Here is a 144,179-nt window from a genome sequence, read left to right on the forward strand (position 1 = left end):
CAGTGGTGGGCAGTAACACTAACAGTCCAGCCTGGCCTGCTTACTCCTGACATAAGCACTGCTGTGGAGTTCAGGTGTAGATAGGCAGACACAGCTACAGACAGAAGGCCCTCCCCAACAGAGGGCAGTCACTGTGTGTCTGCAGGGTGGAAGGAGCTCTAGACTGAGGCCAGGTGTCCTGTCTTTTGAGATTTAATGGCAGCTCCCAATAGAAGGACAATGTCCAGGTTTTGCTTGCACCTGGTTTGTACACTAGAACACAGCTGGGGTGCCCGTAGGACTTTTGAAGTCATGTTCGCAGTTGCTCTAGAGCTCCTAACCGTAGATCAAGTGACTTCCACATAAGCCAGGCAAATTCTCATGCCAGCAGCTGGGAAAGATTTTCAAAGGCTGCCAGCCATCGCTGGAGGCCTCTTGTAGGTGCCAATGACTAGAAAATTACCCTCTTTCCTAACAGAACACTGCTTTTCCTCCCATTGCCAAGTCAGTGTGAAGCCTAGCTTCCCAACAATGAAGCTGGGGCCACGGGGAATTCACACTCTCAGTACAACTGCTCCAACGATGCTAGGTATGGAACTAGAAAGGGCAAGCGCCTGAAGCCAGGAGACTCAGGCCCAGCTCCCGGCCAAAAACCCAATGCTCTGTGTTCCTTCGCCTTGCCATGTCTGGGGGCTTACCCTAAGACCTGCCCTGCAGCTGGGGAATGTGTCTTGTGTTCCAGGCATGTGCAGCTCCACATATGGTCATGGGTGAGAAGGAAGGGGCTCACATTGACAGCCTGGATGGTGTCCATCCCACACTCCTTGTCCACAAGAATGTTGATCCACCTGATCTGAAAATGGTGGAGGGTATCTGTTTGCTTTGGCTAGAAGGCTGTGATCTGGGACTCAGGTGAGCTACCTGGTATGAATGAAGTACCCCAACTCTGAAGGGGCAGGCATTACCAATGATAGTAATGTCTGCCATGACCTGCTCCTAGGAAGGCAGGTGTTTCTGGATGTGCTGAGAACTGTCCATCTTTACAGGTTGATGTTGCACTGGGTGCTGTGATGAACATGGTGAGGCATCTTGAGTCTTTTGGTAAATATCTCCCATAATCCTTCTATAACAGATAAGAAAACAAAGGCCCTGAAATTTGCTCAAGGTCTAGGGAGACCCAAACTGGGGTCTAATCATTTGATTCTGTTCAAAGCTCTCCTTCTTCCCTACCTCTCTTCCTTCACACCCATTAATCACCACTGGCTTGGCCTAAACAATGGCAAATACAGGGCAGAGTGTGGTAATGCCCGCCTATAATGCTAGCTACTCAGGAGGTAGAGATAGGAGGATTGCAGTAGGAGGCCAGGTCTGAAAAGCAAACTAAAGCAGAAAGAGATGGGGGCTGTGGCTCAAGGGGCAGAACACCAGCCTAGCAAGTGCTAGGCCCTGAGTTCAATACCCAGATACTCAGTACTACCACCACCAAAAAAAAATCAAATATGCAGACTTTTCACCTACATAGATTTTTCAAAATACTTAGAAGATGGGAAACTCCTGACTCCCATTTTACATGCTGAGAAACCACAGGTAGAGGGTTAACATGAAACTCTTCTTCTTCTAAGACTGAAAGAAAAATGAAAGTATACAACTGTAACTATGCATATATGTTTATCGTATGTAGTGATATGAAATTTATTTTCAATTTATGTTCAGAATTGAAGCATCTTTTAGACATATGAATCATAAGTCTTGGAATCTGCTTTTCTGACCTTATTATCAAAGCCTTTTTCTCCCATAATTTCAAGCCAGAGGATAAAAATAATGGGAGTCACTATGTTATGGAGAATGAGCACAGGCCAGAGGGAATAAGCAGAAAGGACACATGAAAGACCAGATGCATCGGTAGAGCACTTGCCTCACATACATGAGGCCCTGGATTCTGTCCCCAGTACCACACACAAAAAATGGGGGAATGGATGACGCAACCATGGTGTCACATGGCAGCTGTCCCTCAGCATCACAGGGTGGTGGTGGCTCTGGGTCTGGGCAGAGCAGATCCCAAAAGGGCTGTGGCTCATCTTTGAACATCTTCGAAGCTTCGGGAAAGAGATCTCACTGGACTAATGTATACTTCACATTTAATTTTTTTTTTTTTTTGCGGTATTGGGGTTTGAACTCAGGGCCTCAGGCTTGCTAAACAGGTACTCTACTGCTTGAGCCATGCCATGTCCTTTTTGCGTTGGTTATTTTTGAGATTGGGTCTCTCTTTATGCCCTGGTCAACCTGAATTTTCATCCTCCTGTTTGTGCTTCCCCATGTAGCAGTAACTGACAGATGTGCACCACCACACCCAGTCATTGGTTGAGAAGGGGGTCTCTTGAACTTTTTTGCCCAGGCTGGCCTCAAAATGTGGTTCTCCTGAGTCACTAGGATTACAGGTTTGAGTCACCATTCCTGGCCTCAATCATAATGTTTTACTCGTCATATTTTGCCTTGAAGAGGGCATTCTCACATGGTGAAACTCTTCTACCTCCTTATTTCCAGAGCATTAGGTAGAGAAAAAAAGAAATAAGTTGTATGCAGAAAATGCTGTTTATATTCAGAGACTTGCTTGATAAATGCACTTGCATAAGTCCCATTTTTCTGTTTATTTACAGGTAAAATTCCTCCTAATCAGGACAGTCAAAAGGTGTGGGAAGGGATACCTCCCCATATATGAAGAAATGAGCCTGCAACCCTCGAAGGCTTTTATTCAGCTTGTCACAACTCCTTCCCATTTTCCTGAATGGCTTGTTTGACTTTTGGAGAGTATCAGATGTACTGTGGTGTAAATAATATTTGAACAAGAGGGAGATTATTAAGTAGCCCACTAAAAAGGCATTTTAAAGATAGCCCATCACGGTGTTTAAATATCCCTGGCATTAGCACGCTTGGAAACCTCTTCATATCAAGTAGTCACTTTAAAACAACACTCATTGTTCCATTGGAGGTACCCAATTCCAGTTTGACATTTAGCACTTAGAAGAGTTTAGAGACTCCAGACGGCCTTATCACTTCACAGACAGGGCACTAAAAGTCAGGTGGGCAGCCTCTGCCTGGAAACCTCAAACTATGACTTGGAACGAACCAGGGCTCCAGTTAAGTGCTTAAAGTATTAAGAGAATCTAAAAACAAAGTGCACACCATTTAGCTAAATTGGTGCCAGCATTTGATGATCTGAGATATGTACTCACAGCTTGGTCTTTGTCTGCAGGTTTTTAAAGAGACCAGGGCAAGTGACATACTTAAAACTCTTCTATACGATACAATAGAATAAGAAGGGGACAAGTAATGAGCTGGTGTCTATAAACAGTTCTAAACATCGGATTGTCCCCCAAGCCCAATTAGCTGTAAGAAGCAAGCAGAAAAGGAAGAAACTCTTAAGTGGAGAAATAGGCAGTATGTGCTCATTAGACACCAGAAAGTGCTAATAAAAAGGCGGTAGAAAAGTAAATGGCCTTTTGCAAATGTGAAACTACAGAAGCCAACCTTTGATCTCCTTCAAGAATAACAAGCAAATTTAATTTTTTCTTTTCATCTATTAACATAGAGAAATTTTAGATGGCAGAAAAACAAATCTTCCATTAAGTAAGACAAGATGATTTTCAAAGGTTCTTTTACTCCTGTTATCTTAATGTGCGGCTCATGAGAGGGCCATGAACTAGGGACAACTGTACCCATTTTACAGGGTAGAAAAGAAAGGGTTTTAGGTTTAGTGCCTTCACTATCTGCATACTTGCTAAATGTTCAATTTTAAACCTGCCTCTTGGGGTAGAGCTAGAGGTAGATGATAATTCAAAGACAGGCTGCCTAGGAGAATTGCAAAAATTCAAAATCAAAGCAAATCAAAATGAACACCCTAGACCCTCTGTGGAGACACTTTTTCACCTGATCATCAAATAGTGTGGATCCTGCAACCCAACACCCAGGAACAAGAGTCACTGTCCATGCCTTCATCCTGAGTCAAAGAACCTTCACAGAAAGCTCTGAGGGGTCTTTGGCAGATTGTATTGATCCTCAGTCCCCTTCCTTGAGAAGTGGCTGTAGCACCTGCTCTTACCGCTGTCACAAAGATTAGTTGGGCTGAGGCTGTGAAATGCATCCTATGGCCTTTAAAAAGACGAGCCTCTCCTCAGGTCCATGTTGGGAATATCCTCAGGACAAGCCCATTACACTCTCTTGCCCTTGGTTCACCTCTAGTCTGGGACAGGAATAGACCATGGCATGGTTTCCTTGGCCTAAACCCTATCGTCTTGTTTAATGGGGCACTTGCCCAAGCAAAGCAATCAGGCCATGATGCCCACCCTTCCACTGGATGTGTTATGTATGCTGGGTCCTATTAGGTATTCCCTCCACACCACAGGAAATAGACAGTCTCCTTATCTCTCCATGACGCTATATGCCCACCCCACAGAGAAAACACGAGGATTTCACTCTCACCTCTCCTATATCCTGAATAATCCAATTTAAATAGGCAATAATTAGATTTTACCCCTTATTGATGAACCCATTTAATGTTCACCTTAGAAATGAGTTTATCTGGTAGCTTTCCCTTTTCAGTTCTTTCATTTTTTTTCTTTTTGTGGCACTGGCTGGCCTTGAGCTTACCAGGCACATACTCTACCCAGCCCCCCCTTTTCAGTTCTTCTTTTAAGAGTTCCACACACTATAATAAAGGTACTCTTTTTTAGTTTATCACAAAGACCTTTAATTCAACAAATATTCACTGGTCACCTACTTATGTACGTGGTGGGTACGGTGCTAGGCATCAGGAATAAACCGTGAGCAAAACTGTGCACTTCCGATTTTCATGGAGCTTGCTTGCATCCAATACCAAGAAAAATTAAAAAAAACAAAATAATGAGAGGCTCTGATTACTGTGAAGGAAAATACAGAGTCACGAGAGGTGATTAACATATGAATGTCATTAAAAGTTTGAGGAGGGGACATTCAAGCTGAGATCTAAAGGACATCCACAAAATCCTGCACTGAACCAAGCCTTTAAGTCATACACTGCTGTATCTCTGAGAAGGTATTTTATAATGCAAGGCAAATGGCATTTAGAGCCCAGGGCTGCCGAACACATCTTTCAGAAAAGCCATTTCTGGAAAATATAAGTCACCCCATTTGCTGTAATGATGGATGTTAACATGGCAAGTGTTCACTCTTTACCTCATGCTCAGTAATTCTCAGCAGTCTCTTCACTGCCTTCACTTTCTGTAACTCCAGGCAGCTTTCAGTGATCACAAAAAGACCCCGAAATCGCTGAGAATCTCCATCCTTGCTTAGAAATGATTTGTCAAGGACTTCCTCTGAAGAGCTGAGCCATAGAAACAGGAATCTCTCAGAAACCCATTAGCATTGACAGGAAAGCCAGAAGGAAACTTCTGGAAGCTGGAGGTTAATGTTAGGTTGGACTCCATTTAACCAGAATGACTTGTGGTGAGGAGAAGGTGAGTAGGCTCACAGATACGACCATAAAGACAAATCCTACAAGCAAAAGTTTCTCCAGGGGCAATGCTGTGAGACTAGGCAGATTATTTTTCTGTCAAGACAATGAAAGAAGGAAAGAGCCAATAAGAATTATATTCCTGGGGCGTCTTCTTTCATTGCTATTAGTGCATTTATTCCATGGAAATTGTTACCTTTAGGGTCATTATGCACACCCTCACATAAGGGTGGCCACACCCACATATGAAATATCATCACTGTGTGTGAGTGCTTTGCTATTCAACAAAGTTTGTAGAAGGCCTTAGTGTATGAAGAACCTGATATCTTCAGGAGTTTTAAAATTATTTGACATTTCCACAGGGAAAACAGGCACTTGTATTCTAAGATTTGACATCAAATGAGAGGAAAGATACAGTAAATTTGGTTGCAATATTAGATTATTTGAGGATTGTTATTTTCCATTGCTTCTCCAATAAGTCAAGAAAGATCTGGAATTCTGGTTTTCATTGTGTGTGCCTCTTCTCAGTTACTGGGCTCTCTGAAGTCTGGGTATCATTGCAGAAGATGTACATAAGTGTGCATGAGAAGTATGAGAAGTGGTCAATGTATTTTGCCCTAAGTGGAATTACAACTTTCCAAACATGGACTGAGAGCTTTCTCAGGACTGTTTCTTGCTGTGCAGCCCATGTGACATAACCAATGACCTGGGCATTTGATTTGATCTTCAGCACTCCCAGGCCCCAAAATACCAATCCTTGTTCTTGCAACGCACACAGAGTTAAGTTTTAATGGCTTGCCCGGTGCCCTATCTGAGCCTGGAATCAAGTCTGACATTCAAAACAAAGTAAGCCGTCATCATGCCTATAGAAAAACTGAAGCCATTAAAAGTTGAACCAAGACTTCTGTCGCCATAAAGGGCAGACAGGTTTTTTAGGTCGCTTTTTCCAGACAACACATTCATAGCTTGGTAATTGGGACATGGCTTACTGCTAGAGGAGGAAAAGTGCTAAGTCATTCCTAGTAGCAGAGCACCCCTGAGGTTTGGGGAGGCTGGGTACAAAAAAATTAATACTAAGCTGTCCTTCCACCTGGGGAGTCACCTCTGCTGGACTTCACAGTCTCCCTCCCCAGGGTACATGGGCAAACTTTATACCTCCAGGGATTTCAAATTGCTAGAGTGTGTTAGTGGAGAGCTAATCAAAGCTGGGATGATCCCAGGAGTGGAAGGAACATGAGGTTTGGAGGCAGTGAAGTTTGGTTCTCTTATTCCTCTGGTTCTCAGAAGTTTCCTTATAAATGCCACTTGCTAAGAAATCCTACCTTACAGAAATGCTGTGATTATTAGAACAGATATTATAAGAGCTACTTTCCCTTCCTTTCTTCCTTCCTTCCTCCCTTCCCTCCCTTCTTTTAGAAAGAAATATTTGGGAAGGATGTCATTTTACAAATACATCTTCTAGGGTTAGAAAATAGGTAAATTCCTTAGAGTTTGCTAAAACACCTCTGTGCTTTAAATTTTGCTTCTGTTTCTTATTTACCCTTCCCAAGGCTCCTACAATCATTGCATTTTACAGATGCTAAAATTGAGTTTCAGACACAATAAGACACTTGTCAAAAGTCTTAACCTGTGATCCCTGCTGGACCTGAGATGTGAAGCTATGTTTGTCTTGTTTCCTAGTTTATATTCTTTCCATATGTTCAACTTCCAATGAAGAAAAGAAGATTGTGTGTTCTAATTCAAGTCTAAAAGAGAAATCAAGTCAGATGGCATGCATAGATCAATGGCTGTCAAAGAGAAATGTGGGATGTTTATCAAAATGAAGAGCACCATGGTGTAGCCCTGGAGGTTTTGACTCAGAATTTTTTGAGGGGTGAGGGTGGAATCTGCAAATACCCTAGAGACATGGGGTTTGGGTGATCTTGGGCCACAATTTAAGAAACACACAGGTGGAGATACTATATGTAACATTCCCTCTTATTTTTGCCTCCAAGGGACAAAGATTATACATACCCAAAACCATAGTTTGCTCTCTGGCGAGGAAAGATGGAAGCCTTGGTGATTTGTCTTTTCTAAAAGTCTGAACACTCCCATTTCAGTGCTGAAAGTAAGGGGCCATGTCATCACCAGACAGCCATCATGCTGGGGGAATCCCTTCCACAACACCAGTTCTTACAGCTGTAATAACAACTAACAATCAATGCCCAATAAAGAACAGTGAACCGAAGAAACTGAAGTAGATTCGCACTTCCTCCAACTTTACGGATGATTAGATCTTTTTCCCCATTTTTTTTCTAGAAAGTGTTTGGAAGAATGATGAGTCACTTGAACTCTGGAAGCTCTGATCCTGAATGACATAGTCTCATCACCAGGAAATACAAAACAATGCTAATTTCACCTCTGGAACGGTGATGTCATGGGCCTGCCTGTAGGTGGGGCTTTGTCTGACCCACCAGCCTTCAACAACCCTAGTCCATTCTCTCAGAAAGGGCTCTGAAAGAGCTAATGACCTGCTTCATCCTTAACTTCACTGTCCTTGGACAGTGGATTTCAGGTTTCAACTTTGGTTACATGGGAATCCCCTGGAGGTTGTTCAAACATAGATTGCTGACCCCTCCCTCCTCTGTAGGTCTAGACGGGGCCTAGGAATTTGCATTTCTCACAGGGTCCTGTATGATGCTGATTCTGTGGGTGCCAGGACACTTGGAGGACCACTGTTTTAGGTGTTAGTTCTGTCTGAACTCAACACCTTTGAACTTCAACAGCTGTAGCAAAATGTGAGTTCACTGTCTCAGTTTTACCTTGGAGAGGGAAGGATTAGGCACTTAACTTCTATCCTCCCATAAAGCAGTCCAAGAATTTGTGGTAATGTTTCTAAGGATGCTTGATGACAATATTAAAAAAAAAATAATAGTGTGACTAAATGAAAGGGTTTCCACATACGTCACATGTTGTCTGTCACACCAGAATCCTGAAGATGCTCTACTATGGGACTTACCTACATGTCTGCTTGCCAGAGCAACCATGCAAACATTGCATCTCTTCCCTTCAGATACCAGGAAGTATCATCTCAGCCGATGAAACTTTGGAATTTTGTTTTTGAAGGGCTTCTCCATGTGTCTGTTACTTAATATATGATAGTGCCTAAAAAAGTTATACTGGATTTTAACTTAACTTTCTGTGCTTGCTGAATATACAGTTAAGTCAGTGGATTCTTTGGTTCGTTTTCAGACTGAGGGGCTGCTCTGGCCATTTTTGGGTCTTCTTAACTCCAGAACTTCTCACAAAGGCTAGTGTAACCTCTTCCCCCACACCCTCCAAGCTGAAGAGAGAACCCGGGGCTTATGCACGCTAGGCAAGTGCTCTAGCCATGATCTACACCCCGAGCCCTGCATTAAGAACTTCTTCAGTGACTCTGGTTAGTCCTTTAAATGACCTGCAATAGATATAATAGGATTTGAAGATCTAAAATGAGTAGATTTTTAGAAGCTGTTTGCCTACTGGTCTGCTAAACATCTAACTCCTTCATTCCCCAAGACTGATGGTGGTCCTGGGTATAACCAGCATTTTCTGCTCCTGCTGATTTTTCACTTGAAGAAAGTAGTGTGAAAATCACGTTTAGACTGTAACCAGACATCCTCTAGAAAGGTGATCATGTTAAAACATTGAGCCAAATTTTTGAAATACCATTGCTGTAGCAGAGGACTCTGAAAACTTGATTGGAAGGTCACATTTCCTACATATGTTGTAGGCATGGGAGCAGATTTGGATCTCTAAAATCTGAAGCAAGAGGAGGAGTTGGCATCCTGTCTCCTAATGCAAAACTCTATCCTTCTTGCAAGTAGAGACCCAACCCATGGATATTATTTCTCTAAGAAAATATTCTTTCTTGACAGGACTATAAAATAGGTACAGTGTGTGCGGGGGATACTTGTGGGCGGGAGGAGGGTGAATGGAGGAGATTAAGGCAATCTTAATGGAGGAGATTGAGGGAATGTGGTTGATGGACCTCATATACTTACACAAACAAAGAAACCTCTTATAATAGTTTTAAATGGGGCAAGGAAGGGATCAAGAGGGACAGATGGTGGGGACGATCTAACCAATGTACAATATAAACCTATTTGGAATTGTCACAATGGATCCATCCTGTACAATGAATACATCCTAATAAAAAATTAATTTTAAAAATAACTAAAAACAAGGTAAAATGAAAAAAAAGAAAATATTCTTTCTTAATTGCAAACAGCCTACAGTGTCCCTTAGAGGTAATATATGTCCTCAAGAGAACCATCTATGCATGCACGTTTTTTCCCATACTCTAGCAGTGGCTATACCCTTCCTTTGTAAGTGACAGAAATCATTTTGCCCTACTGAAACTAGGTTAAGAAATGAAGGAGGGATACTTTATTAATTCCTGTTACGTTATAATTCAGAAGTATTCTGGGTTCAATTTGGCCTGTTCCAGAGCTCCAAAAAAGTCATCATGTGATGTTTCTATTTCTGTTTATTGGCCCTACCTTTACTATTGGAAGTGGTAAGTAATCCTCTAATTGTGACAGTCAAGGTACAATGCCTATGAGCAATTTCTGTGGTCAGGGTGCCATGAGGTACAACTCCCCCAGACCACATGAGCTGAGAATAAAAGATAGAGCTGTTCCTCTTCAACAAAAACTGCTGGGAAAACTGGTTAGCAGTCTGCAAAAAACTGAAACTAGATCCATGTATATCACCCTATACCAAGATTAACTCAAAATGGATCAAGGATCTTAATATCAGACCCCAAACTCTTAAGTTGATACAGAAAAGAGTAGGAGATACTCTGGAGTTAGTAGGTATAGGTAAGAACTTTCTCAATGAAACCCCAGCAGCACAGCAACTAAGAGATAGCATAGATAAATGGGACCTCATAAAGCTAAAAAGCTTCTGTTCATCAAAAGAAATGGTTTTTAAATTGAAGAGAACACCCACAGAGTGGGAGAAAATATTTGCCAACTATACATCAGACAAAGGACTGATAACCAGAATACATAGGGAACTTAAAAAACTAAATTCTCCCAAAACTAATGAACCAATAAAGAAATGGGCAAGTGAACTAAACAGAACTTTCTCAAAAGAAGAAATTCAAATGGCCAAAAAACACATGAAAAAATGCTCACCATCTCCAGCAATAAAGGAAATGCAAACTAAAACCACGCTAAGATTCCATCTCACCCCTGTTAGAATAGCCATCATCAGCAGCACCACCAACAACAGGTGTTGGCGAGGATGTGGGGAAAAAGGAACCCTCTTACACTGTTGGTGGGAATGTAGACTAGTACAACCACTCTGGAAAACAATTTGGAGGCTACTTAAAAAGCTAGACATCGATCTACCATTTGATCCAGCAATACCACTCTTGGGGATATACCCAAAAGACTGTGACACAGGTTACTCCAGAGGCACCTGCACACCCATGTTTATTGCGGCACTATTCACAATAGCCAAGTTATGGAAACAGCCAAGATGCCCCACCACTGATGAATGGATTAAGAAAATGTGGTATTTATACACAATGGAATTTTATGCAGCCATGAAGAAGAACGAAATGTTATCATTCGCTGGTAAATGGATGGAATTGGAGAACATCATTCTGAGTGAGGTTAGCCTGGCCCAAAAGACCAAAAATCGTATGTTCTCCCTCATATGTGGACATTAGATCAAGGGCAAACACAACAAGGGGATTGGACTATGAGCACATGATAAAAGTGAGAGCACACAAGGAAGGGGTGAGGATAGGTAAGACACCTAAAAAATTAGCTAGCATTTGTTGCCCTTAACGCAGAGAAACTAAAGCAGATACCTTAAAAGCAACTGAGGCCAATAGGAAAAGGGGAACAGGTACTAGAGAAAAGGTTAGATCAAAAAGAATTAACCTAGAAGGTAACACACATGCACAGGAAATCAGTGTGAGTCAACTCCCTGTATAGCTATCCTTATCTCAACCAGCAAAAACCTTTGTTCCTTCCTAGTATTGCTTATACTCTCTCTACAACAAAATTAGAAATAAGGGCAAAATAGTTTCTGCTGGGTATTGAGGGGGTGAGGGGAGAGGGAGAGGGCGGAGTGGGTGGTAAGGGAGGGGATGGGGGCCGGGGGGAGAAATGAACCAAGCCTTGTATGCACATATGAATAATAAAAGAAAAAGGAAAAAAAAAGAGTAACCAAAAAAAAAAAAAATGATGTTAACGGTGGTGTTATGTAGCCATGGATCAGACTTTTCAAATTCAAATTTTTGAAGTATATAAGAAAACAGTTCAAACAATCCCATAGTGCATTTTTATTGCTCTTTAATCCCCTTTTCATAAATTTGATAATGATCAATCCATATATATGTAAATTATTCATGTGTAACGTATTTTGGAATATTTCAGAGAAACTCTAGATTGTTAGGGTAAGTAAAATAATAAAAATTAAACCAAATGAAAAAAAAAAGATAGAGCTGTTGCTAGGAGAAGAGAAATGAATAGATGAATTCAAACAAACAATAGCTACAAGGGGATAACAACAAAGGGGTAAAATCAGAAAAACTGAGGAGATGGGAATAGCTCACCAAGACTGGATTTGAGGAATCAAAAATACCTTTGATTATGATGCTTTAAGAACCTTCACTCCTCTAGCATTATGGCAGACTGAAATTTTTAGCCTTTAGCAAATGCGAGTTATTTTGTCTAAAGATTTTCATCACTGGATGTAATAAAATGAGTAGGACATGAAGTCACATTTCATAATGTTATCTTATAGAATTAGGCTCAGCTGAACAAATTCCCTCTTGCCTTTTCTACCTTATGCAGGGAGAAAATATTTCGTGCTTCCTTAATATCATTTTCTTAAGGAAAATCAAACTGTGTTATCATTCCTTTATTATAGCTCTAATCATGAGATTCTACTGCATATTCAGCCTCTTTGTTAAGTCATTGGAACTTTCTGGGCCTCAGATTGCTTTTTTAGTAAAATGAAGGAATTGGTTCAGTGATCTGAAAGTCTCCTTCCAAATAAATAAATGCAGTGGGAATCCCGGCCTCAGCCTAAATTGTGGCTACTCTTGGAATTCAAACATGACTAGCCATGTCTGAGAAACTAGAAAAACAAGCCTTGGAGGATCCTTAAGGGAAGAAGGAACCAGATAGAATCATCCAGAATCATGACCGCTATCACCTGAATTTCCTAAGAAACTTTGGTTAGTTTGCATTGCTGTAACAAATACCTGAGATAATCAACTGATGGAGAAAAGGTTTATATTGGCTCACAGGCCTGTGGTAAGTTTGCACATCATGGTGGGAGCAAATGGTAGCAAATTCACCTCATGGCCAGGAAGCAAAAAAAGAGGAAGTAGAAGGCACTTGGTTCTCATAATCCCATACCCTCAATGACCCCACAACCTCCTACTAGGTCCCACCTCTTAAAGCTTCTATAACCTCTGAACAGTGCTGCTCTGGAGACCAAGCTTTAACACATGGGCCTTTGGGGAACATTCTAGATCCAGGCTATAACAGACTCCATCCTCCAGTGACTCCTCTGAAATCTGCTGTAAATAAAACTTCAAAGAGGTGTCTCACTAAATTACTATAAAAATATGCAACTCAGAAGGGGAAGAGGCACTTTCTTTCCTCTCTCTTGTCACAGCACACCTGGTAGTGCTATCTTGTTGAAATCATTAGAAAATCTATTCTGAGCAAATATACAAAGGAATAAACAAAAATCCCCCTTATTGGAAACTTGCAAACAGCCTCTGCCACCAACTTATCAAAAATAAGATCTGAACTTCTGGTTCAAGATAACAGATTGAAAATACATATTTAACTTTGAAGTTAAATTTTTAGAAGGGCCACAATGTCAAAAGAAAAATGAAGTGATAGCAACTGAATTCTGCAAGCTGAAAAGTTAAAGACCAAAGAACACTGGACCTTATGCTCCAGGGGGGAAGGCAAAGAAGCCCCCCTACCCTCGACAGCTTAGAGAATGACGATGCCAGGTGCCTCTGGAAGTGAGGGAGTGAGCCTGAGTAAGAACTGGTTAGGGGTGTTTAAGATACAAAACTAAGTCTTATGCTACATCCCATGTAGCTGGGTGACTATCTGTTTTCTGTCCAACAGAACACTGGAGGTTCATTTTCTGCATGGAGTAACAAGTTGGAGAGACATCAGTTCAGTAGAGACTTGGATACTCTAGCAAATCTATAAAATTCATGGCCCTTTTTACCCTGTCAACTCCCAGAAGGTGGCCAGCCAAACTGGCCATCCAAATAGGAGAACAGAATCTGACCAGGCCAAAAGAAACTACTTACAGATATGGGTACTGTTCAGCCACACTTCCCACAGTGCAGTTCATGGTGGCAAGTCCCTCCTACATTCACAGAGCATCCTATCAGCTGGTTTTAATCTTCAAGGTTAAATGAAAGCAGAAAAGCTAGTATCACTGAACCCTGCCATTCACTGCACAGAGTGTACATTCATTTGTAAATGTTTGCTTTCCCTCCCTGAAGTAGATTATAAATTCCAAGAAAACAAGGACCCACAATCCACCAATGTGTATGTGGGTAGCACAGAGCAGCCCAACATTAGGTAGCTGATGTACTCTTGTACACAGGGATAAGTGAGTGAATGAATAATGGCTGAAGTCCAAAAGAAATTACGTGGCAGAAACTGATTGGTGAAAATAAATGACAAACTAATTTGCATGTATTTGGGGGACTTTTTGAAATACTTAGAAGAAAGAGTGTTTTACAAACTGTATTGGAGGTCCTCTGTAAGCAGGTGGGAGCTCGACCACAAATTTAGCAATACTGATGTCAATGAGACTTCTTTTCCATTTAATACATAAGCTAATGAATGTTGGTGATGTCTGAGTGACTTAAACAGCATTGCTAATTTACTAAATGGTTTTGTGTGTCAAGTTCTTGGCAAAGCACTTTTTATACATTGTCTTTTTTTTTTTCTAGTACTGGGAATGAAATCCAGGGCCTAGTGAGCACAGTGCAATGGCTAAGCAAACACTCTACCCTTTATATATTGTCCTAGGTAAACCTTACAACAATCCTGTAAAGTATATATGATTCCCATTTTATAGATGAGGAAACTGAGGCTCAGAGAGGTTAAGAATTTCTTTCAAGCCAATTCATCGAAAAGTTGGAATTCAAACACCTATCATTTGACTCCAAATCACATTTTGTCTCCCCCATCCCACAAAGGTGTTCTTTCCACTTAATGTAATGTAAGCATCCTCCCACTTACTAAGGAAGACTCAGGAAATAAGATTTCTTGTTTAGCATTCTCTTCTGGCCCATGTAATTTATTTAACTAGATTTCTAATGTTGTACAGCTAATGATTCCATTTTTTTTCCTTTTTAATGTTACAAATAACACTGCACAGAACATCCTGGCACATAAAAAATTTGCATGCTTCTCTAATTATTTCCTTAGGAGAAAATCCTGGAAGTGTTCTTACTTCAAAGACTATAAACATGTTTAAGACTTTGATAGGTACTGTCAAAATGCCCGAGGGAAAGTTTGTACACATGTAGACTTCCTGCTGCTGTCTGGGACACGCCCTTTTCATCATACTCTCACCAACACCAGGAATCAACAGTCCTTTTCAGTCTTTGACAGTCTGATGTTAAACATGGTGTCACTCTTTAATTTGCATTCTTTTGGTTGATAGTGAGGATGAAAGCACCAAATATATGTGGATTAGATTTTTTTGAGAATTGCTGGCACACCCTGTTGTAGTTTGAATATGAAGTGTCCTCCACCACAGACTCGTATTTTGAATGTTTGATCCCCAAGGTGACTCTATTTTGATAGGTTCTGGAAACGTTAGTAGGTGGATCTAACAACAGGAAGTAGGAATGTGGGGCTGGGTCCTTGGCGGTACCATGTCCCTGGCCCCTTCTTGTCTCCCTTTCTGTTTCCTGTCAGCTTCCATGCTACTTGCTGTTCTAGCCAATTGCTTAGAGCCAAGCAACCATGGACTGAACCCTCTGAAATTATGAGCCCAAATAAATCTTTTCCTCCTTTAAGTTGTTCTCTTGGGTATTTTTGTCACAGCTACAAAAAAGTAACTAATATACATCCATCCATTTGTATTATTTGGACGGATGCTTTGGATTATTCATTTTATCCTTGTTAATTTGCATTCATATAATATGAATACCTTAACTTAAAGGTAAAAGAAAATGTTACTTCCCCTCATTTGCCACTCATCTTCAACTCTCAGAATCTCAGAGATTTATGTATCTCTTTTCTTAAAAATGGTAAAGTTCATTCTTGGTGGAATACAGTAATGCTAAGCTTGAGGAAAAATGTCAATGAGAGACTAGAATGGGCTTTCTGGAATCTGGAATTGAGATGTGCACAGTCAAAGGAGATATAACAGAGGATTACTGGGCCATCTCTGTTGGAAAACAGAAAAAAAGTGGGAAATTATGTACAGGAAGAAGGTAGAAAAAGGAATCAATAAAGAGATAAAGGATATCGATAAAGATAAAGCCCTGAGTAACCTTGTAAAAATCTTTATATCCATCAGGCAAGAGAATTGAAGCAATAAATTAAAACACAGTTGTCCCTCAAAGCATTGAGTCAGGACATTCCACTGACACCAAGGTCCATGAACGCTGAAGTATTTTTATATAAAATGGCATACTATGTGCATATAACCTACACACATCTTCCTGCATGCTTTAAGTCATCCCTAGATGATTGGGCATCACTATTGCGATACCCAACACAATGTAAATCTATGCAAATAGTTGTTATAATGTATTGTATAGGGAATAGTGACCAAAAAGAGCTTATAAATATGCAGCAAAAATGCAAATTTTTCCCCAAACATTTTCCATCCACAGTTGGTTGAATCTGCAGATTTGGACCCCACCAATATGGAGGGCTAAAGAGGAAAAAAAGAGGTAATAGGTTTCTTAACTTTTTTTGGCAGTATGGGGGTTTGAACTCAAGACTTTGAGCTTCTAGGCAGGTGCTCTACCACCTAACTAATCCCTTCAACCCTTTTTGTTTAGTTTTGCTTTTAGATAGGGTCTCCCAATTTTTTCCTGGGCTGATTTGATTCTCCTACATCTGTCTCTCAAGTAGCTAGGATTACAGGTCTGCTCTACCAAGCCTGAACTATTAGCCTTTTTTTTGACTGACACAGAAGAATTACAAAAGTATCTTTGAAGGGGCGCTTCCTCCCTCTTTGGACTGCCTGAACTGCCTGGTCAGTTTACAAATTTATACCCCAGGGCAGAAACAAACAAAAGTAGATCCTACACTACAAAACCCCACACTACATTAATAAGGGTGGGGCAGATTCTTAACCAACATTCTTTTGGATCAATTCATTTAAGCATCTCCAAAAGAGTTTTTGTTTTATTTAAACTTAAGAGTTTGTAAAGAAAGCACAAAAATTTGCTTAGAAGAACTGAACCATGTATAGAATGAACTATGCACCATTTACTAAGCAAGCACAGATAATAGAAAGGTGTATTTCCATACTTATTAACAATTAACTTTTGCCGAATGAGCAAGGAAGACTTGAATGGTGTTCTTTACCTATGCCAGCCAGCATCCTAGTATTTTCCTCATCTGTGTGTCTGTTCCACACGACTGGCCTATTTCCTCCCTTGATATGAGTTCCCACTTTAATATTCTTTTCTTTAATGCAGATGACACTTAAATTGCATAGGGTTTTTAATTCCCAGAATTAAAATTTAGTACTAAAATTTGAGCAAATATTATTTGCTTCAGTATCCACTGATCTGGCTAGTCATTTTTGTATTTGCTACTAGAATACTGAAATTCTAAGGGATTTTTTTCTCATTTCAATACAAATGCATTCTACTTTCTTAAAAAATGCACCATTCTTTGTACTCAACCATGGACAGTTTTAAAAATCTTCCTGATTTTTTGGAGGGTAGACGTCACATTTTAGACTAATCTCCCCATTAATTACATAAAATTTACAATGTTGTTTCCCAAGCCCCACTATTTAAAGTTCTCTCTGCACTGTGGCAAGTGGGAACAAGCACAGTTCACTTTCTATTTACTGCATCGTTTGTTTCTTGTTATTATTGGAGTACTGGGGGTATATTGTGACATTTACTAAAGTTCTTTCATATATCATAGTTGAATTCACCCCCATCCCTCTCCCTACTCCCATTGTTTGCTGGGTTTTATTTTTAACTGTTTAAGCTCGGGGTTGACAGCTGCACACCCAGCTTTATAAAGCAAGTTTCTTTTGTTTTCCTTGGTTTAGAGTCTTTATTTACCAAAGTGATAAATTAGAGGACCGAATGGATTTTATGAAACCCAAATCCTTCAAACAAAAGGATGTTTAAACATGAATAGACATCAGATTGCTCTGTCCTATCCAGTCTGAATCTTTCTTATTCCATTAGGTGGTATAATACAGAGAGTTAATGTGACACTGTGATGTGATCTTTTAGACATTAGCCACACTTAGACAAAAAGAGAATGGATGAGTACAGACAGAGGCAGTCAGTGTGGAGGCAGATATCTCAAAGATCTGGTTAGTGGGGACAAAAGTGAGGGGCTGAAGGAGAACAAATGGTGGGTCTGGCTGGAGTAGTGACCACACTTACAAAACATTCCCAAAGGGTAATGCTACATTGCCCAATATTTTATTGGACCTGATCAGTTTCTTAATCACAATCTCATAAAACTTTTAAATTCAGGCTACAGAAAAATGTGGAGGAGGTGTTTTATAAAATAAATCAAGTGGGAAATTAGATTTACTTCAGGAAATCACTTCAACTCAGCTGAGAGTCTGAGTGAATGGGGGGACACTGGTGCTCCCATTCCAGCTGGAATCAGGTCTTACTGCAGAGGCACCAGGTGATGGAAAATCCAAGGTAGAGCATATTTTGAACTCCTCCTCATTTATTTTAAAGCTCCACTTTTCCTCATTACTCACTTTGCATTGAGACCGAGACCCTTGGCTCCCTCTGCAACATGCTTTTCATCATTCTCTCCTTGCTAAAAGAAGCTCTAATTTGCTCACCCTCTTCTCAAAGGTTTTGGCCTTCAGGGGAGGCTGAGACCTTCCTCAACCCAAGGGTGAAGTTGACCAATGCCAATGAATCCAGGTGTTTTCAATTCCCTTGACTCAGAAGTAGTTCCAAGCTGTAAGGCCTGAGGGGATGTTTGCCGAAGGACATCTGAGAACTGACTTAGGGGTTCTTAGGACTCCTGCACCATATTGCAATCATAGGTTCTCAAGCCTAACGACCTGGCCCACACATCAAAGATGTATAAAGAGTCATGGTATCCTGTGTTGAGACATCTAGACTTTTGGTTATGTGAAGAGAGAAATTTCTTATAACTTAAGATACTTTTCATTGAGTTTCTCTTACTATCGACTATAAGCATCCTTCTGCTACAATTAGTGTCTATTTTGAACACTATCAATGGATAGATAGTGAGCATATCCTACGATATGTTCATTTTGTGACAGAAAAAAATGACTCAAATGTATACCATAATGTGAGATTTTTCAGGGATCTTATCAACAACAGAATATTTAGTTCAATGCCTTTTGCTATCATCCATTCAATCAGTTTCACAAATCTATTATCTTTTACATGCAGAGTCCAAACTTTAAGTTTGAACTCAGCAAATTTAAATTTCAAATTTGAACAACTCTGGAGTTACTAACACATTGTGATCTAGCATTGCTAATTGAGCTCATTTAGCTAATTAAAAATTGTGAATAAGATAATTTGCAATATGTGATATAACCATCATATAGTTAAGAACTATTTCATCAATGAGGTTTCCCTTTGGCAAAAGAAATTCTCATTTGTGATTTACACCATCACCTTTTTATGAGCAACCAATGAATTTCCACACTAAGTATTAGATTGACCAAAGTGAAGCGGTTGATTTTAATAGGCTGAAAATAGCTGAATACCTCAATTTCATAGGATTCAACTCATGAAACCTATATTTACCCACTCTTCGTGTCATTACAAGCTATTCTGAAGTATAAAACTGACCATTTCTATGCCATTAATGAAGTTTTAAAAGATTCTATCAACAAATAACTAGTTAGGTTCATTTCAGTAAGTTTTTTTTTTATCAAAACCAAGATTCCTGTGATTTTTTTCCCCCCAATATTGTGTTGAATCTGTAAATAGAAAGCTACATTGCTGGCTTAAGTGTTGTCATAGTGTAAAAGCAATGAAATAATAATTCTTCCTCATATTTGTGTGACTAACCGTGTCATAAGTACAATAATATCTCCACCTTGCATTTCTTCAAACAGCTGGATAAAGGTGTGCCCTTATCTCAGGCTTTGAATAAATTCATCAAGGAAGTTTCCTGCTTATTCTCGGTGTTTCCTCTGAGCTGTCTTTTCTGTCAAGGGCACTAATTTTCTATTCAATTAGAAACCAAATAAAGTTTAATAGTCTTTTCTCAGATGGTAGATTTCTCCCTTGCCTGGTAAGGTGCAACTTACATGTCGCTTTAGGAGTTTTTAAATTTAGCTTGCAGAAAGGTCTGTGAAGCTCTGCTGTAGTAAGTAGGGTGCTCCATAGGGGTAACTCTTGGTATTAGTTTGGAAACGATTTGTGCCCCCAGGTTCATGTGTTGGGAACTTGGTATTGGGAGATGATGTGGAAACTTTAAGGGGTCATGTGTAATGGAAGATTTTAGGTCATGGGAACATGTCCTAATAAGGAATTAATGTATTTCTTAGGGGACCCTGGTTAGTTCTCAGGAAAGGGTTGTTATAAAAACCTGATCATGGGCTAACTGCAGTGACTTATGCCTATAATTCCAGCTACTTGGGAGGTAGAGATTGGGAGGATATGGTTCCAGGCCAACCCAGCCAAAAAGTTAGTGAGATCCCCATCTCAGCAAATAAGCTGGGTGTGGTGGTGTAACCTCAGCTACAAAGGAGGGCGTAGGTAGGAAGATCACAGTAGAGGCTGGTCCCAGTCAAAACTGTAAGGCCCTACCTGAGAAATAACTAAGTCAAAAAAGGGCTGGGTGTGGGGGCATGAGTCAAGTGGTAGAGCACCTGCCTCATAAGCAGGAGGCCCTGAGTTCAAACTTCAATACTACCTAAAAAAGAGGGACTCTCCCCAAAACCTGCACAATGCTGTTTGTACTTTCAAAACTGTGAGCTAAATCAACTTCCTTTTCTTCATAATGTTGGGCTGCCTCAGGCATTTCAGTATAACAGAAAATAGACTAGCACTGCTCGTAAGAGTGCTTTGTTCACCATTTTGGGTACAGAACCTAGTAGAAGGATTGTCTGACACAGTGCATCTATTCAATAAATAGTCTTTAAAAATCAAATTGAAATGAGGGAAGCTTCTTTAGGGTTCTGCATTAAAATCACTGATCATGTCCACTCACCTTCCCACTACTTTGAATGATTTAAAATGGCTGTTTTAGTAGATCAAGAACTGGACTTCGCAGTTTTACTAGATTCAACATAAAATAAGGAGGCCCAGAAAGTTCAAGGTCATAAGTTGACAATGCTGAAGTTAGGATATGTGCTTTTTCCACGTAGCTTATTTACTAAGGTCTGCACTGTTGCTACAGTGACAGCAGCACACAATCTGCAATGTACATGATAGCAGGCAATATATGACCTGAGAACTCAATAATCCAACACCCCCATGAACAGGCTGCCTGGGTGCCAGAGAGGTACCAGACATACTCCCTTTGCTCAGCTTGTCCAGGTGCCAGGTGCACTGCAGGTAGCGCTGTAGAACCAGCATCTGACTGTGAAATACTGCCTGCAGCATCATGGCTGGCCTCCCTAGACTCAAGGAGACCTTAGAGGCCATCTGTCCTTCCTCATTAAACATAAAAAATATTGAACCCTAAGCAATGAGGTGGTTTGCTCAGGCTCACACAGCTGGACCAAGGGTATCAACTCAAAACAATGGCATATTTTGTTGAGAAACTCAGACTCCTCACAAATCTTTTGGGGTAGGAGTTTCACATTGTTGTCGCTGTTGTCACAGGGCTTCCTCATTTAGGAAGTGTGAGTGTTTCTCCTGTTTGTTTCTCCTGCACCCTAAGCTTCTGTGGGTCTCCTGGCTCCTGGTTTGGGGCTTCCAGCTCACTCTACCAACTGCCATGTGTGTCCACAGCTTGTTTCCAGCCTGTCTGACTTCTGTCCAGCTTCTTTGTCTGACTCATGTCCTTTGTCTGTGCCCCATTTCTGAGTCATCATCTTCCTCCATCTCTTCAGCCTCCCCCTTAAACACTTCATGTTTGCTTCTGATTTCCTGTCTCTACATCCACAGTGACCTAAACAGAGAAACACCAGGCTCACCCTTACTGAAATACTTATCTTTAATACTTGCCTTCACTCTCCTACTGGGTTGTAAAGTCAGCCCCACACAGATACATGTGGTAACATGGGGCTGTTTTCTGATTACTGACTGTTCCTGCTGCTATATCAAAATGTCTTAAATTTTATTTCTTATACTTCTAGAAGCTGAGAATCCAAGATCAAAATGTCCTTATTCAGCATCTAGGGAGGGCCTCTTGCTAAGTCCCCATATGGCAAAAGAGATACTAGGGCAAAAGAGCTTAGCTAGGGCATGTGAGTCCTTTTATAAGGCCACTGATCCTGTCCTCAGGAGTTTTGTCACCTACTAAGGACCCCACATCTTAATTGCTATCACATTGTGTCATAAGTTCCAACATATGAACATGACTTTTTATGTACATTAAGTGTTCCTATGACCCTTCTCTTGTGGAATATTTGTGATTGGTAGAATGTTTGGCCTGGCTGGAGCCCAAACTAAATTTGGACTAAAATATTATTCATAGAATTCAAATAAATATTAAAATTAAATGATAGTAAATTCCCTCCTGCCTAGGGGCAGGAAACTTTTCTCTCTTTTTTCCATTTCTCCCCACTTATATTCTGTTATACTAACTTCTTTTCCTAATAAACTTTACTATTTTATTGTGGAAAAAAAAGAGAGAAAATTCCAATGCTCTTGTCAGTACCTTGGAAAATCTCAACAAATGTTAGCCATCAACTTGCAGTGAAAACTCATCATCGCATTTTTTTACTTGAGGAAATTCTAATATAATTGATCAAAGGACTGTGAGTCCATCATTTTATGATTTCTATCCAGAAGAAGAATTCCTGATGGTCAGAAATGAGAGCTAAGTGTGATAGTGCTCACCTGTTTTCCAGCGTTTGGAGGCTGAGGCAGGAGAATCTTGAGTTCAAGGTGAACCTAGGCTACATAGTGACATTCTATCTTAAAAGCGGGGGAGGGAAATGAAGAAATGTTTTTTTTTTTCTTTTCTTTTTCTTTTATTATTCATATGTGCATACAATGCTTGGGTCATTTCTCCCCCCTGCCCCCACCCCCTCCCTTACCACCCACTCCGCCCCCTCCCTCTCCCCCTCACCCCCTCAATACCCAGCAGAAACTATTTTGCCCTTATTTCTAATTTTGTTGTAGAGAGAGTATAAACAATAATAGGAAGGAACAAGGGTTTTTGCTGGTTGAGATAAGGATAGCTATACAGGGCATTGACTCACATTGATTTCCTGTGCATGGGTGTTACCTTCTAGGTTAATTCTTTTTGATCTAACCTTTTCTCTAGTTCCTGGTCCCCTTTTCCTGTTGGCCTCAGTTGCTTTTAAGGTATCTGCTTTAGTTTCTCTGCGTTAAGGGCAACAAATGCTAGCTAATTTTTTAGGTGTCTTACCTATCCTCACCCCTCCCTTGTGTGCTCTCGCTTTTATCGTGTGCTCATAGTCCAATCCCCTTGTTGTGTTTGCCCTTGATCTAATGTCCACATATGAGGGAGAACATACGATTTTTGGTCTTTTGGGCCAGGCTAACCTCACTCAGAATGATGTTCTCCAATTCCATCCATTTACCAGCGAATGATAACATTTTGTTCTTCTGAAGAAATGTTTTTAAGACTCATATTTCTGTTCTTCTCTTCTCACTTTATGACTTGGGTCTTCAGAAAGGTCACTTGCTTCTTTTACAAAAGGAAATAATCGTTATTTCTACTAAAGCCAAAGACCAGTCGGCATCATTGAAAAAAATATGCTAACCTAGGTGCACATTAGTCACATCCCATCCCATTATGATCTTGTTGGAAGGTAGTATGTGTCACAGAACTTGAAGCTCACATTGGGAGAGTTGGGCAATGCAAACCTGGTTGGTCATGGAACATTAGATTCTTCATAGCAGCAGAGATGTGATTGGAGGACCATTTTCAGCACAGGGGCTTTTAACATGCTATTTGTATAGATAAGGGAAAAAGAATCAGGAAACACATAAGCAAAAGAACAGATAGATATAGAAACTTTCCTCTTTTTTTTTTGGAAGGATTCATCTATTTATTTTATTGCATACATTGATAATATGAGGGGTTTCATTTTTATAATTCCATCCATGTGTACAATGCACTTTGAACAAATTCACTCCATCCATTATATTCCCCGCAGTGGTATGGTTGCTTGTAAAATTATACTCCTGAAAAATAGGTACTGAAAAAAGCTGTCTTACAAAATCTGACGACTTGCAATGACAAGACCATACTGTCAAGGTGCCAACTCTGTCTCTCTTTGCAGACCCCAGTCACCCATTCTCTGCAGTAGCATTGTGTTGTCTTCATGGGTCCTCAACTCCCACACAAGGAATCGATGAGGAGAGCTTACACACGTAAGCTTCTCTAGATTTTTAAAGTGTGATTGTCCTGGTCTTATCCAGAACCTAGAGTGTGCCTGCAGGATGGATGGGAGTTGTACTGATAGCACATCAATACAAACAGGTGATTTTTTTTTATCAGTCAACCATATTTACTGAACACCTACTGTGTACAAGGAGCTGTCAGGATGTGGCTGGGAGCAGGAAACAGAAGCAGACAAGTTGGCGAGTAGGCTGTAGCAGCTCTTATGATCATTCTACTTCATGGGGAAGACCTTGGGGACCGTAGCTTGAAATAAATGACACTCTCCCTAAGGTTTGCTCTTTGCTCCCTGGACAAACCCTAAGGAAAGCCTCAAATGGGTGACTTTTAGTGTCCACTCAGTGTTGCAAATCACTGCTAAAACTCAGCACTTCCATGATTTGATAATAACAGGAATCACCTTGTGAAAGCAAGGATTCAAATGCCTCCTCCAAAATGAATAAGTTAGAATTTGCAATGTCTGGGAGAATGTTAGTACTGCAGATTCTGGGTACCCAGAATCACTGTATCAGGCAGTTCTCTCCCCAGTGACTGACTCCTGGTGACTCCCAGGCATGGAACTGCTGCCATTGGCTACCTCTCTAATGCCCAGGCTGCAAGCCTGACTGCTCTGAGGGATCACCTGTTTGCAAGTTTGATTAAAACACAAATGCCTGCTGGGCCCTGGTGGTTCATGCCTGTAATCCGAGCTACTTGGGAAGCTGAGATTGGAAGGATCATAGTTCGGGGCCAGCCTGGGCAAAAAGTGAGACTCCATTTCAACCAATAGTTGGGCACAATGGCATGTGCCTATCATTCCAAGCTATATAGGAGACTGAGATTGGGAAGATAATGATTCCAGGCTAGCACAGGTAAAAAAGTTTGTGAGACTCCACCTCAATGGAAAAACACTAGGCATGGTGGCATGCACGTGTCATACCAACAGTGGGAAACTTAAAATAGGATCACAGTCCAGGCCAACTTGGGCAAAAAGCAAGACCCTATCTCCAAAATCATCACAGCAAAAGGACAGGAGGTATGGCTCAAGTGGTAGAGCACCTGCCTTGCAAACACAAAGGCCTGAATTCAAATCCCACTACTGCCAAAAAATAAGTAAGCACAAATGCCTGGATCAGGGGTAATACCTGGGTCAAGGGTAACACCTGGACACAGGCTTTTGTTGTGTATGTAGTTGTTGGTTTTAAGTTATGCTAATGTGCTGTCAGAGTTGGGCCACCACTAATCAGACAGATAAGTAAGAACAAAACTCAAGCTAGATGTACAGTATACAAGCATGCAAAGCTGAGATGCTGCTGCTCCGGTTCCCACCTTCCACCCACTTCCACAGTCCATCAATCCATCTTCTATTTCTTGTACTTCTGTGCTGTGTAAAACAGACCAACTGCAGTAGGTTCCACAGATCATGAGGCAAAGAACTGAGAAATTTGTTAAGGAACTATGCCCTGAGCAGAGAACAAATAATATGAGAGAGAATGTACAAGTGCTAACAGGGTTCTGTACAAGATCAGGTTTATATACACATGACTGTGCATGTAGACACACACATATGAGTGCATGCATAGGCAGACACATTTTTCTACTTGGAGCAATACTATTTAACAGAGGTTCTGGTTTAATACAACTAAAGGATGTATAGAATCTTAGTAAGTGGAGATGGGACAAGATTGCTCAGCTTGTCGGCTAAATATGAAAATAATAACACGCTAGGAACAGCCAAATATTCTCCAGTTTCAAACTCTTTTGTGAGTTTTTCTTTATATATCTATGTATACATACATACACACACATGCAAATATGTTAAAACTTGAAACACCTCTCCATGATGATTAGAAATGGTAACTCCAAAGCTGTCCTTTCTGAGTCTGTCTTCCTCTCCCACAGTGAAACTTGAATAGAGTCACCTTGTCAACCTCCACTCTCCTTGCCCCAGTGAAAGGGCCAGCAATGACCTGGCAATTGTAAGCTACACCAGACAATCTAGTCCTTGCCAGTGATTTCTGGGGAGAAAGCAGCCTCTACAAAAATAAGTGTTTTCACTTAAACCACCAGAATTTGTACTGAACACAAAAGACTCATTCTGTCAGGTTGCCTCGAGGACAACCTCGAGGTTGTCCTCAGGGAGGAGAGAAAAAATGGTTTAGAGAGTCAAGAAATACCCTGATGGTACGCACCTGTATTCCCAGCACTCAGGAGGCAGAAGGCAGGAGGATCATAAGTTTGAGGCCATCCTGAGCTACATAGCAAACCTTGTCTCAAAACAAAAAGAAAGAAATGTCCTGAGACCCCATTGCCTGTTGCACCCCAGATGAGGGCAAAACCAAAGAGAAATGAACTTTGTGACAGGATGCAGGACCATCAGGATGTGTTAGCACCCACCAAAGCGATTCCCAAAGCATTCTGGACCAAAGCCCTTGCGTTTCCTGTGCCAGCTGGAGTCAGAAAGAGCAAGGAATTTTGAAAAGGGGAGAAAAAGTTTTAAGTAGGTCACCCATGTCCTGGACCTTGAGCAATTCTGGCTGCCAGCTGCTGGGGCCTGAGCCCATACCCCTCAGCATTTGATCTGAGTCAGTCACCTTTCTGTTCTGTCAATGGAACATTGGCAGGGCTCCATCCACAAACATGGTGAGACAGGGAATAATCCAAGTGTTGCCTGGGTTGCCCACACTCACCAACACAGGCAGTATCACAATGGGCTCAGTGACCATGTTTCCAATCCAGTTTCCAGTGACTGTACGCATTCTCTTTAAATGCTTGAGAGTGTAAATACAGCTCAGACTTATTTCCTGTCCCCCTTCACCACAGTCATTATGCACTAACTTGAGTTGAACCAGATAATAATGTGGGGTTTGGGAAATGGGGTGGTAGAAAGAGTGCTCAACAGCTGCTTTTCTTATAAAAGGTCATGCACATCCCTTCCCACCTGCAGCTGCATCTCTTCTACTTAATTCTCTTTATCTCACATCCTATGTTGACCTTCGGCATTCAGATTTCTGACTCTTTAGTTTTCCATTTGTCTAGCTCTTCAAACTTTATGAGTACTTCCAACTTCCTGCAAAGTGTGAGGGGAAGCTAGCTGAAGTAGTGTGAAGACCAGTCCTCATAGCAGGGAACTTCAGGTGAAGACAGATTCAGAATGAGGAAAAAGCCATACACCCCTTCCCGGCACCCTGTGTTATAATGAGGATCATCTTACTAGACTGATTAGTGCTGAACATCAGACACAATCATTTGAAGCAGATATCCAAAGACAAGTAAGCATGAGTTTGGGGTTGGTAGAGTTTTAATCTTATGTGCCCCTCAATGTTCATGTGGTAAAGACTTGGTTCCCCAGAATTCTGCTATTGGAAGGTGCTGAAACTTTTAAGGAGTGGGGCTTCCCTAGTGGGAGGTCTTCTGGTCATTGGGGGCATGCCCTCCAAAGGGATAGTGGGACCCCAGCCCTTTCCTCTTCCCCTCTTTGATTTACCAGCCATGCAGTGAGCTGTCTTGCTCTACCATGTATTCTCCCCAAAGCAACAAGCCAACCAAAAGTCAATGCCCCTTCATCTCCTTCTCTTCACATTCTCCTGTTTTCTTTCTTTTCCCCCCTAAAGTATGTATCAGTCTAAAGCATCAAATGGTGAACCTATTTATCTTCTGGATTATTGAGTCTTGTACTCCAATAGACACTTCATGAGGACAGGGATTGTGTGTGTCTGTCTTATTCCCTCCTGTAGCCCCAGCACTTTGAACTGTCTGTGAATAAACATTTGTTGCATGAAATGAATAAACAAGTGGTTGACAAGTGATTGTCTTGGTCATTTTCAGACCCTAAAAGAATGTTTTTGGGTAAAGGGCAGAGTCTTTCTTTAGCCAGACTCTTGAACAGGACAACCTGGCAAGATCCCATATCTCAAATAACACATGTTAAATAGAATAATTCTTAGGGACTGAGCCACATAGCAGAAAGGGAAATGGGCCTTAGACTGCTGTATCCTACACAAGCAGCCAAGCATCTGGCCAGAAGAAAACACAAAGACTATCAGTTTATAGGTTGGTTACTTTTTTCTTTTTTTCAGTACTGGAGTTTGAACTCAGGACCTTGTGTTTTCTAAGTAAGTACTCTCCCTTTCAAGTCCCCATTAATTTGTGTTTTAAGATAACTTGACCGTTTCAGAAGATAACCAGTTCTTCATAGAAATAAAGAAAGAGCAGTTGCCAATCTAGGGAACTATGACAATTTTGACAATGTTTCCCAATATTGCTGCTTAATTAAAATTGATTTATCTTAAGATAAATCAGAAGGAAATTCATGTTACCCGAAGGAGATTCATGATGAGTGTAGAAAACACACAAGTATATGGAGAAAGATGCAAAAATCACTCAGCATCATAGCAAAGAGAAAACTACTAAAAGTTATAACGTATCAACAAGCTGTCGAATGTATATATGATCTAGGTGTCATCTTGAATACACTAATTTTTTTATTTGACATCATACGATGCACCACAAATGTTTAGTTGATATTATTTTCTTTTCTGCAGTGCTGGGGACCAAATTTAGGGCCTTGAACGCGCTAGGCAAGTACTCTACCACTGAGCTGCACCTCAGCCCAATTATATTATGGTCTATGATGAAATTGGTTAAGAGTAAAAGTGTAAATGCTAGAAGATGTGTTCTATAAGGTGCATTGTAAACTTATCTATAATATTTGACTTAATAATTTAACTTCCCAAAATTTATCTTAAGAAAAAAAGCAGATAGATAAATAAACAGACAGATATATAAGGATGGCCATCGAAGCTTCATGCATAAAAAGGAATTGGTAATAAATTTTAGTTTGTCAACAAACTGCAATACTTCCAAATAATGGAATATTATGCAGCACCTAAATGTTGCTGTGGACCCCATAACTTTCATTGTTCTGCATCCATATTCTTGACTTGGTGGAAGTTGTTTTTTGGTGGTACTGGGGTTTGAACTCAGGGCTTTGTACTTGCTAGGTAGATACTCTACGGTTTGAGCCATACCTCCAGCCCTTTCTGCTCCAGTTGTCTTGGAGATACGGTCTCGCTTTTTACTGAGGCTGGCCTGTACCTTGATCCTCTGATTTTAGGCTTCCCGCTGTCACTGAGATGACAAGCACACAGCTTTTTACCATTGACATGGGGGTCTTGCAAACTTTTTTGCCTGTGCTGTCCTGGAGCCATGATCCTCCCTATCTCAGCCTTCCATGTATTTGGGATGACAGGTGAGCCATCGGAACCCAACTGCACCCACATTCTTGATTCCTGTTTCCTCTCCTACATTTTTCCCTCATAGCCTAAACCCTCAGACATACTTCCTACCTCACCTATCCCCCATGCTCCTGGTCTGTTGTCAGTGTCCACCTGCTGAATGTTCTCAGAGAGGACAGTGATCAACTTCACTCTTCTTTGTATTTCCAATGCCCAGAAGGTTTCCTGACACATATTAGGTGCTCAGTGAGTGCTTATTGTAGAATAGCACCCTAGAAGTGGAATTTCTTGGTAAAGAGATAGAAGCATGTTTAAAACTTTTAGCATAGCTTATAATTTATAGCTTATAAAATTGTTCTATAAATACATGTATAAATTCACATTTTTGGCAGTACTGGAGTTTGAACTCAAGGCCTTGCGCTTGCTAGGCACTCACTCTACCACACCCCCAATCTTTTTTTCTTTAGTTATTTTTCAAATAGTGTCTAATGTTTATGCCCAGGTCATTCTGAACCATGATCCTCCTATTTACATTTCCCAACTAGCTGAGATGACACACATAGACTGCTGCACCCAGCTTTTTATTGGTTGAGATGGAGTATCAAGAACTTTTTGCCTGAGCTGGCCTCAAACTGCAATCCTCCCTATCTCCTGTTCCAAAGTAACTAAGATTACAGGTGTAAACCACCAAGCCTTGTTTAAAGTCACATTTTAAAATGTACTTTTCAGAGTACCTAGAGACATGCTCAGGGATGACAGTACATCTGCCATCAATCTGTTCCCCATCCTAGAGTCCTCAGCAAAGGCTAATGTGTTTGTTTAATTGGAACTTAGAAGGTTTTCTTTGTCCACAATCTCCTCCCCTTCAAATGAAAGAACCTAAGATGGTTTTTAAAAACTAAGGCACTAGGCTTTTACCTTATAATCCACAGAGTTCTGTAGCACAGTCTAAAAGTCATAATAAAGAGTTATTTGACATTAACTTTTCTGTTGTTTCACGTACGTTGTGTTTTAAGAAGGAATCACACAGATACACTTCATTAAAAGAAGCAGAATAAAATCTACTAACAAGATTGGTTTACAGGGAATAATGTCTGCATATTAGAACTATGCTATTTGATTCCTTTCCATTAATGATAAAATGTCCTGTTCTTATAGAGAACTGAGAGTCCCCCAACCAGGGGAGGATAGTCTCATGAGGATGAATGTTGGGCCCAGGCTAAGGATTGGTACGAGACCATCTGTAGACCAGAGCTGGGAGGCAAGGTCAGAGAAGTCAGGGCTCCATGCCACAAGCCTAATGGATCCTAAAAAGGCACAGGGATGTGCACAGAGAGCCAGGCAAATGACTGGAGCCTTGCAAGGTGGGATGCATGCAGAATCCAAATCCTGACTCTGCCCACGGACAGAGCAGGGCAAGGATGAGGGAGGTAGGAGTCCTGCTGGGTGCTGACCTCCCTTTTCCTCTCATGCTGGGGATCCCCTACCTTGAACATTCCTATTCAGAGTGCATAATGGGCATCAGTGGCATTGAGCAGATGCCCTGCTGTCCAGACCTGAGTTTGGACATTGTAATATTCTTCCTAAACTCAGCCATTTTCCAGGGTATTTATTCTTCAGCTTGGCTTCTGGGGCACCTCAGGCAGAATCAACAACAAGACAAACACTAGGGTTTACATTTGTTGTGCTTTTACATGATGAGATAATAAGTACTATACCAGGTGCTTTATAAACATGATCTTATTTAATATGTACAACAGAATCTAATGAGGCAGCCATTATGATTCTCCATAATTATAGGTAAGAAAAAGTAAAACACAGAAAGGTTAATTGACTTAACCAAAGGAACACAGCTCATAAAAAATGGAGTGATGACTCAGAAATCAGCTCTGACATAGCCATTGTCTCAGTTAATGCGGACAACTCTGAACTGATGGTCATTTTTCACTCATGAAAAGACAGGAGGAGAAAAGGGGACCCATCTTGGGTCACAGCATGGGGAAGCAATTTACGTTCGATAGGCAACACTTGCATTGAAGCCCTACATTTTATGGGTTTTTTTTTTTAAAGTCCTGAAAGTCCAGAAATCAAGAAATGTTTGTGCAGCTTGGCTTCCTTCATGGGGACTCTGTTATGGGTGAACTGGTTTCACTGTTGCCTCTTGTTCAGTCATTTATCTTTTCTGTCCTAACAGAAAAGATTTTTTTCTCAAATGTAATTTCACTTCTCACATTCTGCTTAGCCAAAACATTATTCTATAGTGAACTGAAAGGACTGAAAAAAAAGGACCAAAATGTGCATGAAAAAAGCTCTGGTAGGGTTTGAGATCAAATAAAGCTCTCAGAACCATTCACTGTGATGCACAAGCCGGGATTTTGTTTTCCCCCATAGGCAGTCCAATAAAGGAAACATGACCACACAGATAAAGGCCAGGCCTGCCTGTGCCCACACTGGCTCCTGAAATCAATGCAACTGGCTCCCTCATTCTCCAGCACTGATGGGAAAGAGTAAATTCGACCTAGATTATCATGAAATTTTTCTTGATGCCTGCTCACATGAACCTCTGAGCCAACTGATGCTGCAAACAAAGAGGGTTTGTTAAACTGGGACCTGTGCCATGGATCTGGGTTTAGAATAAGTTTTAACAGTGGATCGGGTGTGGTGAGGGAGGGAGGTGACTTGGAGATTCAGTTAGCAGGACCAGAGAAGGAGAAACGATTATGCTAATAGTAGCTATACACAATATTCTGGATGGTTCCAGTGCTCTCGGTGCACTTTGAAACATGGTCATATCATTGCACATTTGTTGATTGAGAGGTTTCCACAGTGCACTGAGGATCAGTAACAATAGAATATGTCAAGGCCATGTGGACAAATAAGGTTTTGCTTCTGCAGAGAAAGATAGCTCAACCTGAGCCCAGGCAATCACTCTTCTTCACTGTCTACCACCTTCTAATATTCTGATAGCAACAGATCTCCCTTTATTGTTAGAAAAAAATGTGGGGATGGGTTTACCAGTTGCTCTGCTTTCTAAATCCTCCTAGAAAAATCTCATGGTCCATTGTATTTGGATTCACAATCCTTAAACCTGTTTGATGCCCTTCTCTGTTATAATAAGATTCAGACAATCTTTTGTGGTTTTGTCATTGTCCCCTCTTCCTATTTCCTTATTCAAGCAAGCTCCTACACATAAAATCTACTCCAGCTATCTCAATCAACTCTTCCAGGTTCCACATCACTGCTCTGCCTGTTGCAAATCAAGCTCACACTCCACTTACCCTGTGAAAACAATCTGGCAAAGAGCCCCAGAAACTAACGTGACCATATGTCTTTGTTTGCCCAAGAACACATGCTGTTCTGCTCTAATTATTAATAGCACCTCTGTTCATTCTCAGATGTGCCCAGTTGGAAAACAAATAATTTGGTCTCTCCACCAATGATCTTTTGATTTTCAAATCTGAGAGATTCTTTTTCTGTTTTCATATTTCTTGAGCTCTCTGCAGCAGTCAGCAGTGTTATTCGATCCCACCACAATAAAACTCTTCTCACTTGGCTTTGATGACACCATTTTCTTCTGTACCTCTGCTCTGTCTGATCTTTTTTTTATGAGCGTCTCTTCCTTTCCACATCTCTTAAATGGTGGTGCTCCCCAAGGTTTCATATCATAGCCTCTTGTTGCTTTATGTGGTTGCCTTGGGTGCTCATCTATTTCCATATCTTTAGTTCCAATTTACAGTCCAATGACAAATTGCTCCCTTTCTTTCTAGCCAAGACTATTCTCCTAGGCTCCTGTTCTGTGTCTTCCCCATCTGAGTGTCCCATCAGCCTCATAAGACCAATGTATTCAGTCTGTTTTTCCTCCTGTTCATTAATTACCATGAACAGTAGGCATTCTGCATCTATATTGTAGCTGTGGCTTTATGTCCAGTCCACTACAACTTGACCAGTCATATGCCAGCCAACTCTCAGGCTCATGGGGATAAATGAGTGTCATCCTAAGCCACTGAGTTTTTTGAGTGACATTTTTGTAGGAACAGCTAAACAAAGCAGGCATTCAGCCTGGGAGTAGGATGCTCTCAATAACAAAACTTTAAGACAATATTGGCTGGCAGGAGGTGAAGAAGTCATTAGAGGAGTCTTTAACAATGGGATTAAAAGTGTGACAGGTGGCTGAAACAATGTGGCCTATCAGATGTGGTAGTAAAGAAATTGGTAAATTTCAAGTTTTCTTACCAATTGGGTTTGGCAATCTTTGTTGAGTGAGATTTCCAAATCATTCTGGGCTAGTGCTATGTGTCTTCCTTTCTTCCCTTTTCCTAATGGGAGTATTTGTGTTCATCTAGTGCTGTTTTCACCATTGTATGTTGTCCCTGAATGGGACAGATAAACTATCTATTGAGTTCACAGGTCTCTGGATTAAGAAGAGTCACATTTGGACCTGATATAAATGGTGAAATCTTTGACTTTGAGCCTGATACCATGATCTGTTGAGACTTGGAGGTGCTGGATGGTGGTGAGTACATTTTACATATGGGATGGGATGTTAATATCTGTGGTCAGAGGGTCTATTGTAAATTGCATTAAAGGCCCCAAATCTTTACTCTTGCTACCACCACACCACTGCCACAGCCTCCTGTGAAACGCATACACTTCCCTGCCTCTTAGCTTCGACTTTGAACATATTCAGGTAACTTACTTTAGCCAATGGAAATGGATGGAAGACAGTATTTCTATTCTAGCCCAGTCAGTCCAGGCTTTGTATGTTTCTGCTTGCTTTCCTGCACCCCTGCCATGGCCATTGCCATCAAAAAGACATGCCTGTGTAACTTGCTAACTCCTGAGGAAGAAGGACACAGGAAGCAGCATCATTTCATCCAACTGAAGACCTTCAGTGAGAAACACAGCTGTTCCAGCTGCCATAGCCTGAATCAGAGCTATCAAACTAAACCCAGCTTAGATCAGTCACCCACAACCAACCTTCAGTTCCCAAAGAATGCATCCTTGTCTTCAGACTCTGAGTGTTGAGACAGTTTGTTACACAGCACACCCATGGCAAGAGCTACTTCATTCACACTAACACCCATACAGTACCCCCTCCAGAGTTAGCTCCTCCACTTCCAAGTGCTATTGGCTCACAGCTCCTCTTTATTCCGCATGCCTGTCCTTGTCCTAGGTTACTTCTGCCCTTCTCCTACATGGTTAATACAAGGCTCTCCTAACTATGTTCTTCCCATTATAACCATGGCAATTTTGCCACAGTACAAAACTAGTGTTAACCCTCAGCTTAAAATCCCTTGAATTTTTTCCTTATGTAGTAGAAGTCATATTCTTGGGAGCATAGGAGCAGATTTGGTCCATGAACCAAATTCTGTTTACTATAGGTTATGTTTTTAACCATCTTTGACCATGAATTTGAACAGAAGTTCTTCAGTTTACCACTGCTGCTTCAACTCTTTATTGTTTTTCAGTTGATCCACTTCACCCCTTTATGTAACAATCCTTATCCCACAGGTTCTTAGGTAAATACATACTGCAAACTTGGTGGCTTAAAACAATAGAAATTTATTCCCTCCTAATTCTGAAAGATAGAAGTCCAAAGTCAAGATGCAAGCAGGGCCATGATTGCTCTGAGACTGTCTATAGCATCCTTCCTTGACTCTTTCTAGCTTTTAGTGATTGTCATCAATGCTTGGACTTCCTTGGTTTGTATTATATAACTTATTCCCATTTCTGCTTCTGTCTTCACATGGCATCTTCCCTTTCTTATAAGGACATCAATCATATTAAATTAGGGTTCACTATGACTTCATCTTAACTTTATTGTATTTGCAAAAACCTTATTTCTAAATAGGATCTATTTCAGGAGTTAGAACTTCAATATATCTTTTTGATAGGTTTAATTTGTAAGAGTAACTAACTGCAGGTATAGAAGATGAAGTACAACATCCTAACTATAGCACGCACAAACTCTTCTGGCTTCCAGATACTGTTGTACTAAGCACTCTATCATAGAACTATTTTCCTTGATAACCCTTGATAGACTAAGGCCTTTTATACCTTAGTGCCTTTCCTCACACTTCTGCTCCTGTTTCACCTTCCTCTCCCATTTCACCTCTGAATTCATATCCAACTTTTAAGACATATTCAAATCTTAATGCATCAGTCAAGCAATTTGATTTCACATAGCCTTTGGGAAAACTGGTTATGAAGTTTACTTTTACTAGAACTTCAAAAGGGATCTCAGTGTGCCAAGGTCCTAGGAATTTTTAGGCTCTTCTCTTTACATCACTTATCTTTATACTTCTTCCAGGAGATACACAGTTCTACTAAAACAAGTTCAACACAACTTCTTTTGGAGAAAAATCTGTCACTAATATGCTAAAAGTCTTTTTTTTTTTAATTTTGCCATTGGTCATCTGGTCAACCACATTGAGATGACTCAGTTTTCTAGTATAGACTGTGAGTGTTTCTTCTACTAGAAAGCTCTACTTTCCAAAGGAAAGTAATCTAATTAAAGAAATTAGACTTGGTGTAAACACACTAAGGTACTTTTATAAGCAGAGATATCTGCAACTCTAACTTCCCCAGGACCTGCTAATGAATCTAAGAACCATTCTCACTGCAGTGCTCAAGAAAGATTAAAATATTAGTCAAAATTGTTAATTTGCCTTGTGACATAATTATCAATATTTCAAAAGTGTAGATGGTTTCTATCAGTTCCCTGTACAGATTAGCTTCTAGCAAACTGCATAACAATAAAGAATTAATTTGTTCCCAATTGTTGAATACCTGAGTGGACTCTAAAATTCAAACTGTAAAGGTTCTTAGAACAACTTTTCCATTAAGTGTGAAGACATATCCTACCTCGTTCCCAAAATGTAAAAATGGTAAAAGAGAATCTAATGAGTGATCTCTTTCAAAGATAAGGATAGGATGAAGAGGAAGAAATAAGAAATGGTGGAGGATGTCAGGAGAAGCATCGGTAAGAAGCCATTGTCACCCATACACCTCACAAGAAAAGCAGGAGTAAGTCCCAAAACTGCAGCAATAGGCATGGGCTCCACCATGAACCATGAAGAAAAGGTACAGAGAAGAGCAGCCCCTGCTACCAGGAAACCCCAGTGATGGCAAGGGACAGGAAATAGAGACCTTGACTTCTCTTTCCTTCCTCTCACCTCTGATATCCTGCCAGTGCCTCCCAGGGGCTAATTCTAACCACACTCCAAAAAGCAATGGAGCCTGGTGATGCAGTCCTTAAAGGTCAGCCTCTGGCGATGAAGAATAAAGACAAGACTGGATCTAAGACACATATACAGAAATCTAGTACACACACTTTAATCCAAAAGGATTGCTTCCCATTAGTCTGTCAGGCTAAATTGCTCTGTCCCTGCATGAAAGAGGAAATGAATTAGGTTAAAGATTTATAGATTGTGAGAGCTGACAGAGTGTTAGAGGGTCATCTAAGCCAGTCTTCTCATTTTACAGACTGATGAAACAGAGGTCCTCAGAGATTAAATCACATGCTTAAGAACGCCTTCAAGTTAACACTGAATTTAGACTTAGACTCAAGTTCTATTGCTGATTGCTGGACTCTGGCAGCTCAGATTCTTGCCAGCCCTGTGAATCTCTAGTAATAGATTTCTTCTGGAAACATCAATAAAAATATGCAGAAAAATACAAAGATTTAGGGAGTTTAGAGACAATTTCTCACAAGACTTGAGCCAGAAACAACATTCTAAAGACTCACATTTTTACTACAACTGGCCAAACAAGTCAGTCAGAAAATACCTAGTGTTTTAGTTTTTCTCATAATTAAAATGTGAAGTAAAAAAAATCCATGGAAAAATTATATATACGTATGCATATACATATACATATATATATAATTTCTTACAAGTAGTGTCTGAAGGAGCTAAGAACTTGTTTTCTTGTTTTTCCCTTAGCATATGTAATATTTGCCCTATTTTATATGCTAAGAACTAAGATACATGATAATAAAGGATTATTCTATTCCAGAAGATCCTAGAATATTTCAGAAAGCTTCAGCATCTTACAGCTTCAAGTTCATTCATTTTTTTAGTGTGAACTGTCATTTTCTAAGCTTCATGTTAGGTTTTCTAAGGACACAAAAATGAATGCCATGTTCTCTCTTCTCAATGACCTTGTGGAGAAGAAAGGGAGGGGAAAAGTGTACCTCAACAATTACTGATGTAAGAACTTCTGTAAATGTCACAATGTGCCCCCAGTACAACAATAATATGATAATAAAAACAAAATAATTATCAAGTTGGCTGACTGGGGCTCTGACTCAGATGCATTGCTAGTGTTACAGAGGGGAAGAAGCAGTTATTACCACCAGATTACACAGCCTTACCAAAACAGTGCTTATTAACCCTTCATGTTCCAAAGACTTTAAGTCAGTGAGAAAAGCTGTTACCTTCTCCTTGGAGAGGCATTGACTTACACAGGCAATCAAATTTTGCATACCATGGCAGGGAGTTTATGTACCTCACATTACAGATAACGCTTTGCTCTGCGCACCTTAAAAATGACCTGAGCTTTTGGTTTCTTGCTTGGGTGGTTGGTTTTGTTCTCCTCTACTCTCTTAATTAGGTACAAGTTAATAGCTAGAGCTACAGCTTGCCTAACACCAGAATTTTACTTTGAACATCATGGTACATAACCTCTTATTATTTTCAGGTATTGTATGGAGGGTATATGACTTTCTGGAAAATCCCATTTTCCTTGAACTGGCCAGAACCTCATTGGCTGATACTCAAATGCAATCTAAAACCAGCCTCAGATAAGATAGATAAGACAGTACTGCTATATGCTACTGCCTCATGCAAGCTGGGAAGAGAAATAAAATGCATTAATTCAATCACCAAATATTCATTTAGAATTTATTATGTATGGGCTTTGTGATAAGGGCAAGGGAGTATAGTGGAACAAAAAAATACAACTCCTATACCAAAGAGACTTCTAATCCACAAGAGAAAGCAGACAAATAAGCCAAAAACTAACATTGGATAAATGGATGCAATGAGAACACACATAAGGCAAAAAGAGACATCAAACATGGTATTAGTTTTTACCAAAATAACCGTTTATTTTCCTTAAGTATAAGAAATTTTATAACGAATTGAATCTTGATTGTTCACCTGAAGTTAACTTATTCTTGGGGCATATGGAAGAATTACACAGCAGTGAAAAAGTGGGCCCTGAAATTGGACTGCCTGAACCTAGATCCCTGCTACACCATTGCCTGTGGCCTTGTAGATCTTAACCAGTCTGTGCCTCTGTTTCCTTATCTGGAAAGTGAGGATAATAATAAAAGTGCTTCAGTAGATTCAGATAAAAGTAGAAAATTCAATCAGTTATCAAAGAGTGGCTGGTTTGCTTTGTGCAGACAAAGTATCCATACTGCTGACTGAAATGACTTGATCTTATCCACAGATTGGCATTGCATAGCTGGCCTTATTAATCTGACTAAACAGTTGAGAACCACTTTGAAAATCTTGTAAGCTATATATTGTTTTAACAAAAATGCACATATTCCTGAAGATTCCTGACTCCTAAAGCCAAAATAAGAACTCTTTTTTAAGATGAACTTTTCTTATCACCATGAAGTGTTAACATCATCTTTTTGGAACATTTTGCCTGGTATAATTGTTTCAATAACTGTTCTGTTTATTTATTACTTATTTTAATTGATATTGTAGTTCTCTACCCATCACCTAATAAGTTATGTGAATGTCACCACTTACAAATAAAAAGGGATATCCTCAGGGTTTTATATTGGTAAAGATAGAAAAAAAAATTTTGAAATATTATCCATATGGAGACTTCCGAAAATTAGACCTTAGAAGGTATTGAGTGCTCTATCCACAGTGTGCCTCAATTTTCAAAAATATTCTTGAGCAAAGTTACTCAAATATTCGTGCTTCTAAACTGTATTCATTCACAAAGGGTTTGGTTTTCAGAGATGTGCTCAGATTACATCTAGTTGAGTTCTTAATATTTGATCAATTCAAGATGGTGGTAACTTCTGCTGTCACATTGGTAGACAAACACAACTTAATCAGAGAGATCTATGAAGTCATTTTTCTGCAGATAAAGAATAGCAGCAATGTCCTCTGCTAGATGGTATTCCTGAATACCATCTAATTTTGTCACACTAAAACCCTTCATGAGTTGATAAAATACAGATTATGGTGACTCTCGAGCAAGTGACTTTGGTAAAAGGAGTTTTTAAAGGAACAGTTTTATTATTCATATCTTGATAAAATTAATTCAAGCATCATCCCCATGATACTTTTAAAATACAGATTCTCACCTTTTGAGCTCACAAATGGAAAGTATTAATCGGATTGTCAATCAGAGAATGGTTCTTTGGATTTTCATTATTTACCTATGCATTTTATAAACTACAGTTAACACTCAGGGAAAACACAATTGTGAGATGTGATTTTCTTTTTACTCTGTATAATTATTGCAGGTGGAATGCACATTTTAAGAGTAGTTGAGCCTTCTTTTTCTTTTAGGACATCTAAAAGTACATTAAAGTAGTAGATGCTTCCCTGAAAATGTTTACTGATTACTGATTTGCGTCAGGATGAAAAGTGGACTACAAAGTCTGCAATCTTTCTTCAGTAACACTTTTATTAACTGGGTTGAATTCCCTTGCTCAGGGAAAAGGGAGATGACAGTTCAGATTCAATGACTGAGCCTCTAGAGTTTGCCTTCAAAGTGTCAATGTGACTTGAGTTGATTGCAAATGCAGATTCAAGGACCTCTGAAGGAGCTCACAATTATAACAACTTGTCCCATTCCACAGAGTTAACAATACTTTCTTAATAATCAGCCACACTCAACTCTTCTGGTTGTCTAACAATGTCTTATAAGAGTTTGCTTAACTCAGAATGCAAATAAAAATACACGTCACACTTGTTATGTCTCTAAGTCTTTTTGAGGTTCCTAATGGTCTCTCCTTTTACTCACATGCCGCTGATTGTTAAAGACATTGCTCCTTTGTCCCCTCCTCCTCATGCTGTTGTTTACCATGTTCTTCTACCCTCCGTAAATTTGCAAACAAGAGTGATATTTAAAGACTTGGCTATGTTCCCAGCCAACATTTAGATAAGAAAATCCCCTAGGTAGTGCTGAAACCCAGGGCCTTTTGTATACTCGGCAAGCACTCAACAACTTGAGCCATGCCCTCAGTCCATTTGCTCAGATTTTGTTGTTGAGATAGGGTCTTAATAACTTTTTTAGGCTGCCCTTAAACTCACCACCCTTCTGCTTTTGCTTCCCTAGTAGCTTGGATTACAGGTGTGTGCTGTCACACCTGAAAGTAATTCTCATGTGTCACATCAGAAAGCACGTAGTGCATTACTCCCAGCTTGGTGGTGGTAAGGCACATTAGGGGTCAATTATTGGCCAATCTGTCTATCACAAATTACAGCTGCTTTAATTATCATTATAAAGTTTGTTCATTGGTATCTCCCTTGATGGTTTAGTTGCAATTACTGTTTATTGGTTGGATACATTCTTTTATTAAAGGGCCAAAATATTGATTTTTTTTTTTTTCTAATTCTGCCAGTCCTTCTGCGTTTATTCCTGGTAATTGTTCCCTTAGGAAGAAATTTCCCATTCAACTATTTGGTTGCTTCAAAATACTGCTGGGTGCTAGTAGCTCATGCTTATAATCCTAGCTACTCAGGAGGCAGAGATCAAGAGGATCGCGATTGGAAGCCAGCCTGGGCAAATAGTTCTCTAGACCCTATCTTGAAAATACCCAACACAAAAATGGGCTGGCCAAGTGGCTCAAGGTGAAGGCCCTGAGTTCAAGTCCCAGTAGCACACAAAAAAAAATACAGACCAAGAAGAAAGTTAATTCCTTAGATTTTTTCCTAAACAAATTTTTAGAGTAATAAATTGAGTGCCTATCAACCTCCAAAGGTGACCAGTGAGTTTTCTTTTAGAAGCACAATTATGACACAATTCTCATATATCTGATATGCTTTACTCCTTTGCAGTTATTATTCTTTTGGATGTCCAAATTATCTAATCTTCAGCTACTGAGAGGCCCTTCAGGTTGGCTCTTATGTCCTCTTGTGTTCCTTTGCCATCTGTGCCCTTTGGACATGATTGCAGTAGACATTGATTCGTAACCTAAGATCACCAAGTTCAAGTTGTATACCTCCTACCCCAGACCTGACATCAAGCTTTTCTTCTAGGAAGAAATGGTTTTTAGAGTTTGCAATCTTAGTTCAAAGGGGGTTCATTGTTCTTGAGCTATTCTTTCATCAGCAATTTTTTTCTACTAAATAGAAAAATCACTGTTTCTAGTAATACTAGCAAATGACATGTCCAGTTTATCTTAAAATTTATATATGTAACAGTTTCAAAAGGACAATACAATGACAATGCTAATCTTATGAGTATAGAATGAAATTTGAGATTGTGGATGCTTTTACCCTGCAGAAATATCATGTCATATTTTTACTAGCATGTCTTTGAAACATTTCTAGAAACAGGCTGTAAGGTCAAAGGATAAAATCAAAATTTTTATAGATGTTGCCTATTTTGTGGCATAAAGCTGTATTACTTGTTTTCTCACAAAAGTATGAAGTGACTATTCAGTCTTTCCATTACAATATGTTTGGAATTTTTTCAATTGTAGGTGAAAGATTTTAGTTCATATGTATCTTGTTATGAATAGGGCAGAACATCGTTTATATTTTAATGAGAAATTTCCATTTTGTTTTCTATTAGGTTATCGACCTTATGCTTTTTAGAAGCTCCTTATATATTAGGGATATCAGCCCATTTCTGCAATGTAAGTTGCAAATACTTTTCCTGATTAGTCTTTTTACTTTTATTTTGTTATGTAGTTATTTGCACACTTTCTATTGTATTTGCATTGGGCTGCACAAAGTTTTATTTTAATTTTACTATGATCAAATTTATCCATCTTCTTTCTTATTGCAGCTTCTTCTTTGAATATGGTTAAGATAGTTTTCTTCATTCATGGTTTATAAAAGAATCCCCCTATATTTTTCCTAGGACTCAAGTGGTTTTATTTTTACATCTAGATCTGTGATCCATTGGAATTTATCTTGGTATATGGCATAAGGAAAATATCTAAATTTTTACATTTTCATATTTGGCTCTCTAGTTACCTATATACTAAAAAGTCCTTCCTTTCCCTCCATCGATTTGGGACTCTACCATTATTATATACTGAAGTTTCATATACATTCTATTTCTGGAATTTCCATCCAATCCCATGAATCTATTCATACATTGATACCAACCAAAAATATTTTAATATCTCATAGGGCTAGTTCCCCTGCCCATCCCTCTTTTACTTTTTTGCTTATCCTTCTAACCAGGCTTTAAAAACAACTTGTCTGGCTCCAGAAAATAAAAAATCCTGATGGTAGTTTTCTTTGTATCGCATTAAGCATTTAAATTAGCATAGAGAGAGCAGACACACGCTGGGCCTTGCTATGCAAGAACACAGGGTGCTTTATTTTTAAGCTTATTTCCAAGGCTTCCCAGAGTGTTTCATAGTTTTTCTCATATAACTTGCATCGTTCTTATCAGTTGAAGTCTAGGTATTTTGTACTTTTGCTACTTTAAATATTGCTTAATCTTTGTTTTTCCAGTCATTGGGGTTTATGTCTCTGTCTGTGTGTTTGTTTCTATGTGTATGAGTTTGATTTGCAGAGAATTTTATATGCTGCCTCTGTACAAAAACTTTTAAAATAGATTTTCCATTGAAGTTTTTCAGGTGTTCCAGATATACAATCCTGTCATCTGCATTTGAGATAGTTTTATCTCTTCCTGTCTAAGTCTTATCTTATCCTTCTCCTTGCTTTCTCATGTCCAATTGCATTAGCTAATACCTACAGGACAGGGTTAAATAGTGAGAAAAGTAAGGGAGTGACTACTCTTGTTTGTTCCCGATTTACAGGAAAAGCCCCCACTAAGTAAGATGCAGACTTTGGGTTGAGATAACATATGTTTTATCATGTTAAGAAAGTTTTCCTGACTCCTGTGTTTTAGCATGGATGGGTGATAAATTTTGTCAAGTGTGTTTTCTTAACATTATTAAAAATAATCATATGACTTTAGTTCTGTTCACATGATGAATTATATTAAATCATGCCAAGATTTTGGAGTCCTATAGAAACAGCAACTTCTGAATATAAATCCCCTTATCTGTATCTGGCAGAAAGAGAAACTCAGAGGGAGGAGACATTTTTTAGCTGTTTGGTGTCAATAATCACTCTGAATCTTTGCTAAGTTTCTGGCTTATTTCCTAGATATGTAAGCAAAGAGAGAATTGTCTGGCTAAATGTAACTTTTTATGACTGTTGGTAAAACACCATATTCCCCAATGCTGCCTCCACTTTCTCTTTGGCACACACACAATCAGACTCAACTTTTGGAAAGCAAGGGCTTAAGATCTCCATGTCTTAGAAGACCCGTAACAAGTTAAAATGTTCCTCAAACAGAGCCGTAGTGCATACATTAAACCCCACTCCTCTTCGGATAGGACAGACCCAGAACACAAGGGCAGGTCCAAATTAAATGCAGACATGTTTCAGCTTGGGAACACAATCCAATTCCAGAAGTGAGAGATTGGCTTTATTGACCAGCCACCCACTATCCCAGGGAGATGGAAGGAATCAAAACCAGACCTTCTTGATGTTAGAAATTTGACTGCTGTCAGCAGGAACAACTATTTTCTGAAAAATCCAATTTCTTATTATTTTCTCATTCCTCAATGATACAGTCAGGGGGAACTAAATCCAACAAGGTCTCTCAAGATCCCTTTCAGGTAAGAAGTTAAAACTAAAAGACTAAGAATTCCTCTCTTCATTGCTAGAGGAAAATGCTTCCGTTGGCATTCTGGAAGGAGGAAGTGGTGTTAGATTTCTAGGCTCCACCCCTCATCACTTACCTTCTCAGAACACCTATTCAGACAGATCCTATTGGCAATAAGCCTCTGCCTTTAGTCCCCATAGAGACAAGAATGGAGATTGGATGGGCAGACATGCTACATGCCTCATTCACCTATGCCACAAAATTAATTAATGTGACTCTGAAAAATGGGCAGCTAGCTTTAAAAAGATTTTTCCCTTGCAAACACACACCTACTCAGGACTCACTCCCACATACACTCATCCCTCTGGGGCATGATGTGATATTAACCCAAAGCCTACCTGGAGATTCTCCTCATATCCTTTGTCAAAATTAAGCTCCTCCCTATAGTGGGTCTCCTTGTGTTACCTGCCTTGAGGTACAGATTCTTTAAAATATTTTGGTTTGATTACTCTTGCCCAAAACTCTAGTCCTTTGGAGTGAGACCAGGGAAGAGAAGAAACAATTATTCTATCTTACTTATAACTAGCACTTGAAGGCCAGAAGCTTTCCCATTCACCATCATTCCCATATCTATCACTTCCACTGCAAACACCTGCACCAGTACCTCAACCACTTCCATTAATATCACAACTGCATCACTCCCTCACCTCCATCTGTACCCCTCCACCTCCATCAGTACCTCCCTCACCTCCATCTGTACCCCTCCACCTCCATCAGTACCTCCCTCACTTCCATCTGTACCCCTCCACCTCCATCAGTACCTCCCTCACCTCCATCTGTACCCCTCCACCTCCATCAGTACCATTAACATCTCCATTAGTATGTCCACCATCATTAGTAGTACCTCCACCATCGCCATCTGTGCCTCCCCCACTTCCATCAGTACCTCTCCTACCTCTAGAGGTATTTACTCTAGAAATACCAGCACACCCTCCATCAGTACCTCCACACCACCACCAGCACCACTACCACCAGCAATACTTCCCCACTTTCATTAGTACCACCACCACCTCGATCAGCCCTACCAGGACCACCTATACACCATCTCTTTCTAAAGACAGATAGAGTAATGTGGGGTCTAGGACTGAGTGGTATAATCGCCCAGAGATCCAAATTGTCAGAAGTATCTGGAACAATCACTGTTTGTCCACCAAGATCATGTTATTATCATTTCCAAAGTCACAGAGTATTTTCAGGATAAACTTTAAAAAGAAAAATTCCTGGGCTCTAGTCCCCATGGCCTGAGTGAGCTGTCAGATTCTGTGCTTGTTCACAGGCCTTGCTTTACTTTCTATTTATATTCTGCTTCATACAAATCCTTCATGCTGCCAAGTTAACCCACTTCCTCTTATCATGTCTTCTTTGATGGAGATGGAACCCAGCTGGTGACTGTGTTCTTCCTGAGGTCCCTGTAATTAAAGATGCTTCTCTCTCTGTATGCTCATGAACTGGCCTTGAAGCTCCTCCTTCAAGTTTCCAACCAAAGCCCTCTTATGTTAGTGATAGGCATAGCTTCTCCACATCGTGTTAGGTGTGTTTTGTTTTTCTGACTTTGAACATGGACATTTTGGGATGGGGACCAAAGGAATTGCAAAGAAGGGCAAGTAATAAAAATATATGTCTCACTCCTCCTTAAGATGTGGTCGAGCAGATCTCTTTCATGTCAGTACTATGATGCTGTGTTGATCTTATTGAAGATAAATCTAAATGAAGTCAATCACCTGAGGAAAAAAATGATGGACACTCATCCTGATCTAGAGGAAGTTTTCTCCCTAACCATTCTCTCCTTTTCCTTGTCTGCCTGTCCCCATGTCCTTCTCCCCTCTGTCACTGCTCCTTCTCCACATCCCCAGTCTTCTCCTTGTGTAGTCATCAAAGAGGCCATGGGCCAGGAGTAGGACCAAGGCAGGATTACGCCCAGTCACCAGGGGAAAGGATTGTGGATTAGGCTTCAAGCGTCAAGAGATCTCCAAGGAATCCCTCTGAATGATCTTGCCTTTGGCAATGTTTCCATCTCTGGCATGAACATAATCCTGATTTGAAACTTCTCCACAAATGAAAAGCCCATTTTAAACATAAAACAGATGGGAAGTTTCTTAAAGTCTAGTTAGCCAGTCTTGGGTTCACTTGTGGCTTATAAACTTCATCCTCCAAAGCATCATCCAGAGAGCTGACGGAACTCCAGGTCCTTCTTGGCCTGTACTCCTTTTTTTTGGTCTTGGTAGCACTTGATCACATTATTCTCTTTCCCAGTGTCACACAGAAAGCACAGCTATAGGCAATCCGACCCCTTTGTAGGGAAAGAAGCCACATACCTGTTACCCAGAAGGAACATGGCAAAATGGTCTTACAGAATCTCCTGAGGCTTTTATTCAGATAGACCTGGGCTGGAGCTGTCTATTTAAAGGTTAGCTTTGAGGACTGGGTAAGGTGGTATGTGTCTGTAATCCCAGCTACTCTGGGAGACAGAGGTAGGATGATCGTGGTCCAAGGTCATCCCAGGCAAAGTTAGCACGAGACTCTATCTGCAAAACAAACTAAAGCAAAAGGACTGGGCATGTGACTCAAGTGGTATTGAGCTTGCCCAGCAAGCTCCAGCCCCTTGGTTCAATACCCGGTACCTCCTCACCCCAATAATAGAAAGGAAGAAAAGGTTAAATCTGCCAATATTAGTTTTGTGGCCCTCTGCAAGTTGCTCAACTGCCATGTCACCCCAGCTTTCTCATCTATGAAATGGGCATGATGATAGTACTTTGTTAATGCTGGGAAGATAAATATTGAGGGAGTTAATATGTACAAAGTACTTAAAGTGCCCTTGTGAATGCTAAACAAGTAAGCATCTCAACTTCAGACCACAGAACGGTGAAGGCTAGCTCTCTGTGCAGAAGGGAATTTTTTTTTTGAGAGGTGGGATAAAATCAATAGCAAATCCTTAGACTATCAGAGAAGAGGGGAGAAAGAGAAGTGCTGACTAAAGAAAATGTAGGGAAAGTTAAAATGTTACATTAGAGCTTTCTTCCTCTGAATAATGTGGACAGAAACGTGTTGGGAGTGAAGGACATTAGAGCCAGATAGCTTTGAAGGTTTGCATCACAGCAACAGATGGGAAGTTCTTCTCATTTTTGACCTTGCTCACCGCTGTGCCCCACCCCTGTGTTACACAGTGTCTGATATGGCACACAAGAAACACTTATAGATAACTGAACTTCAGGCAGTCTCTCCCTCTTGCTATTTTTATGTGATTTCCATTGCAAATATGAGGGGTGTGCTGTACCATGAGCATGCTGGGGGAGGAGGGCAGGGCGACCCTGTCCTCAGGCTCCACCAGCTACTCCCTTCTGGGCTCCTAGCAGCCTCCTAACTGCTTTCTCTGTCTCCATTCTTGTACCTTCCAGTACATTCTCCATAGGGCAGCCAAGGTCATTTGTTAAAAATCCACAAGGGTTCATAACACTACTTCAAACCCTCAGCCATTCCCCAATGTCATTGTATAAAGTCCCCAATCTTTAAAGTATTCTGTAGCAAGGCTTGGTGGTTTTTATCTACCAATTTCCCTAGCTCATACACCTCCCCTTGGTTTCTCTATGTACCACACCCCATCTAACCTTCACCCCATTTAACTTAGTGACTTCCGCTGCTGTTCCTTATGCTTTAAAACACTTTTTCCTCCTTCCACTCTAGCTGACTCCTAGCAACTTAAAGTCTTTTACAGGGAGCTCACTGTGTGAACTGCCGTTCTAGATAAGGTCTCCTGTTTGATACCGTCATAGGAACCTCCTCATCTCCATGATCACATGATGATTAACAATGGACTTAATAATTTATTTAACCTGGTTCCCCTTCTGCTGTAATCTCTACATGGCAAGGACTGTAGCTGGTGAATTTCATGCTGTGTCTGAAGTATGTAGCATAGATCCAGGCAGACAGAAGGAGTTCAATCAACAGCTGTTGAATGAACAGTGAATTAATGAATGAAAGCATGGGCTGGTCACCTGAAAGCTTTCTCAAGTTCATAAATTTGAGTCTGGGAAAAATCTAGTAACTTTAGATCCAACTCCCTCAATGAAATAATGAAGTCAATTTTTAGCTAGACATAAATAATATGATATTTGTCTGTTCATTCGTGGCTACCATTTTACTTCCCCGATCAGGAGGTGTCTGGGTTCATGACCGAAATCTGACATTGATGATTCATCAAGTCAAGTAGGCAAGTCAGCCATTAATCGTGTTTGTGTTTGTAGAGGCTTGAAGGCACAGGATATTTTTGACTTGATAATTATTACTATTTTTCTATATAAAATAGATCTTCATGGAAAGGAACTAGATCAAGATCCCATGTGCCCCAAATATGGATTTCCAGATTGCATAGAAATTTGGGGTTCTGCCAACAGTGGACACCAAGTATCCAAAAAGCTTCAGTAAAGAAATTCAAATGCCAGATAGGCACAGTGGTACATACCTGGAATCTCAGTACTAGGAAGGCTGAGGCAGAAAGACTGACAGTTCAAGACCAGCTTGGGCAAGTTCAAGCCAGCCTGGGCCACATAGAGAGAACCAAAGAATCAAAAGTGAGTCTCAAAGAAACAAAAGAGAAGAAGAAAGGAGGAACGAAACCCAAATGCTGGGTATCCTGACCACCTGGAATTAACCATGAAATGTCCGCATGCATGAACACAGGGATACACTCAGGGAGGTGGCTAGCCTAGGAGGAACCCAGCCATCCACCCCTCAGTATCTCATTGATTTTTCATCAGGATGATACCAAGCAACTGTTCAAATCACACTTCATCTCTGAGACTTCATTTCCAGGACTTTACCTGGCCAGAGACACTGCCACCTGCAGGAGTCAATTCTTTGAAATGGGAGAGCTGTGTTCTATCTCCCCTCCCCCACCTCCCTTTCTGTATGTGAAAATGGAGGAATGGTGACAATGACACATCATTATACTCACTCCTCTGTTTGGTAACTGAGGGGACAGATTTCTGAGAACCAGTCTCTAAAGCTGCTATGATATAGTGAGGATTGTTGATGGGGCCTCTGCTGCCAACAAAGCAGTCACAGATCTGTTTCTCCTGCTGTGCACTCCCTTTATGTTTGTTCTTAACACAGATGCCACTTAGTGGCTTTCAGGTTGATTTCCCTTGGAGAAAATGCTCTCCTATTCATGCAAGGCCCTCCACTTCCAAGTGCTTAGCAGAAAACATTGTTTTCAGGGAATAGGTACTTACTCACACATAGGAAGTGCTCTGTGTACACTGTATTAGTTTATGGAAATTCAGTGAGTCTGCCTTATTTGTGGATTTATTACATGCAATTTTGACCAAATGTAGTTAAAAAAAAATCAATAAAGAATCAAAACAATTTTCAAAAGGAAAAATTTTAATTCCCGTGTGGGCATTTCTCAGCTCAGTGGAATACAGAGAAGCTCTCAGGCAGTCCCCCCCCCCCCCCCCCCCGTTACTGAGTTGTGTTGAAATCATTTTGTGATCTACTGTCCTTCATTTTGTGAAAATCTGTCTCCTAGAAACACATGGTATCCAAAAAGCAAGGTAAAAATGAATGTGCTTAATTGAAGTGCTAAAGTGAAAAGCTGAGAATTTTTTTTGGAAGGTGGCATGGTTTTAGTGCAAGCTGGAGGGCATCATGGGAAAAAATGACCCAGGCATTGGCAGTGCAGCACTGAACTCTATGCATCCTGAGTGGCATTTTCCTCAAGGGTGGCTTCATTGGAGCCACAGACATGTGGATACCAAGGGTCTACTGAAACATGCATTTTTTTTTCAAGCTCTACATTTATGAAATTAAAAAGCTGAAAATGAGAAAGTTGTTATGAAGATGAAGTCTACCAATAATTGGAATATACATGGAATTGAAATACACAGAACACAACTTCTATTTTCCGTGAGCTTTCTTCACCTACAATGTAAGGTTCCTTCCCATGTTCTTGATCACTATGGAAATGTGAGGGCCTTCGGAATGACATATGGAGAAGCAGATTTTAGTAGAAATATTAAAGTTTTTCATTTAGCTGTAATTGTTTGAACTTGGGCAATGTTGTATGGTATTGATAGGAACTTTAACTAAGTAAATATTTGACTAGCCAGAGCATTCCATTGCCAGACCATTGTAGATGATCTGTAGAGAACATTTTGTTCAACTGTAAAGAGCATAAAATGCACAGGCAAAGACTGAGTGAAGTTATTTATTTATTTGAGACACAAGAGTTATATCTCCAAGTATGAAGTATATCAAATCAATTTGGAACTTTAGTCATCCAATACCTTTAAACTCTTATAGGTAGGAGAATTTAGTTCTAACATTTCCCCCAATAAAATCACCCTTGATGTTCTGGAATGAGGTTTCTACAAATCTAATATTTTACTCCTGAAAGAGCCTACAAAAAAAATGATGATTTGTTTTAATCTAGCACATTTTCTGGCATGGATGTAATTAGGATCAGTTGACCAAAGGTCAATAAGAATGAGTGCCATCTATTCTCAAGGAAGCCATGAGAAAGTTTTCAAAACCAGATAAGAATTTAGTAGAGGAATTTTTTGTCTGCCTAATCAAATTTAGATGCCCCAATGCTGCCTGGAATTTGTAGATTATAATCTGCAGGTGGCCTATAAATGAGTCGTGTATCTTGGAAGGGAGTTCTTAAAATAGGAAAAAACTCCTTTTTCTTTTGGTGAGTCAAAGGTTCTTATCAGAGACCTACTTCTCAACAAAAGTAATCGAATTCATCCTCATGATCTGTGGGTCAGAAAGTCAGCAGGGCTGGTTCAGTCCTGAATGACAACACAGTTCTGTTGCGTGTGGCATTGACCACGAACCCCAGGCGCTCATCATCAGGCAGCTGGGCTGGGCTGGAATATCCCAAATAGCTTCATGCATATGTCGGTCATGTCAGCATGGGGGTCAGCTAGACTCCTCTCCTTCTCTATTTGATAGCTGGCATCTCTTCACAGACTCTCTGGTGAGCTGGAATCCTTATATGGCAGCTCAGAGCTGCAAGTAACAAAGTGTGAGATGTTAGGCCTTTAAAACCTGTGCCTGAACATCGGCTCAGGGTTATTTCCATAGTGTTCTCTTTGTCAAAGAAGTCCCAGAGCATATGCAGATTCAAGATGAGGGAACAGTCTCTCCTGCTCTCGTTAGGAGTGGCAAGAAATATTTAGCCATCTCTTACCTATCTCAGGAGCACTGGAGGATAAATTAGAATTGAGGTGTCTTCAGGCAACAAGTGAACAATAGCCAAAGGGCCCCATCACAGGAAAATCCTCATGTAAATATGTTCTTATCCTGTCTGTCCTTGCTATATGATTATTCAAAATACTTTCTTTTGGCAGGAGAAGTTGAACAGAGATTGAACACGAAAATGCAGTTTTATGGAAAGGAACTCCGTATCTGATAGCCTCATGTTCTTTTTTTCTTTGAAAAGTAGAATTTACAGACATATTCTCTTGTCTTTGAATCTTGCTTCCTTTCTTGTGTTAAAAACGCTCACAAATTCACTAAAAAAGAAAATTCAATTTCTCAATGTAAGCATGTTGGGTCCAAACTGAAACATTTTTTCCCCCCACTGGGCCAATTGCCTTTAAACTGGGGCCACTTTTCCAGTCTGGGTACAATGGCAAAGAACTAACCCAAAAGTTGCAACTTTCCCACCAGAGTTGGAAGGCCCCCTGATATATTACTCTCTTATCAAACACAATGCCAAGGCATGAACTGGTTAATTAGGACTCAAGTTTCAATTTAACTTGGCTATTTCGTCACGCCTCTCTTTGACGTTCTTCCAATGTTTGTCACTATAATGTAGGCTGTGTGTGACTTTGAGAAATTTGTTTTTCTAATTCAAGCACAAGTTCAAGCCTACCAAGAAAACTTCCAAAGAAGGTAATCAAAGCAGTTTACAAGTCCCATTTTCTAGTATGCATCATAAATATCACTGGGCCCTTAAGTCCAAGGTGCTCGGGTTCAACTCCTGTCTTCACAATATTGTCCCGTGAACATGTGCTGGACCTCAGGGCCCCAGCAAGGGCCGTGAATTAATAATATCATGAAAGGATTCTTCTCTTATGATCATTTCCTAATGGATTTAAGTGTTTTTAGATCATTAAATTCTTAACAACAACAAAAAAAAATTGGGGTGGGAGAAGTAGAGGTCAAAGAAAGGAACTTTTAGCCAAAAATGGTAAGTCTCGTTATCATTAGACATTACATCCAGTTGAGTCTGAAGTAAGAATGTAAAGTCAAAACAAAATGAGGAGCACACAACATTTCAGGAACACCTCCGTTACAAAACTGAGGCAGCCATTGACTGTATTTGTCTCTTTCTTTAGGTTTCTGCAAAGAACAATTAGACTTGGATGTGACTAATCACTGGGCGAGCAATGAATCAGCAAGGAGCAATTACATTCTGTGCTATTTTCCCAAAGACGTAAATTCTGTAACCGTCACAATCATTGTGTGTCTAGGTGGCACAGAGACTGAGTTTTGATCACAGGAGGTGCAATTTGCATGAAGTGTAACAATGACGTGGAAACCGTGCTGTATTAACACTTCTCTAGCAACCAGCACTCAAAGCACAGCAGATCTGAGCCTAACTCACACAACTCTCCTATCATGACGAGGCAGGCTAGACTTAGGGCAAATTTGGGACTCTAAGAACATATATGACTTAATATTGTCTTTCAGGTTGAATATTCTTCGCTTTCTCTGAGCCTTCTTTTAAATTGCAAATGTGTGGAGGTTAGTCACACCCTGGTGAGGGGACAACTCAAACCACCCCCACCTGGCCCACAGACAACTAATGCTCCTCCCCACTCCTCGATTACTGGTGGTTAGGAATCAGAGGGCTCTTCTTTTCCCACAGGTTAGTGTGAGAAAAACTCTCTACTTCTAACTTCCACTTGACCCCATCAGGACCTTTTGTAACTTTAATAAATGCCATTACTTCCCTTACTACACCCACATGTCCTGCCTGAATGCTTCCACATGGGACACAAAGAATTTGGAAATCTTCTGATCAGAGACTGCTCACCTGCTGACAACAATGGCAGTGAAATTTGTAACACATCCTCACACACTCCCTCTTCTCTGCTACTCTGTGGTGAATTGCACCCTTTACGAATAATAGCCAATACCTTGCCTGTACTAACGCATGGATTTCTTGCAATCTCATTTACAGATTGGACTGAAAGCTGTTAAGGAAATTGTCCAATCTAACACAACTGTAAGCTGTGGATGTGGCGACCAGCCTCCAAGATGGTCCCCAGTAATCTTTACTTCCTGGTATACACATCCTTACATGGTCCTGACTCCCACTGTATAAGATTTGTTCATGTGACCAATAGAATTTGGCAGAAGTGATATGGACAGGTAAATGGTGTCTTGTGTGAACAACCTGCTCAACAGGCTTCCTCCCTGTATGGTGGCGCTACCTTGGACATTGATTCTCCTGCCAAAGAAGAACCTTTGGATGGCTGCAGCATCATGAGGGACCAGAGGAATGACATTGATAATGGTTGAAGTTCTGGGACCATTTGTTACCCAGCAATAGACCATTAATACATATCTCTGGAATCCCAACTTGAGCAAGGCAAAGGCATTGTCTACACTTAATGGCTATGCTAAGGAACCTCTCCTATACCAAGTCTTCTCTTCCTTTTTAGTTAGCCTTTCTTTACCCTCACTCTCTTAGACACAATCTCTCATTAACATAGGAGGTGAATGGCACATAGTGGGTGAGGGGTTGGAGGCAAGGATGATGACTGGATACTGCTCCCTTATCCCATTAGTCAAATTTGCTCAGTGCTAAGCATCCAAGATTGTCACATCCCTTAGGAGCTGGAGATCTAACTGGGGGATGAGAGGGAGGTTCTGCTGGCCATTAGAAGATGAAGAGCATCTATGAGTGCCATCAGGAGAACAGGTAGAGAAAGTAATGGTGGGTGATAGAAGTGGACTGGAGGGATAAAGTGAAGCCCAGGACAGGAATGTGCCAAGGTTGTGGCATTACTGGAGCTGAGACCAGTCTTTCTGGAGCACTAGCTTCCTGGAGCTGGTTGAGGGGAAGCAAGGCTGTTCCTCACAGTGGTCAAGGTCATAGTCTCTGTAGTTGGTGGCCAGGTTTTGCCTTGCACCTTCCTAATCTTATGACCTGGAGACAGCCACTTTGCTTCTCAGAATCCTGATTTCCTTCACTATAAATTCTCTTCCTCGGCTATTCTGAGATATTTCCAGGCATTAACACAAATGAATGAACAGAGCCCCAACTCTGCCAGGCACTGTACTAGGCTCTTGGGATATATCTGCAAAAAAACAGACCAGTATCCCTCTGGTGCTCACAAGTGTTAACATCACTTAACACAGAGAAAGCTCTTAAAGCCAGTGCCTGGAACCAAATTAGCAGGTGGTTCATTTAATAAATCTGAGCTACAAGTAAGATTACATGGACATTGGGGCTGGATGGCAGAGAGTGTACAGAACACAATTCCTAAGTGAGTTAAATGATCAGCTTGTCACCTGAGACACTCAATACAGGGAGCTAATTAAATCACCAGATCTTGTGGTCAGAGACTACTCTGCTTCCTGAAAAAGCAAAAGACAAGAAACCTTCGCAGGGAGCCACTCGGAGGTAAATAGAAACAGAAATGTCACCGCAGGCCTAACAGCAAGCACCCTGTGGGTACTTTGCAATCTGAGGTGCACAAGGAGAGACAGCATGATTTTAGCAAATTACTGTTTTGTTTTTATTCAAAGAACAAATCTTGTGCTCTGGCTGTGAATGAATTACAGATTCTAAGCTATACCAGATCTCCGAAGTCCCATTATCTTTTCACTCAGTAAATTCGCCCCAAATAGAGCTCTTTGCTTTTACATGAATGTCTGCCAAGTTTTTAAACTCCTCTCTAAGAAGTTTCACTTTGGATGTTATAGCATCTCCAGTCTAGTCCAAAAGAGAGGACACAGGACTTGAGTGACTGAGAGTATAGGGAGGGAAGACTGGGTGCCGGTGATGGGTGATGATCCCTAACCAGCGAGGCCCTTGGGTAGGCACAAGAACACCCCTGCCTTAATAAAGAGGGCAGCTAACCCAACAGTGTTTTCTGAATATGAATTTTGATCTGGGAAACTTGAATGCTGTGTATTCATTAAAATGCTTTTTTCTAAGCGACAGCACACAAGGGAGGGGTGAGGATAGGTAAGACACCTAAAAAACTAGCTAGCATTTGTTGCCCTTAACGCAGAGAAACTAAAGCAGATACCTTAAAGCAACTGAGGCCAATAGGAAAAGGGGACCAGGAACTAGAGAAAAGATTAGATCAAAAAGAATTAACCTAGAAGGTAACACCCATGCACAGGAAATTAATGTGAGTCAATGCCCTGTATAGCTATCCTTATCTCAACCAGCAAAAACCCTTGTCCCTTCCTATTATTGCTTATACTCTCTCTACAACAAAATTAGAAATAAGGGCAAAATAGTTTCTGCCGGGTATTGAGGGGATGGGGGGAGAGGGAGGGGGCGGAGTGGGTGGTAAGGGGGGGGTGGGGGCAGGGGGAGAAATGAACCAAGCCTTGTATGCACATATGAATAATAAAAGAAAAATGAAAAATAAATAAATAAATAAAATGCTTTTTTCTCCCTCCCTCTTTCCTCCTTCCTTTCTTCTCTCTTTCCTTCCTTTTTTCCTTCCTTATCTCTCTCCATCTTTCCTTCCTTTTATCCCCTTCTTCCTTCCTCCTCTCCTTTATTTTTCTCCTTCCTTCTCTCCCTCCTTTGTTTCTTACCATCCTTCCTTTTTTCTCCTTTTCTTCCTCTTTCCTTTCTTCTCTCTCTCCTTTTCCTCCCTTCCTAATAAAAGCAATCACCCTTATTCATTCTGCCCTCTTCCAAAATCCTTCCAACTGTAAGGGCAGATTAAAGGTGATCCAAAGTTGAAATGATTTTGCCAAGAACTTTATTACAAAAAGTCTGAAATATTCCACTCTGAGTGGATTCCCTTTTGTGTCTGTGCCAAGTTCAGAGACCCACAAGATCCTTTTTCCTCTCTGTATACTACAGCACCTACTGGGCCAAGAAAGGTACCTAAAATGGAAGAGAAAATGCACTTCACAGGTATAAGGTTACATTTCTCCCCAGGCACTTACATTCATTTAGCTGTAGTCATTAGGAGGAAGGAGAGGCAGTACCTTGTCAATGATGTGGATGAGGGGAGTGGGCCTGGGTAGTGACCCCATTCCTCAGCCTTTGTTATTGTAAAACATCTGGATGAAACTCATGGAGAAGGAAGTGGCCATGGAGCAGGAATCTGAGAGCATGGTAGCTTCCCTGCAGAGGGCACTGGGCTGGTCTCATTGCTGGCTGATGCTTCTTCTTGGGCTCAGGGGCTGATAGGATAAAAGCCTTGAGCTCATTCCCAGGTCCACTTTTCTACTAAGGGTACATGACAGTAAAGCTCCCACATCCATCCCAAAGCACAGGAAGGGGTCCTCACTCTTGGATCCCCACTGGACTCCAGACAGGAGGCAGTGCTCTGCAAATGTCCATGCTTCCTGAGGAGCCTCCAGGTCAGGTATTACCTCAGCTGTTCAAATGAGGAGGCCTGGCTCAGAGAAGGTAAGGGTGAGGCTAAGAGTCACATGTAGTATCCATGCACAATGAAGACTAAAAACCAAGCTCATCTGGCCTAAACCAGTCCTTCCACTGCCACCTGCTGCAGGCTGAGTGGTTATAAAGAGCACATACCCATCCTCCCCTGGAGTAATTCTTATTCTTTAATGAAGGGCCTCTGCTCACAGGATTTTCTACAATTCTATGAGGCATTGATTCTGCATATTTTACAGAAAAGAAAACTGAGGCTCAGAGAGGTTGAAAAACTCACCTGAGACCCTCAGCGCACAGGTGGTAGATACTACCTGCTTTGTCTGTAGCTACCTTGTGCAGTTGGGCCTTATCAGTGAACAGTCCTGAGCAGTCTGGGCATTAGTTACCACCACAGACCAGACAATGCAGATTTGGGGTTTAGCTTCCCTCTTAGTTATAGAGACCAAAAGAACAGATTCACTTTCCCAGGTAGGTTTCATTTTTTTGGACACAAGTTCTCCCTATGTATCCCAGCTGGCCTCAAACTCATGATCCTCTTGCCTCAGCCCCTGCCCAGCAATCCAAACAGCATTTCCTTCAATAAGACCTCAAGGTGACCTTGAGTAAAGTAACTTGTATAAGGAGGGCTTGACAGTGGGAAATTAAAACAAAAGCCATATATGGAGGGCTCTAATTTTTTCTCTAATTCGCCTTCCTACTTTGTTATCTTATTTCCTTTTTCATCCTAAAAGCTGCTCTTGTTTCTAATGCATTGCCAGATGGCCCTAGTCTTCCTTCTGAATCTGTGAATTTCTTGTACATTTTAATAAATGCCTTTTCTGGTTAACAAGCTGGAGTCAGTTTTTGTTGCTTGCAAAGAACCCTGACTATATATCAAAATATTTAAATATAACTCATTAATTTACACTTCTCCAGAATCCATTTAAGTATAAAATTAAATAATCCAAGTCTCATGATTCTTAGAAGAAAAAAAGACAAAGAACAGGAAGCCACAAGAGCCTTGCTATGTTTTGCTTTTGTTGTTTATTGCTTATTTTAATGTAACTTGGGTATATAGAACAATAGTACACATTTCTTCATCTGACCACAATGCTAATATTTTTGTCATAAACACCCCTTATGTTGGCCATAATCCATGCCCAAAATCTTTGTCTAGAAGTAAATATGTAGCCATGATGGTGAGTCTGTATCCATGTCCCTACATTTTCCTTATGTCCATTAGGACAAAAGTAGTTAATTTCTATGTCCAGGACCGGACAAATTACTTAACTTTTGCAATAATTACTCTGGTGGGAAACTCTGGAGTCACTCCTGAATCAAAGAATGCTTACATTGTGTTTGGTATTTTATTAGTAATCATTGCCAGGATGATGCCAAATAGCAAGCATTTCAAAACTCAGTACTGTGAAAAAAGCAGTGTTTAGCTCATGAGTCTTTGAGTCTGGATGTCAGCTGGCACTGTTTCTAGGCTTGGCTAAGCTAACTTATTTGGTGACTGTCACCCACAGCTGGCAAGATATCTCTGATGGTTTTCGCTAGGCAGGGTTTGAGCTGGCTGTCAGCTGGCTTCTGATGGCCTCATGGGGCAGCCGAGATGACATGTCTTATTTTCCAGCATGAAGATGTTCTCATTGTGAAGGCAAAGAGAAGAAGCAGAATGTGCAGGCATCTTTTACAGAATCTGCTCACCTCCAATCTGCTAACTTCCCTCGAGCAAAACAAGTCACAAATTTGAACCCAGAACCCAGGGATAGAGAAATAGATTTGACCTCTTGAAGGGAAAAACTACAAAAGCCCATTGCAAAATGCACAGACACCAGATAAACTGGAACTATTAATTCCATCCATCTACCACAAATAGAGTGTTTGGCAACTTACAGCCTTATATTACATAATTTTCCACAGCCATACTCTGTGGAAGAAACACAATAGTTCTACTTTTTGAAAAAGTTCAGTTCCAACAATATTAAATTAATAGCTACCAGGCACTCAGCAATATGAACAGCACTGCAGTTGATCTTGAAAAGGTATGATCCAGAGAAAAAAGTGATGATATATACTCTTTGAAAGTTACGTTACTTCCAATTTCATCAAATTAATGAAGATATAATTGATTTGAAACTGTTCCCCAGAGTCATAAACAGTAAGATCTCTCACAAAGACAGGCTTGGCAGTTTGGTATTTATTACTGCACCAGGACAGAATGTATCTCAGGAAAGCCCTGCTGACCCTGAGCAGCCCTCAGTAGGGATCACTGCTGTGGACCCCATCATGGAGCCAGAGAGCAAAGGCCTGGATAAATGTTCTTGGTACTGATGCAGGTTCTTCTGATTCTTCAAATAAATGGGTTATCTATACACATAGAGCCTGGTGAGCAAACACTATCACTGTAGTCTGAATCCTGGGTGTTCTCCCAAGTGGAAAGTCTCGGTCCCCAGAGTGGTTCCAATAGGAGTTGGTGGAAACTTTGGGAGGCGAGGCTTTGTGTGTGGCCTTTATGTCATGAGAGCATGCTCAAAGAGGGGATTGTGCTCCCTTCCTCTTTTTCCTCTTTTTCTTTTTGCTTCTCAGTCATGAGGCAAGTGATTTTACTATGCCATGTCCTCCCACCATGATGTTCTGTCTTACCACAGGCCCAAAGCAATGGGCCAACTGAACCAAATCTTCTGAAACTTTGGGCCAAAATAAGACTTTTCTCTTTGTAAGTTGATTACCTCAGGTATTTTATTATAGTGACAAAAATCTTGCTAACACAACAGTCCTGGAGACTTCAAAGGGGACACACATTTAAGACACCAGCTTCTCAGATCCTTCCTAATCAACCACCTCCTGAAACTCAGGTCTATTGTCAAAGAGGCTCAGATACTTGTATGTATGTGTGTGTGTGTGTATACATGCACATCTCTGCAATAGGGGTTAGAGGAAACTGCAAATTAGATAGAGATAGAGATGTTTAAACTATTTTAAAAGTCAAAAGGAATTGGGCCACCACATCCACCATTTTTATGTCCCAAGAAAACCTTTCTTTCTAAGCTGCCTGATGAGTGACAGTGGCATTCGAAGAGGACTTGTCTTCAAAGCACAGTAGAGAAGACAGCAGTGGCAGGTGACATCTCTCAGGAGCATTGAGTCCTCCTAAATACATTGTCCTATGACAGTGATTCATTGTTAGGCCTTCCTAAAAGCAACCAAAATGCTTTTTCAAGTGGAGCAATGGTATCTGGTAACCACTGAGTAGAATATGCTTTTTTGAAAAATGGAAGTCAAATTAATAAAAATTTAAAAATAGGTTTGGAATTCAGAAATTCCCAAACCCTTCAACAATTTTGTGTCCTAATATAACACTTCCTAAGCCACATGAGAGACCTTTCTGATCCATTGGCCACTTGTAATTTGTATTGAGAGAAGTAAATAGAATGTCATCTGGATTGAAAGTCAAAGATGGTGGCTGTCAGGTCATTTGTCTACACTTTGGGTGCATCCTACCTTCCAGAAAGTGACCCAGGTTCTTTTCTGTACAACTAACTTCTCATGCAAGGTTTTCTTTGTTAATATCCTAGCAGTTTGCACAGGTAAAGCTTTAGAGTGAATCAAATATAATTAAGCACGTTCTTCCAACATACAATGTTGCAACAAAAAGGCGAATCGAGCAACCATTTTCCCCAAACCATTTCACAGTGGCCCAGGAGGCCCAGTTTCCTTTCAAAGTAAATTGTATTTCAATTCATAGAATGCTTTTATTATCCAAATTGGACTAAGTAATTGACTGTTTTGGAACTGGTTCCTCCACTGTCTCAGTAACAGTCAGCTAATGAAACACTGCATAGTAAAAGCATAACCTAAAAACATTTAGGTAAGATTTCCTGCAGTCGTTGGCTATAAAACCATCTTGCCTTCCCCAATTACTCTTTGACTACTCAGATATGATCACTACATTTAAATGGATCCTATAACTTGATATACATATCAGCTTGCCAGTATACAACAATGGTTACCCTAATGAAACAGAGAAGGGGTGATAGTTTTATACTGTTTTATATTCTAGAAGCCAGAGGCAGAATGTAAGTGGCACAATAACTCCAGTGTGATGAGTTTCTTTAATTTATTGCTTATAAATGATGGAGTTGAGTACTTTGTCTATTTCTTTAAGTTCTCAGTTTTGTTTCCATTCTTTTTTATTCTGACCACCATCAATCAAAAGCATCTACATACATCTACTTTCTGGTGCAAAGTACCACAGTAGGAAGAACTGAGACCTTGACCCTGCTCTCAGGAACCAAACAACACGGATAATGATGCAAGATATGAACACAAACACTATCAGTCACTATGGATAAGATTGCCAGTCTGTCTTCACTTGGTTAGAGTGATCAGGGTCAGTGTCTTTCTAGAGGGAGAAAGGAGCGTGCAAGGCCCTTTGCTCAGAAGACAGACATACACCTCTCAGTCCAAGTGGGACTTGGTGACTGCAGCTGTTATTTCTTTCCTACTTATACTGCCTATCTATTCTCTACCTTTTCTAACTATCTGCCTCTCTTGAATTTCACCTTCATCAGCTTTTCAGCTATCGAATCTTTGTTCCTGGGCACAAACTTGAGTTGCAGTACTCCAACTTGTCCCACTTTTCAACACTAGAAATAGCCATTAGTTGCTGTCTTTTTTTTTCCAGAAATGAAGAACCTGAATGAAAGACACAAATGTGCCTGGAAGAATCTTGTTTATGTGCAGGTCTTATAAATATGTGTCATTTGCTATAAGTAAAAGGAGTGGGTAAATGAACCATTTACATGAGGAAGTCAGCCCTCTCTTTGCTGTCCCGGAGGTATACAAGAGTGAGTATAATCTTGCTTAAGGAAAGCACTAGATACTAACCATACAAAGATGGTCCATCCATAGTTGGATCAATGTCACTTTGGCCAAGAGTTACTGTGTCACCATTACATTGCCTTGAGCTATAAAGAATGTTCCTTCTTTTAAAGTTGGTATCATTTTTAGTCTTAACCTCAAGTGAAGCAGTATTTATAATTGGAGACAATTCAGAGGTATTTCCCATCTAGTCCCCCTAAACACAAATTTGCATTCTGGAAGCTTCTTAGAGAGTTCAGTGCACAGCAAATAATATCTGAAGTTACCCATCCCAGTAGATGGTACTTAGTTGTACCTTATGTCACAGTCGCACTAGGCTGTGCTACAGTGAACAGTGACTAGATCTCTTATCTCACTTTATTAGCTGAGAAAGACTGAGACCCTCCCCAACCCACACGCATGTATGTACTCGTGTACAGACACACGGACACACAGACACACACACACACACACACACACACACACACACACACTTCTACCCAGTTCCAGAGACTCAGAGTCAGTTCCAGAGATTCAGAGTACTTGTTGATGCTTTTTAAAGACATGAATCACTTTGAGCAATTGGGGAAATATTAGTAACCAAACAGCAAATATAAGTACTCCTCTCAGAGCCAGGAATATTTAAAGAGTCTACAAATTAAAGCACATAAGACTGTTTTCATTCAAGATTATGTAAAACACTGTATCAATAAAATGTAGAATTGCACATGAGAATGACAGTCCACCGGTATATGCTGCATCTTATGAAATCTGCCAGCAGAAAATCATTAAAAATGCCAGAAGCTAGTACGGGACATTATGCATCTAAAGGGAACTTTGTGTTTCCTGAAGGTTATGTAGTTGTGAACTACTTTACTCATATTGTGGACCAGGTGACAGCACCCCTACAACTTTCACCTCTCAAAGAGAAGATATTAGACAAAGACAGCAAAATGAGATGACAACGACAGGAAGTTGGCTATGTTAACAGAGACTAGAACAGGAAAAAGGACTGGAAGTTATCAGAGTTTGATTAATTTAGAAACCCCACCTGCATAATTAAATCAAACAAACTAAACAAACCAAACTCCACTCCACTGTATATCTATAGGGCTGAAGTGTAGAATTTGCCAGGTTTTCATTTAATTTTGTGGTTAGAAATAGTTAGGGCTTTGGATGGAGACTCATTTGGCTAGAGGAAAAAAATCTAGCACCCAGGAGAGCCTGTGATGGGCAAGGCTTAGTGGGCTAGCAAGAGAGATACACCCAGAAATGTACTGGCCTGGGACTCTAAGAAGAAGGAGAGGCTAAGGCTGCTGACTTCCTGATTCTGCAGAGCCACTGAACAGCCCTGATCTGGAAGGGAAGAAGACTTCAGGAGTCAGAGGTGAACAGGTCTTCATCTGAGCTCCACAATGTCACGTGTCACAAAAGCATGAGAGTTCAGAAAGAAGACCCTGTGGTTCAGCCTGAGCACCAGCTCTCTGGGGCCTTGGTGGCATGGAGCTGAGTAGATAGAGATGGGGATAACTGGATGACCTTCAAGGCCAAAGTTCTTGTCACTGTTGTTTCCCAATAACTTTCCCGTGTTTAGCCCAAAGCCATGAAATGGATCCCTCACTAGCCAAATTCTGACACCTGAGCCTGATTTTTAGTCTTGGTGAGTTAGGTTAAGGGTGATAACAAACATTGCCTATATGGAAGCAGTGTGCTTCATGACAAAGCCAAGAAGGTAAAACAATGTAACAGCCTCTCAGTGAGAAAGATGAGAAAAGTCCTTGCATTATGCAACAAAAAGTTGAAAATATGATCCATATTATATCAGAAAAAAGAATATTTAAAGAAGAAATAAAATTACAGCGTTCGTAAAATCTGAATTGCTAAATTTCATAGCAGAAACAAATATCTTAGAGGGGAATACCTTCAATTTAATTAAGAGCGTATACAAAAAACTTACATCTAAAATTATATTTCATTGTAGAGCCTGGGAACCTGGCTCAAGTGGTAGAGCGCCATCTTAGCAAGTGCCAGGCCCTGAGTTCAAACCCCAGTTCTGCAATAAATAAATAAATAAATAAATAACAAAGGCACTATTAATGCATCACAAATGTGAGACCCTAAGTCCAATCCCCAGTACTACCACCTCCCCAAAAGAAAGAAAAATTAATACACTTAGTTGCGAAAGCCTGATTGCTTCCCCTGAGATCAGAAACAAGGCAAAGATACCGATTTACAACTTTTACTCAACAGAATAAAGTGAGAAAAGGAAATGCAAGGTACATGAATTGGAAAGGAAATGATTGTCTGCATAGAAAATCCCAAAGAACCTATCAATATAAATCCTCTAATAAGTGAGATCAACATATTTACAGAATACAGGAAAAATATGCAAAAAATCAGCTGGGCATACTAGCAGTCAAGATGTGAACATGGAAATTAAAAGTAGAATATATTTGCAATTGTTCAAAGAGTGGAAGTGCTTAGGTATAAATCTAATAAAACTTATAGAGGACTTTGCTGAAAACCACACAATGCTCATGAAAGAAATCAAAGAATATCTAAATGTGTGGAGAAAGGCTGAATTCATAGGCTAGAAGTCTTCACATACTAAGAATTCTCTTCAAACTAATATACAGGGTTGGTACAATTCTTATCAAAATCTAAGCAAGAATGTTTGTGGTAATAGACAAAAGTATTGTAAAATTTATATGGGACGACAAAGGAATTAGAGTAGCCAAAACAATTTTGAAAAAGAAGAATGAAGTGGAGGTAGTCAGTGTTCTCAATTTCAAGACTGTACAGCCGTAGGAACCAGGAAGATTGGTGGAAGGACAGACACATCCAGCAAGGCAGCAGAACAAAGAGTCTACAAATAGACTCAAACAAATGTTTCCAACTAATTTTTGATAAAGACACAAAAGCTATTCAATAATGGAAGAATAATGTTTTCAAGAAACGATGCTGGAACCAAAAATAAATAAATAAATAAAAATGGACCTCGAACTTAAGTCTCAAATTTCATTCAAAAATTAAAATGCAAAACTCAATAGTAAAAGCAAACCCCCAATTAGAGCACAGCAAAGGGGCTGGCAGAGTGGCTCAAGTGGTAAAAGTGTCTGCCTAGCATGCATGAGGCCCTAAGTTCAAACCCCAGTGCTGAAAAAAGAAAAAAAGAGAGCACAGCAAAGGACACACGTGAATTCACTGAAGAAAACACAAACAGGTGCATGAGTTTAGCATCATTAGCCATGAGGAAAATGCACATTAAAACTGCAATGAGATATTGCTATATTCCAATCAGAAGAGTGAAAATAAAAATAGTGACAACAGCAAATGCTGGCAGACACAGGGAAACTGGATCACTCATACATTGTTGGCAGGAATGTAAAAATCATACAGCTGCTCTGAAAGAGTTTGGTAGTTTCTTAACAATTGAAACATGTAATTAATTACCTATGACCCAGAAATTGCATTTCTGTGGATCCAAAGAAATGCAGGCCTGAGTGCACACAAAAATGACCCACAAATATTTGTAGCAATGATCAAAAAAAGAAACAACACGGATAACCTTTATTGGGTGTATGGTTAAACAAACTGTGGTATATCTACACCATGAAATACTACTCAGCAGGAGGATAATGGTTTAAGTCAGCAGGGGCAAATAGTTCTTGAGACCCTATCTCAAAAACAACCAACACAAATCAGGGCTGGTGGAATGGCCCAATTCTGGGAAGTTTAGGGTGCCATCTTTCCTCCGAGTCACCTTCAAGACTAGCAATTGCACTCTGAAAACCCAGTGTTCCTCTAGGCAAATTCATCAACAACACCCTCATACTTGCATTAATTGAAATTTGTAAGAACCATTTTTACTAACTGCAAATTCAGAGGCCCTGCTCCTAAACATCTTATCTATCCATCTACCTATTTCTCTATCATCTATCTATCTATCTACCTATTTATTTATTGGTAGGATCTCTCTATGTAGCCCAGGTTGGCCTTGAACTCTCCATCCTTCCATTTAGCCTTCCACATGCTGGGATTACAAGCATGGACCACCACACCCACTCCTAAGCATTTTTTAGGTGAATTTTGAAATGACACACTTGAAAATGATTTCAATGTGACAATTACTGAAATAACATTTTTGAATCCTAGGGGGAAGCCAGTTCTCCTCCAAGCAAGTTTAGTTTTAAAAGAAAATGCACAAATATTAAGTAGTGTGTTCTTGGCATGACATTTTACATTAATTCTTCATTTTATGTACATGGGAATTTACATTACCACAGTTTTATGCTGGAGTCTTTGCCAGCATAGACTCTTGTCTGAGCTCCAAAGTTTTTGGCTGGAGTTTCATAACAAAATATGCATTGTCTCCACTGGGGTTTCTACCAGAAATAATTAGGTAAAATGCTGACATGATGGAACATTATGGCTTTTGTAATTCATTATTACATTGTTGCTAAACTTCACAACTTTCAGTGTTTGACTAAGTGTACTGGTAGTTGCTGCAAACTTCCAGAAGGGGTTCCTGCTGCTACCTAAGCATCTTGATTTGATTTGATTACAACAGTTTCAGAAACCTTGACTCAAGACATTATTGAAGTTGTTTCGTGTGGTGCTGTTGTGCCGGGGATTAAACCCAGGGCCACGTGCATGCTAGTCAAGCACTCTCCCAGTAAGCTACCTCAACAGCTCTTTGGGTTTTCCATGTCTGTGCAGTAATGAATGTACAAGGTTCAACGCTTGAGTCAGAACCAGAGCTTCTCTTGCTGTCTCCTTACATTGACAGGCTTCTGTTTGACAAATCCTGCTTCCTGCTCTGCCGTGATTCGTATAAAAGACTGAATCGTCTGTACCTCAAGCTCACTGCACTACAGATTGAATTTTTTATTTACTGTTCCACCTGGAGTAGACATGAGGGCTAACAAGAGGCTTGTAAATCACTTTTAGGTTACCAAAGGAAAGTAGGTAAGGGAAACTTTATGTAGCCAGAATAACAACAAATCACTTAAAAGAAAGTATATATGTATCAATTTGTTTTTAAATCATAGGTAGATTTATAGGTCATTCATATTTAATTTTTAAATGAATGATATTTAAATAGTCTCTAAATATGAAAGATCCTCAGAGCTTCTGAATTATTTTTAAAAGATTACATTTACATTATCTTATTAAATTTTATGTTTTTGAAAATTGGTTACTCAAACATATTGTCTAATTCACTTTCCTCCTGTTGTCTCAGGACATAGGTACTTGCTGTACCTCCTGCCTTTGCCCCAGTTTTTGAGTAAGTAGTTCCTTCTCATCTTTAGAGCCTCACTTCAAATATCTTGTCACAAAGAACATGACTCCTGTATCTAAAGTGACACGTCTCTTTTCCCCACTCTGTCACGATTCAATCTTTCCAACCATTCATCTCAATTGGAAGTATTTTATCTTCTCAACAAAAATGCAGGTTCCATGACAGCAAACATTTGTCTCTCTTGTTCACCTAAAAGTGTTTGTTGCTCTAATAAATTACTTGATGAAACTCCCCATAACAACCAAATATTGCAATAGGGACACTCCATTTCCCCATATGAGGGTGAAATAAGACACTTGATTCATTCTGGGTGCTTATAGAAGTTTTTGTCCTGCTGGTTCCCTGCTTTGGAGTCTCCAGTGTTCTCCCTCTTTCAGGTCCCCTTGTCCGTGACTGAGCCAGGTCTGAGTAAGAGAAGAAGGACATCATGGTTTGACATGAACAATCATGGGGTCATGGTGTCAGTTTCAAAACTCCTGAGTTGAGTTCTGGACACCAACTTCAGTTCTAAGGCTCTGCCATGATTCCCATTTTCCTCTGGCTTCCCTCTGGTCCGACTGTCTCTAAGCCAGGTTCTGAGTCCAGCCTGTGGTCTGGCACTTGGACACCATCTGCTGTGCGCTCATGACCTTCTATATGGCCATGGATTCTGCCCAATGTGTCTCCTGCCACCAGAAGAGGCTGAGATCCTACCATGAATGAATGAGTGAATAAGTGAAGGACAAATGAATCTGATAGACACGAGATGCCATCAGCTCCCCATGGCTCAGGAGAGCTCATGGTACACACTAGCACACATTCAGAGGCTTCCTTCCAGTGGTGGTCGACAATAATCCACACTGGGCAAGAGCTTCTAGCCAGGACTACATGTCCCACCCCTCCAGAGTCCCAGGAGTTAACACTCGCCAGCACCCCCACTGGCTGAGTCCACCACCACTGGAAAAGTCCCCCTGCCCTGCCCAGGGCAGCCCCTGCTCCTCTGCAGATGTGTGTGTTCCCTACCCCCCCACCCGCCAAGCCCCCGCCGTTCTGGACAGCTGCCTCTTCTGGTTTCTGTTCCTTATTTCATCAACCAAGTCATTCACTGTGTTCATTTCTTCCTGTCCTTGTCCACCACATACATCTTATTTCCTGCTGCTATAACAAAATACCTGAGACAGAGTACTTCATAACTAATAGAAGTGAATTTCTCACAGTTATGGAGCCTGGGAAGTCTAAGATCAAAGCACCAGTACAATATGTGTCTGGTAAATACTTGCTTCTGCTTCCAAGTTAGTGCCTTTCTGCTGTGTCCTCATGTAGCAGAAGGGCAAAAAGGCCAAATAGGATCCCTTGAGCCTCCTTTTACGGAAATTTTCAGCAAAATTTATTTTTAACATCATTCGACTCTTACATAAAGCATTTAATGTTAAGAAGCAATTTGTGGTTCAGATTATATGTATGATAATTATGATATTGGTGCCAGGCATGGTGGTACACAACTGTAATCCCAGCACTTGGGAGGTGGAGGCAGAAGGATCAAGAGTTTGAGATCAGCTGGGTTATGTAGTAGTGAGTCCTTGAGCTCTTTTATAAGAACACTACATTCACATTCGTGAGAATGACATCTTCATGACCCAATCTCCCCTCTCTCCCTCTCTCTCTCTATCTCCCCTCCTCTCTTTCCCCTAAATAGAGCCTCACTAACTTTGCCCAGATTGGCCTCACACTCACCTCCCTCCTCCCTCCACCTCCCAAGTACTTAGGATTAATATTAATATTTCAGAGCTAAGTTTCAACATGGAATTTGGAGGAACACAAAGATTGGAATCATAGCAACACCCTGCACATAGGGAGGGCTCGTTGGCTTTGAGCTTAAAAAAAAAGCCCTGCAAATTCTGACAAATGCTCTGGGTACCCTGGCAGTGCTGAGAGAGGCTCAAAAAGAAGCAAGAGCGCCACTCTTAAAAGCACAACATTTAACAGCTAACTTCAAAGTCCCACAAAGAAAATAACTGGAGCTCATGTTCATCCTCATTCTCCCCAGATTCTTCGCCAGAAGCTTTTTTGGGTTTTCACAGGCAAAGATAAACACAATTTATATCCCTGATATCATCAAAAGTGCTGGCACAAATATGCAGTTGGCTGCCCAGAAGAGAGAAAATAGGTCAGGGCTGTCAGGAGGGCAGCCCAAGTGCATTATTGCACTGGTGTGTCATTAGTCACAGGCCTCCAGGGACCCTCTTTATTCCTGTCCAGGCTGATACTGAAGTCCTTGGCCATCAATCAGGATAGGGGCACATGAGAATCCAGCATTGAGTGATTTCTTTAAACTCTAGGAAAGCCCATCTCCTATTGGGCACTCCATCTCTTTGTAAAAAGCAGCAGCTTTAAATGTTAATATTAAATCGGTCTTTTACACATGTTTATATCTTATCCCCATGGTAGAACTGTAGGTTCCTTAAAGATAGAAACAGTGACTTACACATTTTGTTTAGTTGATGGAGCTGAGCATGGTGGTGCATCTTTATAATCCCTGTTAATCAGTAGGCAGAGATCAGGAGGATCTGTTTGGGCTGGCCCTGGTCAAAAGTTAGTGAGATCCCGTCTCAATCACATTGAGTATAACTGTCATCTCAGTTACACAGGAGGAGCATTCTGAAGCCCGCCCCCAGGCAAAAAGCACACAATCTTATCTGAAAAATAACTAAAACAAAGAAGAGTTGGAGGCATGGCTCAAGTGACAGAGGGACTGCCCAGCAAGTGCAAGGCCCTGAGTTCAGCCCCCAGTACTGCCCCTCCCCAAAGAAAACTTTAAAATTTAAGGGCAAATGATAAAATGCTAGATTTCTTTGCAACATACCACATCATTCTATACTCTTAAAAACTTGTACAACTAATAGGAAAAATACACTCCCACAAAAAAAAGTAAAGGGTGAAATTTACAAAAATACACAAATAACCAGTGTACATTTGTACAAGTTGCCAATTGGATGGTTTTTTTTTTCACCTATTAAGTTGAGTTTTTAAAATTTTTAAATGATTATACCTTCTGAGGACAATTTTTTTAGGGAATTAGATGCTACCCTGTTTCCAGGAAAAGTGTACATCCTCATAATATTGCTAGTAAAAGGTATATATGGTATTGGAAGCAGCATGAATGTGTGATGATAAGAAATGGATTCATTAATTGGGTTTTGGTAAATGCATAGGATCAAATATAACAAAGTCATTTCAAATACTGTTGCAGGAAAATAGTGACATAGAAAATGAAGTGTGCTAACAAGGAGTGTTTTTGTAGGAAAATAGAGCAATATACAGGAAGATCATGACATATGTACTAAGTGAGGCTCTGTCTACCCACAGCCCACCACCTGACCCTAAGTTAAGACAAATTATGAGGAACAAATGCCTGACATAGAAGACAGCTCCATTTCTCTCACACTGTATGCTGTGTTCCTTTTGGTAATGGAAGCAACCAAAAATGACAAAAGAAAACTTTGCTCCTCAGTACTGCTGAGGTACATGGTGGGTGAAACAGACTCAGGGTCCAGAGGACCCCCATACATGCGTTCTTACCACTTCCCTCTCAATGTTAGCACATTTGTTTTGTTTTAATTTTTTTGTCTTTTTCTTCTGTGGTGCTGGGGCTGGAATCCGGGGCCTCATACATGCTGAGCAAGTGTATCACCACTGAGCAACACTGCCGGCCCAGCATCTTCTTTTTGATCTCTCATGGCATAATGAGGCCTCTTCCCTGCACAGCCTCACTGACAGAGAGTTTGTCACTGTTCTCAGTGCCTCAGTCCATGGGGCAGCTCCAGTGTTTACAAAGGGCATCCCTCTGTTGAATTCCAATCTGTCTTTTTAACTGGCATGGCGGTACACACCTGTAATCCCAGAACTCTGGAGGATGAAGCAGGAGGACCACAAGTTTGAGGTCACCCTGAGCTACACAGTGAGACCCTTTCTCAATTTAAAAATAGGCCTTTCTAAATTTCACCTTTGCTTCTTGTTCTGCCTTCATGGAAAACTAAAAGATAGAAAACCTAATTTCAATCTGTGTTGGTAATTATAATATTGGTAGGATTTTTTGGGAAGGAAAAAGTAAAGAAGTATAGACATGACAAAACAATTGCAGGGCAACTCCCTGAAAACCCTCACCAAGCTCACTTACTGCCGGGGACAAATGCTCACACCCAAGTGCGAACCCGGAAGAGGCCGTGGGAACTGGGAAGTGAGTGTAAAGATTTAAAACCTCACAAAACTGTAAGAATGCTGTCCTGCTCTTCTCAGCAGCAAGACATGAAGGCCCATAAAAAATTAATTTATATAAATATTGGTTTCTGATTTTTCCTCTCTAACTGTAAAAACATTATGACTTATAAATATTAACATGATCAGTGAACTATTTTTTAAAAAGGTATATATGATGTAACTGTTTCCCATTTACTGCCTCAAAGTTATTTCTGCAAATAAATGTGGACATATGGGCTACTAATCCACATTATACTTCTTTTTATTTATTAGTTTATATTAGTTGTATGGGGGGATTCATTATGATATTCACATATGTGCCTATAATACATCTTAATTAAATTCACTCCCCTCCATCATTCTCCCTCATCACCCTTCCTGCTTCTTAGAACTATTTCAACAGGTTTCATTGTTCTATTTTCAAACATGCATACAAAAAGCCTCCACCATATACTTCTTCTTAGACTCATTATAGACACAAAAGAAAAGCAATGGAGATAGCCCCACCAATGTCGCAGAAGTTGCATTTCAGTATAGAGTAAACACAGCTATCAACTGGTTAGAGTGGGATTTGTTCCCTCTTTTCCTTAAATCTTTCTCTTGATGACATTTGGTCTAAAGATCAAGATGATCACATCTATATTTGACTAGCCTTCCTAACGAAACTACAAGCCTTGGTCAATGAGCTGCACCTCTTGAATTCCAGGGCTTATTCTTCACTCTTAAAAGGTTCAAGGGCTGGGGGTGTCACTCAGTGGTACAGCACTCGGCTAGATGTGCAAGGCCTTGGTTTTCACCCCTAGCACTATAAAAACATTTTAAAAGTTTCAGGACAGGAATGGAGCTAGACAAAGGAAAGTAGATCCTCACTTCTCTTGGTCTGCATTTTTATAATCCAAAAAGTAACTAAAAGAAATTTCTTTGCCTTAGTAAAGGGAAAGAACTCCAAGGTCTCTCTGAGTTTAGGTGAGTAGAAAACCCTCTAGAGGCACTTACACTTTTGCTATAACCCATGAAAACCATAAATGAATTTCTTCTAATTCAATGTTTTGTAGTAGAATCATTTATCCAGGCTCAGCAGGGGCATAAAGTCTTCAGGGCTGGAAAGTTGTTTACTATTAACATGGGGAAATCATTACTAAATTTGCAAATGTGCTTAATGTTTGTATGCAAATAGTCCCTTAACTACCTTTTTCTTTTCTTTTTTCCCTTGGTCAACTTTGCAAGCTCTTTAAGGACACAGGGCCACACTGCAGACATCTATACACCAAGGGTTTGCACACAGCCTACAACAGAATGGACAACCCCTACATATTTGTTCTGCCTGGCATGGTGATAAATACCTGTAATCCCAGCTACTTGAGATGTGGAGATAGGAGGCCCATAGTCTGAGAACTGCCCCAGGCAAAAGTTTAAGACCTTATCTGAAAAACAAAGTGAAAGCAAAAGGGCTGGAGGTATTTTTTAAGTGGTCAAGAGCTTGCTTAGAAAGTGCAAGGCCCTGACTTCAATTCCCAGTACACCAAAATAAATAAATAAGTATTTATTTATTTATTAAGTGAGCAAATTTTAGTGGAAGAGGACATTTGCTCAATGCATGTCATGGGAGGTGATGAATACTTCAAATGAAGCATGACTTGCAAATTCTTCCCAGGTTAACCACCACATGCAGAGGCTGCCACGGTACCAAGAAGTACAATTCCTGAGGAGCTTGTTCTCATGGATAGTACTTTTTTTTTTTTTTTTTTACTTTCCTTATTTTAAAACAAAAACAAAAACCTCTTGCTTCAATTAAATAAGAAAATGAGAAATTTTTCCTTCCTTCTGCAAGGAAGTCCTTCAGCCACTGCAGCACAACATCCAGGTTCTCATAAAATGAAACACCAAAAAGCAAATATATGTGTTAGAAACTCACTGCTCGCTTGTAGACCAGGTGGCCCTTGAAGACCCAGAAAGTATTGATCCCGTGAGAGCAATCTATTCATGGCACACCCATTATCAACACCTGAGCAGGAAATGTTTACTGACTAAGGCCTTCGTGTCATTTATCCTGGAGATGCTATTTGAGCAAGTCCCTCACAGAGTAGAACACAAAGAAGTAATGGAAACATTGCAAGAAGAAGTCAATGAAGTGCAGGGTCTCCAAATGGGGACCAACAGGGGACACGTGTTTGGGAAGAAGGAATCACAGGCTATAGGAGAACTTTCTCAACAGATGACACAAGTGGTTTGAACCAAGACACAAGTCCTACCACAGGGAAGGTAAGGGAACACCTGCAGACACCCTTGAACGTGGACCTGGCTCAGCAAGTGACAGCACACAGACAAACCTGAATGGGTGAATCTTCTCTTCCTAGAACAAAATGAATGCACTCTGTCTCAAGTGTGCTTCCCAAGATCCGTAAGATATGGACATTCCATCTAACCAGAGCCAAGTAAAAAAACTGTACCATGTTAAATATATACACATATGAGTCATTCCTAGAGAAGCAAGTGTCTTTGAGATTAACAGAGAGAATGGCAACAATGAAATAGCACATGAAATGGTACAGTGTAGAATAATGTCTCTTAACCGTTTTACACAAGCTTCAAGACATTTTATTCTATTTATGGACTGGAGAAGGTATTTATAAGAACCACATGGAGTTTCTACTGAAAAATTCCCTCAAGTTGTTAAGCCAGTAACCCCACATACATGCCATTGCCCTTTTGGTGACACTAGTGTTTGAACTCAAGGCTTTGTGCTTTCTAAGCAGGAGCTTAAAGCTTGAACCATGCCTCCAGTCCTTTTGCTCTGGTGACTTTGTATATATGGTCTCACTTTTTGCCCAGGCTGGCTTGAACTGTAATCCTTCTATTTCTCACCATTGCTGAGATGATAGGCACACAACACCACATTCAGCTTTTTTCTGTTGAGATGGGATCTCGCAAACTTTTTTTGCCCAGGCTGGCCTGGAACTGTGATCCTCCCAATCCCAGCCTCTAGAGTAACTGGGATTAAGGCATGAGCCCACAGTTGGCAGGATCCTCCAGTGAGACATTCTTCACCAAACACTCCACAAGAAACAAGGAAAATTCATGAGTACCAAGGGAAAGGAAGTAAATGTACTTCTTAGAAACAGAAATACGCTCAGCAGCCAATTTATATTTCAACAAATCCACCTAGACTCACAGTAAGAAATGTCAATAGGAATTCAGAGCCACTTCGGTATGTGGTCACATGACCAAGCCAGCAAAATATTTAGAATCTTAGGCTTCTAAAGCTGAAGGAAACTTTGGAAAACAACTGAGCATTGTTACAAAGATAATTTCAAGTTGTGCAGAGTAAAGAAAGTCTTTGGTTGTGTGCCGGGGAATATCATCTGTGATTCACCAGCTCAGGTAATTCTGTCACCTCTTGTTTTACTCTAACTTCAGATTTCTTCATCTTATGAAGTCAATCTATAATTGAAAACTCACTAGATCAAGAAATTACTTTCTATGGGTATAGAAATTGACCACAACCTGTATGAAATCTGTGTGACGTTCTTTGTCTTTCTGTTTATTTTTTTAAATATTGAACATTGAACTCAGAGCCTCCCACTCTACCACTTGAACCATGTCCCAGTCCTTTTGTTTTTAGTTTATTTTTCAAACAAGGTCTCATGTCTTTGCCCTGGGCCAGCCTCAAATGGAGATCCTCCTACCTCTGCCTCCAAAGTAGGTAGGATTACAGGTCTCATCCACTACACCCAGTTCTGTAAAGCTTTTATTTCGTACAGTCCATACATAGGATTCAGACCAAGTAACATAAAAGTAGAAATGTCCAACCATGATAGTGATCACTCAAGAAATACAGCTGATGAGAAATTGCTTCCTAGAACTGCATTTGTTGAGATTCTTTTCCAGAGTTTCCATCATCCTTTTTTGTTTTGTTTTGTTTCTTGTTTGCTTGTTCATTTGGTGCTGGGGATGGAACCCAGAGCCTTGTACATGTTCAGCACATGCTGTACCATTGAACTACATCCTTGCCCCTTCCTTTATAAAATATTTTCACAACAGCTTGACACTGAGGTACTCTGTACCCCAAATTCTCAGGAACTTTCTTCTCAAGGTATTTGAATATTTATTTGAGATTGGGTCTTTCACTATTCTTGAACACCAGGAGGAGAAGGTGGCAGAAGTGGAAATATTGAAGAAGCAAGAGAAATCATTGATAAGTGAAGATCCCAGAGAGACAGAATGACAAAGCTTCAGAACACAAGTGACATTTCTGCTCCAGGGTATGCACCCAAAAGAAGTAAAAGCTGGAACTCAAGCAGATGCATGCATGTGAACATTCACAACAGCACTGTTCAAAAAGTCAGAGTGGGAAAAGCACAAATAAATGCCCACCAACGGATGCCTGGATAAGCAAATGGTGGTGTACATGGCTTCTCTTCTGGCACCTATTAAAAAGTCATGCCTGGTTGCTTGTTGAGCTGAATCTCCTCCTTACCTAAACAATCCTTGAGGGTACCATCTTTACTGTTTTAATTATCAACTAATTACTCAGCACCTAACACATAATGGCTGATCACCAATATTGTCTTATTTTGTTTGATGGTTGTAGTCATTTTTATTTCACAAATGAATGGGGAAGAGAAAATAAGCATTTTTTGTTGTTGTGAGTGGACAAGAGGATTATATCCCTGAATTCATCAAAAGTAGGAGGAAGATTAAAGGGAATATGAATTAACCAAAAGCTACAAATAACAAAGACAGAACAAGGTGAGACATTCCCAAATTTGCACTTGTCATTCTCTGCCTCCACTCTCCTGAGGGAAATCCTCTGTTTGCCTTGTAGGCAGACAAAGTGGTTCTCCTTGATGGGAATGCTGAGGCCTCTCTAGCCTCCCATGCCATTGGTCACAAAGTCCCACTTTACAGTGTGGGATGTTCTTACGTTTTCTCACCTTGGTCCCTCACCTGGAAAGTCCACTCATCACTTTCCACTAGGCAAACACCCAAGGTACCTCCATCTCTTGGCTCACACACTGACCCTCTGTTTTCCTCCAGGCAAAGTTAGGGTCTCTTTCCAGACCTGATCCAAGTATTATAGGGTCTGAAGTCTATAGAGTATGTGAGACTCTCTTTCCAGAAAAGAATAGAAAACTGCCAAGAGAATATTAGGCATGAAAGTGAAGAGTGATGTTACATGCCTGTAATCCCAGCAACTAGGAGGTAGAAGGATTACAGTCTGAGGCTGGCCATAGCAAAAGCACAAGATCCTATCTAAAAACAAGCTAAATCACAAAAGCAGGATCTGGGGGTCTGGCTTAAGTGATAGAATGCTTGTCTGACTAGTATGAAGCCCCGAGATCAATTCCCAGTACTGCCAAAAAAAGAAAAAGTGAACATACATTGCCAGTGAGAAAAAAACATCTTTATAGGTTATGATAATGCCTTACAAACACCACAGATTTCACAAAATCCCCCAAAACAGTGATTGCCCTACATACTTCTATGACACTTACCGTTCCTCTACTTTTTAGCTGCATTCTCTTGGATCACTTCTTCATAAAGTAATTTTGTATCTTCTATTTTTCTCTACAGAGAAGAGCCATTCTCTTTCTTCCAGCATAATTTATGGTAATTTGCTTTAGGTTATAGACTGTTTGAGAACATTTCTTTCAGCTTTACAACTCAGTATTGGTAACATTTTAGAAAAATTTAAGACTGATGTCAAATCTAGGGAAGACTTTTTCCAGTTTTTCCATAAACAAATCCTCTTCTTACAAAATGACATGTCTAATCACTTGAAGAACATTCCACAGACTAGCTCTGGCTCCATACATTTAAATTATGTCTCTCCACCATTACCCAATACTTCTGGTGCCAAGAAGACATGTCTATGCTGTGTTATAACCCCTGATGGCGATGTCTTACGTCACTGGGGTTTTGAGTCACAGCACTGCATGATAAGAGTATTTCTGGAAACCATTCCTACATGAGGAGTCTGATAATAATTTCACTAGGAACTGTATAAAAACATCTCACTAAACCCAAACAAAATCTATCCCCAATTTGACCTTCAATTATCTATTTCAAAAAACAGCTTTCTTTGCATCCATGCCACTTACAGAAGGAAAAATATGACAGAAAAGGTTAGTGGGGAAAAAAAGGGAAAGCTTAACTGATCTTTAAACAATAGCTTACTTGTGACGATTTGAAAAAAATATATTATTGGAACAAGTTATTAAGGTCTCAGAAAGGACCCATACAAATGAGCAGGCCTTGAAGCTTTAGCTTAGTTAGCTTCAAGATAAATATGCTTCTGGGGCCCTACCTGGGTATACTTCTTTTTTCCCCACAATCATTGCCTTATTATAATCACTTAGAAGTCTGTCCCCTCCTGGAGCCATGACTCTGCAAGAGCAGTAACGATATCTATTTCATTGGAATTTCCAGAATCTGCCATAAGGCCCTGTGCATATTAGTAAACAAATAAGAAGTCGTTAAATGAATGAGTGAATAGATGAATGTAGTTCATTTCAACTTGGCTACAAGGAAGGAGATAGTATAGGTGTGGGGTCAGAGAATCACTTTCCACACTGACCACCAGGGGGAGCTGCTGGTGGTGCAGGATGGTGGGTACCTAGGGTAGGGTAGATGTGGGTAAACAATTGGTAGTTCTTTTAAGGGATTCTTAAAATCAGATTTTTGTAGCTCTGGATACAAGAAAGGCAGAATGGGCCTTGTACAATTAAGCACAGCAAGCTTAAAAGCTGAAAAGAAAAGCCATCTCTACTTTGGAGAGTAACTGAATTGGCCAGCCACCTCCATTTCCAACTTCTCTATGACCTGAGCCTTCTATGATGCCTAACATTGGGAGTAATCTGGAAATACCACGCCCAGGTCTGCTCCTTTATATTTATAGAGCTCTTAGCACAAAGGCATTTTCATCAAAGTACTTTAAGGGCTGGGCACACCCTGTCACACACATGAGCTCCATGAAAGGAACTGCAACTTCACAGCAGCCGGAGGCCTGAGCTGGCACACAGGAATGCTTTGGAATACACTCCTTGTCCACAGGCGAGCAGCCCAGTTTGAAACTGGAGGGAAGAATGACATCAGGGGAGGCCAGCCAAATCCCTGCTGAGGGGCCCTGACCTGTTTCTGGAAGAAAACCCTGGACTTACAAATGTTGAGCATGTGCCAGGCACTTTGTTAGGTACTTCACATAGTGTTTTTCATCTAATCCTAATATTATCCCCACTGTATAAGTGAAGAAACTGAGTCTGAGAGGCAGATAACTGGACTCAGGGAAATCAACAGGAAGAGTCAAAGTCAAGGTTAAAACTCAAATCCATCTATCATGATAATCTCATACTTTTTGCTGTTGTTCTAGAACATGATCTAAATGTACCCAACGAGATGCAAAATCTAAGATCAGAGTGTATGATGGTTCTGGGTTGACCTGTATTACTTGACTTTGAGACTACCATGACTATCTCAGAACAACTTACAAGCAGGCCTAGAAGAACTGGGCCAGAGAAGCCCACATTTTAGTGAGATCTGGGATCTCCATGCACTCCTGTCAAGCTCTGAGGTATGATACATGTCCTTGTTATGGTCTGAATGTGAAATGTCCCCCACAGGCTCATATGTTGGCTTATGGCTTGGTTGTCAGGTAATTGATAGGGTTTGAGAAGTAATTGAATCCTGAGGGCTCTGACTAATCAATGAATTAATCCTTTAATGGATTCATAATGTGATAACCTTATAGGGATTTGGAGCCAAGGTGGGAGAAATGGGTCACAGGGGCATATCCTAAAAGGATATATCTTATCCCACGCCCTTCCTGTCCCCCTCTGTCTCTTCCTGCATCTTGGCCACCATGAGGTGAGAAGCCTCTCCCCACGCACCCACCACCATAATATTATGCTTTGCCTCAGGCCCTAAGCAGCGAATCCAGCTGACGGTGGACTGAAACCATAAGTCAAAATAAACCTTTCTTTTAAATTACTTTTCTCAGGTATTTGTCACAACAATGAAAAGTCTGACTAACAGAGTCATCGCCATTCATGGCAAGAAGGCTTATGATTCCCTAGGTGTCAGTGGCCCTGATGTCAGACTGTCCATTGAGAAACCAAGGCAAATCACCTCCAAAAGGCCAGCCCCATGGGAGGTCACTTACTCCCCTAGTTCCAAATGTCTGAAACACAGAAAGCCTTGGGTGGACATTGTGACTCTGGAAAAGTCATTATCATACCTGCTTCAATCTCTTTATATGGAAAACAAGGGTGTGTCCAATTCCAGAGCTTCCATGGTACCACCAGAGTATTCTCCAAAATCATGTGTAGTTCCTAAGAAAATTCAGTTACCATGAAAACCTCACACATTTTCCTCCTATAAAGTCAGCTGAATTTCTCCTCTTAGGAAAAAGCACAGGTTTAAGTTGCAGCTGTCTCCTCCTAGGTGTCTGACTCTGAGCAAGTTTCTTAACTTCCTCATCTATAAAGGGAAGATAATTTGTCACCTCACAGATGGTTATGTGAATGAGTATCAAGAATGACAAAGTAAACATGTCAGCTCCATCAGATGTTGATAATGATGATTGCAATAATGGCGTTTTACATACCCTTTTCACTATTCTGGGTAACATTATCCTCTCCTGGGCCAGGTTCCTTGTCCTGGATTACTGGAATGTCCTTATTTAGCACTGACTCCATTCTATACTTACAGTACAAAGACATACAGGAACAATGGTGTGAAGACTGTAACAGTCTATAGAATGAAGCACTTCTACAGTGGAGGACCAGATAAATAAAATAGAATGAAAGTGTTATGGTGGTGGTGATGTTTTAGCTGGGCTTCTAAGCATAGTATTTGTGCTAGTCAATTTTCTGTTACTGTAACAAATTTATCTGAGATAATTCAATTAAAAAGAGTAAAGATTTGTTTTGGCTCACAGTTTTGAAGGATTCAGTCTATGGTCAGATGGATCCATTGCTTTTGGCAAGACCCCGTATCATGGCAAGAGTAGAACAAGCTGTATACCTCATGGCAGCTGGCAAGCCAAAGAGAGAAAGAAAAAGAAGATGGACCCCTTACCTCCAAACCTCTTACCTCCAATCCACAGAGGACACCCCTCTAGGTCTTACCTCTTTAAAGTTTCTACTACCTTTCAATTCTGCCAAGTTGGGGACTGAATCTTTAACACATGAGCCTTTGGTGAGACATATAAGATCCCAACTATAGCAGTACTGAATTTACTCAGATTATAGAAGAAAGCGTGTGAGTGTGGCGTGGCTTCAGGTTTGACCAGTTCTTGCTGCAGAAGATTGCTATTTTTGTTCACTTGGAGTGAAGCATGTGCAGTAAGTGCTCATGGTATTGACCCAGGCTGACTTTTAGCATTTCTCAATTTCCATGATGCTAACACTTCTACCCTAGTTGCTTCCAGATGCCAAAGAGACTGAAAGCAGAGTTGAGGAGAGATGCCTGGTTTCCCACATTGTATGGTATTCCTACCACACACCTACAGTAGATGTAGGCTCCCTGGGAGCACAGAGAGTAATAAAATGTAAAACAAGGAAGTGGTGACTTTCAAAAATATTTGTTATTTTGCTTTTAAGTATGACTTAACAATAAGTTTAAATTATTTAATTTTTAAATAATTTCTGTGCTTCACAACTAACTTGAAAATTTTCTGGAAATTTAGTAATTGGCTCTTGTGATTTCACAAGCTGACTCTGGCATAACCACTTAAGGCAGCTACATTAATCCAGGCGAGTGATACTTGTAGATTGGGCCAAGCTGTTAGTTGGGAGGTGATCCAAAGGGATTGAATTTTGGGTAGATTACTTCATGGCAGCTGGCATTATGAAGATGGAACAGAGAAAACTTGCTAGTAGATTCCACACGGGTTAAGAGAAAAAGAGAGAAATCAAAGGTGACTCATGGGGTTTTATTTGTCTCTCTGCCTTTGCTTCTGTGTCTCCCCACAAGGGTAGGTGGTGAAAAATCTGAGTTCGCTATTCTCTCATTAATGTCTTGTCCTCCTTCTTCCATACTTCAGCCTGCAGAATGGGAGGCTTCCAAGATAGAAAGCTTTCAGTCCTTTTCCTTTATTCAGGAGAGGTTCCAGCAACAGTCCTGTTTTCTACCAAGCCAGTTTTCTAAATCCATTACCCAACTTGTGCAAAATAGCATATTTATTTTATTTTAATGTCTATACATAGAAAAAGAGAGAGGGAGATCAGAAGAGGAAGAAGGAGGGGAAAGGTGATAGAGGAAGAAGAGAGGGGAAAAGAAAAAGGAAGGAGGAGGAAGAGGAGGAAGGCAGCACACCCCAGGCTCAGGGGAACAGCGGAGGCGTCCATGATCATCCAGGTCATGAATGGCTGCTTTGTGCCATCTGTATTCTTATCCATAATTTAAATTCATTACAACCAAGATATATTGGCGTGTGTGTAATAAAAATCTAAAGGAAAAGAAGGGAAGATCAAAACATCTTTAAATGTATTCTTTGCTAAATTCAGCTTGAAAAGAGAAAGCTCAAGTGTTCTGAGGAAGAGGAAGCCTGGCAGGGTAACTAGGTCACCAGCAGCAACTGAGCAGGCAGCGTGGCACAGGGAGGGAATGGAGAAGATATCAGAAGACTCCAAAAGTCTCAGGCTGGATGAACAAGGATAAGTCCTTTAGCCCTTTCTGCCTAGGATGAGGAAAAGCTCATGTGTAAAGTGGGACTCCAAATACCACTTCCATGCCCCCCATCATTAAATTGCAATGAGAATCAAATAAGGAGACAAATCGTGGGAGCAGGATTATACAGATCACACACGTGAGCTTTAGTACCCCCCATTTGGGATGGGGAGATGCTGCCATGGTTACACACAAAGAAACACTGATGTCTTTCTTTTAAAGAGAACAGAAAATACCAATAATAGTTTTCCACATAATAGGAGTGGAATAGATCCCAATGCTGGACTGGGCAACCTAGACACATCAGCTACCTTCATTTGAGTCTCTCATCAGTGTAATCCTGAGTCATCGTGAGTCAGCAGACTTAATTTTGTACTTGACAGACCTTGTTGAAAATAACTAGAGGGACTTACCCATCGTCCTATAGAGAAAGTAAAGCTAAAATGCTGGAAGGCACTGATCGATGTCCTCTCTTTCTAGAGCCTTCTTGAAGTGCTCTTGGAGAGATAAGGCAAGGCAGAGACTGTGGGCTGGGTCCTGCTGGGCAGAGCACTTACATGGTTAGGGAGCCCAGTGTCCTTCAGACTCCAGACACTTCTGGGCTTTGTGTAGCCACACGGCCCTCAGACGAGACATCTCATATTGACAGCCTCAGAGGACTCCTGCATTGATCAATAATAGCATTCCTCCTCTGCCTTTGGCTAAAAGCTAAAGAGACAGGCTGGTGCATATGTGATCACTAGAATTTAATTATATATCACATTGATTTTTAATTAAAACTCTGGTGAGGGCCTCATCTATTAAAACTATTTCAACTGGTAAATGGGTTTTACCCAATCCATCAAGTAATTTGAAATGCACTGTTCCTTGTGACCTTTAACCCTGTTGATGAGAAAGAAACTGCCCTACAATCCACACTGTGAGGAGATAGACCTAGAAACCAGTCAGCATCGCTCCAAACTTTTAGTCACATTCTGAACTTTAGCATCTAAGACAGATACCAGGAGAAACAACAGTGTGTGGGGGTGGGGGCTTCTGGGTTGCATATAGCATTCCAATTAACACTAAAAAAAGACCCATTGGCTCTAATTGCTGGTCACAGCTCTTTAAGGGGTAGGTCCAAAGACACAGTCTGGCTCTAAAATCAGATCTGGTACTATAGTTTGCCTCACTCAACCCTGATTTCAAGCAGAGCAAGGATGTCCCAGAGCTCTCTGTGAACCATCACTCTGTATCTTAAGACCTTTGCAAGCTGATAGTAGACTCAGAGCCAGCAGCCAAAGTTAAATCTTTAGAAATGGCCCTATTGGTGCTTACACTTGCACAGAAAGCCTTGGAGACATCAGTCATGACCTCTGAAATGCCTGGTTTCTCTTCAGAGTTGCTCTGGGACCTGAGAGTCACCCAAGCTGGCTCAGATGTCAGTACAGCTGCCCAAGACACAGCCAGACACATAGTGGCTGATTCCCCCCAGCAAGGCGTCTAACCCACAGAACATATTCAGATGCTCCTTGATTTATGACAGGGGTACAAGTTGAGATGAAACTATCCTAAGACAAAATTGCATTGTTTGCCCTGATCCTACTGAGTATTTTAGCTTAGCAACACAGGACACTGTGCTGTTTTCTCTGTTGACTGTGCAGCATGGCTGACTGAGAGCTGCAGCTCACTGCCACTGCCTGGTATCTTGAGGGTATTTGTCTGCATGTCCAAGTTCGACATTTAGAATACTATTTCTACTGAACGCACATGGCCTTCCCACCATCATAAAGTTGAAAAATCATTGTTAAAACATCCTAAATTGGGGATCATCTGTAATTATGATAATAATACTATTGCTTCCATTCCAGCACAGTCTTATTGATTGACTGTCTTATTGATTGTTGCCTTATTGATTGACAGATCAGAGTTGTTGGGTGTACCTTCATCTTACAGACACGAACACCTTGACTTGGAGTGTCTAAGCAATTCATCCGTTCACACAGGTGGCAGAACTGGGGTTGGAGCTAAAAGATCCATGTTCTCATTCCCATCCCTCTCCTACCACTACCTCCCACATTAGGTGGGTGTGAGCTGCCAGGAACAGCCTGCCACCACCTTCACACCTGCCAAGAACAGTCACAGGAACACTGCCAGCCACGGTGAGAACAGAACCACCATTTCCTCACTTCCTTTCTACTAAACTGTCCCCAGAGCCAAGTTAGTCACACTGCCCCACTTTCATCCTATGACTAAACAACACTGTACTGATTTGAGGAAAATTTCCTGCCTCTCAGCATCTTCCTTCTTTCTTCTCTCTACTAATTCATTCAACCCAACACATATTCATTGAGTGTCTACAATATGCCAGGCACTATGTTACATCCTGCAGATCTCTGAGTGAACAAACTCTTGTCCCCTACTTGGGGAGATTGGCTATTAGAAACAATGTGAGAGAGCTTATTATGAAGAACAGCAAAGGTAGATACTGAAAAATACAGGAGGGACCCTTAAAGCAGCCATGGGTGGGTGAATACCCAGGTTCTAGGATGCTCCTAGATAGTTTACTAAAAGATCCCATCCTCCTGAGTGCAACCCAAATGCCACATCTTGCTGTTATTATCTCCCCTTTGCACGTATCATGTCTCCCCTACTGTATGGTTTGAATCTTAAATGTCTCCCAGAAGCTCATGTGTTGAAGACAAGGTCCCCAGCTGATGGTATTATTGGTGATAGTAGAACTTTAGGAGGTGGGGCATAGTGGAAGGAAGTTAGGTCATTGAAGTGTGCTCTTAAAGGGGCTATTGGGACCTTGATTTTCCTCTTCTGGTCACCGTGAGGTGAGCAGCTTCCTCTTTCACATGCTCCCTGCCATGATGTGCTGCCTTGCCACAGGCCCAAAAACAATGGGGCCAATTGACCATGGACTGAAATCTTGAACCCAAATCAACCTTTCCTCTTTCTTTTTTGGAGGGAGGAGTAGGGGTAGGGTTTCTTCTCTATGTGGGCCATTCTGGCCAGAAACTTGTGGTCCTCCTGTATCAGTCTCCTAAATGCTGAGATTACAAGTGTGTAATCTCACGCCTGGCTTTCTTTCCTCCTTTTGTTATTTTTCTCAGCTATTTTGTAACAGCAACAGAAAGCTGACTAGCATACGTCCCTTCCTCATGCCAGGTTGTGTATCTTTTCTTGCTCATGTGTTTTAGCCCATGTGCAGAGTAAATTCCAAGTAAGAGGAAATATCCTATAATTCTAAATCTTTCAAAATACACAGAGTACTGCTTCCTATCCAGAACATTGAATGAAGGCTTTAAGTATAATTAATACACATCCTCCAGCCAAATCTGAGCCTTGGAAATCCTAGGACACATCATCAGATGCTGTAATCCCTCAGTCTGACCTGAGCACTACAGCTACTAAACTGTGCTCATCACTTTTGGGAATCAACCACTCTTCAGATAGGTAACAAACAAGCTCACTTCCCCAAAATCTAAGTACCAAGCAAACAATGTGTTATGGGGGTTGATTGTGGCTCCTCAAAAAAAAGTCCACATCCCAATCCCTAGGAAGCTGTGAGTGCACCTTATAAAGTTGGGGATCATAAAATAGAAAGAGTCTTCCAGATTAGCTGGGTGGTCCCCAAATGCAATCACAATTTGTCATAAGAAGGAAGAGAGGTTTCAGGCAGAAAAGGAGACAGTGGTGTGCCTACAAAAGCAGAAATTGGAATGGGATTCTGGCAGCAACAGAAGCTGAAAATGTCAAGACACAGAGTCTCCCTTACAAACTCTGGAGAAAGCCCAGACTTGCCAACACCTTGATTTGGCCATCTGAAACTGATCTTGGAAATCTCTCAAGACAATAAATTTTGAACGTCTATGAGAAAATGAGTGAGCATTGTTTTAAACCACCACTGTGGAAGCTAATACAGGTACCTTGGAATTCAAAGATGTCAAGACCATGAGTTCATGCTGGAGGACATCCAGGCAGCTTCCCCCAGACACTGTGGGGAGAAGTGAGCTTCTTCTTACACTGGAGTTCAGCCTTCACCTGCTGTAAGACCCAGTTTGCAGCTTCTCACTAGGAAATAGCAAAGCTTGAGTTATGAATTGCTCTTTTCTTCCTTACTTTCCTTTCCATATTGCCTGAGGTCTTTGAAATAGCAGTTTCTGAATTATTTCACTGTATCTAGATAGTTAGCCCAGCAAGAGAAAATAAACATAAAGCCCCTTCCCAGAACCAAGAGAAATCAAAGTTCACTGAATGGAACTAAGCAACAAAATGTGTAAAACACATGACCTCTAATTTCTTTAATGTTGGCTGTGATGGTTAATCTTGATTGTCAAGATCAAGTTGGATGGATTGAGAAGGGCCTAGATTAGTAAAGCATGCCCTCTATTAGGGCATTTTCAGAGATGATTGACGTGTGGGAGAGCAACTGATGAGGGAAGACCTGCCCTGGATGTGGACAGCCTGTTCAATGGGCTGGATCCCTCAAGGAACCAAAGTGGAAGAAAAAGCCCATTAACCAAGCTCACTCTCTCTCACTCTCTTTGCCTCTTATCTGCCATGGATCAACTTTGCTCCACCCTATTCTCTCCACCATAATATTTTGTCTCACCACCCATGAACCCAAAAGGCCCAGAAGCAACAAAGCCAAGTAACCATGGACTGAGAACTCTGAAACCATGAGCCAAAACATATCCTTCTTCCCTTAAGTGATTTCATTCAGGTATTTTGTCACAGTGATGAAAATTCTTACTACCACATCCCCTTTCTGTTTCCCTCCAGCCAGGCCTCCTTCTGGTGTGGCTGTTGAACATGGGGCTCTATATTTTCCATTTGGCTTCTTTGTTATTGTGCTCATTGGCTGGTTGCTAGAGGTGAATGCAATAGAAGGGGTGGAAAAGAAGGAATGTCGATGACAACTCAGCAGGACCTATGCAATGAGGTAAAGCAGTTAAAATATGGTAGGATCTGGGGGCTTTTACACTCTTCAAAGGAAGGTGGCTTTAACATAATTTTTCCTAGACTCAGTTCCTTTATTCCAAACTGAAGGAATTTGACACTCTTTTATGTTGTTGAAGAAACACTTAAAATAAATGAGCCAAAGATTTTAATAGAACATATTGCTTGTATGCAGACATGAGACCATTGAAACCTGTGCTCTGCCAAATTCTTAATGAGACCAAAAAAATAACCCTTAAGTGTTATAAAAATAAGGAATAAGAGGACAGTTAATCCCATTGATTTCCTACTTCCTCACTCTTATTTCTGAAGTGCAGGCTTAAAATAAGATGTAAGATGGGGAGTGTTTCTCAAACCCCTCATTAAGATGGATAACTTCCCTATTCTCTCTCCATCTCTGTCGCCTACCACCAGAAACTGTGGACCTGAGTGAGTGTCGCTCTTGGGAAACTTACAGACACATATTTAACACATGAAGGTTCATGCTGTACGAGGTGGGGACACAAAGCCATGGAGGCAGAGGGAATTGAGTAGCACTCGGGGCCGCTGTTTGCTAGCTCTTGCTTCCTCTTGGGCCACACAGGCAATAGGCTAGGGAAGGCGAAGGGGAGACGTGTCCTTGGCTTTGCAGCTGCACTAAGACTGGCAGCGCAAACCATCAGTTTGTGCCAGCCCAGTGTTTTCAAAAATATGGAAAATATGCATCTAAGAAGTTCAGGTCAGATGCCATAATAAAATGGGGTGATTCCATCGAAATGGAAAGTAAGAAAAAACCCTTACATCAGGAGCTTTTGAGATACGTAATGTTAAGCAGCAGGAGATAACTCAGTATTCCTTGGTTACTGTCTTCTCCTACAAGAAATTTAAATGTCCTGTACCTACTCATCATGTGAAATACCTCTAAATTTAATCTGATTTCAGAGTAAGTCTGAAATCATATTAAACCTGCAAATCACATTGTCACTGTCATCTTGGTAAGTAGGAACTCTTCCATCTTTTCCTCTGGCTTTATGTGTTTGAAACCTGATTTCAATATCTAGCTTTTTCTCTACTGCCTGGTCCTCCACTTAGAAGACACCTCTGTTCTGGATACTTCAGCTTTCTGATATGGGTACAAAGCAATTGAAACTTATTGCTACTGTGGTTTTAAAAAATTGCATGGATATATTGAGTTACATACACAATGCACCTATATAGCCTCAGAAAATTGTTACTGAGCCTGGTGTGGTGGGCTCACTTAAAATCCCTGTAATTCCCCTATAATCATTTATAATCCCAGCACTTGTGAGGCCAAAGCAGGAGGCCCCTGGGGTTGGGGTCAGCCTGGGCAACATAGGGAGACCCTATCTAGAAAAACAAAAAAGAGAGATTGTACTGAATGTATTTCAAGGCATTTTTTTCTTTTGATGTTCATAAACCTTTGGCTTACTTTTATTAACTTTTATGTACAATTAAGATGAAAGAGAAAATTACCAAAATCCCATAAGAAATGGCCTATTCCTGGATACTTACTGTAAATATTTCCAGGCAAGAATCTGGGAAGACAGAAGTAACTGTGTAGATCTTCACAGCAGAAGGAGATCTGGTGAGGTCATAGACAATGTGGGGAATGTCAAGTACGTATAAAACCTATTGAACATTGGAGATATCCTAGTGACTAGGCAACTGTCAGTCTATCAGTCATCTCTCATCTATGTCTAATTTTCATTCCTCTAAAAGATTTTTCTGCCTATTTATTCTCTACCATGGAATAAACAAAAACTGGATATTAACCACATGAATGTCAGCCTCCTGCTTCTGGGATTTCTTCTTTTTTTCAAAGATCTAAGAAGACCTCTACCAATCCTTCCCAATCCCCTCCTCCCTCCTACTCCTCCCCCTCCAGTATCTGTGCCTTTTTTGTGAGGAAATATCTAGAGAGTTTTACCTGCAACCAGGTAATTATTCCTGGTAGGTGTGGGGACGGGAGGTAGGGGAGCAGCCCGTGACCTCTCCTGGAACACATGTAATTGGTAGAGGTGGAGGCCAATTTTGACTCCAAAACATCATTTGATGCAGGTTTAATACACAGGTACCTCATTTGTAACAGCACTGAACCATAAATAATTTTAATTTTGAAAGAGCTTGTTCTCCTAGAAATACTGAAAGCATTACGTGTACTGCTTTGCTTGTTTGTTTGCTTGTAATTTCTGCAATTTGTCTTTTTAAAAGGTGCACATAGATCTTTTTGTGATTTCCTTCGGTACCACAGACATAAGCCACAAATTACGAATTTCATTAGTTTTCCAAAAACAAGGATGAAGACAAATCCTTCATTGTATGGCAAGCACTGAAGTCTGTAGATCTATAAAGGGAATCCAGCCAAGATTTCTCTCTCCTCTCTCTCTCTCTCTCTCTCTCTCTCTCTCTCTCTCTCTACTTTAAACCACAAATTCCAGCTAAGACTCTTCCTGGCATCATTACGCCATTAGTTAATAACCACAAAGACACAGGAAGATTTACATGTGATACTTGCTCGTAAGAGTACTATCATTCAGTGACTTCACAACCTGAACTTTTAAAACACGACTGTTGAAGTCCTCTCCCCAGTTACAATGAAAGATCATCTTTTCCTGCGTTCACTACTGATGTTACTGACTTCTAGCCTGGGCACAATATAAAAATGATGTTAAGATAATAATGAAGAAATGTTCTGTAAACTTTATTTTGTCAAAGGAATGTGAATTTCACAATGAATACAGCTTGTGTGTTTATAACTGTGGTCAATCCTGAAACCCATGCAAACAAAACCCGCCATTATAGTTGATATCTGTCTGCAGAAGAATTTCAAATAACTGCATTATTTTGCTAGACTCCACTTTGATCACAGAGGTCAACTCACAAGAAAACATATTGCTTTTGAGATTTTTAGAGAAACCATATAAAATAAGTCCATTTGATGTGTATTCATTTCACCTCTACTTCCTACATTTGGAGACCTACTAACTGAGAGGGAATCATCCAGGCCTTGTCAGGGCCTGAGTCATAAAAATAGATTGGAAGTGTTTGTTCCATTTCTAGTGACTTTTCCCTTCTGGATTCTGGTGGGTTATTACAGTTCATGTGACTTTATTAGTTTCAACAAATTGTTACTTGTGATTTGTTTGTATAATTTTTAAGACTTTTTATTTAAATAAATTGACAACTTATAAAACTGTCCTTGGTCAGCCCGTGAAACTTGGTATTTAATTTGGAAAATATGGTCATTACAACAATACTAGATGCAATAATTCAGGACAGGACAAAAATTTACAAAAAGCTAAAAAGGTAGGAAGTGTGACTTGAGCATACACTGAAGTTCTCTCACCATCTGTTCCTAATGTAGAGAAACGATTCCTTTGCCAAATATATAGACACCTTCTTAGAAAAATATCAAAGTATCCCAAGAGGAAAAGAAAAGTACTCAAAAGCAAGAAATAGTCATTGCTGTGTAGGAAAAATACTGTTGTGAACTAAACACAACTGAAGTAAAACTTTAGAACAGACAAAATATTCCAAAACTATTATTTAAATAATAAATTTAAATAATGTCTTTATTTGGGGAAGCACTTGAAAGGGGGGTGTTCTATCACTTGAGCCATGCCCAACCCTTTTGGCTCTAGTTATTTTTTTAGGTAGGGTCTCCTGCTTTTGCTCAGGGCCGGCCTCAGACCTTGATCCTCCATCACAAGTGCACACCACTACACCTGTCTTGTTTGTTGACATTTTTCTATAAACTGGCCTCAAAACATGATCCTCCTAATCTGCCTCCCAAATAGCTGAGATTACAGGTGTGAAACACCATGATCAGTCTTAAATAATGTCTTAAAAGACATTAAAAAACAGAATGAGAATTTGATTAACATATTTCCAGTAAAAGAATATACAAAAAAGAAAAGGAGAGAAAATATGCAAATAAAAACAGACTGGAGAAATTTCCAGGTAAAAAGATATGATTCATAATAATAAAAGTACCCACTAGGGATGAATAAACTTAAAATATCTACATACACATGTTTCTGGTGGGACTGGAGTATGAATTCAGGGCTTCATGCTTGCAAAGCAGATTCTCTACCCCTTGATCCACACCTCCAGTCCCTTTTGCTCTGGTGATTTTGGAGACAGGGTCTTGTGAACTATTTGCCCAGGCAGGCCTCTAGATGCAATCCTCACCATCACAGCCACCCAAGTAGCTAGCATGAGTCACCAGCGCCCAGCCTATATATAAACATTTTTAAACTGCAAATTTTTAGGATTAAGAGAAAATACTGAAGGCTATCACAGAGAAAAATTAGCCCATTTAAAAAACACCAGTAGCCAACATCTCATGAGTAAAAAATTCCAGAAGAAAACTAAGTACCACCTTACATATAATATATAATGCATTTTACTACTAATTGACTCATTCTTGAACTTTTTTGAAATGGGTCTCACTATGTTGTTCAGACTGACCTCTAACTCCTGACTCAAGCAATCCTCCTGTCTCAGCCTCCCAAGTAGCAGGGACTACAGTAGTACTACTGTACCCAGCAATACTGTTTTAAAAGAGCTGAAACAAAATAACTATCAGAATTATATACCCAGACTGTCTTTTTAAGAATGAGGACAAAATGAAAACATTTTGAGAGACATTTTGACATAGAAGACATACTTTCTCAAGTGTTTTTGGAAGAATCACTTGAGAATACACTTCCATGAGAAAAAAAAAAAGAAATGAAAGAATCTATTGCAAGGAGCTATGGTGAGAAAGACTGATAGAAATCTAATTAATTATTTTTTAATAAGTAAGAGCTAGAGACATAACAAAAGGACAAAAAGGAAAAAAGAATGGGAAGAAATGCCAGGGCGATTAAGATGGAGATGATCTTGAGCTAAGATGGAGATGATCACATGGTGCTGAGATAGCTTGAAGGAAGCACAGTGCCTTGTTACTGAGACTATAGCTGATAAATTTTAAGTTTTGAAAGAAAAAGATACACCTAAAAATATATTTATCTAAATATAAATAAGTTCATACAAAACTTTATTTGTCACTAAAAGGATGAACAATGAATGACAATGAATAAATTCTATACCAGTAGAAGAAATGAATGGGAACCCACCACCCAGTGATGGTGGTCTCAAGGGAATAGACTAGGCATGAACACAGGCCTAGGGCTGGAGGCTAAAGAGGACTTTCGTTGTAGCTCTAATATTTTATTGCCTTAAGAAAGCACTGCAGGCAGCTGGGCATGGTGAAGTAATCTCAGCACTCGGGAGGCTGAGGCAGAAGAATCACAAGTTCAAGGTCAACCTGGGCTATATAGTGAAACCTTGACTTAAAAAAAAAGAAACTGTAGGCAAATATGACAAAATTTGCAAAGTTAATATTTCCAGGTAATGGGAATATAGGTTTTTATTATCCTTCATGCTTTTGAAGATTTTACATTTTCCTCTGAACAATAAATAAATAAATAAAACTTCTGTGCTGATTTTGAGCTGCTGTTCAAGTTTGAATAGAACATGAATGAGAAGTTCTGAGTTGGATCCCCTGAAGTCCAAAAGACCAGTTCAGTACATGTGCAGAGCAGACACAGGGTTGTCACATTCACCCTGTCTGTTCTGTGCAGGTGAGAAAAATTCCCAATGGAAGGGAACTCCTGTGAACTTCAGGTGTCATTGACTTTTAAACACTGGGAGTTTATAACAGCCTCATTATCTTATGCTCTCTGCTCGTTTGAATTACTCGTCTCTGGCTTCAGTGTGTTATCAATATAAAAAGTACCATAGCAAAGGGTCATCCAATTGAGAACCTTTAAGGAACCACAGAAAAGAAAATAACTTATCTGTCATAACAAGGACCCTCCCAATGGGACACAGAACAGTCGCTTCCGTGTGTTAGTTTTCCCCTGCAGTGAGTGGTACACAATAAGGAACACTAAGATAGCCTTCTGGGAATGATAGGGAGTGGCCATTGGCTGCCCACAGGATCCATTGCTCACCATAACAACCATGTGACAGCACTCCACCCATGCAGAAGGAGAGTAATTCTAACAGAAAACACAAAAGCCAATCAGTGAATGGGCTCAATTTGCATTTTCCCCAGTGGACATTTTCATGAGAAGCTTTCTCAACAAGCCTCATATGCTTTTGGAGTACAGCAAGATCAGCAGTATTGGCTAAGGGAAGTCCTATGAAGACCCTACTGGTCTCCAGTGGTAGATTCAACCTTACTTTGGTGAAGATTCTTTTTTGTTGCAGTCAGGAATGGCTCCAGGCACATTCCAGATCAGGATATGCACATTCTGCTCCTTACCTGAGATGACAAAAGTCACAGCTAGGCAGTGGTTTACAGAGCTGAATGATTTTCAAGGCAGAATCACAGGAAGGTGTGGCCGGTCACTTATGCAGGAGTTTTGAGTAGAGGAGAGTCTGGGATAATTTCAGCCTTCTTTGCAGGCCTATCAATGAACATTGGAAGTAAGAAGCAGAAGAGGTAAATGAAGGAGCTGGGGTAGCAAGATAGACACTTACATGAAATCTTGGATATGCAGAGGAACATGTGGACCTTTGTGGGGATACTTCCAGTAAGCAACTGGAAATGTGCAACTGTGGGTGTGGATGAAGACCAGGATGTGGTGACTTAGAAGTCAGCATTGTTGAGCTGGCAGTTGATTCACAGGTGAGGGTGGGACTAGGTCATGATCATGTGTGATGTAGCAAAAAGGCCAAGAGTCCTCTAGTTGAAGGTGGTCCAAGCCATGCTTGTTATAAACACGGGGGCTTCACAGAGCGGCCTCCTAGGAGAGATAATGAGAAACTAAGCAGGGGAGACTCCAGCCCCCACTCTAAGTATGGCAGTTAAGTACTTTCTCACAAATTAAAATTTCTACATTAGGTCTCCATTTCTTTAACATTAAATTTCAACTGAAAAGGAGATCTTAAGTGATGACATAAACCAGGGCATACCTGTTTATGCTCCCAGCAGTGTGAGCAGTAGCCCTGACTTCACAGTCCTTTCTTGGACTGTAAAGCCCAAGTAGTAGGGGGAAAAGTCAAGGTAGGTGGAGAAGAGATGTTGTCACCATCTAAGAAGGTAGAGAAAGAAGCTCAGAGGAAGTCAAAGTCTTAGCCGGAAAAATCTCAGTATGAGGTCATAAAAGAAGTCAGAAATAGAAGCAACCAAGACCATTTTGGGGACAGCCAGGATAAGGAAGCAAAGTATAAGGCTGGTAGGTAGGTATGTTAGCATTCCGTCAATCAGAGTGTCTGAGATAATCAACTTATAAAGGGGGAAAGTTTATTTTGGCTCATGCTTTCAGAGGTCTCATTCCATGGTCACCTGGACCTTTGGGCCCATGGTGGCACAGTACATCAAGTCATCAGTGCATGGCAGAGGGAAGTGCTCAGCTCATGGCAACAGAAAAGTAGGGAGGGAGGAAGAAGAGAGGTCAGGGTCCCAATCTTCCTCTCCAGGGCACATACCCTCTGCCCCCCACCTCACTCCCTTCTATTAGGCCCTACCTCCTAAAGGTTCCATCACCTCCTAATAGCACCACAGGTAGGAGAACGAGCCCTTAATACATGGATCTTTGGGTGACATTCAGAGTGCAAACTTCAGCAGTAAGTGGGTTGGGACTTTCCTCAAACAGACAGTATGTGGACTGTTTGGCATGGTTTGAGGGGACGGGCACAGTAACTTTTAATCAAGTGACCTACTTAACAATGTCTTTCTCACTGCAGGGCAGAATAGGTTATCCTGTAGGTGGCGTCATTTGAAGGACACTGGGTCTGTCCCTTGGACAGAGACAAACAAAGCTTTTACCTGCTGTCTCCAGCCAGGAGCTGAAAGGGCAAACACCTGCATGGAGGGATACTTACCTTACATATGACACACTTAGCTGATGATAAGTGCTCTCTACAAGGAGACGGAAAAACTAAAGGGAGCTGAAATCAAACCTTGTCACGAAACTGCAGACCATGTGGGAATATCTTTGATCCAAGAAAGTTCAAGAGCAAGTTCAAGAAGTTTGAAGGAAGAAAGGTCAGCTGCAAGGTCAGGTGCTATGGCTGTCTTTAGAAAGACAAACCATTTCTGCCACACCTTTGTTCTGAGCCAGTCCCTGGGACCACAAATTTCTTCCAATTCAGAGTCACAGTGTCTGGAGTGAAATCTCTTTTTGTCTCCACACTGCCTTATCTTCTTCCTTTCCTTTTTTGGAAAGCTCTGGTGTTTGCAAGCATGCCTTTCAGTCTGTTAGGAGCAGTTACCCAAGTCTGCCTTCTACATGGTCTCTCCCCATCCCAGGCCTGCTCTAGTGCCCAAGGCAGCAGGAAGCATCCCTCTTCCTTTAAGCCTCTTCTTTAATCCCTTTCTCCTCAGGAGGATTTATAATCCATATTCGTTTGTCTTTTATGACCCCTTTTAGGACTATCCTTACAAGCTAATTGCTGTCAGTTTTTAATCCCTTTTCTAAAAAAAAAAAAATTCATGGGGAAAATGTCCTTTATAAGCTATGGGTATGTGCCTCCAATGTTATATTAAAAATTTTTTTTAAAAAGTCCATTTGACATTTCAAGGCTTCTAGAAAGAAACACTAGGGCAATGTTATCAAAGAATCCCATTCCGTGCTTAACCACTTTCATCCTAATCTGTCTCTCTTCATTCTCTCTATATTTTACCCTATCTGATATTGTCTAGATCCAATTTCTGTACCCCAAAATGCATTACCTCTTTGGTTTGATCTTTCAAGTCATTGTCTCAGTCCTTTGTATTAAAAAACGTAATATAAAATTAATGGCCTTGTATCACGGGAAGCCAAGTATTTAAAGTGTTGTCAAGCAGCATTATTACCATGACTGTGATAATAAAGTCTAAGATGAGTCATGTGAAGAGAAATCACAAATACACCAGATGAAAGAGTAAGCAGGAGTTACAAGGAAGCCTTGTAATGAAGGGATAGAATGGATGACGACATTCTAAAAAAACCCCATTTCTCTTCAGCCAGATGCAATCTGAAATAATGATAGGTTTATCTAAACCCAACCAAGTTCTCTTTTTATTTCAGCTCGTGTAATGAAGACCCTGTGATGCACGTATACTATCTTTTGTTTTTGCAAATTCAAAAAGTGAGAAAGAATACTGGAGTGGCCTTTGTACCCTAATCATATGTCTTTCCAACTTGTCAACAAGAATGATATCTGCCAACCTCTTTTCCTTGTCATCAGAAAGGAGCATTTTGCTAATGAGAGTATAATGATATATGACTCCCTGTGGAGAGCGTATTCTACATGTCTGTTGGAAGGAACAGTAGAGTCAAAGTCAGGAAGTCTTGGTCTTAGTCTTGGTTCTGTTATAAGGAGAATTTGGTCAAATCATATAAGCCTATCTTGTGCCTCACTTTCCCCATCTGAAACAACAACAAAAATACTTGCTCCATGTATCTTATGGATATTCTGTGAGCATGCATTGAGAATTCTGAGGTGTCTTGTTGGTTCTCATTCTCATTATTATTTATAGCTTTCTGGCCTTCTTCACCTGAACAGATTACCTGAAATTTCCTTGCCTCCTCCCATTGACGGGACAGTGCCATAAATTTAATGTATATAAAAACAATCTGGTCTGACATGACTGAACAGGAATCAGACATTGAAGTGATTTAGGATTCTCTGTTCTGACTGAACCCTGTAATTAGAGTGAGCTATAAACTGCGGCATTGCATATTTGCTGAGCATTCTAGCAAATAGCATACAATTATAGGGCTGGAGGAGCCCCTAGAGATCATCTGCTCCAACCCTTTCATTTTACAGATGAGCAAACTGAGGGCCGGGAAGGGAAAGAAGCTTGCCTATGGTTATGTGGACAATTAATGATGACGCTGGACTAGGCTCCCATTCCTTGTCTTGTCATCTTTCTTTTTGTAAAGCTACCCATTTCCTCACATAATTCAGTTGACTGTGAGTTGAGATAAAACACTATTTAGAGGTTCCTATCACAGCAGCTGCCCACTTCTGGTGGCTAAGGTGACAGGAATTCCTCTTTTCTTATTGACTGTCATATTGAATTAGGGAAAGGTCTCCCCTGCAAGTTGAGCAGCTGATGTCTTTCCAGTCAGACCTTCTTCTCCTTGAAACAGCCACAATGCTGCATGGAAAAGACCACAGGTTTGGACATAGAAACTGTGAATCTAAATTTTGGTTCCATCCTTTGTAGTTGGGATCTTGTGTGAGCCTTAGTCTTCCTGAGCAATTCCCTTATCTGGACAATGACATAAAGATCTGAAAACACTTTGTACAAATATTGGCCTTTATTGCCTTAAAGGCCAGGAAAACCTATCACATGGCAAGCTGCATGACTGACACTTGTTAAAAAATTCTGGTCCCAAGTTATGATGGCTTTGGTAGGTATCACAGACAGCCAACAGACTGCTGGGCTCCATTCAACGTTTTGTTTTGGTTTTTGTTTCTTCTTTCTCACATTTTGAGTTTCTCCTCTCCCTCCAATCACTTACCCTTTTTCATCTCTGAGCCACTAGACATTTTGCTGTGCACTGAAATGACCTCATTCCATGTTTTCAGTAATCAAGATATGTCAGTTGCCCAAGGTTGATAAAAGGACACTGGCTCCCCTTCCCTCCACTCTTCCTGCACATGTAGAACAAGATAACAAGGGAATGGCACCATATTGGACTGATCATCCCTGGCTTACAAGTGACAGGAACCTAATTCAAACCATCTGCTAGTCAGCTGTCCATCACTATAACAAAAAACCTGAGGTAACCAACTTATAAACAAAAGTGTTAATTTTGGCCCACAGTTTTGGATGTTCTGGTGCATTTTCAGTTGGCTTCATTACTTTGGACCTGTGGTGAGGCAGCATATCATGATAGGAGGGAGGGAAGAACTGATGAAGTCAAACAGCTCACCTTATGGACAGGAAGCAGACGAAAGAAGGGAAGGGGCTCAAGAACACCCCTGATGACCTAGGAATTTCCCATAAGGCCCCTCTTTCAAAGGATCCACCACCTCCCAATGGTAACACCCTGGGGACCAAATCTTTAACACATGAGCCTTCAGGGGATATTCAAGATCCCAGCTATGCACCTTCTTAAGTAAAAAGGGTGATTTATTGGAAGAGCAACAGGACAGGATATAGAATTATGGGCAAGAACAAATGACCAGGAATGGAAACTCATGTGTGTCCCTTCCTGTGGCTCGCCCTACTTCTCTCATTGAGTTGGCCTAATTCTCTTCCACTGTGGGCAGGCCTCCTCTGCACCATCAGAGATGGTCACAGCATGTAACTTTGTGGCTTGGGAAATCTTAGAGGAGAACTCTAAGTACACGGGCTGAAATCTAGTATTAGGGGACAAAGATCAGATTTTCTAACACAGGCTGATCATACAACTCAAGTGTAGCCTTTTAACCCCCAGTGAAAATAATTGGTTTAGGGAAGGTAGTACTTTTCCAGAAGAATTACCCAAGGTCTATAGAAAGTCAGAAAACATAGATGTATGCCATAGTTTTCCTGACCTCATTTTACTTCTCAGAATCCAGAACTTTTCACTTGACAAAAGCAATCAACCGCTACAAATCATTACTTCCAATCTGGTGATTGAAAATAACAAAATCAAATCAGATACTGATTACAGATTACAAGCAGATACTTTCTGTACTAATCCTCTATCATATCAGTAACTCCTAGCAACCCAACAGCGACGCTGTGCAAGCAAATCAGGGTAAGTCCCTCACAAGAATCAGAGCATGCATACTGCTGTTCCTTCCACTTTGTTTTTCTGTTACCTGCATCCTGCTACATCCAGTGACTCAGACACATGTCTGAAGATTTAGTCACAGTTCTCAGACTGCACTTGGAATTACAATGGAAGTGTTTGCATGGCATCTTCCCTTTTTCCTAAGGAAAGAATTGACTTTGTGTTCAAATGGTGACAGTCTCAACAGTGTTTCCCAAACCTGTCTGCACTTCAAGATTAGCCAGGAAACTTTTGAACATTCCAGAACCCAAGCCACACCTAAACCATGAAATCCTAGTCTCTGGAGGCGGCACACAGGCACCAGGAAGTTTTGAAGTTTGCCAGGTGCTTCCAATGTTGAGACAGGTTTGGGAACCACTGCCCTAACCCAGGGTTCTCATCTCTGACTTACACACTGGATCTGCCTGAATGGCTTAGTAAGATAAAAGTGCCTGGGCCACAACCTAAACCCAAAGCCTAAATTGGAATCTGGGAGGAGAGAGGGTGGGGCCGTTGGACAGGAACATGTTTTGTTAAAGCTTAAAGCTGCCCAGATGATTGGTCTTAACTCGCCCTAGAGATTCTGACTGAGTAGGTATAGTGTGGGGCCTGGGAGACTGCATTTTAGCAAACACTCTCCTGTCCCACTGTGTACTCCTCACCCATCCCCCAGTGACTCTGACCAGAGGCCTATACCTCATTTGAGAAGCACTTCACTTAGACCCTGGCTACTCAAAGTGTGGTCCATAGATAGCACTAGCATCTTCCTGGAGCTTATTACAAACACAGCCTTTCAGGCCATCGCCATCAGAATCTGCATTTTTATAGCATCTTGGGGATTGCTGTGCAGGTTAGAATTTAAACATCGCTGATCTAGAGCTGTTCCTTAACCGTGGTTGCACGTTGGAATTACCTGGAACTTTCAGAAACAGGATGCAAGGATCCTGCCAGGACATATTTTGGTCTAGCTGGTAGAGGGATGGCCAGGGCCCCAGGATTTTATAAACCAGCAGGTTTCGAACTGCTTCTAGATCCTGTGCTCATCCAGCTGATGATTGCTTGGTTCTCCTTTTGTTGGGCCAGAAGATTTTAATATGAACGTTGAGCCCTGTACCCTGTTTAGATTGCAGTGGAAAGTTCTGCATCAGCCACAATAAGTCAGTGCCTAAATTCATCATAGTAAAGCATGCTGGGAATGCCAATGAATAAAAAAAAAGCCACCCAAGGAGATTTTATTTACCTACTGTTATTCCCTCATTGTATCCTTTCTTGAAGATTATCTCAGTGTCTCACTAAGTACATTGTGAAAGCCATCAGCAGTAAAATGTGCAAAGTGAAATGTACAAAAATTAATGAAGACTTTTTTGTGATATATTTCAAAGTTCAAACTCAGTCTTCCAAAAAGTGACAAAAGGGCCTAGTCTTGGAACAGAATTGACAAGAAACAAGAGCTTATCTGGTCCCCCTCTGTTTACTTGCAATGGCAATAAGGTTCTTGAATGTTGCCACCAGAGCTGCACATAGTGGGCACTTAGTGATTGCCTGTTTCTCCTCAAATCCCTCTCCACCACACATTTCTTTCTCAACACTCTCTCAGCTCTATGACATATATCCTCTTTAACCTGAATCTCTCTCATTGGCAGGTGCTGTATTCTGCCCTTGTAGGTTGAGATTATAGGTTTCTTGTGTACCTGAACAAATTCTTAGCATCAAAATCAACTATAGCAGGCCCTCCAGGTCCTCAGGTTCTGCATCCCTGGGTTCAACCCACTTCAGATTGAAAATATTTTTTTAAAAAGAGAGTTGTCTGTACTGAATATGCACAGTCTTTTTTCTCTTGTCATTATTCCCTAGTATACAGGAAGATTTAAATGGGTCTTATGCAAATATTATACCAAATATAAACAAAGGACTTGAGCATCCTCAGATTTTAGTAGCTGCAGAGGGATCCTGGACCCAATCTGCCACAGACAACAAGGAATAACTATGTGGATGAGGGTGTAGGTGGACAAGATGTCCTTTTTTGCAACTGTCCTTAAAAGGTTTGTGACATTTTCCTTATAGAGGTATTCACACTGAGTTTCCCCAGTCATTCTGACCTAAGCCAGAGAAGCCTGCTATGTGTACAGGTACAGCCAGACTTAAGGCATCCAAAAGGCATTGGTCTTCTGTAGAGTCTTCATGCTGCAAATAGATTCAGATTTCTGAAGACACACTGACACATGGCAGGGCAAATCAATTCCTAGCATTCCAGGCACGGAGGCCAAGGCCCCAGGCCACACTGCTGGTCAAAGGGGCCTCATCAGAGTTTCTCCAACACCAGACTCTAAACATTGGCTATCTTACAAGACACCAGGAAGACTGCAATGATCTTCTCCTTGATCTCCAGTCAGCCTACACAATAAGCATCTAAGAGCACAAATGGAAGCAGGAGAGAGATTGTACCTCCTTCATAGAGAAAATGATGTAGAAAGAAGTAACCTCAAATAACTGAGACATGCCAGATTCACGTTGAAACAACTTCCCTGAGTTTGAAGGGGTTCCCTAAAGTAGTCATGTTTTTGTGATCACCTCATTTTCCAGGCAGCTGATGATGACACCATATCCCCTAACAGGAAAATGTTCCCCTGTTTCCAAGGCTTCAGCTAAGCAGCTTATCCAATACAACCATTCTCACCTTCTTGGTTCATATCATAGCACAATTTGTTGAGTTGGTAAAAACCCTTTGAATGACCAAAAGAAAGTAAAGTAGAAGAGGAAGAACATAGATTCTTTAGACCAAAAGAGAACCAAGCCGTTTCTGATTTCTCTATGAGGAACTAGTCTTTTCTCAGCCTCTCAAAATCAACTAGTCTTTCCAGGAAGAAGGCATTATTTATAGGTTTCTATAGGATCTTGCATATTACCAATTGGATGTTTAGGGAAGGCACAACCAGGCAAGTAGTAAAGTCTTTTTCATTTTATTTCTTACCATATTTTAAGTAAAAATAAAGGCACATGTGTATTTAAAACAAACCAGAATAAGGAAGAGAATGATAAACACAGGCCCCTCTTACTGAAGGAGGCATAGGAGAGGGAGACATGGTAGTCACAGACACAGGCAGGAAGTTCCTAAGTGTTCACAATATTATGAAAGATAAACAGCTAACAAAAACAAGCATTATAAAAACTACATTTTCTAGTGTTCCCTTCTGCCTTGCATGCAGTTGGGTTGATAAATCTACTCTGAAAGAGATTTAGCTTTCCATTTTTTTCCTGTTCTTCTTCAGGGATCCACTTGAGGCCCTGCCACCATCATCTTCCTGTCCCTAGATGTATGATGGTCTCTGAGCTGGGCTCCTACTTTATAAAGCTTGAAGATCCCAAAATATGCTCTTATGCCAACCCACCTGTCTTTTACCAGTGAGCCAGGGTGCTAGGATGATATTATCTCTTTTTTTATATGTATACTCTAAAGCAGGCCACTGTGCCCTGGCACTTGTATGTCTGGTGAGATAAAATACACACACTAAAACACACACACACACCATGAAGCACGTTTGTTACTTACAGATATGCATCAAGGGATAACAAGAGCCTAGGATTCGGTCTAAGCTAGGCCCCTAAGTCTTAGGAAAAGTGCCAGGAGCAGATGTAGTCTCATCTGTGTGTATTTCCTTGCACTGTAGCTCAGGGACCCCAGAAGGTGACTCACTCTGACACTCTGAGTTTTCTACCTTAGGGTAATAGGTGTTGCTGGGGGGGGCATCCTGTTTCTAGGAGGAGCTGGACAGATGGACACAGCCTGTTCCAGGAAACTCCTCCTTAGCACTTCCAGCAATTCCTATAGTTACTCTTTTTTTGAGGGGCAGGACTGGGGTTTGAACTCAGGGCTTTGTGCTTGCAAAGCAGGCACTCTACCACTTGAACCACAAATGCAGTCTTTTTTGCTTTAGTTATTTTGAAGACAAGGTCTTGTGAACTATTTGCCTGAGCTGGCTTTGAACCTCAATCCTTCTGATCTCCACCTCCCAAGTAGTTAGGACTATAGGCACGAGCCACTGATGCATAGCTCCTGTGATTATTTTTGAGAACCCCTGCTGAGAAAGGGGAGAGAATTGGGTCATTGCAAAACCACCTGGAGAAATGTCCTACATACATCTCTCTGAGAGAGCCTTCAATGAGGAGAGATTCCTTAAGTGGATTCAGGCATTCCTAGGACTGGATATTCCCAACCTACCTGTTTGACCAACTCTGGATACATACCTGGTGCTTCCCATTGGCTCAGTAAGATGGAGAGAACAATGACCTTGACTCCCAGAATGCTGGCCCTGCTGCCTGACCTCTCCTCTTCCCAACTGTTGAATTGTTTGCTTACTCAGATATCTTTTTATAAGTTGTATTTGCATAATTGTATGATTTAATTTTGAGTTCAGTAATGAAAATAAATATTACAAAAGTGTTATTTTTATAAAACAACAAAACAAAGTTTAGGGTTTTGGAAAATTTGATGAAAGTGAGTTGATAAAACAAATATTGTGATCAACCTAGGTGGTAGTTAGACAATTAGAAATGATTGAGTAGAAAATTAGAAAAATCTAGGAGTCTGCCTGTGGTTACTTTGCAGATGTTCTCAGTCTTGTTTTGGTTTAAAGAAAAGACAACTGAGATGGAGCATGTGCTCGACAGGAATGGGTTCTGCAAGACAGAGGACCCAGAGCCCCAAGTAGAGGACCCATGATTGGGGTAAAGACTTTATTCCTACATCAAAGGTTTAGTGAACAAATACATCCTGATAGATTTCAAGTTAAAGTTGTTTTTTAAGCATATATGACATTCTAATGTTTTCCTGTTCCATATTACTATCTTTACTTTAAGTAACTGACTCACAGTTATATTGACTAATGGGATTTCTACAACGGCATCAAAACTCACCCCCAGGACCTCTGAATGTTAAGTATGTGGGAGGATTAAACAAAGCAAGACAATAACAAGTGCCATACTTTCACCACTGTCTCTTTTATCCTCGTTTATTTGTATAGAGTGAAGATAGAGAAGGCATGATAGTACTTATTGAATACTGACCTTGCCAAGGATAGAAGTTCACTTGCTTAAGTTACACATGATGCTCATGGAAACTTACAATAAAGGTTTTTTATTAACTACAAAATATAGGGACTGGGGATATAGATCAATGGTAGAGCATATGCTTAGCATATGCAAAGCCCTGGGTTCAATCCCTAGTACCACAAAAAAAGAAAAAGAAATAAAATATAATTGATTGCATGTTTATCTTAAAAAAAAAAAAAAAAAAGAATCCAGATAAAGCGAAGTTTCTGTCATTATCCCAACCCCATCCCAGATCACTTACAAGAGGTAACCACTAAAATCAACATAGTAAGTGCCTTTTCTTAAACTGGACCATTTATGGTCAACAGAATTTTATTACTCACAGTTCTGGAGGGTGGTGGGAAGCCCAAGATGAAAGTGCCAGCAAATTGGGTGTCTGGTGAAGACTTGATCCTCACAGATGGTGTCTATCCGCTGGGTCCTCATGTGGCAGACAGGCTAAACAATCTCCCCTTGTCCTACTTTATAAGGGCACTAATCCCGTTCATAGGGGTAGAACCCTCGTGACCTAAGGCCCCACTCCTAATACTGTACTTGCTGATTGTGCTCCAACACAGGAGTGTGAGGTAGACATACTACGTCTACAGAGATGTGTAGTAACGCCTAATGCTTTGCTTTTGTTTATATGTGTGGCTTCTTATTTATTTTCTTAAATTTATTCTGTATAGTCTTCAATATATCTTGAAGATCTTTATACAGCATTAGTTTATTCCAATAGTTCCCAATTGGCAACCATTTTTTTTTTTGTTCACCATCTTGTATTAAAATAAACAAGGTTCCAGTGAACTTCCTTGTTCATGGTTCCTTGCGCACACCTGTCTGAGGGCAGTCACTGAAGGGCAGAACTGCTGTGTCTTGAGCAGGCATACATTACATTTTAATTGATAATGCCAAGTTGTTCTCCAGAGAGACTGCACAGGCTTATATTCTCATTGAGTCCCACCTGAGTTTTAAGGTAGGAACTACTTTGCAACTTTAGTAAAATCTACTTTATGAAAAATGGTATGCCATTAATCAGATTATCTTCTTGTTTTTATATTAGCTTTCAGAGTCCCACATCTCCTTGAATGGATTCACCCCTTCCTTTTCTATATGCATTTTGTTCTTTTTATGTTCTGGGGTTTGAACTCAGGGCCCTGCTCTTACTAGGCAGGTACTCTACCACTTAAGCCATGCTTCCAGACCTTTTTGCTTTACTTATTTTTTAGATAAGGTCTCGTGTTTTTGCCAGGGGCTGGCCTCATATCATGATCCTCCTACTTGTACCTTCTGTATAACTAGGACCACAGGTTTATACCACCATGGCTGGCTTATTGGTTAAAATGGCGTGTCAATAACTTTTTTGCCTAGGATGACCTTGAACCACCATCCTCCCAATCTCTGCTTCCCAAGTAGTTGGGATTACAGGTATGTATCATCATGCCAAGTGTTTCTTATTTAATTGATATGTAGAAATTCTTTGAAATGATACATACTTGACCTGTTTTCTATGTTGCAAATATTTTCTACTATGCTATTGTTCATCTTTTTGTCAGTTTTTATCCAGAATTTTTTTATTGTTACTATTCCCTTTTCTTGTGTTTATTTGATTCAGACAGACTTACTATTCTTTATCCATTATCACTTGCTGAGTTTTATTGAAGAACACCTTCCCTGCTTTAAATATCAGAGACATATTTTTCTATTTTTTCTACTAATAATTTGTATTTCTATTTTCTTTACATTTAGATGTTAAATCTATATGAAAGTTATTTTGCAATTAGGTTGAGCACAAATAATATTTAGTTTAATTTTTGCCAAATGGATAGATAACTGTTTTAACTCATAAGTTTCTTGGGATTTCCATTAGGATTGCATTGAATTTATAGATTTATGTGGTGATAAATGAAATCATTACAATGACTCTTTCCACTGGCAAACAAAATAAACCTATCACTTATGAAAATGTTCTTTAGTGATATTTAGCAAAACTATATTTTTTATAAAGATCTGAGATTTTGTGCAGTCTTTGCTAGATTCATTCCTAAAATTTTCATACTTTTTATCACATTTAGGAATGAGAATAATTTGCTATAAATCTTTAACTAATATTTATTTTATTTATTTGGAAGTACTGGGGTTTGAACTCAGGGCTTCATGCTTGCTAGGCAGGTGCTCTACCACTTGAGCCACTCCACAAGCTTTCTAATTAATATTTTTATCAGGATAAGGCAGCAGCCTTTTATAACTGATTTGATAAAGGTTTTTTAATTGTCTTTAAAATCATGGTTAGACATTGAATTTTATAAAAGTCAGTTTCAACATAAATGATAGGATTGTGTGCTTTTATCTTTAATCTGTTAAAATAGAGTATTACATGGTTAGATTTTTCTGATGATAAAGCATTCTTACATTACTGAGATAAATTTTATTTCATCTTCATGTATTATTTTAATATACTACTAGATTCTATTACTTAACAGTTTATCTAAAAATTAGGAAACCATGTTCATAAGTGATACTAATTTTTATATTCATTAATTTTTCCTGTAATTTTGAGCTCATTTTATATAGTTTCATAAAATAAGTTGGCTATATTTCCATTTTTAACATTTTAGAAAGATAGAAATGATCTGTTCTTTGATCATTTGTGGAATGTTACCTTAAAGCCCTATTCAATGTGGAGGATGGTTACACTTTGATTTTAACCTATTTTTATTGTTCATTTCTAGTTTCTACTTTATCTAGATCTGATTTTCATCATTTCAGTAAATTCTCTTTTTTCTATTTATGTCCAGGTCTACCAATCTATTGGTATAATACTTTATGATTTTTAATATTTCTGATCTCTATAATAGTATTTACTTTTTTATGCTTAGTATCTTTTTTGCCAGGACAGCTCTAATTTTTGTTATCTAGCAATTGCCATACATTAGAAAGAGAACAGACCAAAGAAATTCAAATCCTCTAAACAAATGACAGGAACAAAGGCCAAGATAGCAGTGTGGTGAGACTTTATTACACTGGGTATTAAGGAAGGGGTCTCTCCTGAGACCAGAGAAGGTACTTTCATCAGAGGAAAAGACAGACACAATGCCAGAGAGCTAAAGTACAAACTGGTGCCTGGGTGGTTGAAATGGGGAGATTCTGAGAACAGACACCTTAGTGTTTGCAGTTTGGGGACCCTAGTGAAAAGGGGAAGCCCAAACCCAGTGATTCAGAGAGCCTGTTCAAACACTTCACGCATGCCTCAGCACTTGTGACTTTTTTGTGGGGACTAGCTGAGATGGGATGAGTTGAAGGCCAGGAAAATGTTGGTTAGAATCTGGTCCCATATAAAGAGAAGAGATATAAATTAATGCTGCTCTAGATAGCTGTTATAAAAGGAGGTAGAATCCCCTTGACTTGGACCTAGTAGAGGAGAGCCACGCATCAAAATGGAGGCTGGACTGGGGTCAATAAAAAGCTGGGATTCTGTGAGGCTCAATGAGAAGCAAAGTCTAAGGACATGACAAAGAGAATGCATTACTCACAGCAGTCTAGCTATCCCAATGATCAATATATCCAGAAATCTCAGTGGCTTACCACAGAGAAAGATTTGATTCTCACTCACATTGCGTGGAAGGGAAAGATGCCTCTGCAGGTCTTCTCTCTTCTGTCTGGGGACAGTTCAGCAGGTGGCTTCTATGACTTCAGAGTCAAAGAGTGAGCTGTATTCTCCAGTGCAATCTTTCTAAGGATCTGAGAGTGGGTTACACCTCCTATGACTCTCACATCCCATTGGTGAGAACCAGTCACATGGTCCTCCTCTACCTGCAAGGGAGGCTGGGAAATACAGTCACCCTACATACTCAGGAAGGGAAAGATTAAGTGAGATTTTGTGAACATGTATTATTGTCTCTGCCACAGAGACATGTAAATTACATCACATAATAGGAAAAGCTAGAACAGGTTTTTAGTTACTCCCTGCATTAAGAAAACAATAATAAGTTCTTGTGTCCCAAGTGAATGGTTCATTGCACCAAATTCTGAAAAAAATGAAGGCTTGACCACCTGGAAGTTTCACCCCATTAGCAGATGCACGGATTTAGGAGCAATTAAGCTCTCTCTGGTGGGTTTTTATCTTTTCATTTAGAAAAGACTTTGGTCCCTTAAGAAACAGCAAAGATAAAAATCTATGACATTCCTCCTTGTAGGCACATTCTGCATCCTTTCTGGGGTCAAGAAAAATGAGCGACCTGTGTGAAGTCATCAGCCAGGTCACTGTGTCAGAGAGGGTTGTGGGGAAGTGGGGGACGGAGGTAGAATCAGTATGAACCCATGAGGTCCAGAGATCTCCCCACTACACAATGGCTCCCTTGCAGGTATGCTTTCGTTTGAGGTTAAGGGCAGCTGAAACAGGGTCAAGCAATTTGACTAAATCTCCTAACCAAGAATTCTTCTTTAAGCCAAATCAACAAAACAGATGTGGTTCTCCCATTAGCCTTATTTGTTGTAATTACCCACTAATGTGCCTTTTAGGGATTTAAGGGACACATTAGCCTTGAGTCTTGCAACAAAACCAACAGGTCTGCCAAGTTGTTGTGCTCTCATGATACTGAGACTCAAATTTCCAACCTTCATGTGTTTTAAAAGACAAGCAAATTACCAATTGAGGAAAAATGCTAGAGTAGATTTATATCCTAGTAATAGAGAGAAACATATCTTTGATTTCTAAAATCCAATCTGCTTTAGTCCTAAGACTTTCAGGAAGCAGTTTTATGCTATGGAAAGAAAGAAGCAAGTCATAGAGACACACAAACCTTGCTTTTGTACCTCTCCCTCTGACTTATTAGCTCAGGAAATTTCAGAAATGCCTGAACATCTCCTACCTTTTGTTTCCCCATCTACTTGAGGGGCTAAAGTAGAAGTGGCTGAGCCAAGATTGTTTTGAGCACTGTGATAACAGTACAAAGTACCTGACACATAATTGGTGCTCAGAAAATATTAGCTTCCCTTCCCCTCCCCCTGGTACGTTCTGACAGATATTTAGTTAATTATTTGCTAAACCCAAATGAGTTGTTGTTTCTAACTTCCTGAGACTGTCCAGTAAATGAGGTCTATGGAACACCAAATGAGAATAAGGAAGGAAAATTTCCTCAATACTTACCTTGAAGGTCAATTTTGGCAAAACTATGGCAAATAAATAAACTATTTATTTCCCTTTATTTCAGGACATCTACCTTAAAACACAGATTTAAAATGTTGAAATTCAGAACATTAATATCCATATTCCATTTGTTAGGCTTCTATGCCCAAAAGTAGATACTTTGGGGGCTGGGGTCATGGCTCAAGTAATAGTACATTTGCAAAACTCCCTGATAGCTCTAGGATATATGTGACCAGAGAGTCAGTGATGTGGGAAACAGAATCCTACAACCTCCTAAGTACTGAAGCAGCTGGGACCAGTGCAGCTTGTATATAGCAGACACAAATAAATCACATCATTTATAGGAAAATTTAAATTTAATGAAATGTTCAGGAATGTAATTTTCTGATTAATTTCATTAATGTTTAATTGAGACTCAATTGGAGAAACTATTTTTTTATTTTACTTTGTGGCTGAAATTCTCCCTAAGTATCAAGAGCTTCTCCTGAGAATACTTTTTTCCTAAAAGGAGAAAAGCAGCATAGTACCAGGGCAAGACACCTGGGCTAGAATTCACCGAACCTGAAATCTATCTTAGAATTCTTACCAACTTACTCATCTGCCTTTGAAGCCATCACTTTGGCTCTAAGAATCTCAATTTCCACTGAGATCTATTCAATTATTTATAATATGATGTCCATGCACAGAAATTCTGCAAAAATATAGCAAAATGAGTGTATTTCCTTAGCCAACAAGCATGGGGGTTCTGTGATCAACTATGAACAATTTGTATTGTTATTATTATTACCCAGGAAAGGCCCAGGACAGTGAAGCCATGGGACCACAAGGCTGTTTGCTTTAGGACAATTCATGTTAGTAAAAAAACTGAAATCAACATCAATGTTCGCTATATACAGACCTGGGAAAGTACAGGCCTGGGTCTGTGTATCTCCCTTCTCAGAACTCCTCTATGGGAAATTGATCGAGTAGTTCTCCTGTAAAATGCAATATATTGTGTTACAAAGAGCCTTGCTACCATGAGCACAATGGATTAGACTTATAAGTTAGTCATCTTGGAAGCTATGGTTTGGCCTAAAATTTTGCCTAGTATGCATGCTCCATCTGAAATGGTGTAGAAACTGATCCAACAGTCTCTCTCTTAGAACATGTCGGAGTGAAAAGTAGCAAGAATCCCTCACATCAAAGAGACTCAAGGATCAAATTGCTAGGGGTTGAAGTTCCTTGAGCAGACCCTGTGTCCTAAAGATTGGCCATTGATCCAATTTTTCTTGAAATCTGATACCCAGAAATCTGCAAAATGCCCATGACAGCTTTCGTGACTCTATATTCTAATCTTAGCTTTCCTCACTTAAGTGACCGAGTTGTGCGCTGACTTTGCAAAGTAAAAGTGCTTAGTAAAGTTAAAAGATTATATATGGACTTCTGAGTATGTTTATTTTACACCTTTAAACATAATTAAATATTCTAAAATGAATTCATCAGACAATCATAAAACAATTCCCAAAGAATGGGAAAAGAAAGCATAATGGCTACAGACCTCACATCTGGAGGAATGACATCATTGTGAATCCCTCATACTTTCCATACATGAAAGGGTGAGAGTTAACAAAACCTGCAACAAAAAATCACCCATAAGCACAGACAAATAAAAATCTTTGCTCTCTTTGATCAAAAACTTGGGAAAGGGGCAGCCTAGCAGAGACCTGAAGAAGGGATCCACACTGATCCATACTCCAGGGCAGAGGTAGGCTCAATCAGAGGCAGCAGCCAACAATACCAGTGCTTCAAAAACCACCCAGCCCTTCACACTGTGAAGTCCTGCAGGGATGGAGCAAGAGCCCAAGCAGAGCCAGAAGAAGAATGAAGTCGACCAGAATAATGGTGTAAGGGCTCTGAAACTAATTTGTCTTTGAAACTACAGCTCACAAAAAAAAAGGCCAGGACCTAAACCTAAACAGGGTAACCACTTATTAAAAGTTGAAATAAGATAAAAAGTCTGCATATGTAATATTCACGATCTCTAGGACATGACAGAAAATCCCTCATCCTATGAAGAACCATGAGAAAGATAATTGATGAACAGCAACTCTGAGGTGACTCAGATGCTGGGATTTGAATGTATGCATCATTAAAATCCTCCTACAGACAATTGCAAGTTCTCTAGGAAGAAAAATTTTTTAATAAAAAGAAAATCTAAGCAAAAAATAAGAAAAAAAACAAGGAGAAATTATCGAACTAAAAAATATAATTACTAGAATTGAAAAAACTCACTGGATAAACTCAGTAGTAAAGAAGAGAGAATAGAATCAGTGAACCTGAGTTTACTCAAAGAGAAAACATTGTTTAAGTGAATAGATCTTTAAAACTTATGGGACAAAACATATGTTTTAAAACACTGTATCATTTGAAGTGTTAGAATAAGTGGAACAAGAGTTTGTGACTGAATAGGTATTTGAAGAAAAAATAACTGAAGATGTCCCAACTTTTGGTGGTAGACTTAAAACAAATAGGAAAACCAAATAGCATAAACTCCAAGAAACTTCTATCAAAATATATCGTTAGAAACCTAAACACATAATACAGAAAATACTTAATAACAATCAGAGAAAAATGACTTATTAGCTATAGAGTAATAGCAATTTAAATGAAAGCACATTTCTTTTTCAAAACTAAGGTAGCCAGAAGGAAGTGCTAAAAGAAACAACCTGTCAATACCTAATTCTTGACCTGGCAAAGCCTACCCTTCAGATTTAGGGGAAATGAAGACTCTGAAGTGAAGGGAAAATGATACTTGTTACAACGGACCTGGCTTTTAAGAGGAGTAAAGACGAGCACTTCACGTAGAGATGAATTGACAAAGAAGCCTGGGCCCTGCCAAAAGAGAAAAAGAACATCAGAATGGGACAGTTAAGGTCAAGTATAATTGACAATTATATGGGTTTGAATTCAGGGCCTTGTGCTTACTAGGCAGGGGCTCTAACACTTGAAGCATGCCCCCAGCCCTTTTTTGATTTAGTTATTTTTCAGATAGGGTCTTATGGGTTTGGGACTTGAACTGACCTTGGACCATAATCCTACTACATACGGCTTCTTGCATAGCTGGGATTACAGCCCTGTACTACCATGCCCAGTTTATTTATTGAAATAGTTCTCATTAACTTTTTTGCCTTGGCTGCCTTAGAACCATGATCCTCCTGATCTCTACCTCCTTGAGTAGCTAGGATTACAGGTGTGAGCCACCATATCCAGCTACTTCATGATGTTCTTAAATAATACTTTTTAGTTAAAACAAAAATTATACCATGATTTTCTGTGGTACTTAATATATATAAATCAAATACAGATAATTTTTTAATTGGTGAGAGTAAAGGCATCTAGATGGAAACAAGGTTTCAATACTTTCCTTGGTGCTCAATCATCAATACCAGAGACAATGATGTTACATATGCATGTTGTAATGGCACTGAGAAAACTGGACACAGTAAGATGATACTCAAAACATTATGAATGAATCAAAGTGGAATCCAAAAACTGTTCATGTCATTCATAATAAGTCAAGAAAAAGGTAATAGAGAATAAATAGAAAATGAAATAAAATGATAAACTTAAGTTCCAATATATTGATTATTACTCCAAATGTAAATCATCAAAATGCACGAGTTTAAGGTGGTGATCTGGGCATGTGCACAATCCAGCACTCACCAGCTTTCAGGAGGCTGAGGAAAGAGGGTTGTAAGTTTGAGACCAACCTGGGCTACATAATGAGACCCTCTGGAAGAAATGAAAGAAGGAAGAAAGGAAGGGGGAAAAAAGATAGTTATTGTCAAAGTATACTAAATAAGATTGGATTTGAAGATACAGCTCTGTGGTAAACTACTTGCCTAGCATGCATGAGGCCCTGGGTTTCATCCCCAGCACTGAAAAAAAAAAAAAAAAAGGACCTATATGCTGTCCAAAAAAACCCCAAAAAATAAAATCCAATAACTTCCCATTGTAACAACATTGAAGGTTGAAAGTAAAAGAATGGATAAAGATATACCATGTGAGCACTAACTTTCAAAAATCAGGACTGGGTATATTAATATCCAAAAAAATAGGTACCAGAGCAAAAACTATCATTAGAGACTATCATCACATAATGACAAAATAATCAATCCACCAAAAAGATAGAGAAATTCTAAACTTATATGTACAAAAAGCAGAACTTCAAAATGTATAAAACAAAACCTAAAAGATCTGAAAGGAGAAATAGACAAATCTTCAGTTATAGTTGGGGACTTCAATATCCCATTCTCAGCAATTAACAGAATTGCTAGATACCTTCAAAGAACTTGGCAACCCCATCAGTCAAATTGACATCTATAAAACACTACCCAACAACAGAAGATTACAAATTCTTTTCAAGCGCTAATGCAACAGTCACCGAGATATACTGAGTAATAAAAAAAGTATTAAATAGAAAAGAATTGAAGTCATACAGAGCATATTCCAACCATAATGGAATTAACCTAGAAATCAACAGCAGAAAGTTGACCAAAAAACCCTCAAATACATATAAATGAAATTTAAAAACACAATTCTAGGGGACAAAGGGGAATGATGGTGAGGAGAGGAGACTCAACTATGATATAGTGTAAGAGCTTTTGCAAATGCCACAATGTACCCCCAGCACAACAATTTTAAAAATGTTACACAAAAAACACAATTCTAAATAACTGATGGTTCAAAGAAGAATTCTAAAAAGGAAATCTTTAAAATACATAAAATTGAATGAAAATGAAAATCCAACAAAAAAATTTTGGAGATACCACTGAAGTTGGGCTGAGACAATTTCTACCACTAAAATGCTTACATTGGAAAAGAAATATCCCAAATTGATAATCTAAGTTCCTATGTCAAGAAACTATAAAAACAAGAGCAAAGTAAACAGAGGAAGTAATAAAGATAAAAGCAAAAGCAAACGTAATTAACTAGAAAATGATACAGAAGATCAATGCAACAACAATAAAAAAAAAACAAACTGGTCTTTCAAGTCAAACCCACTCTTCCAACAAAAGTGACACAGAGAGGAAAAACACCAATCACTAAAATCACAACAGAGACTGAAACTATTGAAAAGATAATAAAGGAACATTATGAATAAATTTATGCTCATAAATTCAACACTGGAGAAGAAATGAAAAATTTCCACAAAAACCATGAACTACCAAAGCTCCACCCACATGAAGTAGATATCTTGAGTAGTCCTATAACAATAAAAAGAAATGAATTTATAATTTAAAAACTTCTGGAAAAGAGTTTCACTGGAGATTATACCAAATATTTCAAGAAGAATTCACATCAATTTTACATAATCTCTTCCAGAAAACTGAAGGGACAGAATAGGCTGCAACCCTATTCTGAAGCCAAAACCAGATAAACACAGGACAGAGAATAAAAACTATAAATTAGTATCTCTTGTAAATTTAAGCACAAAAACCCTCCACAAAACATTAGCAAATCAAATCCAGCAACGTATAAAAAGAATAGCATATGATAGTCACCTAAGAGTTCTTTCAAGTATGCAAGGCTGGTTCAACACTTGAAAATTCATCAATGTGATCCACAATATTAATAAAAAAAAGAAAAATCAATAGATCATGTTAACTGTTCCAGAAAAAGGATTTGAGAGAATTCAACAAGCAGTTATGATAAAAACAAAAAACAAAACAAAAAAACTCTAACAAACTAGGCCTTCCAATTACATGGTATTAGCATGCAAATCAGTAGGATTTTTGTGGATGCTCCTTCTGAAGTTAGGGAAGTTGCTAATATCATGCTTAATGGCAAGAAACTGAATGCTTTCTTTTGAAGTGGGCCAAAGATGTCAGCTTTCCCTGTAGCAATTTACCATAATATTGGAAGTTCTTGCCAGCACAAGAAGGCAAGAAAAAGTATTAAAGAGCATACAGGTTGAAGTGAAAGAAACAAAACTATTTGCAGATGAAATAACTATGTGCATGGAAAACCCCAAGGACTCTACAAAGAAGACTTCCAGAACAAATAAGTCAGGTCATTAAAGTCACAAGATACAAGGTCAACACACAAAAATCAATTCCATTTCTGGTACTAACAACAAACAATTTAAAAATGCAATATCACTTGCAAATACTCCAAAGAAAATGAAATACTTAGATCTAAGTCTAGCACAACATGTAAAGGGTCTGCATGGTGCAAATTGCAAAGTATTGAGTTTTAATCATAAAAGGCCTAAATAACTGGAGAGACATACTGTGTTTATGGATTAGGAGACTCAACGTAGTAAAGTTTTCAATTCTCCCCAAATTGACCTATAGCTATATAAAGCAATTGCTGTCAAACTGTTAAGAAAGAAATTTTATATATAGACCAGTTAATTTGAAAGTTTGTGCAGAAAGAAAAAAGACCCTGGAAAATCATCACAGTTTTGAAACCAAAGAGTGAAAGAAGAAGAATCACTCTTCCCGATATTGACTTACTATGTAGCTGCAAAAATGGAAACAAGGTGGCACTGATGGAGGGAGTGAGGAATAGTTACACAGACCAATGGAAGAAAATAAATGAAAAGCGCAGAAATGGATCCACGTGAATACACTCTATTTAATGAGTGTAAACAAAAGTGATTCAATAGAGGGTAGATAGCATTTCTAAAAACAGTATCAGAAAATTTCACACCCATGAAGAAAAGAAAATGATCCTCAATCTAAATCTCATTTCTTATTTTCAGAAACTCAAAACGAATCATGAATTTAAATGTAAAACATGAAAATATACAAAACAGGGCTGGTGGAGTGGCTCAGTGGCAGAGCATCTGTCTAGCAAGTGTGAGGCCCTGAGTTCAAACCCCAGTAGCCAAATACATGTATATATATGTATGTATGTAAAACATAAATTAAATATAAAATGTGGAACATAAAAACACTAGAAAAATGGAGAAAATCTTTAATACTTAGAGTAGGTCAAGAGTTCTTAGATTTGACATCAAAGGCACGATCCATGAAAGGGAAATCTTATAAATTAGTCCCCATCAAAGCCTTAAAACACTTACTCTGGAAAAGACCCTGCAAAGAAGATGAAAAGACAAATGCTAGATTTGGAAAATATTTCCAGTCACATATCCAAAAGAGGACTCATCTAAATATATAAGGAATTTTCAAAACACATTTCCAAACATCCAAATAGAAAAGGGACAAAAGCGACACACAGATTTTTGCTGAGGAAGATTTATGAATTGATGCTTAATGTCCTAGCCAGCAGGAAGATGTAAACTAAAATCATGAGGATATGTCATTAATACCTATTAGAATGGGTCAAGTAAAGTGACATTTACCCCACCCACCCAGTGCAGGCCAGCATATGGAGAACTGCACCACTTATACCGCCAATGGGGCTGTAAGTGACACGAACATTCTGGAAAAGCGTTTGCAATTTCTTTCACAACTAAAATAGACTCACTGTACAACCCAGCAATTGTATTCTTCAGCATTTATATAGAGAAATGGAAAAACTTATCTTTATGCAGGAACTTCTACAAGAAGATTTATAGCAACTTTATTCATAAGAATCCAAAACTGATAGCATCTAAACATCTTTCAGTGAATGAATCATTGAACAAAGTATGGTACCACGGAATGTTACTCAGCAATGAAAAAGAAAAGACTATTGATAGATACAAAAATTTGGATGAATTTCAAGGAAATTGTGTCAAGTGAAAAAAGCCAATCTTAAAAGAATAAATACTGCATGATTCCATTCACAGATTAGTAAAATAATATAATTATGGAGCTGGACAAATAATTAGTGTTTGTAGGGGTTAAGAATGGAGAGGGAATAAATGTGACTGTAGAAAGACAGAGTGGGGAGCCTTGGGGCAATGTCACAGTTAATGGATCCTGTTTGTGTTGGTAGTTACATATAGCCACAAGTGACAAAATTGCATACAGCTGTGTACACACATACACACAACACACATACATATACAACACACACATATATGAATACATGTATAACTGCTGAAATTTAAATAAACTCTGAATGTGCCAAGGTCAGTTTCTTGGCACTATATTGTGCTATAGTTATGCAAAATGTTTTTAGGGAAAGGTGGGTGAAGGGGCACCAGGATGTGGAGAAACCAGATGGTCTACATGTCTTCCCAACTTTCTGTGAATCTGCAATTATCACAAAATAAAAAGTTAAGGAAAGTAGTACTATTTAAAATGTTTGCTTCTGGAAAATACATATTTGTTTGCATTTATATTCATTATTTTCTCCAAAGTTCTTCAGAAAAAAAAAAAGAAACAGTAAAAAAATCGAAAATAATAGCACCATGCAACGGAAAACATCTTGAAGTTATTTGGTTACCAATAACCTCACTACACTTATCACTCAATCAAAAAAGTGTATCTGGGCCTTGAACAATAATAATTTTTTAAACTATAAACATAAAAGAAGTCTTCAAGGTGTTTCTTTGGTCCTCTACCAGCTCATCTGAAGGACAAAACAAATTGTCATTGAGTGTGTTGCAATTACACTTAAAGATAGAGAAACATGGTCCAGTGAAAGAAAGAGACTCCACTTGGGCATCTGAAATGAGTTGTTGAAGAGACTACTTGGGCATAGTGATACACGCCTAAAATCCCAGCATTTGACAGCCTGAGGCAGAAGGATTGCAAGTTCAAGCCTGTGCTGGGCTACATAGCAAGACCCTGTCTTAAAAAAAAAGAAAACAGCAAGCCCTTAGTATCCGGTCCTTGATATAAAACACCAGCTGAAGAGGAGGAGGAGTAGGGGAGGAGGAAGGTAAGATGAAAGTCGTCAGGAGTGAGCCTCAGAAAGTATGAGAAATTCACAAATCAGGAAAACACGTTGGAGAATAATAAGCTGTGTCAACCACCCAGGTACAGGTCACAACAGCTGTCAGTTACCATCTTACTCCACACAATCTTTTTTTCCAGCCAGAGACAGAAATAAACATAAACTACTCTAGAAGCCTGGTTCATGTTACCATTTAATTGTTTGCATAGAATTAAATGGTTTGGGGAAGAGGAGATTGCAGGACCTTGCCTCTTTGTACTCAGTGTCTTAAATAAATTGTCCTCTTGGCCAATTTGCTTTTTCCACAAAGAGAGGCTCCGTCCTGTCTCTGAATGTTTTTTTCCCAAAGGCTTATTTCTGCATCTTAAAATTCATTTTCAAGACTCTATTTAACTGAGACCAGAGTAAAACCCTTTAATGACTAAAATTTTGAATCTAAGTAGATGAAATTATTTATGTAGATCATTACAAATACATGAGTGGCCGCTCTGGTTTCCTGTCTGGGGAAAGCTTATCATTAAATATGCTTTTGAGCCATTACTGAAACTGAAGCAACACCCAGTTCAAATCTTCAAGATTTTATATTTCCAAAAGCAACAGCTCTTTTTTTTTTTTTTAATGAACAAAATACTTGTTAGGGGTTTAAATAAGAATTCCTCATTTGGAATTTTTGAATATGGCATATTCTGGGAAATATCCAGGAAAAAAAAAAAGTCTGCCAAGGGTTCAGCAAACAGTTGCATAACCCTTTTTATCTGGGGTGTTGGCCCAGTCATTCATTCTATGTTTGCCATGGTGAGTTCAGCAAGGCTGGTTGCCACGGCAACCATAATCCACGAACAGAGCTGGCTCCATTGGTGGTCAGTTACAACATGCTTTGTCCCCAACCAGTGTCCTGTAACTGAATGAACAGAGAGACAGAGAACAAGCACCTTCAGTAAACATGACCTAATGAGAGTGGCAGCCTCCAGCTGCCTGGGAGGCACCGGAAGGGTTCCCACCTCTCAGAAATTCAAATAAATGTTCCCTTGCTTGATGCATTTAATGACATAAAACTACCCTATTCACCTTCAAGGCCAAGGGATTATCTTTTGATTTACTGTCTTTTCTAAACACTATGTAATTAGATGGATTTGAAACTGAAAGGGTGCAGTTTGTAGTGGCCATTTGTTTTCCTTGAAGTCTCTGTAAGTTGGATGGGGAGGTGGGAGAAGTGAGCTCCCCTGAAGGATCCATCTCCCACTGGGCCAGGATGTGACTGAACAAAGTAGGGGCCATGAGCATGTACCCCTCCTGCAGGAACAGCAAGCCACCTTTATACAGGTGGCTCAGTCTTCCCTCTGCTCTGCAAACAGCAGTCGGGAGCAGTGCAGTCTGGGGACCTCAGCACCCCATGCTCAGGTGTCTCTGCAAGTTCAGAGCTCAGAGGCAGTTGCAACTTCACCTAGATGGTTTCCGCAGCACCCCTTCAGGCACTAATTACTGAGTGTGTTAGGCTGTGTTGGGACACTTTTGGCTTCTGGTATCATTAACATGTGAATCTAGGTTGACAAGAAGGGTCATGGAATAGAATGCCTAGGGGAGGTTTTTAGACTTCCATGAACATTTAATTAATTGATTTATTTAAACTTAATTTTAATTCATTGATTTCTTTAAAATGCCCTTTGCCAATATACCTTTCCAAAGATAATGGAAAATCATTACTTTTGTAATGAGGGCTGCATGACAGCAATTCCTGTGGTGATCCTTGATTTGTATCTGCTGGTCTATACCAGTGTGGGCTGGGTACTCATTAGTTAAGTCAAGAGTGAGTCCCACCTGGCTTTTGCTTCAGAATCATTTGGAGAACTTGTTAAACATCCAGATGTCCAGGATGTGTCACCAATGTACGTGCCCAGATATTGGTATTTTTATTGAGTTTTTCTGCTGTTTCAAATACATAGTTATACTGAAGAGCCAAGCGAGTTGTCCAATAAATCTGGATGAAATCATGCCTTTTCAAATTCACTAGACAAATATGGAGATATACTTTTCCTCCCACTAACTTTATTAACCTGACCTGTGGTAGAAACTCAGTGTCCTGGAGGAAGAAGGAGTACTTAGGGATGCTGAACAAACATTTGTTCCCTTGCTCACTTGTCTGTTTTCTACGAAAGGCCTGAGGCTCAGTACCAATCATTTTGTTAGTAAACCCTGTAAATGCAATTCTCTCATACAGATTATTGGGGCTCAAAAAAGACCAAAAAGGGATAAGAAGGAAGAAAATGTGTATGCCTATTGAGTTCTGGATTAAGAAGGAAAAACAGTAGCAATTTCCAAGTCTTTACTAACTACCACACACTGTTTTAACAGACCAGGATTGGTTTTTTGCATATTATACGTATTTAAGCCTTAAAATAATAGCCCTAGCCACAACCTATGGTGGGGTCTAGTATGCCTGTTTCATAGATGACCAGATGGAAGCATGAAGAGTCTAGCACTTTACTTAAGGTCACACAGCTAGTAAATGGCAATGCTGACAACAGTTCCCAAATCACCTCTCAGCCACCATACTATACAGGCCCAGTGACTTGTGTTGGTCATAAAAAGCAGCCAGTTTCACCTATACTAAAGACTCACTGTTTCAGATACATAGTTATATTGTCTTATATATCCTCATACTTAGTCTTATACTAAGGTGATTCTTAAACTTACCACAAAATACTGCTATGGAAAAGTCCACCAGAATTAGAACTAATTCTTCCCCCAAAAAAATATACAAGGAAAACCAATCTTCCAGTTAATTGGAGTCTTGAAAGCCACTTTCAATGTGTATTCTTAAGCAAACATGGGTGACTGGGTAGAGCTGGAGAATGGGGTACATTTACGTTTCTCAGATCTTAATCCTTCATTCTTCATCTAACATTGTGTCTGTCTAAACCAGAGTAAATTCCAGCATCTAGGTAATGTGGCAACCTGGCTAAGAGCACAGCCATAAAGCAGTCTGAGGAGGTCACTAGCAGCTCTAGCTCCATCCTTGGCCACATCTACTTTCAGACCTATCCATCAAAACTCATTTCTACGATCACCAAGGAACCATTCTAATTACTATACAATCACTCTGCCCTATAAGTTTTATATTATTATTTATAATAAGCATATCACTGACCAAAGCTTAGAATATTTATTTGTTGTGATAGGGTGTCTTGTTTTGATTTGTGGTGCTGGTTATGGAGCCCCAGGGCCTTGTGCATGTGAGGCAAGTGTTTTATCAGGGAGCTACACCCCCAGCCCTCTGGGTATTTTAAAAGATAAACAGGATGCAGGCACATATAGCTTGTATCCCCAACCACAGGAATGGCTACTATCAACGGCATGTGAGTGGGTGTGTGACCCCTCACAGTCCCTTCACTGAAGTATTGAGGGGTTGGTCACAGCTGGCTCTTCCAGCTGTTCAAAGTCACATCCCCCACTCTCCTAAGAACTCAAAACAGTAATGACTATTTGCCACTTTCTCTGCAGTCCCCCTAGACCAGAAGAAAAAATAAAAGAGTAAGTAAATTGACTTGTCACAGTTGAGAGTCTACCATTCTGTGGTCTTGAAGAAATTGTCACTGTGATGGTCTGGGGGACAAGTTGTGTGGATCCCTAGGACTTCACACAGAATAGCACAGGCATGACAACTGACCTTCCCATCCTCAGTCCCTTATCATGCCACAGGGTCTCCTCCAGGGACTCTCCGAGTGATTTTTCTACAATACTCTTGCTGTTAATTACAGTACAGGCTTAACCAGAAAACCATCAAGCTCCTTATTTCCCACCCTCAACCCTACTTAGACCCACGAAATACCTTCACTGGAGCCTGAGGCCCCATAGTTTTGGCAGTGTAAATTTACATATGATTTTAATAAAAAATAAATGGACACAACTGAACTCCTTGCCCAAGTTGGCTTTGTAGTGCACCTAGAATGGGTCCTTCCACATGGGGTGCTTTATAAGAACCCATGATAATCGTCCTTAGCTGCCACTGGGATCTTTAGCAATGAAAACCCTGGGCTGTTCAGGGCTTCTGACCCAAAGCATCGAGTGGCCTGAAGGTGCCCTATCAGCTCCTGTGTGCCTGCTTTTCCTTGAATCTTCCTTGAAGAGTCCTCAGTATAACTGCAGGTTCAGGTTTGACTTTCTTGGAAGACGTTTTTAAAATCAGAGACCTTTAAGCAGAGCTCAGAATCTTTCTGAAAACTGTCCCCCATACCCATTCCCGCCCATCTCTCTCTCGAAGGGGGCGGAATACCCACGGTGCATTGGGAACACTGGTGGTCAGGCTGCTCTGCATTCATTTTGAGGGCCTTGATCCACTCACATGCTGAGGAAGAACTCCCGGGGAGATGAATGTCATTACAAATCTTGCCCTCAACATGAAACGCCAGTGATTGTTTATTAAATTGTTCTTCAAAGAGAAAGCACTGGCAGACAAGTATCATTAAAATGGAAGCAAAAGGAGCTGCTGTAACCTTCCGCAGGGCGCTTTTTTCCATTAACCCCAGACCAATGCTACTGAAATGGCCCAGTAGGAACTTCTGGCCTGGAGCCCCATCAATTACCTTAATCTCAGACCAGGGAGGGGTAATACAAACCATTCAATTTAAGTACTTCCAAACATTGCCATAAGAAAAAAAAAAAAATCCCTGAACCCTAACTCCACTGTCTCAACTCTAGTTGAGGACAAATTGCATTATACATGAGTAACATTAGAACATAAAAGACGTACCCTCCAGTTAAAACCTTGCACAACTTTCCCCGAGTAAGCAGAATTAATCACAGGGAACAATTACCAGCCTTAGTCTGAATATTTATGACATAACAGAAAGCCCATTTAAAATACTCCCTGGCTCATGATTTTAAAAAGATCTACAGGGAAGAGGAAAGGTAGTCCACGTTTGTGATGAAAAAGAGAAAAGAGTACAGAATCTTAATGCCTGTCCATTTGGTGCCCCGCACACATCTTTGGTGTTTCTCCCCGCTTCAGAGTCCCTGTGACTTTCATTTCTCCCTTAGTTAATGGGTAGCAATGGAAAGATTTGACATGCTAAAGGCCTTGGTGGCCTCTGTTCCCATCAGTTGCCATATCCATTCCAGGTGTTTCCACCTTCCTCGCACCTACCCCTCTCCAGCAGGTATAGAGTAGGAATTCCATGTTGAATTTGAAGTCACAATGAGCCGTAAGTCGTCCTGGCCACAAACCTGTGTGTTATCCAAAGTGTGATTCACAGGTTGCTGACCTATAAAATGGAAGCTCAGACTGGAGAAATGTAGGTTTCCTTCTGCGTCTATCAGTATATAAATTTTATGATTCAAGCAATTCCCTGAGAGATGGATGCCTTCCTTCATTCATTGTTCATTTGTTGAACAAGCTTGCACTCCAGTGGGGAACACCAGACAACAGCCAAGTAAACACAGCATCATCTCAAGACATAAACTCTGTAAGAAGAATGATGGAGGGCTGCCACAGTGAGGTTATGGCTGTGTTTGGTAGCATAGTTGGGGGCCTGAGTGAAGTAAGGAGTAAATAATTTCTATACTAGCATTCAGAGGGAGAAAGGGGAGAGCATTTTCCAAGTTATAGTCAGTATTTCAGAAAGCTCAATAAAAACTGCACACTTAGCCTGTTAAAGTTAAGTAAAATGATTTTTAGCTAGAAATCATCCATTTGATATGGTATTAGTGATGATATCATTCTACTAATTAGCCAAATTAGTGATCTTAATGAACTTAATCAGATTAAACTATGGGAAAATTAATTGTTAATTAACAAGTTATTGATGGCTGTGAGTGCTAAATATCTGAGACCACTGTTCATAAGACTAGACCATTTCCATCTCCAGAATGGATCTTGTAAGCATTCCTGTTATTCGAAAGAAAAATAACACCTTTGATGTGCATTAATCAGTCTCCCCTCCCCTCTATTTCAGTTTCTCTCTCCCCCCCACCAAATAAAAAAAGATTATTTTCCTGAGATTTATTAGGATTCTACCAAACACTTCAGAGAATGTACAGGGATACAGAAAATACACTTGGTGAAATTTCAATCTTGAAAGGCATTCTTCTGAAGACAATTTAAGAGAAGTGGAAAGTTAATAAATAAAATTTAAATGAAACACTGGATTTCAGTTACTCATTCTCTTCATGTTTCTCCATCTTTTCAGGCATTTGTGCATTCATACAGGCTCTAATTAAGAAGTCCCATGTATCTGTGCTAGGTGCCCAGGGTATCAAATGATTGCAAGACCATCTTTGCTCCCACGGTGCTTAAGGTATAGTGGCCCAAAGAGCATACAAAATGGCATAGATAAAATATGCACTTGAAATAGATTAGGTCTTAACAGTATATCCATAAAATTATGCTGTAGTAACAAACCCTTCTAATTTTTCGTTGGCTTAAAGTTACCAACATTTATCTCCCACTCATGCCACATGTCTACTGAAAGCTAAGTTAGTAGAAGGCTTGAGGAGTGGGCAAACATTCCTTCTAAACATTCAGATGTCCAGATTAATAAAACAATCACCAACATGGATATTACTGGTTGCCAGGACAGACAGAAAAGAAAAATGAGAAGGGTTTCAAACAGGAAGCGCCTACATCTTTCAGCACAGAGGATACACGTGCTTCCTATCCTAACTCATTGGCCACACTAGTCTCAAGATGCAATCTACCACAAAGGGGTGGGAAGCAGAATTCTACATGTGCCCAGAAGAGAAGACTGGAAATATTTCGTCAACAATAATAGTAACTATGATAGATGTAAAAGAACTCTCTGGCTTCAAAACCTTTGCTTCCTGGAATAAAATTTATTTCATCCAGAAAGAGTCTAAAAGTTTTGCCTTCCCCTTAAAAGACAAGTCTAACAATGCCTCAGGGAGGTATAATTATTTAGTTATTTACATCATCGTGTGGAAACCTCCTGTTTAATTGGAAAGTGTGCCCTGCACTTGCCCTCTGCTTCTCTGGAGCGTGTCTTTAGACCAGGGAAAAGCAGGGTGGGGGGGGGGTTGTTTTAAGAAGGACTTTAGATGACCTGTCTCTTAGAAGCACAGAATTCAACAAATATAAAACGCAGATTGTCCAAGTCCATTGGCCCATAAGCAGTTGTCAGTTCAGACCTCCATCTCACTCATTAACTCCATTCTAAGGAAGAGGAAAAGTGGCCATTGCTACCCTTTCCCATTTCTAGCTGTGTACTCTCAGGGTTCAAGAACAAAGTTGGGAGGATTGAGGAGATGTTACATCTTTCAGAAGCCCCAGAAAAGAGTTGGCATTTATGTCAAGACAATTAGCCAGCAATTTTGGCAGTTGTGACTGGCTCACAGAGCCAGCAACCCAGCCAGCACACTTTTCTATTAAACAAGAACATGGTTCAACTAGAAAGTGCTCCCCAAAAAGTTCACCCCACAGCAGCAATCTCATATATTTCAATTATTCCTGGGCTTCTTTTTTATGGACTACCCTTTTGGATTAGATGTTTTCAAGTTGGTTAGATAAGGGTTGGATTAACCAGAGGATGGTCACTAGCAACGGGGGTAGGTGGAGGGAGGCTGTCATTACAAGTTCTCTGACCAGCAGCTGACTTGGCCTCCAGTCTTGCTGTTTGTAGAACTATTGAACTTCTCATTTAGTTCAAGATGAATGGAGAGAAAAAAAAATTGTTCTGGGGATGAGTGGTAGGCAACTTTCCATCCATGTAAGAAATAACTGAGAAAACCATCTAAGGAAAGAAATGGTTTATTTTGGCTCACAGTTTTGGAGGTTTGAATCCATGACCAGGCAGATACTTTACTTAAAGGCCTCTAGTGAGGGGGACAGATGGCAATGGCAGGGAGTGTATGGCAGAGTAAAACCCCTCATTTCATGCCTAAGACCAAAAGAGAGCAAGGAGTCAGCCAGGGTCCTGTTGTTCCTTCAAGGGCACACCTCCCATGACCCAAGACCTTCCATCTAGGTTCCTCTCAAAGGTTCCACCACCACCCAGTACCACCACTCTTAGGCCCAAGCCTGAGCCTTTGCTGGACATTTGTCCTAACTATAGTAGGATTAAAAACATTTTAATTTCCTTCTAAGTGACATCTTTCTAATCTAATCCCAAGGCCACCATAATTATGCCAATAGCCATTCTCATGAAAGTCAATGGAAAAGATACTTTTTTTATCATTTTGCTTACCCTCTAGGCTACATCACTCTGACTACTAGGCTACTTTACACTGGTCTCTGCCACCTTCTCACATTGCTTCCACACTTTCATCATTTCCCCTAAACTTCTCTCACCAATGACTTCCTAATTGCCAAAAGTGGCATTTGTTTTGTCTGTTTGACAACTACATTACCCTGTATCAGGCTGTTAACCTGTGGCTAAATGAATACAGTCAGGAACAGTGAGACTTGGGTCCTGGGTCTACTCGTAAGAAAGGCATCGTTTGAACTCTTTTCTTATCAGGATATGGGAGCAATCTGAGGGCCTACACCATGGTTTCCTTGTGAGGAGAAAACAGCAACATATGTACACAGTTCCACAGTGCCTGGGCCCAACGCCAGCCCTCAAAGTTTTTTGAGTGATGCTATCATTGGTGGTGGTGATCATAGCTTCCTTCTTCCTTGCTCTCTTTATCTCAGTTTCTATGATACTTTATTTCCTGGTATTCGTTTTAAAGCATTGATTGGATTCTCACTTACTGTACCGATTTTTCAAATTTCCTTTTTCTGTGTTTCCATCCCACTTAGCATTAGTTCAGACTCACATCATTTCTCCTGGACTCTTGCGACTATCTTTGGAGAAACATTTCCCACAAGAATTTTGCTCTCTCCATTCCATTCTCCACACACATACACAGTTAAGGAGAAAAAAAAAAATCCTAAAAACGCCAAATATGGCATGTCCCCAATTCAAAGCTTTTGCAATGCTTGGGCTCAAACCCAGAGCCTTGCACATGCTAAGCAGCGCTAAGCATGCACTGTACCACGGAGCTACACCTCCAGCTACATTGTGTTTTAAGACACTACACTGCCCTCAACTTGTGATCCTCCTGCCTCTGCCTACCAAGTGCTGGGATTACAAGCAAACACCACCACACCCAGGGATCCAAAGCTTTTCAGGGCTTCTGGGAACAAGAGTGAAAACATCTATCTTGCTGATCACCCTTTGAAGATCCTCCAGATGTTATGTCGTAACGGTTACCTAAGCATCCTCCCAACATTTGGCCTGAATCTTACTATATTTAGCAAAATTTTCCACATATTTTATGTCATTGGTAGTAGAAAGTTCTTAATTTCATTTAAGATGAAGTCATTCTTTTTTTATTACTATTAGGAAGATATTAGCTACAAGGAACAGAAATTGCCAATTCAACTGGCTTAAGCAAGTAGGGGTCAGATTATGCCCTATGTGGAGCTGTCTGGGAGGTGAATGTTGCCAGAGGTAGGATCTGGAGTGTCCCATCCCCCGCCCCGAAAAAATGTGTGCTAAAAGCTTGGTCACCAGCTTGTGGAGCTATGGGGAGGGGGTGGAACCTTTAAGGGGTGGGCATAGTGGGAAGAAGTTAGGTTACTGGCAGCCGCACTTGAAGGAGGCATTGGAACCCTGGCTCCTTCCCCACCTCTTTGCTTCCTGGCCTCCATGAGGTGAGCAGCTTTGCTCTACCACACAGTTCCCTGCCATGATGTGCTGCCTTGCCACAGGCCCAAAAGCAGTAGGTCAACTGTGGACTGACACCTCTGAAATGGTGAGCCGAAGAAAACATGCCCTCCTCTTAGTGTGATGTTCTCATGTATTTTATCACAGTAACAGAAAGCCATCTAACATAGGTCCTCCAGGTTGGTTAACTGAGTGGCTCGACAATGTCATGGAATACCTGAGTTTTTTGCATGACTTTATTCCATCATTTTCAGTGCACCAGCTCCATCCTCATGGTCACAGAGCCACAGCCATCCATGTGCTAAGCATCTCTTCCTCCATTTCATAAAAACTTATGCTCAGAGAGGTTAAGTGACCTGCCCCAGGTCACACAGCTACAGTGATTAACATAGGATTTGAACTCCTGTTATCTGATTCCAAGTCCACGCTCATGAACACTTGGTCCTGCTCCTTGAAGCATGAGAATGGAGAGCAGACAGCTTTGCCCTGGAAGTTTAAGGTAGGATTTTTAAGGCCAATATTTTGTTACCCTCCATAAGACCTGCACTTTTATTTCTTTTCTTTCTTTCTTTCTTTTTTTTTTTTTTTTTTTGGTGGTACTAGGAATTGAACTCAGGGTCTTGAGCTTACAAGGTGAGCACTCTACCACTTGACACATGCTTGAAGTTTTTTGGCTTCGTTAGTCTGTTTTTCAGGTAGGGTCTCCAGTAATTTTGCCTGGGTTACCCTCAAACTTGCAATCTGCCTACTTCTGCCTCCCAAGTGCCCAGGATCACGGGTACTGCCATACCCAGCACATTCTTCAGATAGGGTCTTGCCAACTCTTACCCGGGCTGCCTCTAACCCGTCTTCCTGTCTCTGCCTCTCAGGGAGCTGGAATTATAGTGTGAGCCACCACACCTGGCCTAAGACCTGGACTTCTATAATCAGCTATGACCAGCCATAGCCATAGTCACAGCTGCCGCAAACTTTGGTAATTCACTTACATGATGCAAACATGTGTAATTTCTTAATCTTTAGTCTTGATTCAGAGCAGAAATTCAGACAATATTTTCACATAAGAAAGACTACAACTGGTTTTTGTGTGTGATGTGTGAGTATATGTATATGTGTGTATAGTCATATAGACATAGGTGTGTGATTCTATTTTGTTGATGAGCTAACTAAGGGTCAGAAAAGTTAGACATTTGTTAACTTACATACTGCATAAGACACAGGGGGAAATTAGGAGACATCACAGTGACCTCCTGACACAGTGCTCAACCCTTAAGCTAAAAAATAAACCTTCATTTAAAGTAGCAGGAATCATACCAGAACCTCATGGACACAAGGCAATGTCCTATCAGACAAAGGACCTCACTGCAGGGAATGTATTTCACACTCGCCTCCCAGCCCTGGGTGATGGAGGCACCATTTAATTCTCATTCCTCTTTCTCTCCCAGACCTCCACGAACCACATCCTCCTCCTCCTCCATATTCTATCTAAGTTGGCACCAGACACATGCAATAGGTAAACAAGCAAATCCCTCCTTGAGACTGGAACACAGAAGAATTGGGAGTTACTTATTTACAATATTTAGTTCACATGGCTGCATGCGTAACTCAGTGGGAGAGCACTTGCCTCACAAGTCTGAGACCCTAGTTTCCACTGCCAGCACCACAATCTGTCTGTCTATATTACTTAGCTTCCACAAAATGAGAGGTTATTGAACTCTCCTCCCAATACACACATGCAAAATTGCATCCCGCCAGCCTGACTCACTTGACTAAGAGCCTGTGAAGCAAACAGAGGACTAGGAATAACTCAGGCGTAATCATAAGGGCAGGTGTCAGAGTCCATCAGACTCCTTCGGATGGTGTGTTTTGATGCCAGATTTCTGGGGAACACAGCAACACCAGAACTTCAGGTTATCAGCCCCTGCAATCCAACCTCTGTAGCAAATCAGCTCTGAGCAACCATACAGCCTCATTTGCAGGCTCCTCTCTTTCTGTACCCCAGAAATGCTATGTACCCAGGATGCTATGTTCTGGGTCACATTAAATAAGGCTGGGAATTTGAAACCTGGCTGAACATCTTCCTCACACTGAGTCAGTGCCCGTGTGCCAAGTCTCTCAGTAGCCCTGATTTATGCACGTAGGTATCAGAGACACCCTGTTTTGCTGACTGGAAGTCTGACAGCATTTCCTGAAAAGGAGTGGTATTGAACAAAGGTCATACAACAACTCCCCATCACAGGAGCTCATGAATGTGTGGGTCTGCTGCTGCCTCTGCCACCCAATTTTCTCTGTGGAGATCTTGGGTTAGGGACACCATGTCCCGTGCCAGTGTGAAGCACAGTCTAGTCACCTTGCTGCACTTGACTGAGCTCCACACACTACAGCTGTGCTGGTTTTCTCTACACGTTCCCACTGTATGCAGTGTGTATCCCAGGAGGGCATGCAGTTCCTTGAGACGCCCTCAGACACACGAGCATGGGGAGGACACAGGGAGACAGGAGGAGGTGGGTCTACATGATGTTCCAGTGGCACTCCTGTGCTCACATCTTCAGACCCTTGTCCAGAATGATACAAAGTCCAGCAACGATTAGGACAATCCCACACAGTCCCCATTGTACCTTTCTCTGAATCTGCTGTGAACAAGCATCAGCAGCAACAGGGGTCAGTTGTCTGTCCTTGCCCAAACTTCTGTTCCCTTTTCCCTGACAAACTCCAGGTGACCAGGGGAGGAGGCTTGCCTGGAGGATGGGCATCAGGGTAAATGGGGATTGTCTCCTTTGTGGCTACCCTGCCACACTTCCTCCTCCTTCTCCACATGTTCTTCTGCTTTGATCCAAAGCCCCCCGACAAATCTAAATCCCACCCCAAAGAACACATGCCTTGGAAATAAGGAAGAAAAGAATTGCTGAACAACAGTGTTCCCTGCTTCCTGGTTCATCAAGCATGTGAAGTCTTTCCTCCACATCAAAACAGGTTGGCTACTGCTGGTATCATATCCCAGGTGCTTGCTAGAAAGGATGGTCCTGTTCAGTGGAAGCCCTTTGCCTCTGCTAAGCACAGTCACCTGAACAGCTGCATGTGGGCATCTGTTATCAGCTGTTGTCTTGGAGCTCCAAGCACTCTCTGTACTCTGCTCTGTAAACACTGGGGCCATCCCTGCCAACCACACCTCTACTTGGCCATCTTCTCTAGATTAGGTTCCACCACTTAAGAGAGAGCCTGCACCACTGGGGGACACAAGGAAGAGGTGACAATGTCCTTCTTTTCTCTCTGCTTCCTGCTCCTTGAGTGTCACTCTAGGAACACCACTTTACTACAACGGAGGCAACTCCTTCCCATAGTGGGGCTGAATCGAGCTGAAAACTCTTCCACCACTTGCAGGGCCAGCTCCATCACACCCCCGCCTCAGAGACACCAGATGTCAATGCTCTTCTCCCTCTCATCTGAGTCCCAGCCCCTCAGGTTCCTTCCAGTTCAAAATCACCACCTCCAGCTAGCAAGTGCCCTTTCCTTGGGATCAGAGTCTCACTCCACAAAGCCCACCCTCAAGCATCTGTTTTCATAGCTTTTAGTTCTTCTCTTTGTTCTCCCAGCTCTAGAAGTGGTAGCTGCTTCCTGCACTTGCTACCTCCAAGGGACCTTAATACACATTCTGCCATTTTAGTGAAATGGTTAATAAGCTTTTGCTAGTTAATAATCCCTCTATTAAATTCTCTCTGCTAAAATCACTAGAGTGATTGCATGGACTCTGAATTCTGAGTCAAAGCAGAGAATTCTAATAGAAAAGTGTGAAATTGCTCTGCATCATAGAAAAAAAAATTCTAACTTTCAGAGCAAGGAAAGGGAGGTGTGAGTAGCAGTCATGGAACTGGGGGGGGGGGCCGTGGGGGAGGGAAGGGGTGGAGAATCCAACAGACAGACAGCCTAAAGAGGACCAGGGCAGGCTGAAGGGCACAGAGCACAGAAAAACATTTTAGGATCTGTCCTGCCTTCTATTTCTTCAACCCCCTTTCCTCACAAACCTTCAATTTTCCTACATCTATAGTGGTATAAGGAGGGTTGAGAGAGTTAATTGTTAGTTTAAAAGATCTTTCAAGAAGCTTAGAGACTGACAGGAAGCCAAGTATTAGCTTGTTAATTTTTACACTTCTAGGAACTGATCATAATCCTGCTTACACCGTTTAGAAAGGGCGAAAAGAGCTTCTGAGGAGCAAAATGGGATGTCAGTCAACCAAATCTTCAAAACAATGCTACTCAAGAATTCCTAGAAATCATGTAACTTATCTACTAGTTTAAAAAAAAAACTCTCATCTTTATTCAGAGAAAAAGGGGGCAGTACTAATTAAATGTATATCACTATCAGGTCATGTTGGAGGAGACCTTTATTTCTGCTGTAAGAGATGAAAGATTACCGAGAGAGAGAGAGAGAGAGAGAGAGAGAGAGAGAGAAAGACAGTGAGAGAGAAAGACATTTTCATTCCTCCTAAGGATATCTCAGCTCACAAAATCTCATATAACTTCTTACAGCATATATTTTACTCTACACAGAGAGCATTTATTGGGTTCATATCTTCTAATGTTGCCCCTCTGCTTTAATAAGTCATGGCTTTGAGCTAGTTTATTCTCTCCACACCTTACTATCATCTCTGTGTGCCAGGAAGTTCAGGAGGGAGACTTTTGATGAACTGGCTGTTAAAGAAAGTCATGGAGGAGGGGGAGATGGCCTATGGATGATTTGGGGCTTTGATGGGAGCACTTGCCTTGGGGCGGGGGACCCTTATTAGTCTGTGAGTTCCTGCTCCCAATCCTGACACTTGTGTTTATGGAGTCATTACAGACCTTCTGGTATATTACTCGTAGGCAAGACAGAAGACATTTACAGGAATCAAAGCCCATACTGCTAGCAACAGCACCTTTAACAGGCAGTTTCACCAAATTACATTAAATTACAAAGAAAGATATTTTTTCTTACTCAATTCCCAGAAGAGTGTGCATTTATTCTGAGTTAATTAAGTGTGATGTGAACACCTTTTCTAAGTTCTCTGAAGCCCTGTCCCTGGCAGGGTGATGGTGTCAATGCCCAGCCAAAGGCAGTGTGCTAAGCACTTGAGTTAGGTTATCCCTCATTTCATACTCTCAAAAACACAGTGAGCTAGGTATTACTATCTACATCACACAAATGAGGAAATGCTGGGTGTGGGTAGCAGTTAAAAGAACTTTCCAAGGGTTGCTAGCTCTCAAAGAGCATAAGGTAGCATTTAGCCCAGGTCTGGGTTCTGCAGCTTCCCCACAATGCCACAGTGCAATCTTTTTTTGGTTGTATAAATATGCAACCAGTTCCATGTTGGCCACAATTCATTTTACATTCCACGTTTGGAAGCAAAACACTGAAGACAAAGGTGAGTGGGGGAGGGGCGAGGACCCAGGGTGGGCTGTGGAGCCCAGAACTGGGGAGCAGCTGTCCATGCAGAGCTGGTGAGGCAGAAACAGTCACTTGGAAGACAGGAGGGAGAGGAAGGGATGAGAAATAGAAAGAAAAGGATGGAAGGGAGGGAGGAAGGAAGGAAGGAAGGAAGGGATCAAGGGAGGGAGGGAGGGAGGAAGGAAATTTCAGACATACACGTTTTAGATTCCCGCACCTCAGATGGTGTGGCGATTCTCTCACTCAGTCCCATGTTAGCATCAGTTGTGGGATTTGCTGAGTGCTTCCCTGCCCTTCATTTTGTGAAAATCTGCCTCCCAAGAAACAAGATAAATGCCACTATGCTTAGCTGAAGTAATGAAGTTCAAATTTGCGATGTGTTGAAAGGCTGGGTGCCTTTAGTGGAAGTTGGGCAGTTTTGCGGGAAAAATGAATCAAGGACTGCCTGCCCTACAGTGCTGAATGCTGTGTAGCCTGAGCAGGCATGGCTTTTTCCTGTATGGCCGCTCTTTGGAGCCACAGACCCAAGGATATCAAAGGTCTACTTACATCAAAGGAGAAAAAAATAACAAGAAAAAAATGTGCTGGCTCTGATACAGCAAAATTGTACCTAGGAATTTCTTTTGAGGAAGAAAGTCGTGAACAGATATATATGTGTGTGTGTGTGTGTGTGTGTGTGTGTGTGTGCACATATATGTATGTGCAAAATTATCAGTCACACTGTCTTTTTATTTTCTGGCAATAGTGGGATTTGAATGCAGGACTCATGCCTTTAATTCCAGGTCAGCCCAAGCCAAAAGTTAGCAAGAACCCTCCTCATCTCAACAAACAAACCAGGCATGGTGGTACAGAGCTGTAATCTCACCTACATGGGAGGCATAGGTAGGAGAATCATGGTGTGATGCTGACCCTGGACAAAAACATGAGACCCTATCTGAAAAATAACTAAAGTAAAAATAATGATAAAGTGGTAGAGCATGTGCCTAGTGAGTGGGAGGCCCCCAGTTCAAACCCCAGTACACCAAAAAGAAAGAAAAGAAAAAATAAAAAAGGACTGACAAGTTTCACTACATTAAGACCTTTGTTTTATCAAAGGGTCCCATAAAAAGTGGGGGAAAAAATCTAAGAGATAATGTTGACAATGTATGCAAGTGACAAAAAACATTCTCCAAAAAAGAGGCACCTGTGATTCACATCTGTAATCCTAGCTGTTTGGGAGGCTGAGATCGGGCCAGCCTGGGCAAATAGTTCATAAGACCCCATCTCCAAAATAACCAGAGTAAGACGGACTGAGGTGTGGCTCAAATGGTAGAGTACCTGTTTGCAAGCAGGAAGCCTTAAATTCAAACCCCAGTCCCACCAAACAAAGAAAAAAAAAAATTCTCCAAAAAGTTAAGTAAAAAGACCAGTAAGTCAAAAAGCAAATTGTCAAAGCATCTGAGTAAGTACTTCACAAAGGTAAAAGCAGATATATATTAATGGAGAAATGCAAATTAAGCCATGCAGGCAGACTCCTTTCCAAACACTCGAACAGACAGTGTTTATCTAAAACCCAACAACAGCAGTCAATGGCTCGGACTGGAGCAGCAGCTCCTGCACCATCTGTGGAGTGTGATCTGGCACAGCTGACTGCAAAAACAACTCAGCTGAATCCTGTGATGATGCCCAGTGACCCAATCACCACAGCAGAAGGACATTTACATGAAAAGGTGTCCCAGAGGCACTGGATGTAGACACAAGAATGTTCATAGTCATATGTACTGGGCAAGTCCTATACATAGGTCCTCCAGCTATTCATATCTTCTCCAAGAGCCTCAGAGTATGGCTGCTTTGGAAACCGATCATTGCAGATATAATTGTCTAAGAAGAGTTAATAGGTGGCCTTTAATCCAGTATAACTGTGTCCATTAAGAATAGACACAGCAGGGGGGAGGAGGGATGGAAGAGAGTGGTAGAGAGGGTATTTTCAAGAATGAGATATTTGATATATTGTAAGAACTTTTATAAATGCCATAAGGTACCCCCACCCAGCACAAAAATAGAAAGAAAGAAACGAAAGAAAAAGACATAGATGCTCATACGGATAATCCCACGTGATGATGGTGGCAGAAACAAGGGATGATGTGTCTACAAGCCAAGGACAGCTGGCAACACAGAAGCTGAGAGAAAGGCCTGAAATCGATTCTCCTTCAAAAGGAGAATCAAATTGCCAAAATTTGATTTCAGACTAGCCTCCTACTGTAGTAAGCTTTCTTACTATAGCAAAAATACTTGAGATAATCAACTTAAAAGGTGAACGAGTTATTTTGGCTCACAATTTTAGAGATTTCAGTCTGTGGTAGGTTGGCTCCATTGCTTTTAGGTCTGTGGCAAGGCACACATTATGGCAGGAGTAAGTGGTAGAGAAAGACTGTTCAGCTCATGGCAGCCAAGAAGTGAAAAAGAGAGACAGGAAGGGGCTGGGTTCACAATCTCTCCTTCAAGGGCATGCCCTCCATAACTTTACTTCCTCTACTTGACCCCATCTCCTGAGGGTTCCTCCCAGGAGCACAATGGGCTAGGGGCCAAGCCTTCAATATATGGTTATTTGGGGACACTACAGATCCAATCTATAGCCCCTCCAGAGCTGTGAATGAATAAATCTCTGTTAAAGTCACACATTTGCATTGATTAATTAGTGTTGGATACCAATACTCCAGATTGTTCATAATAGCAAGAAAACGGCAATCACCAAATACCCAACTTCTGGAAAACCCTTAATAAACTGCAGGATATTCACAGAATGGAAAACTACACGGCTGTGAAAATTGAAAGAGCCAGAGTTCCACACATCAGCATAGGGGACATGTCACCTCTTCTTCCTTAGGTCCATGTCAAGTCCTTCCTCTTCCATCATGGATACCATTTACTGACTCTTGCTTTATGCCACACATCACACACAGCCCTACTTACCGGATCCCTTACCCTCCCAGCAATTCTTAAAGCCAGCCATTGCTAGCTTTACTGGGAAGAGGAAATGCCACAATATTAGAAGTTGTCACGTGACTAACCCTAGGCTCCAACTCTGGCTATTTAGTCCCTTTCTGCTCTGCAGCTCAGTACAATGCAATACGCAACCAGGCAGACAAATAAGAGTATTTGGGGTCTGTAGCAATGAATTTGGTTTGTGATTATTTGCAGTTCACTTTATTTTCATCTTTCAATTCCTGCTTTCTCTAAGACATGATTTGTACCCATCATCTCTAAAAAATAAAAATAGCATAAGAGCCTTGAACTTATGCTTATGGATAGCAAAGGAATAAGAAACATTCAGCTGTTTATTGAGCTCCGACTACAACAAGTCCTGTACCTGGGGCTTGAATTTAATTCAACCTAATGGCGCCTGTCACAGTGAGTCATCCAGGGAGCAAATGGCCCAAAATGTACAATGAATGCCTCTTTCTGTCCATTTGTTTTCCCTTCCTGAGGACAGTCGCCCACACAGCTGATTCAAGCTCACAGAGCACAGTGGGACAAACAAACCATGGCAGCAATAAATAGCAGATCCACAGGCCATCCATGGACAGACTAAGTCCCCCTGCTCTGTCTCTGGCATTTCTCTGGCAACAGGGTAGAATTAGCAGCTCCCCGGCTGCTGAGGTTTATAGGCTGTGACAAATGCAGAATTTAATATGTATTAAATTACTGCATTAGTGCCCATTATGTCTAAGTCCAGTACTTGTGTATACATGTGAAAGTGGGCGCTGATTAACACAGAATCCTTCCCAGAATCAGCACAGCCAGCATAAAAACCATTTATCCCTTCTCTCCTTCCCTCTCAAGCACCTGGCATAATTATTACTTGGTTTAATAGCTCATCAACCTATAGCTCTCATGCCACTGGAAAGGAATTTAATGGTTTAGGGTTCCCACAAAGTTCCATTTTTTTCCTGCACAAAAGTGACTTAGAAATTCTTTTCTCCTATGCTCTGACAATGTCAGGACCCAGGAACAGCAAACCCACAGATGGCATGATGATGCAATTGGAGATCACAGAGCTTCGTCCTTACAGATGCCTCCCTCAGTACCTGTGGAGGGGACCTGTGAAGGACAAAAGTGCCACAAATGTTCATAGTCCCAAACTGGGATGATTCAAAGACGCCAGGATCAATGACCACTCAGGAACCAGGTCATCCGGTCTTTCTAAGTTTTGGTTTTGGTGGTGGTACAGGGGTTTGAACTCAGGCCTCACACTTGCTGGGCAGGTACTCTACTGCTTGAGCCATGCCTCCAGTCCTTGGCTTTTCTAGGGATAAGGAAATGTGATGAGGATTGAATTGAGTGTGAAACCTAGCCCTGCCAATGTCCAGAGATGTGAACTTTGATACTTAACACTGCTCAGTACATCTGTACTTTGGTGGTGATAGTGCCTGTGCTGTGGCTTTTTATAAGGATGGAAAGAAGGCATATATATATATATATATATATATATAAATATATATATATATATAAATATATATATATATATATATAAATACATATATATGTATATATGTATTTATATATATATGTATATATATATATATAAATACATATATACATATATATGTATGTATATATTTATATGTACATATATATATGTATATATATATATATATAAATACATATATACATATATATGTATGTATATATTTATATGTACTTATATTTATGCATATATAAAGCTATGTCACATTGTAAGGAAGTAGTCCTTGTTCTTCCTTTCTCACTTTACTTACTCATCAGTAAACATCTAGGACAAGCAGTGAAATACACTGGCTACTAACTCAAACAAACCTCCTGACTACCGTCTGCCTTCATTATTTGTAATGTTCCCCATGACCTCTAAGACTACAACCCTTCATGTTGTAAACCCAAACTTCTCATTCCTCATACCTCAGTGAAAATGATTTTTAGACACTAAAATGACATAAAACATTATGAACTCATTACTATAGACATCTCCCCAAGAAACTGAAATACTTCAAAAGTCACATGCATACTTTAATGCTTGGCAAACATCACGTATAGCAGCTGTAGTCTTATCTAGGGCAGTTTAGATTTTAAGACATACTACCCCAAACTTTGAGCGTTTTCTCTTCTGATGAGCTCAGCCTCCTTCTTGTTACCTTCTACCTGTGACATCTATCTTGCTCTAGAAGAAGTTAGAACAAAAATATATTGGATTGAACCCTATGTAATTGATGATAAGTGACCAGTTTTGGTACTTACTTTTACCTGTAAAAGATTGACCTATAAAAGTTGAACCTGATAGAACCAGGTAAGGATAAAGGAAATCAGAAAAGACTCTAGGAACTGTGGTTGAGCTTCTCTCCAACCTAAGGAGCCCTTTTGCTTCCCAAACACATGGTTATAATGTCATTGGAGATGTCCACATTTTTGCGGGGAGGGGGGCTGATAAACTTGACGTTCTTATTTGTGTGCTCTCTCCCCACTAGTAAGGCAGGTACTAACCAAATAGATGCACAATTATGACTGCAATAAAAGTCACTGATGGAGCAGGTAAAACCATTATCTCCACCCCAAGTCAGGCTAACAGTAGACTAGGATCCCAGCAATGTTACCAGCCATCCCTCTGTAGGTACTGGTCCCTCTCGGGAAGTTGTCATCCCATGCTGAAATAATGACTTTAATCTACCCAATTTATCAGGGATAAGGGGCTTTTTGAATGAAAGGAATATTCTTATGAAGTTGGTGTTCTTAGCGGAACAGGGCCTTGAGTGGGACATCATCAGTACTGAGTCTCTCCACGCCCCTCATTACGCGTGGGAGGACATTTGCTCGGGTAAAGTACTTGGTCCAATACTTCATGAATGGGCCCAACAACAGGAACCATGCATAATTCCAGACCCAGCCTTCTAAGCCCTTCTTAGCACATAGTTTTTTCAAAAAGGGTATTGTAACTTTAAAAAAATGTGTTTAAACACTCTTTTATTTTTAAATAGTATAAACTAGGCCAGCAATTTTCAGATTGGTAATGTAGTCAAGCCAATTACATGTTACATACACTGCCCCTTGGGAAGATACACCTTAGAAAATTGGTAACAACACTGCCTACCTGGTTCTACCACAATGAAACACAGTTGTTGCAAATTGGTTTCTGGGGGGTCAAAAGAAGAGAGACACTGCTCTGCCAAAGCTCCATCAGCCCTGCCTGGAGATTCAGAGAAGTCAACTCTGGCAATGTTTGTGGAGCGCCTTGGGATGGCAAATGTTGATGTCAATCGTTAAAAATGAAGACACTGTTATCATCATTGCAAGACTTCTGTGTTTGTTGGCATTATGGAAGACATTTTTATTCTTTTTGTCAAAAGTCAAATGAGAGGGTCTTTTGTATACAACTTAAAGTGGATAGGAGAAGCAGAGATGGAGCATTATCACAATTAAGAGTGTTTCTAGGAGGCAAATGGGAAAATTGAAGGGCCGCATAGACTGAACCTGAATGTAGACTGCTGTCCTGCATCCCCATCCTCCCAACAGCGTGGGGCAGAACCCTCAGCTCCACCCAGAGGAATAGATGGGATGGGATGACTGAGAGTTCAGTCCAGAGGACAAAGACAGGAAGAGATGATGTGATGAGTGAAAGTGGGCAGGATACAGGGTGTGGTCCAGAACAGTTGAGACACTGGAGGCCCCATGGGAGAGGCTGCCTGATAGACCCAAAGGAGCAGAGCCCTGTAGAGAAACAGGAATAAAGACCCACTGAGGAGATAGTCATGTGTGTTGACAAAGGTGCAACTATGGAAAGCCCACCCAAAGTACTCTGAATGGCTTGCAGATGACAACTTGAGCCTGAAGCAAAGAGCCAGAGGTGCATGTATGTGTTTCCATCTTCCTAGAGTCCTCTTATAGGCTCTTTGTTTTGTTCATCCTTCTTCACCCTATGTATACACCTGCTCAGTGAGCACTAAAGCTTTTTGTTGTACAATGCGTACCACCATTGTACCTTCCCAGTGTCCGGGTAAACATTCATTATTTAATTTACTTAGCACTTATTTAATGAAACCTACCATGTGCCAGGTGCTAGGGACAGACGAGCTCTGGTACACACAGAAGCTTGTAAAAAGAAGAACAGACAAACAAATATTAACCAATTAATTGAGGTTGTGCTAGTTCTCTGAATAAGCAGAGTGATGGGAAAGGGACTGGGGAGGGAGAAAGGATTGTTTTAGACAGGGAGGTCAAGGAAGACCTCTCGAGGAGGTGGCACTAACGTGACAGCTCATTGAGGAGAAGATGTTGCCATACCAAACCAGTCCAGCAAGCCAGCTGGAAGCCCTGGAGGCACCTGGAAGCCCTGGAGGCACCTGGAAGCCCTGGGGGTAGCTGGAAGCCCTGGGGGTAGCTGGAAGCCCTGGTGGCGGTGAACTGGAGGATAAACAGTAAAAGATCAGAGTGGCTGTTAGGCAGAATACAGAGGGAAAGGGGACATAGAGAACCTTCTGGAAAAGGATGGACTAGGATTGTTTTGGATTCTTTCTCCTAAGTCCATGGAAAGTTGTGTGAGGTTTGGAGCAGAGAATGATATGATTAGATTCTGGTTTTTAAAAGCTTTGTCTGGTCATCCTATGTTGTGAGGAGACATTTACAAGAGAGGACAGAAGGTGGTGACTTGTACTAGTGCACTGAGAGATGAGACAGAGATGGGGAGAAGTAACCAATGAGAGACATCTTTGTTGCCTACATGACTTGCTGATGGAAGAGAATGGGGGAGTGAGAAGCATTGAGCGTAGAGTAAGAAGGACCATAGCTGAGAATTCGAAAATCCCACTGAGAACCAAACATTCCAATTTAATTGTGACTATGTCTCCTACATAATGAGAACCTCTAAATACACGTAAAATATGGAATTTACTTGTTTCAATTTTTAAATTTGCTTCTGCTTTTTAGATAACATGTATCTTGGAGACATCTTAATGCTGTCTCCTTCGAAGCGGTCACCTTACTTATCCCAATTAGAACCGATATATGCTCAGATGTCACCAGACACCAAAAAGACTGTGTTTCCAGTCCAAATGACCATGACTTTGAGGCCCAAACTCATGGTCTGAGAAAGGTGTTCTGTTCCCTGCTTCTCTCCATGGACATTCTGGAGAATTCCTCAGAGATATTGGATGTGCATCTATCCATCCCAGTTGAAGCTAGTCATCTATCTCTCCAGCTGCCTGATTCCCAGAGCTGGTTGGTGTTGGCAGGCTCTTTAAGACCCTTTGTGCTGGCCCCATACTGGCTTACCTGGCTGCTCTGCCTGCCCACGCAAGCCATCCAAGTGCAGACGCAAGCTCTGCCTTTAATTTCTCTCAGTACAGTGAGGAACAGTCAGATCGTTTAATAAAATTTTACTGAAGGCTTGGGGTTGACACAATTACAACTCTGAGAAACATTTACATGCTTATTAAAAGTGGTTCCTCTAAAGAGTCACAACTTAAGAAGCCAACCTCTGGCCTTATTCCTAGCTCTCAGGTACATTCACCTGATGAGCTGGTTCCACTCTTCCCCACCCATCTCCAGGTCTCCTTCCCACCTCTGAAGCCAGTCGTAGCCTGCTGGTCCCAGATATCAGTGCCATACCTGTTTGTTTTCACACCAAGATGGAAGCTTCCCTTTCCTACACCAGAAACGCTCAAACCCCCCCACCAGCTGCAGTATAGCCTCCTGGGCTCCAAACACCAATCACAAGAACCAATGGTTCATTTCCCTTCATTGTTCCTAAGAACACCACACCTAACCCAGAGAGCATGAGGCCAAATCTGATTCAATTTCTTTTCCCAGTCTTTCATCCAATGTGTTGTAAAATAGGGTTGGGCTACCTTCTGGGTTAACTGAGGTTTCTGTATCCTCCTAAAATAAATATTCAAGCAACACATGTATGTGTTCACATGTACAAATAAATATATGCATTCACACATACATCCCTTCCCAGGATGATTTTAGAGACAGTACCTAAAATCTAAATCCATATGCAAAGATGAACAATGTCCTACTAAAAACCAATAGCATTTATATTAAATAGAATTAATCTCATCTCAGATACATAATCTAGCCACATTGATGACGGTGATGATCATTACAAAAACTATTGATCTTAGACTACCTAAAATGCCTCTTCTGTTGAACTTTCCCAAAATAAAGGATGTCTAACACAATAGTGAGTTTATTTCTGAGCCTTGAAAAGTACTAGCAATTTTTAAAGAATAGTTCTACTGCTTTAAAGAATATTTTTCCACTGGGCATCACTGCACAATGGTGTAGTCATAGCTCAAAATATTTTGGAAATTCCTCTTTTGGAATGGCCTCCAGAGCCAAGAGCACATTCTTTTAGAATAGTCTCAATGGTTATAAATCTTTATCCCATGAAGGTGTATTGTATTGGATTCTTAAAATCAACCAAAAGGCGTTTTAAAATTGATTTGGTGAGTACAGGTGACCCAACTGTGTGACATTGCTTTGGTATACAAAACTGTGACTGTAAAACAATAAGCACACTTTCTTGGGTAGGTCATAAAGGTCCTCTGAAGGTCATGCACTCAACTTTTCTTTCTTTTTTTTTTTTTCTGGCACTACTGGGGTTTGAATTCAGGACCTTGAGCTTGCTGGATAGGTGTGCTGCCACTTGAGCGATGTCCCAAGCCCTTGGTTTTTTTTTTTTTTTTTTGGTGTTGCAGATGTGCTATTCTCCCAAGCTTTTTTATTTTACGTTTACTCTGTGCTGGGCTACAATCTTATGTGTAACACAGATCCAGAAAGCAATTAATTACCATGTTACATGGGAATGTTTTCAAGTGTAATGTATGCAAAGCCTAAAGCATATATGAGGAGTAGTGCCTGTAACAGTCTGTGGGAGGGAAGGGCTGGGAAAGAGTTTCAGAAAAGGATTTAAGCAAACATGTCACAGTAATTAGCGTTTCGCCATGGCCAATTTGAAGGCCACAACATATATTTATGTGTTTTCATTCAGATGCATCTATTGAGGCACTTACCCCTCATTCATAATCATACTGTTGAATAAGGGGGACATGAACTTAGCTTCACCCCCAGAGCAATCACAGCAGGGACCAAACAACACGTCCTTTTGCCCGTGGTTTCTGACCTTTTCTTGCCTCATAACACTCTTTCAGTTACGATCTTGGGCTTTCTTTGAGCAAAAACCTCTTGGCTGCCAGGCACCATAGTTATTTAGGAAATCCCTTATGACTTCCAAAACATTCATGTGTTTTTCCTGGAATAATATTGCACACATTTATATGCAATTTGCATTTTCCTGCCCCATGCAGTTTATGAACCCAGATCTCTTTGCTTAAAGCTGATCCATACTGTCCAGTGATGTTGCTGAAGCAATCGAGCAGCACCCTAATTACTAAGGTCCCCACGCCCTGGCTGGGGAAGGAAACACCCTAAGTATTGGCTGGAGAAGAGAAAGAACCAAGGTAACATGTGATCGCCCCAAATGGAATTCCACCAAGGCTCCAGCACTGCCTGGATAAAGAGTATCTTGGGGTTTCGGATGGCAGATTTTACTAGTCATGCCTCGTTTTATATCTCCCCTAAAATCCTGAAACACCAATTGCAACTCTAGATTTTCTCATGCATAGTGGAAAATGACTCCATAGTCCTTTCCCAGAAAAATTCAGAAGTAATGACCTTCGAGATTTAAGGCTGTGGCACTGGACTGTATTTGGACTGTCATTTGTCATCAAAATAGTCTCTTGAATTTCTAAAGTAAACACCAGGAAGAAAAATGAAAAAGGAAATCATATAGCAGCTTTGGCACTCATACTATTTGAAGTCTATGGGGTGAAATGAACTGAGAGTTCACCAGGACCAGGACCTATACTCTTCCAAATCAAAAAGCAAGAGAGGTCAAAAGGAATTTTAGTCACGTCAAAATTTCACCTAGACTACTGTTTCATACTTTTCTTTGACTTGCTCTATAAATATTTTACTGCAACTTTCAAAGTTTATAGGATCCTTAAGACTTGTAAAAATGTTGAGTAACTGGAAACCAATGACTGATACCTACCACAGGGATCTTGAATTTTTTTTTTTTCTTTTAAGATTCCATTGAATAGAATTCATTCTTCCCAGGATTCCTTGAAAGGTGACTTGAACTGCCTCTCCCGGTTGAAGCTGTGAATCTGCAGAAGGTAAAGAAAAATGGCTTCCACTTGTGGACTCTAGTTGACTTGAGGCATCTCTCCAAAGTATCAAAACTCAGTGATTTTGGCCCCAGAACTGGGGCTTACACACTTCAGAGGCCAAGGGCATGTGGTACCTTGCTGCTTCATCTCAGAGATTCCAAAGG

At 40.5% G+C, this 144,179-nt stretch overlaps 1 long non-coding RNA gene across 1 annotated transcript; it reads right to left on the reverse strand.

The window, feature by feature from the left end:
• Positions 1-50,241: 50,241 nt before the first annotated feature.
• On the reverse strand, positions 50,242-107,473 carry LOC109702309 (uncharacterized). The gene is made up of 5 exons (XR_012441818.1): positions 107,390-107,473; positions 93,470-93,735; positions 93,252-93,396; positions 85,906-86,050; positions 50,242-51,844 (listed from the first exon to the last, which is right to left on the reverse strand). It is a non-coding gene; the product is annotated as an uncharacterized lncRNA (long non-coding RNA).
• Positions 107,474-144,179: the final 36,706 nt, after the last annotated feature.

This window comes from Castor canadensis, chromosome 15 (genome assembly GCF_047511655.1).
Source record: "Castor canadensis chromosome 15, mCasCan1.hap1v2, whole genome shotgun sequence".
NCBI lineage: Eukaryota > Metazoa > Chordata > Mammalia > Rodentia > Castoridae > Castor > Castor canadensis.